This window comes from Delphinapterus leucas, chromosome 7 (assembly GCF_059928025.1).
Source record: "Delphinapterus leucas isolate spDelLeu-1000000601 "Yukka" chromosome 7, BTC_Dleu_Yukka2, whole genome shotgun sequence".
Taxonomy (NCBI): domain Eukaryota; kingdom Metazoa; phylum Chordata; class Mammalia; order Artiodactyla; family Monodontidae; genus Delphinapterus; species Delphinapterus leucas.
In genome coordinates, this window is record NC_143135.1 from 51194845 (window position 1) to 51296338 (window position 101494).

General features: G+C 38.9%; 2 protein-coding genes and 2 pseudogenes across 8 annotated transcripts in view; 2 read left to right on the forward strand and 2 right to left on the reverse strand.

Annotated features, from left to right (window-relative positions):
• Positions 1-433, forward strand: part of PLEKHB1 (pleckstrin homology domain containing B1) — a 13520-nt gene extending 13087 nt beyond the window's left edge. For all 3 annotated transcript variants that reach the window (XM_022593773.2, XM_022593774.2, XM_089915303.1), the window contains one exon: positions 1-433. This exon is cut by the window's left edge and continues 904 nt beyond it. The gene's annotated coding sequence lies outside the window, so the exon portion shown is untranslated.
• Positions 434-20727: 20294 nt separating this feature from the next.
• On the reverse strand, positions 20728-94340 carry RAB6A (RAB6A, member RAS oncogene family). 4 transcript variants are annotated; one of them, XM_022593776.3, is made up of 8 exons: positions 94232-94340; positions 61728-61786; positions 51929-51982; positions 50243-50348; positions 48333-48444; positions 40412-40505; positions 23799-23865; positions 20728-22784 (listed from the first exon to the last, which is right to left on the reverse strand). In XM_022593776.3, exons 1-8 carry the CDS (start codon positions 94299-94301, stop codon positions 22720-22722), a joined length of 627 nt encoding a protein of 208 aa, XP_022449484.1. In that variant the 5' UTR covers positions 94302-94340; the 3' UTR covers positions 20728-22719. The 4 variants fall into 4 exon arrangements, with proteins under 4 accessions (XP_022449484.1, XP_022449485.1, XP_089771427.1 ...); XM_022593777.3 differs by lacking the exon at positions 50243-50348 and adding an exon at positions 50415-50520; XM_089915301.1 differs by lacking the exons at positions 20728-22784; positions 23799-23865 and adding an exon at positions 28078-35789.
• Positions 61794-94320, reverse strand: LOC149748736 (zeta-crystallin pseudogene; annotated as a pseudogene). The gene is made up of 2 exons (XR_016393834.1): positions 94232-94320; positions 61794-80471 (listed from the first exon to the last, which is right to left on the reverse strand). The product of XR_016393834.1 is annotated as a zeta-crystallin pseudogene (transcript).
• On the forward strand, positions 63276-65385 carry LOC111184839 (developmental pluripotency-associated protein 2 pseudogene; annotated as a pseudogene).
• Positions 94341-101494: the final 7154 nt, after the last annotated feature.

The following is a 101494-nucleotide window of genomic DNA, read 5'->3' on the forward strand; positions in this document are numbered from 1 at the left end:
CCTGGGGCAGCAATTGAGCTGAACCTGGGGTCCTCTTCCTGGGGGGCAGGTGAGCTCTCTTTGTGACTCGCCCTAGGTTGGTGCCTCCATCAAGAAATGCATTTCTGTTCCCCAAAAGCTTGGCCCTCTATCCATAGCTGTAGCTATCAGCATCTCAGGCTTTGTCTCCTCCTTCACTCTTGGGGAGATGGCAGTGTTCACCTCTGGGACCTGGTCCACCTTTGTCTCAGTCCTGAAGGCCCCACATGTGCCTCCCTGCAGGTGGCCCAGCAGTCTCCCCATTTGGTCCCCTTCTAGTCTCCTCCCCCATCCTGTCCCAATCACTAGTAGAAATGCTAACATCCCTGCCCAGTAGCCAGAGTAGCCTGCTAAAGTTCCCTTGTAGATAGGGGCTCCAGTTGCCCTACTGCAGAGACTAATAAAGGTGTGTTTGGCTCTAGCCCTGACTCTGGCTTTGTCTGTTCCCCCAGGGGGGCCCTGTTTCCCTGGAACACCTCTATGACTCAGCACCTACTAGTGCATTCTCTGGTATAGTGAGAAGAGTGTGGATTCTGAGGTCAGGTAGAATTGGTGGCAGCATGTTAGCTGTGCAATTTAGGGCAAGTCACTTAACATTTCTGTATCTTGCTTTCCCTACCCATAAGCTGGCAGGTTGAAGTTGGCTGTTCCTGAGGGCTTGAGAGGAGAGGCTGCATCAGAATTTCTGTCATCTGAGCTGATGGATGATCCAGGTTATGCCCTGCCTGCTTTCTGAGAGCCCTGTGGTGTTGGGTGGGGTCTTTTCCAGTAGGTTCCCATCCTTCTGGAGTTGAATCAATGAGTTGGGCTCATAGAGACAAAGGTGGCCAGGGAAGGAAACAACCATCTTACTTCAGGCCTTTTGAGGCTGCAAGTAACAGGAACCCCCATGCTCAAACTGATTTAATCCCAAGAAGGGAAAATATTGGGCCACATACCTGAGAAGTCCAGAAACTGCTTGGTCCAGGGACTCAAATATTATCACTTAGACTTTGCTTTGTTTCCATCTTTACAGCCACTGGGCTGGCTCAGAGGTTGCAGTGATATTCGGCAGCTCTAGACTAATGCCCTCCTTGGTTCAAGTCTAGCCAAGAGAGCCTCTCTTCCTCCAACAGTATGAATAAAAGTCCTGGCATGAACTTTTATTCAAACTGTTGCACATTAGCCTGAATTGGGTCTTGTGGCCATCTCTGAATCTACTGTGATCTGGAAAAGATGGTCTAAAATAACAGAGCTTAGAGCAGGGGTGGGGTAGTGTCCCAAAAGAAATTAAGGGCACTGTTCCCAGAGTAGGATGACTAGGTGAGAGCTGGGTGGCAAAAATATCAGGTATCCACCTCAGCCACATTCCCAGACACCAACTTAGAGGGATACATAATCAAAAAGCAATGATTCAGTGAAGTTCGATAGGAACATGGTGCAGTGGGAGCTCTGAGGAAGAGGTATCCAACTGCGCCAAGGGGACTGAGGAAAGCTTTGGGACAGGAAGTGAAAATTTAGGGTGAGCCTTGAAGGATGAGTAGGAGTTTGTCATACAGAGAAAGGAGAAAGAACAGATGGAAGAAATGGCATGAACAAAGGCCTAAAAACATTTTGGTCTTGAGAGCACTGTGAAGTTCAGGAAACAGTCTGATGTCACAGCAAGTTGCATGGTAAGGAGTGGTAGTGGATGGACCAGTTTATAGAGAACCTCCCACAGCTGGGTTAAGGGCTCTTTTCTCTGGACATCTATGGTCTTAGAGCTACATTTATCATGGTCCTGATGATACCATGGTTATTTCCACTCACCCCACCAAACAGGGCAAGAAAGATGCAAATGGATGCTCCAGGTGCAGTTTGCTTCAAAATCTCTCCACTGATGGTTGTAGCATGAATTTTTTATCTTCCAGCTGTTCACTAGACAATTATTAAATTATTCACACACATATTAAGACAAACATTAATTCTCACAGACAACACAGTTTAATCTGGAGGTGGCCTATGGACCGCATCTGGCCCACATATTGTTTTGTCTGGTCAGCACAGTGGTTTTTAAAAGTTTTTAATTAAAATGTGATATCACTAAATGGCTAAAGATAAAATAGATAGCATTAAGTACTGATGTGAAACAACTAGAAATCTCGTTTAAGGGTAAACTGGTACAACTGCTTTGGAAACTGATCAGTTAACTCACACATATGCATACCTCTTAACCCATCAATTCTACTCCTAGGTACCCTCAACAAAAATGGGTACATATGTTCACCCCAAAAATAATAGGTACAAGAGTGTAATAAAAGCAAAAGCTCAAACTCTAGAATAGGTGGATCCATTGATGTATTCCATTCATAAGATGGAATACTATTCAGTGAGAATTAATTATCCATTAAGTATATGCAAAATCATGAGTGAATCAAAAAAATTGCTGACAGGACAAGGGGAGTGGGGGGAAGTGGGAAAATAGAGTTACACTATGACAAGTTTCCTTTTCCTTATGTGAAGTATACAATATTAACTTAAGTATATGCTGATAAGTCAAAGATGCACATTAGAATTCCTAGAGCAACCAATGAAAATATAAAGAGGTTAAGCTAAAAAAGCCAGTAAAGGAGGGACTTTCCTAGCGGTCCAGTGTGTAAGACTCCAAGCTCCCAATGCAGGGGGCCTGGGTTCGATCCCTGGTCGGGGAACTAGATCCCGCAGGCATGCTGCAATTAAGAGTTCTCATGCCACAAATAAGAGTCCTCATGCAACAACTAGAGTCCACATGCCACAACTAAGAGTCTGCATGCCGCAAGTAAAAAGATCCCACATGCCACAACTAAGACCCGGCACAGCCAAATAAGTAAATATTTCTAAAAAAGTAAATAAATAAGCCAATAAAGGAATTTAAAAACAGATGAAGCAAAGAAAACAAACACCAAAATGGCAGACCTATATCCAAACATACTAATTATTACATTAATGGTAAGTAGACAAAAAGCATAAATTAAGAGACAGAGATTGTCAGAATAAACAAACAAGCAAGACCCAACTATATAACTTTATACAAAAGATACACTTTAAAATGTGCAAGTAGGTTGAAAGTAGAAGAACAGAAAAAGATATGCCAGGGATTCCCTGGCAGTCCAGTGGTTAGGACTCAGCACTTTCACTGCCAGGGCCTGGGTTTGATCCCTGGTTGGGGAATTAAGATCCCGCAAGTTGTGTGGCATGGCCGGGAAAAAAATAAAGAGAGAAAGAAAGAGAAAGAAAGAAAGAAAGAGAGAAAGAGAAAGAAAGAGAGAAAGAAAGAACGAAAGAAAGGGAGAAAGGGAGAAAGAGAGAAAGAAAGAAAGAAAAAGAAAGAAAGAGAAAGAAAGAAAGAGAAAGAGAAAGAAAAGAAAGAAAGAAAAAGAAAAAGATATGCCACTTAAAGAGTAAGCATCAGGGACTTCCCTGGCACAGTGGTTAAGAATCCGCCTGCCAATGCAGGGGACACAGTTTCGAGCCCTGGTCCAGGAAGACCCCACATGCCACGGAGCAACTAAGCCCATGTGCCACAACTACTGAGCCTGTGCTCTAGAGCTCGCGAGCCACAACTACTGGGCCTGCGTGCTACAACTACTGAAGCCCACGTGCCCAGAGCCCATGCTCCGCAACAAGAGAAGCCACTGCAATGAGAAGCCTGCGCTGCAACGAAGAGTGGCCCCCATTCACTGCAACTAGAGCAACGAAGACCCAATGGAGCCAAAAAAACCCTACAATGAGATATTACCTCACACCAGTCAGAATGGCTATCATCAAAAAATCCACAAACAGGTACTTCCCTGGTGGTCCAGTGGTTAAGACTCCGTGCTTCTAATGCAGGTGGCATGGGTTTGAACTAGGATCCCACATGCTGTGAGGCTTAAAAAAATAAAAAAGATCCACAAACAGTAAATGCTGGAGAGGGTGTGGAAAGAAGGGAACCCTCCTACACTGTTGGTGGGAATGTAAATTGGTGCAGCCACTATGGAAAACAGTATGGACGTTCCTTAAGAAACTAAAACTAAAGCTACCACATAATCCTGCAATCCCACTCTTGGGCATATACCCGGAGAAAAACATGGTCCCAAAGAATACATGGACCCCCAATGTTCATTGCAGTGCTGTTTACAATAGCCAAGACATGGAAGCAACTTAAATGTCCATTGATACAAGAATGGATAAAGAAGATATGGCACATATATACAATAGATGGGCTTCCCTGGTGGCGCAGTGGTTAAGAATCCGCCTGCCAATGCAGGGGACATGGGTTCGAGCCCTGGTCTGGGAAGATCCCACATGCCACGGAACAACTAAGCCCGTGCATCACAACTACTGAGCCTGTGCTCTAGAGCCTGTGAGCCACAACTGCTGAAGCCTGCGCACCTAGAGCCTGTGCTCTGCAACAAGAGAAGCCACCACAATGAGAATCTCGCACACCACAACAAAGAGTAGGCCCCACTCGCAACTTGAGAAAGCCCACACACAGCAACAAAGACCCAATGCAGCCAAAAAATAAATAAATAAATTTATGAAAACAAAATAAAGAGGGGCATTTTATAAAGATAAAGAGTCAGTATATCAAGAAATTGACAGCAGTTCTGTGAGAGAGATTTATACCTATAAATGCATACATTAAAAAAGAAGAAAGATCTCAGTAACCTACCTGGACACCTTAAGGAATGAGAAGAACAAACTAAACACAAAGCTGGTAGAAGGAAGGAAATAACAAAGATTAAAGCAGAGATAAGTGAAATAGAGAAAAGAAAAGAAAATAGAGAAATTCAATGAAACCAAAAGTTAGTTCCTCGAAAAGATCAATAAAATCGACAAACTTCAGCTAAGGGAAAAAAAAAAGACTAAAAAAAAAGAGAAGACTAAAATGACTAAAATTGGAAATAAAAGTGAAGACATTACTACCAATTATACAGAAATAAAAAGGATTATAAGAGAATACTATGAACAGTTGTATGCCAACAAATTGGATGACCAAGAGCAAATATTATACTCAATAGTGAAAGACAAAAGCTTTCCCCTAAGATCAGAAATGAGACAGCATGCCCAGTTTTGTCACTTCTACTGGAAGTTTTAGCCAGAGCAATTAGACAAGAAAAAGAAATAAAAGCCATCCAAATTGGAAAGGAAGAAGTAAAATCATCTCTATTCACAGATGACATGATCTTAAATGTAGAAAACCCTATATATTCCACACACACACAAAAATGTTAATAAACAAATATAGCAAAGTTTCAGGATACAAAGTCAACACAAAAATCAGTTGCATTTTATACACTAGCACTAAACAATATGAAAAGGAAATTAAGGGGAAAAAATTCCACTTACAATAATATAAAGAAGAATAAAATATTTAGGAATAAACCTAACCAAGGAGGTGAAACACTTGTATGCTGAGACCTAAAATATTGCTGAGGGGACTTCCCTGGTGATCCAGTGGTTAAGACTCTGTGCTTCCAGTGCAGGGGGTGTGGGTTCAATCCCTAGTTAGGGAACTAAGATCCCACATGCTATGTGGCAAGGCCAATCAACCAATCAATCATTGCTGAAAAGAATTAAGATATAAATAAATGCAAAGTTCTATGGTCTGAATGTTTGTATTCCCCAAATTTCATACATTAAAATCCCACGAGCGACTTCCCTGGTAGCGCAGTGGTTAAGACTCCGCGCTCCCAATGCAGGGGGCCCAGGTTCAATCCCTGGTCAGGGAACTAGATCCCACATGCATGCCACAACTAAGAGTTTGCATGCAACAACTAAGGAGCCCACATGCCGCAACTAAGGAGCCCGCCTACTTCAACTAAGACCCAGTGCAACGAAATAAATAAATAAATATATAAAAGAAATAATCATTTAAAAAATAAATTAAAAAATAAAATCCCATGAGAAACTAACACAACATTGAAAATCAACTATACTTCAATTAAAAAAGTAAACTATAAAAATTGTTTAATAGTTAAAAAAATAAAGAAATCCTAATCCCCGAAAGGTGATGGTATTAATAGATGGGGCTTTGGGAGGTACTTAAATCATGAGGGCAGAACCCTTATGAATGGTATTAGTGCCTTGATAAAAGACGCTCCAGAGATCTCTAGCCCCTTCTGCCATGTGAAGATACTACAAGAAGTCTGTGACCCAAAAGAGGGCCCTCATCCAACAAACTATGCTGGCACCCTGATCTTGTCAGACTTCCAGTCTCCAGAACTGTGATCAATAAATTTCTGCTGTTTATAAGCTACCCAGTCTGTGATATCTTTTTATAGCAGCCTAAACAGACTAAGAGAAATTAATACCGAGATGTGGGATTGCTGTCATAACAAATACCTAGAAATATGGAAGCAGCTTTGGAATTGGGTATGGGCAGAGGTTGGAAGAATTTGGAGGTACATGCTAGAAAAAGCCTATATTGTCATGAATGACTGTTAAGGGCAATTCTCATGAGGGCTCAGAAGGAGAAGAGGAGAGCTGTAAAGAGGGCCTCAATCTTTTTAGAGAATACTTAAGTGGTTGTGACCAGAATATTGGTAGAAATATGGATGGGAAAGACCATTCTAATGAGGTCTCAGTTGGAAATAAGGAATGTGTTACTGGAAACAGGAGAAAAGGCAATCCTTATTATGAAGCGGCAAAGAGCTTGGATGAACTGTGTTCGTGTCCTAGTTTTTTGTAAAAGGTAGAACTTGTAAGTGATGAAATTGTTGTCTGGCTGAAGAAATTTCTAAAGCAAAATGTTGAAGGAACAGCCTGGCTTCTCTTGAATGCTTATGGTAAAATGTGTATTAAGAAACAAAATTCAACTGAGTAAATTTGAAAATCTAATTGGCTTGGGAATTCCTTGGTGGTCCAGTGGTTAGGACTCGGCACTTTCACTGCTAGGGCCCAGGTTTAATCCCTGGTCAGGGAACTAAGATCTGGCAAGCCACATGGCATGGCCAAAAAAAACCACACAAAAAAACAAAAAACAAATTGGCTTTATTCAACAACTCATAAATTGGGCAGCATCTCACCTAGCAGATAGAAAGAACCTCTGAGCTATACAAAATGGAAGGCTTTTTTACATACAGAAGAGGGCAGGAAAAGAAGTTTCTAGCAAAAAATGGATTGTTTCAGGCAAGGTGACTTCCTAGGGGGGACAGATAGCGTCTATTGGGTGGATTACCTTACTAGTGCTGGCCAGGTAATTCCAGATTGACTGGTTAAAGGTCATATTCCAGGGAGAGGCTGAAACTCCAATTAGGTTAGGTATTAAGTCTTGGTTTGCTGACACACGGCTTAGCACAAGTGACTCCATTTTGGGTCTGTTGTTTCTTTTTTAATAATCCATCCCTTTTGATCAGACTCTTAGCCTGAGAGATACGATCAAAATTTAAGGTATTATCATCATTCCTAGCTACCATTCTGTAGTCTTGTAGCTTTTATTGAGCCTTTGTGTATATTCACAGGTCTTTTTTTTTTTTTGGTTACACTGCACAGCATTCAGGATCTTAGTTCCCCAACCAGGGATCGAACCCGTGCCCCCTGCAGTGGAAACAGAGTCTTAATCACTAGACCACTAGGGAAGTCACCAGGCTCAGTTTTTAGCCAGTCATTTTCTTCATTCTTTTTCTGGCATTCCAGTCTTAGGGAGATAATTTGCTTGGTTGTAGGTGGCTGCAAACATGCATTTAAAGCTTTTGAGAGAATACAGCACACCAGGAGGACTACTATAATTATTATGTTCAGGATAATTCCCAATGTTTGGAGTGCACTTTGGAGCCATGGTCCCCAAGATCCAAACAAATCAAAATTTAAAAGTCAAAGAAAGATCACTTGAAGAAATCACTTTCTGAAGCCAAGAGGCTTGTTCAGTAATCTTATGTAGCTGAGTTTTAACTTCCCCAGAATTGTTAATCCAGGTGCAGCAAGTAGTGCTAACCATAGCACAAACACCTCCTTGTTCAGCTAAAAAATAATCAAAGTCTATCCTATTATCAAGGACAACTTCAGCCAGAGTTTGATTTTTGTTGGACAGCTATTGTTTTAGCAGCAGATTCTGCAATATGTTCATTGTTAAGGAGAGGTTCCTTATCATAGCCTTATTTGCATTTACTCTTACTTAGGAATTAGGGTTCTGCCAAAGGAAGCAAATCCTGAAACCGAGCGGGGGCCCTGTGGGGCTCCTGGGCATGGAGGCCTTTTTGTCTCCCATTTCTTGCAGGCAAGACTCTGGCTTCCATGACCTTCCCTGAGTTCCAAAGGGCAGATTTGGAACAGTTGCTAATCATGGGAGGAGCAGTCAGGAAACCACCTGAGGCAAGAATAAAGGGACCGGAGAAGCTCATCAAGATTAGGAGACCTTGACCACCTGAGACCCTGCACATACCCTAATCTTGTCAGCAACCCCACCCTTTTGAAACTTTGCATAAGAAAGAAGAATGCAAGACTGTTACTGCCTTGATCCTTACCACATACTCCTGACCATAAGACGCGACTATAAGACCTCTCCCTATTCCCCAGGGAGGGGGGCACATTTCTTGAGGTGCTAGCCTGCTGTGTTCCCTTTTTGCCTGGCAAAGAATAAAGCCACCCTTTCTTTTTCCTCCAAAACTCTGTCTCCATATCTCATTTTGGCATTGGTATACAGGGAGCCAATATTTTGACATCAATCCTGAATCATGAATGCCTCCTGGGAGGTCCTTTCTAACTTGAAGATATAAATTCAGGGGAGCTGGGACTTCCCTGGTGGTGTAGTGGTTAATAATCTGCCTGGCAAGGCAGGGGACACAGGTTCAAGCCCTGGTCCGGGAAGATCCCACATGCCGTGGAGCAACTAAGCCCATTTGCCACAACTACTGAGCCTATACTCTAGAGCCCGTGAGCCATAACTACTGAGCCCACGTGCCACAACTACTGAAGCCTGCGTGCCTAGAGCCTGTGTTCCACAACAAGAGAAGCCACCGCAACGAGAAGCCTGCACACCGCAACAAAGAGTAGCCCCCGCTCGCTGCAACTAGAGAAAGCCTGCGTGCAGCAATGAAGACCCAACACAGCCAAAAATAAATAAATAAATAAATTTATATTAAAAACAAACAAACCAGGGCTTCCCTGGTGGCGCAGTGGTTGAGAGTCCGCCTGCCGATGCAGGGGACACGGGTTCGTGCCCGGGTCCGGGAAGATCCCACATACCGCGGAGTGGCTAGGCCCGTAAGCCAGGGCCGCTGGGCCTGCGCGTCCGGAGCCTGTGCTCCGCGGCGGGAGAGGCCACAGTGGTGAGAGGCCCACGTACCGCAAAAACAAACAAACAAACAATAAATTCAGGGGGGCTGACCAATGTGGCATCTCAGCTGTGAACAGTTAAGGGCATAGTTAGATAATGTAAGAGGCACTTTCTGGTTATGCTCCAGCCATCTAGGCATTCAAAGGCCTAAGGAGAATGATAACTATCACAGATAAGGATAAAACCTGTCAGGGCACAAACCATTTCTGCTAAGGTGGCACTGTTAATGGACAGATTGGATTTTTTGATGATAAATTCAGCAGTTGGAAAGGTTACTCCCCTTAGCAATGGCCTGGGAGATATGGGTTATGGTGTTATCTTTCCAGGCCAATGCCAGAGTAAAGGAAAGAGAAAAGAAGAAAGGGTTTCATGTTAAAGTAGGAAGTTGTTCTGAGATGGAAGCAGTCTACATCGATGTCAGCTACTTCTTTTCCCTGTCGACTTGACTTGGAGGTCTCCAGCATCTGCACAGGACCAGATGTCAGGTGGTGCCTTCTTTAGCTGTGAGATATGTACCCAAGGTTCAAGTCCCTGAAGTTTAACTGCTATCTGGATAGTGAGGAAGACCTAGTATAGTCCCTTCCAAGGAAATTTAAGGGCAGTCTGTTCTTAGTGATTCCTAATCAGAAGGGTGGGGAAAAATTAGAAACAGTAGTTTGGAGAATCATAGCCAGATATTTGAGGAAACTAAAACCTTAAAGACAATTAACAGGACTAGAATCAAGTATCTACAAAGATGCAAATATAATTTTTCTCTCTACAATTATCCCCATTTTTTACCAAACATAATCATAGTAAAACTAATTTGTTTGCAATAAACTTGTCTTGATTATTTACATAAATGCAACAAGAATATTAATTGACCATATAAGCTCTTTTTAAGCCTGCTTTGCTGAAACTTTTCATAAGGAATCTCAGATTGCACTCTTACAGCCTCTGAGGCCAGTAAGCCAAGCCAAGAACTCACCATCAGTTTGGGTGAATTCTTCTCTTCTCAACGTCCCCACAAAGATCTTGAGGTTCCTGGGCCTGCCAAGAAATGACCTTCCTTATTCACCTCTCAAGGCTGCTGGGAACCCTGTAAGCAGAATACCAGGCCAATTTTCCCAAGGGGCTTTATTGGCTTTATAAAGTCAACAGTTTCCTTTTTTTTCTCTTTTTTCACCATGCCACACAGCTTGTGGGATCGTAGTACCTCAACCAGGGATTGAACCCATGCCCCCTGCAGTGGACCATGAGGGAATTCCCAAGTCAACAGTTTCTTAAAGCTGTCTGGTCATATTTGAGTCTATGCACATCTCTCTCAAATGTGACATTCCAGTCAAAGCCTTGGTAATATAGCTAATGTTTCCAACTGTGCCCCATTACAAGGAGAACAGATTCTTATTGCTTAACAACTATGTTTAGATTACCCATAAAAACTTCACGAGACATTAGACAAAATCAGCCATCATCCCAAGCTATTTTGTTGTTGTTGACAAATTTTATAACAGAGATAACATGAGCTCACTTAACTTTCAGTACATCTAGGTAGAATAAGAACATTATATTTAATGCTGATAACTCTAAAGACATGCCTGTTTTAATTAAACCAACAAACTTAAACTAGCTTTCATTTACTAAAGATTAATCTTAGATCATATGATCCTGAAAAAACATTTAAATCTCTATATTTCTGAGATTTTTAGGAATACTTAATTCATAAGTGTTTAATTTTCTTTAAGCCAATCAAATAAGAGTTTTATGAACTAATTTTGGCAATACCTCCCAGAGGTAGAAAATACATCAAACACACACACACACACGTATACACACACACACACACAGAGATATAGATATAGATATGGGGGGGACATAAAAATACAGAAAGACACAAACAGAGACCTTATAGCTTTCATTTAAAACTTTTAGCCATGAGACAGGTTATGGTAATGCAAAACTCACTAGCTTATGGAATAAGTTAAGTTTACCTGCTCAGATGGCTAAAGCTTTTTCTACTAATATTTCTGGAGAAGACCTCTCCCCCCTCCCCCTTTTTCCCCCCTTCTGTTAAGAAATAAGTCCCTGAAGCTTGCATTTCAAGGAGAAGGTCTAGATAAAAAACAAGAGTTCCGGGCTTCCCTGGTGGCGCAGTGGTTGAGAGTCCGCCTGCCGATGCAGGGGACACGGGTTCGTGCCCTGGTCTGGGAAGATCCCACATGCCGCCCGGCTGGGCCCGTAAGCCATGGCCGCTGAGCCTGTGCGTCCGGAGCCTGTGCTCCGCAATGGGAGAGGCCACAACAGTGAGAGGCCTGCGTACCACAAAACAAAACAAAACAAAAAACAAAAAAAACTGGAGAGGACCAGGTAGAACATTTACATATAAAAGGCATGGGGGAAAAAAATGCAAGCTCCTCCAGGAAGGACTTTTGTTCCCTAAGGCCAGAATTTTTAACATAGCTACAAGTCTTTTGAGATGAATAGGCAAGGTTAATTGTTAAAAAGGAAACAGTGAATTGTTCCTGGAGCCAAATTTTTGTTTTTGTAAAGATCTGTAAGATAAGGACAGTTGCTTTTCGTTTATTAAGGAATCGCATTGCAACTTAAATGACATCATAAATTGGTCCACCCACACAACCACATTAGCTTCAATTTGCTTTTTTATTTTTATTTTTTTTTGTTGGCCATGCTGCACGGCTTGTGGGATCTTAGTTCCCTGACCAGGGATCAAACTTGGGCCCTCGACAGTGAAAGTGCCCAGTCCTAACTACTGGACTGCCAGGGAATTCTGTTTGCTTTTTTATATATCAGGAAGATTTCCAGCTTAGATGTAAATCAAAAGATTTCTATGTTCTGGATTAGAGCTCTGTGTCTTTGGAATGTTTTAGTAAATCCTTCCACAAGCCTTTAAAATTTAAGGCTTTTCTTTCCCTCTGTTTACATAGTTTTATTTTAACTTAAGGGAGAAGGCCTAAAAAACTCTCTTAAGTATCTTGTTAGTTTCTAGCTGGGACAAACAGTAAATATTTCTGGTAGTACTGAACAACCCCTCCTTGGATGTAAGCGGAATCAAAAAGGGTACAAAGGATACTACCTTCCCAAGATCCAGAGTCACTCCCAAAAAGTAGCCAAAAGAAGGAACTGACAACCTGTATGTCCGAGGCAGGCAGAAAGCCAGGCCAAGTTCTTAAGACTCAAGACAAGATAAGCAAGAAGGCAATAACTATCCCTGGGAGGGACTTCCCTGGCAGTTCCGTGGTTAGGACACAGTGCTTTCACTGCCATGGACCCGGGTTCAATCCCTGGTTGGGGAACTAAGATCTTGCAAGCTGTGTGGCACGGCCGAAAAAAACAAAAACAAAAACAAACCTATCCCTGGAAGAGAAAGAATCAATAACAAATGGGTCTGGATTTGGAAAGCAAGGGACAGTGTAAAATTTAATTCTCCTCTCTCAACCGGGCACCACAGACAGAGATTTGGGAGAGCTGATCTGGTAAGAATTCTCACTCTTTGCTGGCTTCTGCCAGTTTTCCCAGGAGCCACTCTGTAGGCTCTGGTATCTATCAGAATTTGGCAAGATTCTTCATTAATTTAATTTTAAATTTTTCGCTGTTTAAGAGATTAATGTAGAAGTTTATCAGAAAAATCCCTCAGAGTCTCGTCAACTCAGGGAGGGGCCCATTTGGGGGCCCTCCTTCGAGGGTAGATATGGGGCCTTCAGCAAGGCTACTAGCTTGGCAGATTTTGTTTACAGTCTTGCTTGTTTTTTTTTTTTAAGGCTGCGCCGTGCATCATGCAGGATCTTAGTTCCCCAACCAGGGATCAAACCTGTGCCCTCTGCAGTGGAAGCAGTGTGGAGTTCTAGCCACTGGACCTCCAGGGAAGTCCCTTAAATGATCTTATTGAATTGGAACATTTGTAATAATGGACTTTGTAATTCTAGGTTGTTTTCAATAAGATTTTTGCTTTTTTTGTAGATATCTATGGCTTGTGGGACCATAGTTCTTAGACATAAACTAAGCAGTTGTGCTGGAAGGTGGTGTGCTCAACACTTTGGAATTTAAAGATCCCATTTTTATTAAATAATTAATTAGCTAAGATTTTGGGTCTCTTGGACCCAAACTAATACCTTTTTTTTTCTTTAATTTGGTTGCGCCGGGTCTTAGTTGTGGCTCATATGCTCCTTAGTTGTGGTATGTGAACTCTTAGTTGTGGCATGCATGTGGGATCTAGTTCCCTGACCAGGGATTGAACCCGGGCCCCCTGCATTGGGAACATGGAGTCTTAACCACTGCACCACCCGGGAAGTCCCCTAAACTAATACTTGAAAGGGATGTGCAGCTGAATTGGGAATTGTGTGATGTTTTACAGTGTACCTTGTTGGATGGAAATTTTCTTGAGGTTGGCAGGTGGCCTAGTGTCAATCTAACCTGTTCCATAACCAGCTTATCCTAACAAAGGAGTCTTTGGGTCGGTGGCAAGTGCTCTATTAGCTTTTAAATGCTCAATGCATGCCCACCAATTTTGTGGCTGCTTCCAAGATTTCCATTAGCAATAGCCTTTACCTACACAAAACACAATGGACCCAGTCCAGTTTAAGCCTGGATCCAGTCTGGTTTTTAAGTCAGACCCAGTGTGACTCTGGCCAGAAACCACCAATAATCCCTGATGTGGAATCTGGGAATACAACCAAATCGTGGGGTTTTCCACTCAAAATGGGGAACAGTGGAAAGCCAATTAGATTGGGAGCTCGATGGAAAGAGAGCAGAGCTCAGAACTGAGGGGAACTTACCCACAATCTTCAGAAATGGCGAGGAGACCTCAAAAGGGTTCGTGGGTATGCCTGTGTTTCTTTATGTCCCTAAAGCCATCAGAAGCGTCCTTCCTCAGTCCAATTGCTGCCACCACATCTGTTAAAAAACAAAATTCAGCTGAGTAAATTTGAAGATCTAATTGGTTTTATTCAATGATTCATGAATTGGGTAGCATCCCATCTAGCAGATAGAAAGGAACTCTGAGGAGCTGTATAAAATTGAAGGCTTTTACAGGCAGCAGGGAATGGGAAAAGGAAGTTTCTAGCAAAGAACAATGTTTTAGGCAAGGTGACCTTCCTATGGGGGACAGATGGGATCTATTGGGTGGGTTATCTCACTAGTGCTGACCAGGTAATTCAAAGTCAAGTGGTTAAAGGTCACATTCCAGGGAGAGGCTGAAACTGCAATTAGGTTAGGTACTAAGTCTTGGTTTGTTGACATGGGGTTTAGCACAAGTGACTCCATTTTGGGTCTGTTGTTTCTTTTTTAACGTGTGAGAAGAAAGAAATCATTTAAAGGTAGAATTCTTAATGAAAAGGAAAGCATAAATTTAAAACTCGAAAAATTCTCAGCCTATCCATATTGAAAGAAATAAGAAAACTCATTTGAGAGAGAATGCAAAGTGTGTGGCAGGATCTGATAAGAAGATTGGTATGGATCTACCACTCCAACAGAAGCTGGGAGCTATTCAAGACAATGGGGAGATTGCTTGGTCATCTAAAAGAAGACAGGACCTATTATCCAAGACAATAGAAGAATGACCCCGAAGGCACTCCCATCACAGTCCCAAACTGAAAGGGCATGTGGGGCAGAACAATTTCAAAGGAGAAGCTTCTGCTGCCTGGCACCCTCTCACATCCCAGGCTCTGCTCCCCCCTCCCCAAATTCTGGTACCTGGCACCTCAGCTACCCCAGGTGTAGTGCAGGCCATGGCGATGGTCCTTCCAGAGGGCACAGGTAGTAAATCTTGTCAGTGTCCTCAGCACCAGATGTGGCTACCTCCACCCAGATTCCAAAGGATGGACTGTTTTGGAGCCTCTGATGTGCAAAACAGAGGGCCGCTTTTGGGTACAGTAGAGAGCTCCTGTTAGAGCAATGCCCAGCAGAGTTGTGGGGATGGGACTACCCTCAAACCCCCAAACTGGTAGAGCCACTGGCATGAGATTCCACCTCTCGAGCCACAGGCACGGGACTCCAACCCATGAGAGCTGGGGTGGGGCCACCCGTTAGTCCAAAGTGCAGGTCCCTGCCCCAGCGTGCCTTAAGGTTTTGGACTTGCGTGGGACCTCTTATCCCTTTCTTCTTCTCTATTTCTCCTTTTTGGAATAGGAACATCTATGCTACGCCTGTCCCACCATTGTATTTTGGAAGCACATAACTTGTTTGACTTCATGGATTCATTGCTGGAAACCAATTGCCATAAGCTGAATCTACCCGGAATCTCACCCATGTAAAAAATTAATAGGGACTTCCCTGGTGGTCCAGTGGTTAAGACTTCGCCTTCTTATGCGGGGGGTGTAGGTTCCATCCCTGTCAGGGAGCTAAGATCCCACATACCTCGTGGCCAAAAAAAGCCCACATAAAACAGAAGCAATGTTGTAACAAATTCAATAAAGACTTTAAAAAAATTAATAAACGGAAGCTTCAATTAAATAGTCAGGAGACCAGAAGAGGGAGCTCTCAAACCATGCAATGACAGCAGAGCCCAACAAGCAGACAGACTAGTCTTCCTTCCTGGCAAGGACTCAGCCAATGAAAAGTCATGGGCTTTGTTCATAGTCCTCCCAACTTCCTTTTCCCCTCTATAAAAGCATTCTCCTTTCCTTGCCTTGCAGGGACTTGCCATGGTTGCAGACCCCAAACTGCAATTCTCCACTGATTCTGAATAAACCCCTATTTGCTGGAGAAATAACCTGGAGTCTATTTGTTTTAGGTCAACACCCATATCTAATTTAGATGAGAATTTGGACTTAGACTTTTGAGTTGACACTGGAACAGGTTTAAGACTTTTGGGGTTACTGGGATGGAATGAATGTATTTTTCATGTGAGAAAGACATGAATTTTGAGTGGGCAGGGGCAGAATGCATGGTCTGAATGTTTGTGTCCCCCCAAAATTTACATACTGAATCCTCCAAAAGATGATGGTGTTAGTAGGTAGGCTTTGGGAGGTGCTTAAATCATGAGGGTGAAGCCTTCATGAAAGGGATTAGTGCCTTTATAAAAGGGGCTCCAGAGAGATCCCTCAGCCCTTCCACCCTCTGAGGACACAGCAAGAAGGTGCTCGCAACAAACTGGGAAGAGGGCCCTCACCAGGTGACTGTGCTGGTGCCTTGATCTTGGACTTCCAAGTCTTCAGAACTGTGCAATAAATTTTCTGTTCTTTATAAGTTGCCCAGTCTGTGTTATTTTGTTATAGCAGCCCGAATAGACTAATACAGAAAGACATCCTGTGTTTATGGATTGGAAGACTTAATATTAAGATGACAAACTACCCAAAGTGATCAGAACAAAGCAGCAAGACTCACACTTCCGACTTCAAAACTTACCACAAAGCTACAGTAATGAAAACAGTGTAGTAATGGCATAAGGACAGACACATAGACAGATGGAACAGAACAGATAATCCAGAAGTAAATCCTCACGTATATGGTCAGTTGATTTTCAACAAGAGTGTTAAGACCATTCATTGAGGAAAGGACAGTCTTCAACAAATGTTGCTAGGAAAACAATATCCATATGCAAAAGAAGTTGGACCCCTACCTTATGCCATTTACAAAAGTTACTCAAAATGGATCAAAGACCTAAGCTTAAGAGCTAAAACTATAAAACTGTTAGAATAACATGGCAAAAAATGTTCACGACATCGGATTTGGCAGCAATTTCTCCAATATGACACCAAAAGCATAAGCAAAAAAGGAAAAAGATAATTGGACTTGATTAAAATTTAAAACTTTTGTGCATCAAAGGACACTCTTAGAGTGAAAAGAAAACCCACAGAATGGAGGAAATATTTGTAAATCCATGTATCTATCAAAGAATTAATAACTAGACTATATGAAGAACTCCTATAACAACAAAAAATAAACAATCCAATTTAAAAATGGATAAAGGACTGCACAGACATATCTCCAAAGTTTCTCAGTAAAACAGCCTGCAAGGAACTTAACAAAATAGACATCCTCCAAAGAATGCCAAGTAAACAAGATGTTCAACATCATTAGTCATTAGGGAAATGTAAATCAAACCCACAATGAGATAGATACCACTACATGCCCATTAGGATGGCTATTATTAAAAAAATCAGAACATAAAAAGTATTGATGAGGATGTTGAGAAGTTAGAACCCTCATGCATTGCTGGTGATAATGTAAAATGGTGCAGATGCTGTGGAAAGCAGTTTAGCATTTCTTCAAAAAGTTATCACTTGATCCAGCAATTCTACTCCTAGGTTATACACTAATAAGTGAAAACAGGGACTCAGATGCTGGTACACTAATGTTCATAATAGCATTATTTAAAATAGCCAAAAGATAGAAACAACACAAGTGTCCATCAACAGATGAATGAATAAACAAAATATTGTATATACATACAATGGAATATTATTCAGCCACAAAAAGGAATCAAATCTGATACATGTTACAACATGGATGAACACTGAAAACATCATGCTGAGTGAAGGAAGTCAGACACAAAAGGACAAATATTGTATGACTCCAGTTATATGTGGTACCTAGAATAGGCAAATTCATAGAGACGGATAGCAGAATAGAGGTTACCAGGAACTAGAGAAAGGGAGAAAAGGAGGGTTATTGTTTAGTTTGCATTTCTTAGAATTTTATATAAATGAAAACATAAAATATATACTTTACTTTTTTTGTCCAACTTTTTTCACGAAGGATAATTTTCTGATATTCAGGTATGTTGTTGGTATCAACAGTTCATTCTACAGTAAGCATACATTATGGCATACTATTCCACAGTAAGCATGTACCATGATTTGTTTACATAGTCACCTGATGGACATTTGGGTTATTTCAAGTTCTTGGCTAATACAAGTAAAACTGCTATGAACATTTGTGTGCAAGTCTTCGTATAGACACATGCTTTCATTTCTTGTGGGTAAATACTTAGGTGTGGAATGGCTACTATATATAAATGTATATTTAACTTTTAAAGAAACTCCCAAACTGTTTTTCCAAAATCTCATGTAGCTGTGTATGAGAATTCCTAGTTGCTCCTCATCTTTACCTACACTTCGTACGGCCAACCTTTTAAATTTTAGCCTTGCTGATATGTATGTAGTAGTATTTCATTGTGGTTTTAATTTGCATTTCTATAATGACTAACGATATCAAGCAATTTCTATGTCTTTTCTATCAAGTTATGAGAGTTCTTCATATATTCTGAATACTTGTCCTTTATCAAGCATGCAATCTACAAATATTTTGTCTGTGGCTTGTTTTTTGTTCAGTTCTTTCCAGGCTGTCTTATTAAGAAGAAACTCAGTTCCTCATTGGCTGGAGGCTGCCCTCAGCTCCTTGTTGCTGGGCCTCTCTACAGGCAGCTCAAACGTGGCAGATTGCTGCATAAAAGCAAATGAGTCAGATTGTGTGAACAAGACAAAAGCCACAGTCTTTCATAATCTAACCTTCAAAGTGATGTAACTTTTGCTGTGTCCTATTTCTTAGATGAAAGTCACCAGGTGCAGCCTATATTCAAGGGGAAAGGATAATGCAAATGTATGAGTACCAGGAGGCAGATACCATTTCAGAAACTGCATTCAGAAGATACACAGATGCCTGTCACAAATACTATCTTCAAAATTCTGTTTTCAGTACTTTAATTTTCCTGATTTTCATCTCCCTGGAATTTCTGAATGTTGCTATATATACTATTCTCCTCCTAATCTTTTTGTTTCTTTGCTTTCTAATGAAAGAGTTCAATTGAACGTTCTCACTAATTCAATGAATAGAATCCAGTCTACTACTTACCTGTGTTTTTTATTCCAACTATTATATTTTTCACTTAATATATTTGATTATTTTATGATTCTTGTTCCATACTGGTAGTATCTTACCTCTTCAATATTTATCATGCCATCTTTAAATTATTGGTTGTCTTTTCAAGTAGTTGTGCTTCAAATGGTATTCACTTTTTCTTTTGAGGCAGTTTTCAGGTATCCAACTGCTCTGACTTATGAGTCCAAATTCTCCTGGGGTATGGGTTATAACTCTGGGATGGTATACTGGGCAAGGGTCAAAGACCAGAATGTCAAGTTTTAAGATGGGGAAAGGACAAACCTTGAGACAGAGTTCTAGGTACCACAAGACAACATGTATTGTTCCCATTCAGTATCATCTCACCAAACTTTATTTCAGGGTCTTACCTTTAAACCCAGTTTAGGAAGAAGCAGCTCTTGCAGGAGGCAGTCTTCCTAGATCACAGTCCACTAACTGATGCTTTGAAAGGGTAAAGAGTGAGTGAAAGGCCTAAGGCAGGCAGGTTATTCCCCACCTAGTTTCATCAACTCCTCACTTTTCAGGGATTTTTTTATATTTTTTCTGCGCTGCGCGGCTTGCAGGATCTCAGTTCCCCAACCAGGGATTGAACTTGGGGCAACGGCAGTAAAAGCACGGAATCCTAATCACTAAGCCACCAGGAAATTCCCTCTCAGGGATTTTATACTGCCCTGACATTACTGCTATGGATACCTGAGCCTGTAGTCTGGGCTCTGGCCTCCATTTCTATAGTACAGGGGAGAGCTGTGGTTTACCCTAAGGCCTGTTTCCACTACTCAACTCCATCTTTGCAGTGAGAAAGTATGGCTGAGGTCTAACATAATTTAAGAACAGGTAGCAGGCTGGATTTGGTGCGAGGGAAGTTTGCCACCCCTGTCCAAAGGCAAAGGTGGAGTTAGGCGTGAGGATGCATAAGCAGAACCTAAACTGCTTTTCTTAACACATCCTATTATTGCCTCCACCAGTGGCCCTTTCTTTTTTTTTTTTTTTTTTGGCGGTACGCGGGTGTCTCACTGTTGTGACCTCTCCCATTGCGGAGCACAGGCTCCGTACGTGCAGGCTCAGCGGACATGGCTCACGGGCCCAGACACTCCGCAGCATGTGGGATCTTCCTGGACCGGGGCACGAACCCGTGTCCCCTGCATCGGCAGGCGGACTCTCAACCACTGCGTCACCAGGGAAGCCCGGCCCTATCTTTCAAGTTGCAGCCACTTTCCCTCACCCTCAACAGTTGAAAAGAGTCTTGTGACTCCCCAGGGGTTTCTCAGTTTTGTTGTTGTTTTGCTATTTTTCTGGATTCCACATTCCCTTTATAGTCTAGGGAGGAAGTAGCATATGGTAATTCATCACTTTGGCAGGAACGGGAAACCAAGTCAATAAATGTTTTCTTTTGTGTTTATTTATACATTTTTTGGGCAGCAAAACTGTGTTTATTAAAAAAAGAAGTGCACTATGAACACACTTCACTGCTTTGGTTGAAGAACCCCAGCTAAATAAAAAGACCAATATTAAAAGTAGCATTAACTGGTTACTGCCTTAAATATACATTAAAAAGAATCAAATGCTACAGTGTAGGAACACAATCACCCCCATGTCAGAAATCACAACTTCTTCCAAATAAAGAATATGACCCATCGCCATATTGAATTGATATTTATTTCAGGACATGCCATGTCAAAATAAAACAAAAGAGTCAACCCTTGCCTTTAACAATAATATTGTATTATAAAAGCACTTTACAACTCCATCCCATCTTTTGAGTACAAGTTACTGGGGTATGTGGGCTAATGATTATCTGAAAGTATTTCTCTATTCAGACCCATAATCCAAGTGCTCTCTGAATATTATAAGGCTGGACAATAAGTGGGAAGTGGAGGAGGAAGAGGGGAAGGAATAAGGTTCTCCCAGTTAAGGGGTTTGTTGCAATGAGGGGATGAGGAAGTATGAAGATATTTTTGTTGTCTTTTCATCCTTATACTGTGTTAAGTAATGCTTACAACATAAATTCAGCAGGCTTTTCCTGAGCTGTAACTCAGAAATTTTCTTCTTGCAAACAATGTATTTACAAATGTATTTATTAACTTACACAGCAATCTCACAATAACTAGTAAAGATTAAAATGGTGCACTCCTAGTATATTTGTTTGCAGTGTTTTAAGGGAAATACATATTGCCATTGTTATGAAGCTCTAAATAAAATATCTAAAAATTGAAAGTAGTTTTAAAAAAGGCAAGGAAATAAATATCACCAAAGAAAAAAGATTAATTGTAGCTTAAATATAAAATTAAATCACTAGTGAATTAAGCAAACTATACAGATCTAATAAAAAGCAAAACTGGATTGAGAGAACATAAAAAATGCTGAAAAATAAGGCATAAATCTGCATAATATTAAGTTTTATTTTCATTCTCTCCTTTCCCTCTTCTATGTATGCTTTTTCAGATCTGCCTCTAGGGCTTATAAGAAAACTGTTTCCACTTTCAATCTGACCTCAATTGTCCTGGGCAAAGTATTTGCTATTCTCTTGAGGATTCTTTAGTTGGTAAGCTTTAGATATCATTGTTTCTACTAGTTAGTTTCGATCAAAGTGCCAAACTAAAATTCTTCCACTGGTTCTTCTTAAAGGAATTTGATTACTACAGTGCCTTGCCTGCACAGCATTTCAAAAAAAAGGAAGAAAGAAAGGAAGGAAGAAAGAAGGAAAGAAAGAAAAGGAAAACAGAAAAAGAAAACTCAAGAGAAATCTATTGCCTAAAAAAGTTTAGTTTTGTTTTTTAAACAAACAGAAGAACTCGATTTTGACAAGTTTAAAATCCTGGAAGAAATAGCTCTTAGAAGAATTAAATATTTAAAACCTGTTCTGAAGCACTTTTACTTCTCTCCCGGAGTCTAACATGTGAAAGAATCAAATATTTGTTTTGGTCAGAAATATATTTTATGTTCATTTACTTGTAAGTACTCAGTATGTTCATTAGGACTCATTCTGAAGACACACCAGAACCCTTTCCTTATTCCAGCACTGCCTACCATGATAGTTGAGTTTTGACCTCAATTAAGGTCTAACTAATTTATGTCAGTGGTTAAGAATAATTTTGGATATCTTGAGAGCAAGTGGTATTGCTAAAACTGAAGGATAATTCCAATGGGCTTGGTCTGACTACTGCTTTGCCCCCTCTTGTTTGTTTTGATGGAGGAAGGACTGGAATAGGAAGTGGGGTAAAGAACAAGCAAGTAAAGCAGGGAGATCAAGTAGGTAGGCAAGTGCTGCTGTGAACAACTGCTCCTTAACCAAGCCACATACTGTTGAGATTTCCATCGTTTTGAAGTACATTCTCATAACATTAAAAAGGAAACAAAAATGTTAAGAAAATGTATCTAATTTTTAAAGTTACCACTGGAATATGCTGCAATTGTTTGGCTTTTTGTAAAATATAAATAATGAAGACACTGACATTTTTGTGCTTGTGAAGCTAATAGATCATCTCCAAGAGACAGGCAGCAATGCTGAATTGCAATACGTTATTACTGAAGGGAAAAGGTTCAAGCCAATATTCACACTGCAGTCAATGAAAGAGTAAGGGGGCCAAAGCAGTGAGCTTCTGGAGGAAAGTTGAAGATGCCATGGGGGATTAGCAGGAACAGCCTCCTTCGCTGACTGGTTGCTCCTGAGGCTTTTCCAGTTTTATGTCAATCACTGAAACAAAAGCTAAGGAACTATAAATGGGAAAGTACAATTCCAATTCTGCTGAACATCGACAATTCTGCTAAGATCCCCTTCCATTCCTATTTGGCTTCAGAGACTACTCAGCCACTATTTTCTATATAGCTCGCTCACCATATAAGGTGCTCATATGGAATAAACTTGCTTATATCTCCTATATGCAGCAAGGTTCAGAATAAGGTTAATTCCTACTCATGGAAATCTATCCTAAGGAAATTATTCTACAGGAGTAAAAAATCATATAAAGATGATGTTCCTTAAAAAATTATCTATAATAAAAATCTGAAAATAGCCTATAAGAGAGTTCCACAACAGGGAGAGAATTTAATAAATAATGGGGCTTCAACTCTATAGAACACATTATGCTGCTAAAATAAAGGCTTAGAAAACATAAAACATTCAGAAGTGGGAAGAGCTGAATACAAAGTGCTATGAATTCTATGGCTTAATAAAACTGTCTGCATATGGAAAAACACTAGAAGGTAAATATGAGACAAACAAGGAAAATATCAAAATTCAAAATTCTTTTAAATAACTAATATTACATGTGCTTCATTCTGTCCCATTTCTGAAAGAAGAGGCCACGATAAAGCTCCAAACTTAGTTATCTCCTGCCTATGCCAAGTAGACAGTTCAAATGATAGAAAAAGCAGGGGAAGGAAATATGATATATATTGTGGGGAAAAAGCCCAGAGCCAAGGGATGTCAAAATTAAGAAGCAGGAGGGTGGGATGTTAAGTTTCCTGCTCATTAAAAATCAAGCAAGCAAACAAACACAAACCTTCTCACTGATTAATCGTAGTGAGCAGCAGCCTGCGAAGAATGCAACTGGATAACCAGATCTCATTCGTTATAGAAAAACTTTTTGCTCCTAAACCATCAATTCTTGGCTGTAAAAGGCAATGGCATAATATTCCTAAGCCAACCAAGTGGGGCTCTAAAGACTTGTAGTAACAATAAAATTTCCTGATGAAACAAAAAGGATACTGTCTTCTCTGCTTCTGTCCTGTGTGCTTTCCATTCCAGGTAGAGCTGCTGCAACACGTCGGAAGAGCTGTGGAAAAAGAGATGTGATAATTGGGAGGGAAAATTTAGCAAAAGGTATCAAGTAAAGGGATGACCACTGGATGGCTGAGTTAAAGGATATGGCTTCTGGGTTATTCCTTAGACCTTAGCACAATGAAAGCACATTAAAATGTCTATTTATTCTAAAAATGAATATCATGTGAAAACCAGCATGTCAAATACAAAGAGGATCCTTGCTTTCCAACGGGTGAGATTAGACATGAACAAATAGCTAAGAACTAAGGAGCAAAAATATCATTTGAGTCATAAAAACAAACTACTACAGGAACTCAGAGTAAGGACAGAATGTTCATTTAGTTAAACTGTATAGTGGCATTCCTATCTTTTATAATGAGTTAGGTTCTAAAGTTAGTGTACATATGGAGAAAGTCAATCTAGTCAAAATTGCCCTCGATAAATCCTTAGGAAATCACTATGTTAGAAACCACCATACCACACTCAATCCTGGTGAGATGTTCACTTTGAGAGGCATGTGGGAACAGAAACTGACGGAAGGAACAACAGATTCATACTCTCTACTTCATGTCCAATCCTAGCTATCCACTTACTGGGAAGAATGGCAGGTAAAACTGCAGATTATTTCAATCATTTCTTTTTGTTAGGCATGCAGTGTAAAATTCCTATAAATTAAAATGCATATATGATGTTAACTACCTTATGCTAAGTACCTGCTTACTTGAGGCACTGTCTAAAGTTCTCTAGGGACACAAAAATGAACAAGATGTGCTTTTTAGATTCAAGGAGCTCACAGTTTGGCAAAGGAGATAGACTCAAACCATTCCTTGTGTTACAATGCAATGAGTGCTATGAACTAAGGAAGTAGAAAATGATATGGCAATACAGATGTAAGAAGGCCCTACTCAAGAGGCCGAGAAAAATCCTCAGGCAATGACATTTGAGTTGGGATTTAAAGGCAGTTTTAAAGATTTTAAATGGTTGAAAAACATACCATACAAAGCACTCAGAGTTTAAGCACTCCATAAATGTTGCTTAATTAAAATGAGAAGAAACAGAAAGAAGGCCAAAGATGAAAGAATGGAACTATAAGTAATCTGTCTAGGGAAAGAAGTATAGAAAAGGAGCAAATCTTTATCTGTAGGCAATAAGTATGATGTGGTAGGATTAAGGAAGACCTGAATAAAAGTATAATTGTCTTGGTTCTGTAACGTTTAGTAGCATTTAGAGATGTGCCAAAGTTAGGCATTAGCCTCAATATTCAACCAAAATCAGCTTTAGACTTAAAATTGCAGAATGCTTACATGAACATCAGAAACTGTGCACAATCAAAGATCATGTGGTTGTGTAAATTACCATCAATCAAATCAATGTAACATTAATTGTATAAAGGTGGGTCCATTTGGATTAATATATGAATACTCAGTTTCAAATACAGATCAGCACTCTAGGGCTTCCCTGGTGGCGCAGTGGTTGAGAGTCCGCCTGCCGATGCAGGGGGCATGGCTTCGTGCCCCAGTCCGGGAAGATCCCACATGCCGCGGAGCGGCTGGGCCTGTGAGCCATGGCCGCTGAGCCTGCGCATCCGGAGCCTGTGCTCCGCACCGGGAGAGGCCACAACAGAGAGAGGCCCACGTACCGCAAAAAAAAGAAAAAGAATAAATGGTGCAATAATTAATGTCTGTGAAAGCTGTTAATTTTATGAACAAAAATAACTTAAAATTTACAAAGGCAAAATGAACACAGAAATAGGTTAATATAGTGCATTAGATAACTTTAGGAAGAATATTATGCCCTTTCAAAACTAGCAAGTGTTTATAATTAATTAATGCATGCAAAGTTGGACAATAATTCTAATCTTTTTGAAGTTTTTATATAATAGTATTAGATAATGAATTAAAAGCAGAATGTCAACTTTGTCAGCTCAAAATTTTATGCATCAGGAAAAGTCTAACACCCATTAAAAATCACTTTTCATCCAGAGATAAAGAATATAGAGTATGAAGGAAAAACACATTTTATAGACAATAAGAAAGCCTGAAAAAAATGTGTTCCCCCTCCAACATCAACTGAAAACAACCATCTATTTAGTACTGCAAGCCAGCAATAAGTATAGTGACTACTGGAATAATCTAGCAGCTGACAATGTGGCACTAAACCAAATCTTGTATCCCAGAAATTCGTTCTATAATGGTGATATTCAGTTTTGGCCGCAATGATTTTCAAGAATGGTTAGGTAGTCCAGACCGACTGGAGCACACAGTATTTAAAAGGATTAGAATGAAGCTATATATATATATATATATATATATATATAGAAAGCCAGACTAAGAAAGACCTGCAAAGAATATGGACTTCATCTGGCAAAGGAAGGCACTAAAAAAAGCAGTGTGCATAAAGACTTCTTTCAATAATTCCAGTGTATTACTATGACTACAAAGACATACAAATCATGTATTGAAAGCAAAAGATATTAAGATGAGATGGCTAAAACCTAAAAGGTGAAGTGTTTACATTCTGGGTAGGCCACTTATGTGACAGGTCATCTTTCTGTTTTTCAATTTTCTCATCTGTAAAATGGGCTTAAGATAATAGTACACTTAACTGACTAGATTACTGTGAAAATTAAGGGAAATCATTATGTAAAATGCTTAGGGCTGATCTTCTACATAGAAACTCTTTCATATACAGTAGCTCTCTTCCTATCAGAATTGAGTATCAGTCACAATAACCCATGGTCCTGTGGGCTAAGGGAACAGAATGTTTTGAAATTCTGCAAGAATTGTAGGACTACAGAAAAGCACCAATAGGCATAAAATCCTGCTTTAAGAAACTATGTAAAACTGACAGGAAAAATGTGGGGGGGTTGGGAGAGATCATCTGAACATATTAAAGCAGAACTGAAATGTTCTTACTTAGGAAAATCCAGAAATCCTCCCCAAGATCTCATAGCTTGCTCGGACATGAAATATTTATTAAACTGCCTACTTGTTCAAGATACATAATCTTTCTGGCTTCTAAGAATATTTTATTATGGGCTAGCTTAGAAATTGAAACTTTTTTTTCATGGGGGAGGCATAGGGAAGGTCTGTTTACCTTCTGTGAAAATGGAATGAGGTTTACAAGTTTTGAGGCTTTTTAAAAAATTAAAGTAAGTTCTAGTTAGTGAAAAGTACATAACTAATGAGGTCTTTCAGGGAGGGTATTGTTAGAGTTACACCCATCTATCTATTCTCATAATATAACACAGGAATATCCTCCCCTGTTCCCAGCTCAATCTGTCTAGCTGATAGATCCTTCAGGATCCATTCCCTGATAACTCTGAGAAAAACCTCCCTACCCCACTCCCAGATTTCTTCAATCCCATCATCTTCCAATCTAATTAAACACTTCTATATATTCCAAGAGCACCCTGCATTTCTTTTTTTTAATATATTTATTTGTTTGTTTATTTATTTATTTATGGCTGCATTGGGTCTTCGTTGCTGTGCGCGGGCTTTCTCTAGTTGCAGTGAGCAGGGGCTACTCTTCGTTGCGGTGCACGGGCTTCTCATCGCGGTGGCTTCTCTTGTAGCGGAGCACGGGCTCCAGGTGCGGGGGCTTCAGTAGTTGTGGCACGTGGGCTCAGTAGTTGTGGCTCACAGGCTCTAGAGCGCAGGCTCAGTAGTTGTGGCACACGGGCTTTGTTGCTCTGTGGCATGTGGGATCTTCCTTGATCAGGGCTCGAACCAATGTCCCCTGCACTGGCAGGCAGATTCTTAACCACTGCGCCACCAGGGAAGTCCCCTGCATTTCTTCTTTCAGAGCTTTTATTACACTGATTATAATGGCCTATTTACCTCCCAGTCTTTCCCTCTAGACTTTAACCACTGGAGGACAAGGCTCATATTTCATCTTTGTTATCCTAGTACCTGACATGCAATAGATATTCTTGAAAATGTTAGTTGTAAGAATGGCTAATGCATGTGAAAACACATCAGAAAGCACACAGTGCAGTACAAATAGTTGATTAGTACCTTTATCCACTGGCTTCTTTGAATTCACTTCCATCTGAATTCTCAGATAATTCTTAATATTTTTTGGCCACGCTGCACAGTATATGGGACCTTAGTTCTCCAACAAGGGATCAAACCTTGCCCCCTACACTGGAAGCATGGAGTCTTAACCACTGGACTGCTAGGGAAGTCCCTCAGATAATTCTTTAGGCATGACTATCCATAATACCATTTAGCAGATGATCACAGATTTGAGAACGCCTTTTTTTTTTTTTTTGCGGTACGCGGGCCTCTTGCTGCTGTGGCCTCTCCCGCTGCGGAGCACAGGCTCCGGACGCGCAGGCCCAGCGGCCATGGCTCACGAGCCCTGCCGCTCCGCGGCACGTGGGATCCTCCCGGACCGGGGCACGAACCCGTGTCCCCTGCATCGGCAGGCGGACTCTCAACCACTGCGCCACCAGGGAAGCCCAAGCCTGTTTTTTTAAATCAAGTAAAAGAAAAATTAGTAACACTTATGCCCATTGACTCCTCCCGACCCCAGAAAACAGGAAACAAAAGAAATCAATGTACTCAGTTTCTTGTAGAAAAAGGAATTATAAAAGGAATTTTAAATTTACATGCAGAGTGACAGTGAAGGAAAACGCTGATAAACTTCAACTAGATGGAAAAACAAATGCCACTGAATCTCTCCAATCAAATATGAAAAAGGATTTTTTAAAAACAAAGATTCAATTAACACAAGCAAATATAATGGGAGGAAATGACAATTAAGAGGGACCAGAACAGGGACTTCCCTGTTGGCGCAGTGGTTAAGAATCCGCCTGCCAGTTCAGGCGGGTTCGATACCTGGTGGGGAAGATCCCACATGCCGAAGAGCAACTAAGCCCGTGCACCACAACTACTGAGCCTGCGCTCTAGAGCCCGTGAGCCAAAAAAAACTACTGAGCGCGCGTGCCACAACTACTGAAGCCCGCGCACCTAGAGCCCGTGCTCTGCAACAAGAGAAGCCACTACAGTGAGAAGCCCGCGCACCACAAGAAGAGTAGCCCTGCTCACCACAACTAGAGAAAGCCTGCGCGCAGCAACGAAGACCCAATGCAGCCAAAAAATAAAATAAATACATAAATTAATTTTAAAAAAAAAGAGGGACCAGAACATTAACTGGTAGATCTGAGAAATATACACTTTTTTTTTTTTTTGCCACACTGCGCGGCTTGTGGGATCTTAGTTCCCCGACCAGGAATCTAACCTGTGCCTCCTGCAGTGGAAGTGCAGAGTCCTAACCACTGGACCGCCAGGGAATTCCCCAGAGAACTATACACTCAAAGAAAGCAACAAGCCTCCATTATCTACAAAATTAAATATATTCGACACGGATGAGTAAATAGGTTAACATGACCCCATAGGTCCCCCCACTCTTTTATTTTTACCTTTGATAATTAGAACTAAATACTTCAGGAAAGCTTTCTTGAAAGGTTATGTGTGAAGTCCTTCCTTCAAGACCAGTAGTTCTCAACACCTATAGTGCATTGGAATTACCCAGGAAACTTAAAAACAAGCAAAACACCAGATGCTTGGGTCCCACCCCCAAAGACAGATTCAACTAGTTCGGGTGGGGCTAGGTCCTTAGTACATTTCATTTAAAATTCTCCAGATGAGGGACTTCCCTGGTGGTCCAGTGGTTAAGATTCCACGCTTCCAATGCAGGGCGCACAGGTTTGATCCCTGGTCGGGGAACTAAGATCCTTCAAGACCCGCGGTGTGGCCAAAAACAACAAAAACCCCCCAAATCTCCAGCTGATTCTAATGTGCTGTGAGGGTGCTGTAAGGCCAATGTTGTAACAATAATCTGTAAGGAGTATGAAGTAATCAATCAAATCAAGTAGGCAAGAAAAAAGGTAATACTGAGTGCTTAACTTTACATATTTTCTCATCATAATCCTTGCAGTAACTTGTGAGGAAGGTATTAATATCTCCATTTTATAGAAATCTAAGGCTAAAGAGAGGATTTGCCATCTACCAAATGAATAGCAGAGCCGAGATTCTAAAGTTCATATTTTTCCTACTACCTTATGTTGCCTAGTATAAATGGAAGTTCTTTCTATGTGGAAAGCACTGTGGAAAGGGCTGTGTGAAGAAACAGCTAACAATCTTGGGAAGAGGAATTTGCTTTGTGAAACACTATTATTATATACAAAAATCACAGACATAAAAATTTAATCAATGTATTTGAAAAATTTGGTGCTCCCTCAAAATATTTCAATTAAATTATTGGGTTGGCCAAAGGTTCGTTCGTTTTCTTCCGTAAGATGGCTCTGGTAGTGCTCAGTTGTCTTTAACTTCATTCGAAATAATTTTGTTAGATTTTATATGACAGCTGTCATATCAGCGTGCATTTAAAAAAAGACATCAAAATTGGTGAATTTTTGTGTAGCCATTTTAATATTGAAGATGGAAGGAAAAGAGCAATATTTTTGGCATATTATGCTTTATTATTTCAAGAAAGGTAAAAACGCAACTGAAACGTAAAAAAAGATTTGTGCAGTGTATGGAGAAGGTGCTGTGACTGATCAAACATGTCAAAAGTGGTTTGCGAAGTTTCGTGATGGAGATTTCTCCCTGGAAGATGCTCCATGGTCGGGTAGACCAGCTGAAGTTGATAGCGATCAAATCGAGACATTAATTGAGAACAATCAATGTTACACCATGCAGGAGAGAGATGACACACTGAAAATATCCAATTAAAGCACTGAAAATCATCTGCACCAGCTTGGTTATGTTCATCGCTTATGTGTTTGGGTTACACATAAGTTAAGCAAAAAAAACCTTCTTGACCGTATTTCTGCATGCAATTCTCTATTGAAATGTAATGAAAACATTCCATTTTTAAAACAAATTGTGACGGGGCGATGAAAAGTGGATACTGTACAATAATGTGGAAGGGAAGAGATCGTGGGGCAAATGAAATAAACCACCACCAACCACACCAAAGGCTGGTCTTCATCCAAAGAAGGTGACGTTGTGTACATGGTGGGATTGGGGGTCCTCTATTATGAGCTCCTTCTGGAAAACCAAACGATTAATTCCAACGAGTACTGCGCTCCCAATTAGACCAACTGAAAGCAGCACTCGACGAAAAGTGTCCAGAATTAGTCAACAGAAAATGCACAATCTTCCATCAGGATAATGCAAGACCACATGTTTCTTTAATGACCAGGCAAAAACTCTTACAGCTTGGCTGGGAAGTTCTGATTCATCTGCCCTATTTACCAGACATTGCACCTTCAGATTTCCATTTATTTTGGTCTTTCCAAAATTCTCTTAATGGAAAAAAATTCCTTGGAAGACTGTAAAAGGCACCGGGAACAGTTCTTTGCTCAAAAAGATAAAAAGTTTTGGAAAACAGAATTATGAAGTTGCCTGAAAAATGGCAGAAGGTAGTGGAACAAAACGGTGAATACTTTGTTCAATAAAGTTCTTGGTGAAAATGAAAAATGTCTTTTACTTTTATTTAACAACCAAAGGCACTTTTGGCCAACCCAATAAAAGAATCAATTTCACTAACTTATACTAAACTTAGGACATCCCAAAATGGGCCAAGAAAATGCTTTACAAAAGCCAAGTTCTATCCTTACATAAATATATGTAAGACAGGAAGGAAAAAACTCTAGGGGTTTAAGTTGTTTTAAATAATTATTAAAGGAAAATCCATATTTTAAATGCCAATGATATGCTAAAAGAGGCTTCTGCTATATTAGAAATGACAGAGGACTAACTATGGGGCCAGTACAGTTGGTAATGTTTTTTTTAAAATCCTTTCACTTGGATTAACTGAATATCCACTTCCTATAGGCATTCTGGGGCATCCTTCTCAGGATGCTTACCAGAATATTTTCTTTTCCTGGAAAAATGGTATCAATTCCACTCTAACCTCCAGGTGTATGGTATTTTACTTGTAATTTCTAGGGAGAAATAGGCATATTTAAGTTGCAGTGACAGCTTACAGGAATTAGCTCTGGGGATGATGACAAGCTGAATATTGGCTCTCCATAGAAACTTTCAAGTTGAATATTTTGGGCTATGATTTTAGGTATTTAATTTAAAGGGGTAAAATGAAGATTTCAAAGTAAAATCATTGTTGCTACCGGTTCTTACCTTTATTATAAGATTAACTAAGTACTTTGTAAGCAAGAGGATATTCCATTCTTCAAAGAGTAAGCTAAGTTAATCAGTTCCATCAACATACAGAAAATTTTCCATTATGAAAGTTGTCTTTGTACTGTAAGGGCAGGGAGTGTTTTATACACCACAATTCTCATATGATGAGTGCTCAGTATTTGTTAACTTTGATTTTTTGCTAGATCTCTATTTTAATTTTGGTAGCCTAGCATTTCTTAAATGAAAGGTTATTTTATTACTGTTTTTTTCTTTTTTTTTTGCAATCAGCTCTTAATGGATCTTTTTGCTTTCCACCCTTACCCTTTTACAGCCTATTTTTCACAGAGCAGCCAGTGATTTCTTTTAAATCCTAAATCAGAACATGTCAAATCTCTGATTAAAACCTTCCAACAGCTTCCTATCTTACTCAGAATAAAAGCCTAGAGCCTAAATCCTTGCTACAGCCTACATGGACTTAGACCTCTGTCCCCTAGAACTATCCCTCTGTAAGCTTATTTCCTAACACTTGCCCCCCTCCCTCACTCCACTCTAACTGAACCAGCCTTACTATTCCTTAAACAGGCCAAGTACCTTTGAACTTGTTGTTGCACTTGATGCTTGGAAAGTTCTTCCCTAGATACATAAACAACTTACTTCCTCAATTCCTTTAGATCTCTGTTCAAATATCACCTTAGTCTTTTCCTGATTACCTTTTACAAAACATCAATATCTTAACCCTTTCACCAGTACTCTTTATCTCCCTGACCTTACTTTTACTTTTCTCCACAGCACTTATAACCCCATGAAGTATTATATTTTCATTTATGGCCTAACTTTCCATACTAGAATGTAAACTTCATAATGGTATGGACTTAGGATATTTTGCTCACCATTGTATATCCACTGCCTATAACGTAATAGAACTAGGCATGTAGGAGGTGATCAGCAAATATCTGATGAGTGAATTGACTTAATAAGAGCATGGTCAGGGACTTCCCTGGTGGTCCAGTGGGAAAGAATCTGTCTTACAATGCAAGGGAAGTGGGCTCGATCCCAGGTCAGGAAACTAAGATCCCATATACCGCGGGGCAACTAAAGCCTGTGTGCCACAAATACTGAGCACACGTGCCTCAACTAGAGCCTGTGTGCCTTAAACTACAGAGCCCACGCACCCTGGAGCCTGCGTGCCACAACTGGAAAGAGAAAATCCGCATGCCACAACTAGACAGAAGCCTGCGCGCCACAACAAAAGATCCTGCATGCCTCAATGAAGATCCCGCGTGCTGCAACTAAGACCCAATGCAGCCAAAAATAAATAATCTTTAAAAAATAAAATAAAAAAAGAGCGTGGTCAATATAATAATTTCTCATTCAACCAGTTCATGTTCACCATGTATATGGCTTCCTGACATTTAGTGATATTAAAGTCCTACTGTGTTAGGGATATAAAGCACAAAAGGATAAATTAGGGGTATAGATAAACATTACATATTGTATGTAAAGTGTCTGGTAGGAAGACAACAAAGAAATGTCTTAAAGTTAATATTTATGACATAATATTTATACAATGCATAGTAGGTCATTTGTATTATATGTTAATTTCTCTTCTTCCTTGGAGTATCATCTTATCTATACAAATCAAATATACACCTCAAGGGTTTAGCTCTTTTGTTGTGGCTTTTTTTAAAAATAAATAATCTTTATTATTATTTTTTTTAAATATTTATTTATTTGGTTGCATGGGCTCTTAGTTGTGGCAGGCAGGCTCCTTAGTTGTGGCTGGTCAGCTCCTTATTTGTGGCATGCAAGCTCCTTAGTTGAGGCATGTGAACTCTTAGTTGTGGCACACATGTGGGATCTAGTTCCCTGACCAGGGATCGAACCCAGGCCTGCTGCACTGGGAGCAGGGAATCTTATCCACTGCGCCACCAGGGAAGGTCCCTTTTGCGGCATTTTTAAACAAAGGCTTCCTTGATCATCCTAATTGTATGTGATCTTATTCATTTCTGCAACAAATATACCTCCTTGTGCCAGCATTCATTTTACATCTCAATAATTACTGTGGATCTTACTATCTTGTAGCATTTGCTATGCATTTATCATGTACTATCTACCTTTCACTGCATAATTTTCAAGAGAATGTAATTCTTCTCTTCAACTATAAGTTTTTTTGAGGTCAAGAACCATATTTTACATAACTTTATGCTCTCCAAAGAAACTACAGTGGTCTTACATATTGTAGGCACTTGATACGGGTGGAATAAGGTATGTGATAGTGTAAGATTAAGACCTGCTATGAGCCAAGAACTGTGGTTGACATGGGATTCAGTGGTGTAGGAAAGACACCATCCCTACCAATGCTTAAAATAAATATGTTTTCTCAGCAGGTATAAAATAATTTTCATTCACGCGCGTGCCCATACACACACGACTCCACTGTGAATGGTACACAAGTTTTCACTGACTTGTTAGTGCTGATGCCCATCAGCTACCATTAATTTCTCACAAAGTCCTCCCTTCTCTTTCAAACGAATCTTTTTCTTCTGATAAGCACGGATGCTTTTAGAAGTTAAAGATCAAGGAGCATTTCAGTTCCTATTCCATTTTCCAGTACTGTAAAATTAGAGAATATAATAAGAAGGGTGACACCCACACACTAAATACTTCATTAAAAGAATGTACTAATTCTCAGATGAAAAATGAGTTGGAGCCTTAAATAATCACCTTATCATTACCATTTCCTTCAGCAATTTAAACACCAGACAACTTTCATAAAGAAAGCAATATTATTGCTTTTTAAAAAACAAATTTAGAAAAATAAAGGGTAAATTTTTCTTAGGCTGTCTTTTAATGAAATATTGAAAGGATAAAAATCATTATTTAAATATCCTATACACTACAAGTGATCATGTTAGATTATTATTATATATTCTAGTTCTAACCCTGATAGCTTTTATTTAAAAACTACAAAATATTCTTTAAGACAGAAACAAGATTTTAGGGTTAAATGCTTAAACCAGACTAAAGGGCAAAAGGTTTTAATCAAAGAACATCTTTAAATAATAAGAAAAAGTAGCCATATTGGGTAGGAATAAATTTGTTTTATTTTAAGCCAAAGTTCTCAGGCATTAAGGTCCAATTAATTGAACCACGGTTAGACATTAAATGATGCATTAGTGAAATCTCTCCTAGAATTGTTTAAAAAAGAAAAAGAGCAATAGAGAAAGCCCATTTTAAGCTTTTATTATATATATTATAATCTAGTACATGAGGGAGTGGGGAGGAGGAATCCAATTAGCAGAAAATTAAAGACATCTCTGTACATGTAAAGTACAGCTAGACGGTACCTTCAGTACTGATATACATGTCTTATATGCAGAAAGACTTCTGTGTACCTCTTGGTGAACAGCATGATTTTGTCAAATAAAATAAGTACAATGCACAATCATCAAAAGTAACTGCATTTTGCAGACACATGGCTGAACAAACATACACAATGCTTACTTAACAGCTCGTAAGACTGTGACTCTCAATGTTTTCCAAGAGTGTGACTGGACTGTAAATTTTACCTGGTAACTTTTTGAATACTAGCACCATTTCTGAATTATGACTGACCTACAACAAAAACTCAAAAGGGGGCTTCCCTGGTGGCGCAGTGGTTAAGAGTCCGCCTGCCGATGCAGGGGACACGGGTTCATGCCCCGGTCCGGGAAGATCCCACATGCTGCGGAGCGGCTGGGCCTGTGAGCCATGGCCACTGAGTTGTGCGTCTGGAGCCTGTGCTCTGCAACGGGAGAGGCCACAAGAGTGAGAGGCCCGCGTACCGCAAAAAAAAAAACAACAAAAAAAACTCAAAAGGAATTTGAGATTATTTCTTCATAATCACTTCTGTTGATATGTGTTACTCACTGACCAAATAATTTAATTCAAAAACCTACTTACATTAACCTTAGATAAGCAATAACATACAGAATTCAGGAATTTTGTGTGGAATTGTGGCACAAACTGGTCTTCTATATTAAATAAAACTAAGTATGTACATGCTAAATAGTCTCAGTTATTTCATTTATCAGATATTTTAATTTTTACCCCATAATTTCAATACAGACTCCAGTGTTGGTAACAGCAGAGTAGCTTATACAGGACTAACACTCTTGCAGATAGCATTTACTAACTGTGGACAACAACTATTTGAAGGCTCTCAAGAGCAACAAAAAGCAGGTACAAACTAGGAGGAATTCACACTAGAAGGGAACCCACACTCACTGGGTGAGGGTCACCTTTATACAGGTTTTCCCAAGAGCCAATCCTAGTTTGAACAATATGGGGTGGTTAGAACTCAAGCAGAAAACTAGAGTTTTACAGGTTTGAGGTATCAACTGACTACCAGAGTGGCTGTATTAAGGAAGAAAATAACAAAAAGGAGGGAGCCAAGAGTAGGAGCCCTAATATCTACACATAAAATTCCTGCAAATCCTCAGTTACCTCTTTAATGGTACATATGTAGGAGAGATTCCAAGGAGCCCATCTGAAAGCAACAGCTAGAAGGCTGAAAGAAATGAGCAGAGATTTCAGCTACTGCCTGCTCCAGGTATACAGTTTAGAGTTTCAATCCCACCAAGATAGAAAAGCTTGATAAACATCTCAGGCTTTCTATAGATCCACGCAAACAATGCGTAACTTCAAGACTCCACAAGTCCATGGTGATCAGCCAGCAATTAACAACCTGCCATAACACAACCCAGAATTTAGCAGAGAAAAATAACAGAAACCAGAGTCTCGAAGCATACACAATGCCAACCATACAACCAAGAATTACTAGATACACATAAAAAACCAAAACAAAACAAAACAAAAACCGCAGAAAAATCTAACCTAGAGGCAAGAGAAAAAGTAAATAGCCAATAGAAATACACTCTGAATTGACCCAGATGTTGGAATTAGCAGACAAGAATTTCAAAGCAATTACTATAAATATGTTCAAGAACTCGAAGGTAACAATGACCATAATGATTGAACAGATGGGGAATTCCGACAGAGAAATGGAAGTTTTAAGAAATAAATGAAAAAAATCTAGGACTGAATTACAATATCTGAAATAATAAATTTACTGGATGGACTTAACAGTTTAAATATGGCAGAAAAAGAATCAGTGAACTTGAAGACACATCAATAATAATTCCTAATCTAAAAAAAGAAAAAAAAAGAGAGGGAAAAAGTATCAGAAACAATGAGCAAAAGCCTCAGTGACCAGGGGGCATGGGTAATATCAAGCCATCTAACAGATGTGCCACTGGTATTCCAGAAGAGAAAAGAAGAAAATGGGGCAGAAAAAATACTTTAAAACAACACATTAGGGCTTCCCTGGTGGCGCAGTGGTTGGGAGTCCGCCTGCTGATGCAGGGGACACGGGTTTGTGTCCCGGTCCGGGAAGATCCCACATGCCGTGGAGCGGCTGGGCTCGTGAGCCATGGCCGCTGGGCCTGCGCGTCCGGAGCCTGTGCTCCACAGCGGGAGAGGCCACAGCAGTGAGAGGCCCGCGCACCACACACACACAAAAAAACAACAACAAAAAAACACATTACAGGGACTTCCCTGGTGGCGCAGTAGTTAAGAATCTGCCTGTCAATGCAGGGGACAGGGGTTTGAGCCCTGGTCCAGGAAGATCGCACATGCCGCGGAGCAACTAAGCCTGTGCACCACAACTACTGAGCTTGCGCTTTAGAGCCCGCGACCCACAACTACTGAGCCTGCATGCCACAGCTACTGAAGCCTGTGAGCCTAAAGCCTGTGCTCTGCAACAAGAGAAGCCACCGTGATGAGACGTCCGCGCACCACAACGAAGAGTAGCCCCTGCCTGCCACAACTAGAGAAAGCCCATGTGCAACGAAGACCCAACACAGCCAAAAATAAATAAATAAATTTATTTAAAAAACACACAAAAACCCAAAAAACCACAACACATTACAAACAGAGAATGATATAAATTAGAGTTCCCTTCTCATTAAAATCAACAGAAGCCAGAAGACAATTGAAAGGCGTCTTTAAAGTACTGGAAGAAAAAAATCTGTCAACCCCAAATTCAAAAACTAGCAAAATGTTCTTCAAAATTATTCTTCAAATGGCCTTTTGGAGTATGTGAAAGCAGAGAGAATTTATCACCAGGGTACCCCTATAAGAAACAGTAAAGAAAGTTATTTTGGCTAAAGAAAAATACAGGGTGAAACTCAGATCTATAATTAGGAATGAAGAGCACTGGAAATGATAAATATATGGATAAAGAGAAAATATTATCTTTTTTCTTCTCTTAATTACTGTTTAAAGGAAAAATTAAAATGTTTATTATGGAGGTTTATAATATATGTAAATATAAAATGTGACAATAACACGAAGGACAGTGTGCATAATTTCACATGAAATGGTATAATATTAACTCTAGTTTAACCCCTAAGCATCCACTAAAAAGGTTATGAGAAAATTTAGCTAAAGATCAAAAGAGGAATTAAAACACAATATAAAAATATCTGATTAAAACAAAAATGAAAGAGGGACAAGCAGAAAACAAAGAACAAATGGTAGACATAAGTCCTACTACATTAAATCTAAATAAATCAAACACTCCACTTAAAAGGCAGAGATTTTCAGAATAGAGAAAAAAAAAGGAAGTTCCAACCATGTGCCATCTACAAGAGACCCACTTTACAAAGAAAAAGATATACCAAATGAACAATAAGCAATTAGAGAGCTGGTGCGGCCATATTAAGATCAGATAAAGAAAAGGAATATTATTAGAGATAAAGAGCAGTATTTCTTAACATTGAAAAAGTCACCACATTAGGAGGACAGTTAACAATGCTAATATGTATGCACCCAAAAACAGAACTTCAAAACACATGAAGTAAAAGCTGACAGAACTAGGGAATTCCCTGGTGTCCAGTGGTTAGGACTCCGTGCTCTCACTGCCAAGGGCCTGGGTTCAATCCCTGGTCCGGGAACTAAAATCCCGCATGGCAAAGGAAAAAAAGAAGAAAGCTGACTGAACTATATACAAAACACATGATACAAATATTGTTGTTGTAGATTTTAATACCCCCTTCTCAGTAACTAACTGAACTACCCTCCAAAATTACTAAGGCTATCTAAGACTTGAACAAGGCTATCAACTGTGTTATCTAAGATTTGACCTCATTTATATTATTTATAGAACGCTGTATCTGACGACTGCAGAAAGACATTCTTTTCCAGTGCACATGGAACATTCACCAAGACAGGCCACATGTTAGGCCATAAAACAAGTCTCAATAAATTACAAATGACTGAAATGTTACAGAGTATATTCTCTGATCACAACAGAATTAAATTAGAAGCCGTAACAATAAACAGTATACTAGGAGGAGGGAATTAGTGACAATTCAGTATTACTTACATATGTTTCAAGGCAAAGAGAGATGGGACGACCAAAAATGAAAAAAATATAGAGAATTTTTCATAAAGCTCTACTTATTCAGTTTCAAGGATTTTACTTTACCCCTCTACTGGTAATGTAGAATTAAAAAAATAATTTATTGGGAGGTAAATCCTATAAATCTGGGACCACTACTCTATATGACACGTAGCCCTGAAGAATTAAGCAGGCAAATTTTTGGTTACCCCATCTTTTATTTTTTTGCGGTACGCGGGCCTCTCAGTGTTGTGGCCTCTCTCATTGCGGAGCAACAGGCTCCAGACGCGCAGGGCCAGCGGCCATGGCTCATGGGCCCAGCCGCTCCGCGGCATGCGGGATCTTCCCGGACCGGGGCACGAACCCATGTCCCCTGCATCGGCAGGCAGACTCTCAACCACTGCGCCACCAGGGAAGCCCTACCCCATCTTTTAGAAAACAGTTTGACAATGTGAGATCTCCCCATATTTTCCTATCCCCAAAACACTCCTGTTATAAACTCTGTTAAAACACCAGCAGTTTATTAAGGACAAAGTAACAAGAATGTTATTTTTACAACAACAAGCAAAATACCATGCCTGAAAGCAAATACCTGCTTTATCATAATCTTACTATCAAACACTAAAATAAGGAAAATTTACCTTGAAACAATGCAGTTGGGATGTAGTGAGTGTATGGTGAGTTTACAACCTAGCAATCATCTTATAATCATAATCTTATAATCAAAATGAAATACATGTCCTATGAACAATCTGAAAAGTTTGGCAAGTCTTTTCTCTTTTTCCCAAACTATGCCACATTTAGATTTTTCACTGTTCATTGTGATATGTCGCTAATTCATAAGGCCTGCTATTGCCCAGTGGAAGGAAATCTTACACTAGAGAACAGAAAACACACACAATTATTTTATAATATGTTTTTTCAATTTGATAACCTCAACTCACATATACTGAAAAGACACTTACCTGCTTTACATTATATCCTGCTTTTGCACTAGTTTCAATAAACATAACATTCAGCTCTTTGGCTTTCCTCTCTCCTTCCTCAATTGACACTTGCCTGTAGAAAATAAAAAAGATAAACTCATCTTTTTGAAAGATAATGATATAAAGATTATAAACAAGGTTCTGAAAAAAACTTTTCTTGCTATGGTGCTGGTTATACAGGCAAGACTAGTTTGAAAATTTATCAAGCTGCAATACACTTGAAATTCGTGCACTTAGGTCAGAAAGAGAAAGACAAACACCATACAACATCACTTAAATGTGGAATTAAAATATGACACAAATGAACTTTTATGAAACAGAAACAGACTCACAGACATAGAGAACAAACCTGTGGTTGCTGGGGGAGGGAGGGATGAAGTGGGAGTTTGTTAGCAGATGCAAACTAGTATATAGAGAATGGATTAAACAACAAGGTCCTACTGTATGGCATAGGGAACTATATATATATATATATATATTTTTTTTTTTTTTTTTTTTTGCGGTACGCAGGCCTCTCACTGTTGTGGCCTCTCCCGTTGCAGAGCACAGGCTCCGGATGCGCAGGCTCAGCGGCCATGGCTCACGGGCCCAGCCGCTCCGCGGCATGTGGGATCTTCCCGGACCGGGGCACGAACCCGTGTCCCCTGCATCGGCAGGCGGACTCTCAACCACTGCGCCACCAGGGAAGCCCGGGAACTATATTTAATATTCTGTGATAGACCATAATGGAAAAGAATATATAAGAGTATATATATAACTGAATCACTTTGCTGTACAGCAGAAATTAACACATTGTAAATCAACTATACTTCGAAAAAAAAAAACTGTGCACTTCTGTGTGTATATCTAACCAAATGTTTTTATAAAGGCATTTTTTAATGATTTACTTTTACCTGCTGAGCTCATCTTGTATTTTTTTTAACTTTAAAAATCTTAATAGCATGCTATTTTCTCTTAGCTTTAAGCTTTGTGATTAAAAACTTTTATGTAAAATAATTTTATGGCTAGACAATTTGTCAATTTACTACCATAATTTATATAACCAGTCTCAAACTGTTAGAAATGTATGTTGTTTTCAAATTTTATTGGGTTGGCCAAAAAGTTCATTTGGGTTTTCCATAAGATGTTATGGAAAAACCCAAATGAACTTTTTGGCCAACCCAATACACCACTGTGAAAAATGTTGCTACGAACATCTTTGTGCTTTGTGACTTTGGATCATTTCTTTAGGTTGGATTTTGTGGATTTCTACAAGTGGAACAAGTGAGTCAAATTAGTACTTCTTTTACAGGGAATTTTGTAGTACATCATAATTAGCAGTGTCTCTCAAGCTGTGAGCTCTTCAGGTGCAGGACTATCCCATTTATCTTGGTGTTCCTAGTGCCTAGCAATCACATAGGTGTTTAATAAATATGCAACTATTCTAATTAAATGGATCTAAACCATCAGCTGATAAATCCTGCTTCCTACAACACAGAACACCAAAGCAATGAAAGAGAATTTCTACAAGCTCCCACCATATCTATCCTCCAATCTACCTATGTGTGTGCCTTTTATATTCTATGTCTAATTCTAGTACTATGGAGGAACTGTCCTTATTCCCCAAACTTACACCTATGTACTAGATTCCACTGTCTTCTTGTTTACAAGATGTTATTCTTGAATTTCTCCACTCTCTAAAAACAAAATTATTCTTTTCTAAAAAAGTAATTAATTAATTTTTGGCTGTGTTGGGTCTTCGTTGCTGTGCACAGGCTTCCTCTAGTTGCGGTGAGCAGGGGCTACTATTTGTTGCGGTGTGCGGGTTTCTAATCGTCGTGGCTTCTCTTGTTGCGGAGCATGGGCTCTAGGTGTGCAGGTTTCAGTAGTTGTGGCACGTGGGCTCAGTAGTCGTGGCTTGCGGGCTCTAGAGCTCAGGCTCAGTAGTTGTGGCGCACAGGCTTAGTTGCTCCACGGCACGTGGGATCTTCCCGGGCCAGGGCTGAAACCCGTGTCCCTTGCATTGGCAGGCAGATTCTTAACCACTGCGCCACCAGGAAAGCCCCCAAATTATTCTTATATATAACAATGCAACTATTAATGCTTTACTACATCTGTTTGTTTTAGCCACTCATTCTCTATGTATTTATGTGTATATAAATTTTTTTAAAAACACATTTTTTTCTTAATTTGACAGTAAGTTGACAATCAGCAGCAGACCTTTAGGCCCAAACACAAACACTTCAGAGTGTGAATTTCCTAAAAACAATTATTTCAGATGCCCTAAAACTTACTCCTTGGACCTCTTCTCTATCTACAATTACTCTCTTGGCAATCCCATGCAGTCTCATGGTTTTAAATACCACCTATATGCTGATGCCTCTGAAACTTATATATCTAGCCTGGACTGCTGCTCTGAACTCCAGACTCATATATCCAACTGCCTACCTGACATCTAATTATTAGGATATCTAATAGCCATCCTATACTTAAAATCACCAAAAGCTCAAGTCATGATATTCCCTCCCAAACTGTCTCTTTCTGCAGTCTCTCCTATCTCAGTTAATGACAGTTACTCAGGCCAAAAATCTAGGTGTCATCCTTGACTCCTCCTTCCCCCACATCCCATATTCCATCCATCTGTATGCATGCCATCAATTGCATCAGTATATCCTGACAGTTCTATCTTCAAAATAATATCTGAATTTGACTACTGGTCACCGCAAAAGCTACCACTATGTTGGTTCAAGTCATCATCATTTCTTGCTTGGAATAAAGTCTAGATTAGCCTCCTCTCTGCTACCCTTATGTATTTTCAACAGAGCAAACAGTGACTTATGAAAAGCTACTTCTCTGCTCAAACCCTCCAATCTCATTTGGAAAGTCTTTACTTTGCCCTACATGACCTGGCCTTCATTATCTTGTTTTTTTTTTTTTGCGGTACATGGGCCTCTCACTGTTGTGGCCTCTCCCGTTGTGGAGCACAGGCTCCGGACACGCAGGCTCAGCGGCCACGGCCCACGGGCCCAGCCGCTCCGCGGCACATGGGGTCTTCCTGGACCGGGGCACGAACCCACGTCCCCTGCATCGGCAGGCAGACTCTCAACCACTGCGCCACCAGGGAAGCCCTCTTGTTTTAATTTAACCTCACTGCCTACTACTCTTTCCATCATTCTCTTTACCAGCTATGTAGGCCTCCTTGCTGTCTCTCAAAAAAGCTAAGTGTATTCCCAACTCAGTGATTTTGTATTTTCTGAGCCATCTGCCTAGGGCCTTTATCTCATCAAGATCTCTGCACAGTTAACTCCCTTACTTCCTTAGTGTCTTTACTCAAAGTCACCAGTCATCTTCTCAGGGAGGTCTTCTACTGCTATTCCATCTAACATGACAAACTTGCCCTTAACATTTCATATTCCTTTTCCCTGCTTATTTTCACGCTTAGCATGTATTACGAAACATACTACGTTTTTTTTGGTTGTTGTTTATTTATTTATTTATTGCTGCAGTGGGTCTTCGCTTTGTGCGGGCTTTCTCTAGTTGCAGCGAGTGGGGGCTACTCTTTGTTGTGGCGCATGGGTTTCTCATTGCGGTGGCTTCCCTTGTTGCAGAGCATGGGCTCTAGGCGTATGGGCTTCGGTAGTTGTAGCACGTGGGCTCAGTAGTTGTGGCTTGTGGGCTCTAGAGCACAGGCTCAGTAGTTGTGGCACAGGGGCTTAGTTGCTCCACAGCATGTGGGATCTTCCCAGACCAGGGCTTGAACCTGTGTCCCCTGCATTGGCAGGCAGATTCTTAACCACTGCGCCACCAGGGAAGCCCCAATACTATGTATTTTTTGACTTATTTATTGACTGGTTTATTCTTGGAATAAAAGCTCCTTGAAGACCTGTCTTTTTTGTTCACTACTCTATCCTAGAGTGGCATTCTCTGAAACATAAGTGGTACTCAACAAATACCTCCTGAATGAATATTAGTCTGTAAATCCTACATGTGAAGAATTCCAGGCATAAATCCTAACTAGTTTTAGACTATAAGTCACCCCCATAAAATGGTTGAAAGTTAGCTATAGCAATGTTCACAACTGTGGTTTGAGTTTGTCAAGAAGCACCTAGAAAGGTTAGTTAAGATAACTGAATCTGGAAGGAGGATCAAAAACATTAAAAATTTTAAGGTTGACCATGATCCTTTATAGCCAGAATCTTAAAAGAGATCTAATAAGCCATGTTTACCAAGTGATTCTCAGGTTTGAAACATCTGGGACTCACTGGGCCACAGGAGACATAAAGAATACTGAGAATCTAGGTGCTGAGACACAGAAACATATATTCTGGTCTTTCCTCCAAGTTTTCATGAAAAAACTATTTATTTATTTAAAGAATCAATTTTATTTATTTATTTATTTTTGGTTGCATTGGGTCTTCGTTGCTGCACGTGGGCTTTCTCTAGTTGCAGCAAGCAGGGGCTACTCTTCGTTGTGGTGTGCAGGGGCTACTCCTTGTCACGGTGTGCGGGCTTCTCATTGCAGTGGCTTCTCTTGTTGCAGAGCACAGGCTGTAGGAGCACGGGCTTCAGTAGTTGTGGCACGCGGAATCAGTAGTTGTGGCTCACAGGGTCTAGAGCGCAGGCTTAGTAGTTGTGGCACACGGGCTTAGTTGCTCTGCGGCATGTGGGATCTTCCTGGACCAGGGATTGAACCCGTGTCTCCTGCACTGGCAGGCAGATTCTTAACCACTGCGCCACCAGGGAAGTCCCCCAAAAAATATTTAATTGTCAGAGAAAGTGGTAAAGTCATTTAACTTTGAACTGCTTTTATTAAAACTTTTTTTTTCTGATTACAAAAGTAATTTTTAAAAGACCAATCATTACAATAAACTCCTCTATAATCCCACTTTCTTCCCAAAGATAACTACAGTTAAGTTCATGTATGCTTATGCAGATTTGTTCTAGGCCAAAGGAAAGATGTCTCTCTCTCTCTCTCTCTCTCTATATATATATATAGGATGGTGTGTGTATATATATATATTTTCTTTTAAAACAAAAAGGATTCATGTATACACACTGATCAAGTTTTTTTTTTTTTAAGCTTCACGTATTAGACAGCAATAAATTCTTCTCATTTTTTTAGTGGCTAGAAGAATTTCATTTATAAAATGCTACTACAACTAGCAGTCATTTAGACTGATTTTAATTATTTAATATTATAAATAATGTAATAATAATTCTTGTATGTTCATCTTTTCACATTTCTGTGGTATATCTGTGGAATAAGTTACTGGAGGTGGATTTGAGTCAATGAGTATTTTAAATACTGATATGTTAAACTGTTTCCTCTAAAGATTATATTAGTTACATTTTCAGTGTTTGTTTATTCAGACTCTTGACGATACTGTGCATTATTATCTCCCTAATAATGGCTAACCTAATAGGTGAATATGATCTTTATATTTATGTATTCAAACTTATCAATCTTTCCCTTTATGGCTTCAGGATTCCACGCCATGTTTATAAAAGGCCACCCACTCCCGAAAGATTTTCTTTTCTTTTTTTTTTGCGGTACACGGGCCTCTCACTGTTGTGGCCTCTCCCATTGCGGAGCACAGGCTCCGGATGCGCAGGCTCAGCGGCCATGGCTCACGGGCCCAGCCGCTCCACGGCATGTGGGATTTTCCCAGACCAGGGCACAAACCCATGTCCCCTGCATCGGCAGGCGGACTCTCAACCACTGCGCCACCAGGGAAGCCCCCGAAAGATTTTCTTTTAATGCTTTTTAAAAAAATGTAAAACTTTTACTCATTTAAAAATTATTTTATTGGGAATTCGGGATTAATAGATGCACACTGCTGTGTGTAAAATAGAAAAACACCAAGGACCTACTGTGTAGCACAGGGAACTATATTCAATGTCTTGTGATAGCCTATAATGGAAAAGAATCTGAAAAAGGATAAATACATATATATATGTATAACTGAATCACTTTGCTATACACCTGAAACACTGCAAATCAACTACACTTCAATTTAAAAAAAAAATCCTGCAACTATTACATTAAAATTTAAATAATAAAAATAGATGAGCCCCCCCAATTATTTTAGTGGAACGAACAAAACTCTAATTTTTATTTTTTTAAATTAAAAAAAACCTTTCTTTTAAAGACTCTTAATTCTTTTAAATGTGAATAACTGAAGGGTGATAGTCTGGCAAAAATTACTGAGAAATATGGTAATTCTAAAGCAATGGACAAATATTACCTTAAAGAAAAATTATTGTAAACATAATTTAGATGTTTCTAGCATTTGTATACTCAAATATTATGCAATAAAAGAACAGATGCTTGTAAGCCTCCTTTTAGATAACTCTGGCTATAAAGGGAAACAATTCAGATATACAATTTTTCTATTTAACAGTGAAGATATCTAGCGACTCTCCACTAGAAGAATATATACCTATATGATCTTCAAATTCTCATATTGAAGATAAATAAAAGTCAAAATTTATGATAGCAACTCATGTCCAAAAAATGATTTTCAGAAAGAAAAGTTGAAATCATATGCTGAATTTACTTTTAAATTAGGAAAGACTTTCTTGCCAATTCCAAATGAGGTACCATGGCAGAAATGGGCTTAATATTTCATAAGTCTTTGAACATATTGGGTTTCTTTGTAACATTTTAATTAATAGCAAAAGTTCATTACTGGAATTTCAGTATCCAACTAATGAATAAACAAATAATAAATAGTAAAAGCTTCGAATATTAAATAAATGGTCAAGACTATTTAAAGCAGAAAGAATATCCAGTAGATCACTTAGGAATGCTAAAGGCAGATATTCAAGCCACAGATTCTACAGTGAATGTTAATACATTTTGCATCCTGTGACTTGAATATGTCTTTGCTCATTTGACTAAGGTATCACAATCAAGCTATTCAGTTCAACCTCACAGTCTGGCTCAACCATACAATTAAAAAAAGAAAAGAAAAGAAAAAACTACACCACTGAATTATAATGAATATTTATAAGAAGACTACCAAAAGAGTGTGCATTTAATCATTACGAATACTTTTTTAAAGATAGGATTTGTAAAACATTTTGTTCTTTAACAGAACACTGCTCATATTTATGAGCCCTAAAAAATGCAAAATAGCTATCAGCTTCACGTGTAAACAATCTTACACAAGAGTTATTTACATAGGAGCTTACACAAACCCAAAAAATTTAGTTTCCTTTAAGGACTGAGTTTAATGTGTGTTTTTTTTTTTAAAATAAATTTACTTATTTTATCTATTTATTTTTGGCTGCGTTGGGTCTTGCTGCACGCAGGCTTTCTCTAGTTGCAGTGAGCGAGGGTTTACTCTTGGTTGTGGTGTGCAGGCTTCTCACTACGGTGGCCTCTCTTGTTGCAGAGCACGGGCTCTAGGCATGCGGGCTTTAGCAGTTGTGGCACGCGGGGCTCTAGAGTACAGGCTCAGTAGTTGTGGCACATGAGCTTAGTTGCTCCGTGGCATGTGGGATCTCCCCAGACCAGGGCTCGAACCTGTGTCCCCTGCATTGGCAGGCAGATTCTTAACCACTGAGCCACCAGGGAAGCCCTAATGTGTGTTTTATTGTGTGTGTGTGGTGGGGGGAGGGCGGGTGGGCCGTGCTGCTCAGCTTGCAGGATCTTAGTTCCCCAACCAGGGATTGAACCTGGGTCCTCGGCAGTGAAAGCACAGAGTCCTAACCACTGGACCGCCAGGGAGTTCCCGGGACTGAGTTTAATTTAATGTTTACCTTTCTATTTCAGGGCCCCACACTAAAGAAAAGGGGCAGGGGTATAAAATTAAGGATTAAACATGTCTCCTTTTAAAGCAATTTTTCACTAACAAAAATAACAGGCTGCTTAACAAAGAAATCAAACATTCCATACAAATATGAAATCATTCCATACCTCTTGTCAGCAAGATCTGTTTTATTTCCTACTAGCATGATGATAACATCACTCCCTCTTTCTGTTCTGACATCATCAATCCACTTTGTAGTTTGCTGGAATGAGTTAACATCTGGTATATAGGAGGGTGGATAGAGAAATTAGTGTTATTCCAAGTGCTCCAAGTGAAGGACCAAACAAAGAAAAAAGAGGAAAAAAAAAAAGTACTGGAAGTTGGAAGGGGGTTGGCACATTAGGACCCACTTTTAATGTGCCTGCAACATAACTCCATTTTATCTGAGTATAAATATCAATGATCTAAACAAATCACAACAGTAAAGTCCTTAAGGTACCTTTTATAATAGTTTAAAATTTTTGGACATGACCAAGTGAGTATAATGTACTATATGTAATTGAAAAAAAAATTTTTTTAATGTATGGACAGCTATGGCAGATAATATGGTGTCATGTTGCCACAATGCTTTTTTGATTACTTAAACATACCAAACATGACAAAGAAAGCATCTCCAAAAGTATGTCAGCCAGTAAGTCCCAACACATCCACAAAATTTGTAAAGCCTTTAAATAGCTTTCAACACCACTCTGTTTGCATTGCTTATTCAGTTTGTGATCACTTTAACTTGAAGCTTATTAGTTTAATGTACCAGAATCATTTATAACAAAATCCATCTTTTCTAGCCCTGGATTCTAAGTAGAGTACTTCAATACATCTTACAGCAGCTAAAGAAAACAACTTGCTAATATTTTAATGGCATGTGCACAAATTTCAAAGAAAAATACACCAGGTTTTACTTGATTTGGTTAAAGTAAGCACAAACATTTTAAAGCTGCAAAACTTGTGAATGCACAATAATGAACATACATTTTTAAAACAAGTAGCAACCCAAAGAAAAGCTTCAAGAAAAGAAAGACTGCATTTGGCACCTAACCAAAAAAAAGTCTCTGAATGCAAACCTCTTATAATTCTGCCATTGCAATTATCGTTAAGTAGATATGATTTCTGGTTGAGCAAATATGCAAAAATGTATACTAATAATATTACTAGCTCAAATCGGTAGATTGTTTATATAAGTCCAAGATGTGGTGCTATCCTGGTCTTCCTATAAATTATGGAGCACTATATGGAATGATGCTTAATATTGCCTAATATATCATAAACTGATTCACAAAGACAATTTTAATCAGACAGCATTTCCCTGTCAGTCACCAATGCTCCATTCAAAATTTACAGTCACTTAAAAAGCCAAAGGCACTATTAGTCAGTCTTGAAGGAAAAGAAAAAGGAAGACCATTACTTTTTTTAGTCTCCCATTTAAATTTTTTTCTTGGAGAGAAATGAAAGTATAATTCGTTAGCAACCAAGTAAATAAGTCAGAGAATCCAGATTTCATTCAAATGAAAATGATTAATAGAAAACTGCATATTATGTTTTCTCTGCCTTCCTCTATAGAGAGAGGATGGCTGGAAGGGGAAAGCAGAGAAAAGTTGGCTAGCGGAAGCTTTTAACAGTCTCAACAGAAGCCTTGAAGGATCTGGAGAACTTGGCAAGAGGCTTAAATGCAGATTATTTTATTTTAGAGAAATCTGAGATCAAGTTAAATAAAAAAGAAGACATTCTTCCAACCATAATTATGGTGTAGGGATAATAGGATACTAAGAAAGCCTTGGAGAGGATTCATAATTAGATCTAAAGGAAAAATTACAGGGCAAAAAAACCTGGCACAGTAGAAATAAGGCATATTGGTACAAACACCAAAGCAAATACTCTGACCTAGCTGGCCTGTGATAAGGTTTGCTATGATAAAACTCATTTTTACATGCCAGTATAGAAAACAAGCACAAGACAAGAACATGCATGCAACTAAGCTAAAGGTTGAAAGATTAGAAATGCATAATCCCCCCCCACTCACTTGTGATATCATAAACAACAACTGCCACAGTGGAGTCACGAATGTAGCTAGGAATCAAGCTCCTGAACCGCTCTTGACCTGCTGTGTCCCATAATTGCAATCGTACCTAACAATAAAATCAGTCAAACAAGCAAGAAAAATAAGAAAGGTCAACCCGTTGTAAAATACCTACTTGTGATATCGTAAACTACTACGGCTGCAGCAGAATCACGGATGTAACTGGGAATGAGGCTACGGAAACGTTCCTGACCCGCAGTATCCCATAGCTGCAGCCTGATCTGTGGGATGGGGAAAAAAAAAAAAAAAACAAAAAAAAAAACAAAAAAAAAAACCAAATTCATACTAAAAAGAAATAATGTTTTTAAAGGGAGGAGGGTGGCAAGGAGGTAAAAAGGAAACTCATGCAAAAGGTTACAGGGATGTGAGGAATGAAAACAACACAAAACTCCTTTCCTTTTTCAAAAGGGAATAATATTTAAATTTGGCTTGCTCTGAAGGTATATAACTCAAAAAAAATGGCAATATGAAAGATTTCACAGAATCAGAAGTACAGCTTCCTTTTTTTTCCCCTCCCTGTAACCTCTCTTTGAATCCTATGCGTTCCGGAGAGCAAAAGTAGACTGCTGATGTTCAAATAGTGAACATAAAAGGGAAAAACAAAGGTAAATGTCAGTGATCATTGTCAACATCCCCTTTTCTGCAAGCCTCTCTGAAACTAAAATAAAATGTCTCTTTTCTCTATTGGATTCAGAACACTTTGAAATTGGATCTCTGATTACTGTGCTTATGCTTCTCCCACACATTTCTTCCTAGAACACTGTATATAATCTAGCAAAAAGGACAAATATCTTTTTGCAAAAGATATTTTGTAAAAATATCTTTACTTTTTCACATCTACATTCCAGGAAGAAAAGTCTGAAAACAAGCATTAAGTTCTCTTACCATCATAAAGCAGTTTCTGTTTTCAAATTTTAAGAAATAGAATGCTATATGTTAAAACATAAAAGAGAACATACAAAAGAAAAAAACTCACAAACTTATAAGAAATAGCATTAGAGATAACTTTTTTGGGTATAGATCCCAAAATAATGCATTTAAGAGAGTCACTGTTTAGGTGACAGAAATCTCTTCAAGGGGTAGCAGGCTAGAATACAGGATTTATATTGCACTTAAAAGGAGTATTCCAAAAGATGGAAGACAAAAATCTAACAAGTAAATGCACATTACTTTTTTCTATTCAGAGTCACTTTGGTACATGTCATATTCTGACAAATAAAACCTTGAGGTTCACAAACTGTGTGATATTCAAATGAAATCTTTTTGAATGCCTCAAGAGTGGTATTCAAAAGGTCTTTAGCAGCTCTAATTCCTTCTTGAAAATATTCTTATCTCAATGCTATTTGTTATAATTTTCCAAATCAAGACAAAATTTTGTTTAACAAGTCTAGGGCCATCAGAGTTTTACAAATAACAGCTTTCTCTCCCCTTTGGATTCTACTTGGGGATAAAAAACTCAAAGTGCTAAGTACTACTCACTCTATAATAACAGTTTTTCTCAAGGCCTGTAAACTAACTTTGGCAACTTTGCTAAGTACTTCTTATGGTGACAAACATCGATTATAGTTTTGATCATAATTTTCTATCCTGGAGTGTTGCAGAAAATCGCACACTGAAAACATTACTCACTGTTCGATCCTCTAAGTACATTGTTTTTGATAAAAAGTCAATACCAATTGTTGCCTGTAAAACAAAACAAAACAAAACAAAACAAAGAAGTTAAAAATAGTAATAGTTTAATGGCAGTCAGCAGTTTAGGGTTCAAGTGGGAATTATGATTGTGGAAGAAATAATGAATAAACATATAAACATATCATAGTCAAATAAAAATGAACAAAATTTTCAGTGATAATGGCTTCTACCTACTGAGCACTTGCTGTGTATTAGAGATTCTTTTAAGCCCTTTGCATGATCATCTCTAAGGCTAATACGTCTCTACAAGTAGCTAGTAGCATCATTATTTTTCTCATTTTATACATAACAATATTGGGGTTTGGAGAAGTTAAATAACTTGTCTAAAGACATAAAGCTTCTGCTGTGGAGTTGGGAATAAAAGTCCAACTCTGGGCTTCCCTGGTGGCGCAGTGGTTGAGAGTCTGCCTGCCGATGCAGGGGATACGGGTTCGTGCCCCGGTCCGGGAAGATCCCACGTGCCGCGGAGCGGCTGTGCCCACGAGCCATGGCCACTGAGCCTGCGCATCCAGAGCCTGTGCTCCGCAACGGGAGAGGCCACAACAGTGAGAGGCCTGCGTACCGCAAAAAAAAAAAAAAAAAAGACCTGGCACAGCCAAATAAATAAATATTAAAAAAAAAAAACTTTCTAAAAAAAAAAAATAAAGATAGGTTTTATTTTTAAATTGTCATAAAATTTGACATTTTAACTATTTAAGGTGTATAATTTAATGGCATTAATTACATTCACAACTGTACAACTGTCAACACTATTTACAAAACTTTTTCACCACCCCAAACAGAAACTTTGTACCCATTAAGCAATACCAAATTACAATGTATGGATATATGACAATTTGTTTATCCATTCATCTATTGATGGACACTTTTGGCTACTATGAGTTCCTGTTTTCAATTCTTTTTGGTATATACCTAGGAGTAAAATTGCTGGGCCATATGGTAATTCTACTTAACTTTGTGAGGAAAGTTTCTGCAGCAGCTGTGCTATTTTAAAGTCCAACTAGTGATATATTCCTATTTTTCCCTTTTCTATATAAATAGCCATCCTAGTGGGTGTGAAGTGAAATGTTACTGTCGTTTTGATTTGCATTTTTCTAATGACTAACGATGCTAAACATCTTTTCATGCTTTCAGGTGCTTATTGGTCATTTGTATATCCTCTCTGGAGAAATGTCTATTCAGTCCTTTGCCTATCTTTAAATTGAGTTTGTCATTTTGTTATTTGTAGGAGTTCTTTATATATTCTGGATATTAAATCTTTATCAGATATGTAACTTTCAAATATTTCCCCCTATTCTGTAGGTTGGGCCTGGTGCCTCTACTGAAAATCAATTGTCAAGAGATATATATATTTATTTATAGGTTCTCAATCCTATTACATTGGTCTGTATGTCTACCCTTATGCCATTACCACACTGTTTTAATTACTGTAGCTTTGTAGGAAATTTTGAAATTGGGAAGTGTGAGTCCTCCAACTTTATTTTTCTTTTTCAATAATACCTTAGCTATTAATATCTTGGTGAATTAGGATCAGGTCTTTCATTTCTACAAAAATGGCAGTAGGAATTTTGATAGGGATTGCACTGAATTTGTAGGTTGCTTTGGGTGGTTGGTACTGACATCTTAACAATGTTAAGTTTTCTGATTTATTTACCTGGGATGTCTCTCCATTTAATTAGGTCTCCTTTATTTTTTTTGAGTAGTTTTGTTGATTTCCATTTCACACGGACTTGTATTTTAAAACAAACAACAACAACAACAGAAGAAGATGCTTCCTCCTTTATCCCAAACTATGTGACTAATACACAACCTAAGTACTAATTCCACCTTATGACATTCAATCTGAAAATTATATCTGCCATAGGGTGGGACAATGGGCTTATAAACTTGAATTACTATGCAAGAGCATCTAATTGACAAACCTCAGGAGTGTACAGGAGTGGCACAGCTGCATTTAAGAAATCTCACCAGTAGAACCTCATTTGCTCAGACAGTGTGGCAGAGGTAGTTAACTACCATCCATCTACCCCTTCCTCCTTACTAACACAATCAAACATTTACTTAAAACCATACTTTTCCCATGAAAAAAATTACATTTTTCAGGCTTCTTTGAACTTTAAATAAATGGGGTTAACTCAGTTCGGAGGTACGTTCTTGTTTCTTCCCCCCTTTCCTCCGTCTTTCTTCCTGAACTGTGGCTACCAAGGCTGGAACTCCAGGAACCATTCAGTAACCATGAGGCAAATTTCAATATGGAAGTCATATATTAGATCAGGTTAAAAAGAAAGTTAGAAGGAGTCTTGGTCCTGGATGACCATGGAGCTGCCACACAAGTGCTGAAACACACTACCTTTAGACTTCTTTTACATGAAAAAAAATTCTCATGTCACTTATCAATGTTATTTTGTGTTTGTTATAAACAGCTCAAAATAATTTTTAATGGCTATAAATAGAAACAAGCATTTTCAGATCTCACAGTCAAGACAAATGTTTTTACAATTAGTACTAAGTCAAACTTTATGATAAAATGTACAACAGTCCCCTCCTTGCACTGTACTATCCTAGTTTTGGGGCATCAGTTAAACCACTGAACTCATAAAGATCAAGATTAACCTGAAAAACATCCTGTTGTTACTCTTCTTTTTAGTTAATTTTATTCCAAGCTGAGCTACTACAAAATAGAAGTCGATCAGCTGTAAGAATTAAGCCAACAGCAGGAAGAAAAGAAAGGAGATGGCTGGGAAACTAATCGTTATCAGCTTTTCCAGCATCTTGAATGCTACTGATGAGGAACTAATTCAAATTTTCATAAAAGATGGATGAGACATTAGTGCTGCTTCTTGCTCATCTCCTTAAAAAAGTGCAAAAGGCAATAACTGCAGAAGAAACCAAAGAGAAAATTCTCCCATGTATCTTAATTTACAACTTCATATTATCTTAAATGTTAACTAATTCATTGGTTTTGAGGGGGCAGGGGTCTGCTTTGTAAAAAAAACAAATTAAACTGAGTACTTATAAAAGGAGCTCACAATTCAAGATTGAATAATGGTTTATCCAAATATACTGGAGCCAAGATAACAGTAACTTTTACTTGTTTAGCTATTTTATTTGGATGCTCTCCACTTAGAATGGTGCTTATTTACCCCAACAGCTATTTTATAAAAGATTCAGATGTAAGCTACTATTGTGTCTGACTCCATAAATAGTGGTTTGTCACCTGTCCTGATGCCACAGAAGCCAGAGACCCATAAACATTATGATTTTCCATATGGGACATGATTTTTCCAATACAAAACTAACTAGGTAAGGAAAACAAGTTTTCTTCTGTATGAAGCAATGATAATCAGTTTCCTTCTGTGGTCCAAACACACATAAAGCTCTGTTGCCTGGTTGCTGCCTTCTCTAGCAAGAGAAAATAGAGAAATAATGAGTTGAAAGAGGCAATGACCAAAGGAAGAAAAGAGTGGGGAAGTTAAAAGAATTTAAAATTGAGTAACAGAGATAAATAAAAAGAATGAGGAAAGGAAAACGACCCCAGAAAGAAGATGCTGATACAGAATCCAATTTAGAAGGGAATCCCATTTAAAAATGTTTACATATATGTACATATGTGGGAAAAAATATATGTATATACATTTTTCCCCTAGATACCTTTGTGTCATATTATATTTCTGTCGATTAGGACAGAAACTAGGTAGAGTCTGTGAATTTTAAAAATGAGTCATTAAAATGGACATAAAATTTTAGTTCTGCAAGGTGAACACGTTCTAGAGATCTGCTGCACAGCATTGTGCATATAGATGACAATACTGTATTGTATACACTTAAAAATCTAATAAGAAGGTAAAATCTCATGTAAGTGTTCTTACCACAATGAAAAAAAAGAACCTCACCCCCACCCCAAATAAAATGACAATACTTCTGGAAAAGAAAAAAAAAAGTCATTAAAAATTAAACAAAAATAAAAAGACAAATCAAACACAGAATCAGCAAAACAGTCCATCTAGTTAAGGATTTTGTTTCTACTGATAAGCTAGAATTCTGTATAGAATAATCTAGAGCTTTAACTTAAAGAGATTAAGGATATATTTATTCACCACCACCATCTTTCTGGACAAGTTCATTAGAGTGTCTAAAACCCACTGTTTGGACTTCTCTGGTGGTGCAGTGGTTAAGAATCCGCCTGCCAATGCAGGGGACACAGGTTGGATCCCTGGTCCGGGAAGATCCCACATGCCACAGAGCAACTAAGCCCACAGCTTAGTTGCACCACAACTACTGAACCTGCGAGCCACAACTACTAAGCCCACGTGCCACAACTACTGAAGCCTGCACGCCTAGAGCCCATGCTCCGCAACAACAGAAGCCACAGCAATAAGAAGCCCGCACACCACAATAAAGAATAGCCCCAGCTTGCCACAACTAGAGAAAGCTTGCACGCAGCAACGAAGACCCAATGCAGCCAAAAGTAAATAAAATTTTAAAAATAAATAAATAAAACTCACTGTTTTATCTATGCTGTCCTGAACTTAACTGTTGATTTGTAACAGCCTTTGGAATAAGAAATTCTCTAAATTCAAAGTAATCTCTAAGGTTACTCTGAGCAATATAATCTTCCTCAAATAAAAGAATTAAACTACTCCAACTGTGGGAATCTTTCTCGAGCTTATTTACATTAAGCTGAACTATATAAAATGGCCAATATTATACCATTTTTGAATGATAAAAATAGCAATGTAATATGGTTCAAACTGATACAGTTGAAACTGTCAGAAAAATCTGTTGGTTTACAATTGGTAAAAGAAAAAGAAGTGGTGAATGCTAGAGCAACTTAAGAGAAACGCTTCCAGACTCTCTAACTAGAAATAAGTTTCCCAGATAACTTAGATTTTTTGCTTTACTTTGAAATAATGACCAAAATATGGTCAATTAAGGACTCTTCTGGCCAACCAGTTTAGTCTTTTTCAAATGAAATTAATTCAGTGCAAAGGAATCATAAATAGGGCATGAATTATGAATTACATAAAATTTATTTTTGTGAAATAAAACTTCACTAAGTTTCAGATATATATTACATATGGCTCAATAATACATTTCTAGCTATGAGACTAGCTCTTCAATTATTCATTTCAGAAGTCTTTCTCTTGTGTGTATGGTGGAGGTAGAGGTAGGGAATCTTCAAATAATCCACTGAACAACTCTTCACCTGATAACTAAGTTTGCAGCTAACGACATATGGTCAATTCTTCATATATCAAGTTAATACTTGATATGCTGTCAAGCTGATTTCCCTAGGTAAGGATGTGGGGTGCTACATTATCCAAATTTTCCTGTTAGAGCTAAACTAAGATAGTACCTCGGACTGTACCTAATTCTTACAAAAACTTGTAGTTTACATTGTAAATCAGTATCTCCTATTAATGCCAAAGTACAATGATATTTTGGCTTCACTAGCAACAACTTCTTCACAAAGAATCAAAATCTTTCCTTATCTCAAATTCTGTGTAACCTCACCCCATCAACATCACTGCCCTTATAAATGTCTGAATGAACAGCAGCAATAGTCTTACTGCATAAGTAGCAACAGCACTTTAGGTGTGCCGGAAATATCTCCTTAATTTCACAGAGAACTTGGGTAAAATGAAATACTTCAGAAATACTCAGAGAACTCCAACTACAGGCTCTAGCTCATAATTCTTTAGCCTAAGACTCTGACTCTAGTTCAAAATTTTTAGCGTATGGTATTTGGTTCCACTCCCAAAGATATGAGCTCAACACTCTCAGGAACTTTCTACATATGGCTCAATGACATCAATACTTTCTTCAGTCCCTAAGACTGGTATTTATAGTTTCTCTGCTGAAGAGAGAGAGAAGCATTGCTCAGAATCAAAATATGGTATGCAAGAGGTCATCTAGGTGAAGCTATAAGCTGTAGAGTTGCAGGGACCTAGAAAATTGAGGATATCCGATATAAACGGGTCCAAAAAAACCCGAAGTACTCTTGCTAACTGTACTATTTTTTCATTTCTAAACTTGCTCTTTTTATAGTGTCTTAGGATGTGACTAAACCATTTCTGAAATATTCAAAAGAATGTAATAAAATTTATACTATACATATTCATTGGCTTTTAAGAAGTGACTTTCCTTAAATGTCATGTTTATGTTTTAGTCATTCCTGTTTCATGATCGTTATGGGTTTTAATAAAAGGCTTAATTAGAAACAAATTCCTTTGGGGGTGAGATGGAAAGGTTCTTAATCTTGATTGTAGTAGTAGCTTCATAGGTGTACATATCTGTCAAAATTTATCAAAATGTAAGGAATTAATAATTCTTTACTACTATCGATTATAAGATCCCACTGAATATTTTGGATAAGTCTTTTGTCATGTGTGCCTTTTGCAAATCTATGGCTTGTCTTCTCATTCTCTTAACACTGTCTTTGGCAGAGCAGAAGTTTCTAATTTTAATGAAGTCCAGCTTATCAACTGCTTCTTTTATGGATCATGCCTTTGGTATTGTATCTAAAAAGTCACTGCCATATGCAAGATCATCTAGGTTCTCTCCAATGTTACCTTCCAGTAGCTTATTACAGAGTTTTACATTTAGGTCTGTGTTTAGGTCCATTCTGAGAATAGCCTCTGTATCTACATTCATTTGCATGCGGATGACCAGCTGTCCCAGCACAATTTGTTGAAGAGGGTATCTTTGCTCCATTGTACTGCCTTTGCTCCTTTGTCAAAGATCAATTAGAAAAACTTTTGTTTACATCTTAGTTCTACCATTTAGTAGTTGGATGGTTTTGGACAAATTGTACAAATTTGGACAAACTTTTTCCTAGAAAACAAATGCCCAAGTTTTTCAGTTTTCTTAGTGTTCAAACCAGAAAGCATATCCCTGAAATAAAATAAATATTTCAAATATGGGAAAATACATACTAAAAAAGGGACAGGATTCAGATTTTATATTTACCCTAAAAGCTTTCTGAAAAATAAAAAATGGTTTAATAATTGAGACAGAGGCAGTTAATTACTATGGAAATTAACCATTCCTTTAATCAGATCAACATTTGATATACTCCTAAGACAAATAATTGAAATCAAGTTTTTATACTAACTACACAGTAATACAGATGTAAAATACTTCAATTAAAAGGGATTTTTAAAAACTTTATTTTAATAAGAATATTTCAAAAAGTTGATACAGGGACTCTCCTGGTGGTCCAGTGGTTAGGACTCTGCGCTTCCACTGCAGGGGGCGTGAGTTTGACCCCTGGTTGGGGAACTAAGATCCCACAGGCTGTGCAGCAAAAAAGTTAATACAGAAAAAGATTTATAATGTGCTTAGGGCCTCAGTGAAAGTACCTGGTATGAAGATTACTAATTTATTCGTTTTAGCTTTTTCTTTGATTTTCGTTTCACAATTAAGCATTTTAAACTAAGATACATACACACATATAACTTAGATACATATGCAACTGAGAGCAGACATCCTTGTCTTGTTCTTGATCTTAAAGAGAACACATTCAGCCTTTAAACATTACGTCTGATGTTAGCTGTGGGTCTTTCATAGAGATACCCCTTATCTATCACATTTAGAAAGTTCCCTTGTATTCCTAATTTGCCAAGTGTTTTTATCATGAAAGGCTACTGGATTTTGTCAAATGCTTTTTCTGTGTCTGTTGAAATAATCGTGTGATTTTGTCCACACTGCGTGGCTTTTTTTTTCTTTTTGGCCGCACTGCGTGGCTTGTAGGATATTAGTTCCCCGACCAGGGATTGAACCCGGGCCCTCAGCAGTGAGAGTGTGGAGCCCTAACCACTGGACTGCCAGGGAATTCCCCTGATTTTGTCCTTTATTCTATTCATATAGCGTATTACATCACTTTCTGTATGTTAAACCAACCTTGCAATCTTGGTACTAACCTACCAATCCTACTTGGTAAATGGTATAGAACCTTTTTACAAGTTACCAGATTCAGTTCGGTAGTATTTTGCTGAGGACTATTGTGTTTATATTCATAAAGGATATTAGTCTGTAGTTTTATTTTTGATGTCTTTGCCTGGTTCGGGTATGAGAGTCATACTGACCTCATGGGATAAGTTGGGAAGTATTTCTTCTTCTGTTTTTGGAAGTTTACGAAGTATTAGTGTTGTTCTTTAAATATTTCATAGAATTGACCAGTGAAGCCATCTAGTCCTGCGATTTTCTTTGTAAGAAGTTTTTTGATTGATAACTCTATCTACTTGTTATAGGTATATTCAAATTTTCTATTTCTTCTTGAGTTAGTTTCGGTAGTTTGTATCTTTCTTGGAATTTATCCATTTCATCTAGGTTATCTAATTTGTTGGCATATAACTGTTCACAGTATTCCCTTATAATCCTGTTTATTTCTGTAAGGTCTTCTCCTTCACTCCTGATTTTAATAGTTTGAGCCTTCTTTTTTCTTGATTAGTCTACCTTTAGGTTTGTCAATTTTGCTGATCTTCTCTAAGAACCACTTTTGGTTTCACTGAATTTCTTGTTTTTCTGTTCTCTCTTCCATATATTTCTACTCTAATCTTTATCAGCTTCTGAATTAAGCACGTCTTTATTTTCTGTATTTTTGTTGTCCTGACACCTGGGGCCTTCCTTATACTGGAGGGACTGGCCATCCCAGGGTTTGCCAATTCCTAGAGAAGCAAAACTTGCCTATGGAGGGCCTTTAATATGAAAACCAACCAATCCAAACCCATACCCCAACCACCTCCTCTATCACACTCAGGGTCATTACTCCCCTGCCCTAATCACCCTAGGGCCAAGTAGCAGACAACTAGGAACAGCCCCTACAGCCCAGAGACCACTGAAATTACTCAAAGTAGGCAATCCTATATTTCCTTACCTGGTCTTACCCATCCTTCCCACAGAAATCACAATAAAGGCTAGTGCCTACATTTCCTGCTCATCCCCCCTTCACCTCCTGACCAATACCAGTACTTCTTCCATGTGCCCCCCTCATATGGCCTGGAGTGTCCCTTCCTCTTGAGATTTGTGTATAGTAAACTATCTTTACAATGGCAATCATCTCCTGATCTGTTGGCATCACCACACCTGAATAATAAAACCTACATTTTAAAGTAGTTTTTACTTCTGCTTGCTTTAGGTTTACTTTTCTTTTTCTAGTTTCTTAGGATAGAAGATTAAATTACTGATTTAATGTATCTATTCTTTTCCTTATAACACTGCTTTAGCTGTATCCCATAAGTTTTGATATGCTGTGGGGTTTTTTTTTAAATTTATCTCGAAGTATTTTCTAATTTCCCTTGTGATTGTCTTTGACCCACTGGTTATTTACGAATGAGTTATTTAATTTTCCATATATGTGTGAACTTCCCAAATCTCCTTCTGTTAATGATTTCTAATTATAGTACTCACTTATTCTTGACTTCAAGTATAGATGAAAATGTCACAGAATCCTAGACTTGGAGGAAATCTCTCCAAGAGAGTAGCTATAATCACTCTTACTTCTATCCCAGATGGTATTAGCAATAATCTTTCAATAGATTTTGGAAGAGAAGCTAAAGGAATCAAATGAAAAAGTTGAGGACTATGAGCATCATCAGTTATACTTTGTATTTATAGAGAATTTTACAGATTACAGAAAATGCTTTTATATCCATGTCTGAATGTAAATAAATGAATTTTTAAAAGGACCTGTAACACATAAGAGACAACTAGTAGGTTGGCATAAACAAAATACCTGATAGGTGTTGTCAAAACTGTCATACATGAATCTGGTAATCAGTGATGTCTTTCCAACTGAAATGAAAAGGAAAAAAAAGATTGATTCAGTTAACACATTAAATTGGGTTCTCAAGCAATTTTTTTTACAGAGAACTGCGATTCAATTCATTGGGAGATATCTGCAATGGTTCAACTAACAATAATTTACAAACATACAGGCCTATGTGACAAATAAAAAGAGAATACTTACATAACCACTAAAAAAAAACAAAAAAAACCCATACAGGCCTGAGTTTGTTGAAATGTCTTTCTTTAATAACAGATAATCTCGGGACTTTCCTGGTGGTCCAGTGGGTAAGACTCCGCGCTCCCAATGCAGGGGGCCTGGGTTTGATCCCTGGTTGGGGAACTAGATCCCACATGCATGCCGCAACTAAGAAGCCCACAGGCCGCAACTAATAAGCCCACATGCTGCAACTAAACTTGCTGCAACGAAGATCCCGTGTGCCGCAACTAAGACTCAGCCCAGCCAAAACAACTAAATAAGTTCTTCTTCCCCACCCCCCTTCCTTTTCCTCTCCTCCTCCTTATAAAAAAAAAACCAAACAAACAAACAAAAGATAATCTCTCAAACTGAGAGCACAGGTAAAAGAATATTTATTTAGTTAAGAGGTGAGGAAAATGAAGAGAAAAGATGGAGGAAAACAATCAGTTATGCTGACATCTCTAATTCACAAAAGGCAAGCAGATATTTACTTGAGCCCTAACAAAAAGAACTAGGATTACACTGGGAAGAAATTATAGTTAACTTCCTGGACAGTAACCTGGGGAATATAAGGGTCAGGTCCACTTCATTCAGTGAATCAAAGCTTAATCTCGGGAAGCATAAAAACTAAATATGAAGAGTTCTAGGAGGGGTATGAGGGCTGCAAGAACTTGACTGTTTAAGAGTAAGAATGAAATGACATGGAAAATTGTTTTGAAACTCATTTCAGGATCAGATCTCTATTCTTTGGCAGGGCAATCCCAAAGATTCATAATACTACTTTGTATTGGTATTTTTAAGTTAATCCACATGAAAGTGCCACTAGGTAAAAAATAGTGGTATACTGCCAATATCCTTACCAATGGGCACAGTGTTCAAGGGCAAGAACCATATCTAATTTTCCTATATCTCCAGTAGCTTGGCATAGATTCAATAAATACTAAATGATACAAGAAATTATATCAATTAGAAAAGAACTGAGCAAATAAATATCTCAAATGCTCTCCCAAATGTAAATACTTTGGGGAGGAAAAAAAACAATAACTAGTCACTCATATTTTTGTATGAATTTAAGTAACTTTTGATTTCAACTTTTGATTTTTAGAGACCTGATCCCGGCCTCTTAAAATGTCCTCCATCCATGTGCTATATGAAAACCTGAGGAAAAAACTGAGCCAAAGAAGGAAGAATCCCATAAAATCACCTACTCCCAAACATCTTATTTTAAAGAATCTAAAATAGCAGGTTGAACAGCTAAAGCTAGTTTCCCTAGACCCTGGTCAAAAGCAAACTGATGTTTGGGAAGAAGTCTCTTTTTGGAGCAATGAGTAGACCTACGCATTTCTTCATTAGTAAACAGTACATACAGTTTTTACTTTGTTTTGAAAAATGTCCCCTTTTTATATAAAAGAGCAAAATGCATGTTATAAAGCGGGAAACACAGAAAAGAACAAAGTGAAAATTACATATATCCTACCACCTATACATAGCTAACGTTAAAACTTTGGTACAGAGGTTAAGAGGATTAAATTGCAGATATCCTTAACATTGCCGGCTCTGCCTTTCTCTGAGAGTTCCTTGGAATGGCACACCCAAATTGTGAGAAGAATTTCTTTGAAGAGGTCTTAGGTGAAGAAAATATGGTTCTTACATTGATTCCAGTTAATGAGGAAATTGTTGAAGACCATCTAACGGAACCAAGTGTTTCTTCAACTTCAGAAGTCAAAGTGGAGTCACTGAGTCCAGATGATCAAGTTCATCCTCCTCAAACAGATGAACAGTTCAAAGCTTGCCCAAAATCTAGTTGTAGTAAACCTATTTATCCTTTGCCAACCATATTGCCTCCAATTAACAACGTGAGTCGGGACACTTTGCGGAAATGGTGCCAACAACTTAATTTGAGTACCGATGGTCAGAAAACAGAGGTTTATCTGAGACTCCAGAAATATGCTTATCCTGAAAAAGATCAGTATATTCCTGAATCATCACGAGAGGCCAGATTGCAGTCATGTCCAGGGAAACACAAGACGGTGACCAAGACAGTAAGTGTTCAGAAAAGGAAGATGAGTGAGAATGAGGAAAGGACTAACATGGTTGAAGTGATAACTTCAGCTCAGGCAGCCATGTTGGCAGCATGGTCAAGAATTGCTGCAAGAGCTGTTCAACCTAAGGCTGTAAATTCACGTCCCCTGCCTACCTCTGTTGAGTCCTTTCTGCCGCAAGCTTCCGGTGTCCGGTGGTGTGTGGTCCATGGCAGACCACTCTTGGCAGACACAGAAGGTTGGGTTCGCCTGCAGTTCCATGCAGGTCAGACCTGGGTGCCTAACACTCCCAGGAGGATGATCTCTCTCTTCATGTTACCTGCCTGCACTTTCCCATCCCCAGACCTAGAAGATAATATGTTATGTCCAGAATGTGCTAAGAGGAATAAGAAAATTATGAAAAGATTAATTGCAATGGGGAAGAGGAAGAAACCTGGTTTGGACATACCAACATCATTGCTTTTAGATGGGCCATGTCTTAATACAAAATAAACGGTTAGCGGAGGGGAAGGGGTGGGGTGTGGATGAAATGTGTGAAGGGGGGTAATTGTATGGTAATGATGGTAACTAGACTTATATCAGTTTTGTAGTGTACACAAATATCGAATTACTATGTTGTACACCTGTAACATAACGTTATATACCAATTTTACCTCAATATAAAAAAATGTTTGTTAGAATACACCAGTGAAGCCATCTAGTCCTGGAGACTTTTGTTTGTTGGGAAGTCTTTGATTATGATTCAAACTCCTTACTAGTAATCATGAAAAAAAAAAAGAGATAAATGATGGAGAGCCCACAGTTAAAGTGACTTGCATCCCAATGATTGCTATGCTCTGTCCTCGCCATCCTCAATGTTGCCTGATGCCTTAAGTACAGATGGGAATGTCTGGATTCTATACTGAGGTTTACCAAAAAATGACTGTTACTGCTGCTTCAAGTACTAGCTATATAGAATGTAATTTGGTTTTATTTTAGTTAATAGATTTTTGGTTTTTTTAAGCAGTTTTAAGCTTTCAGAAAAATTGAGCAGAAAGTACAGAATTCTCAAATACCACCCCTCCTCCCCACCCCATTTCCTCTACTATCAACATCCTGCAACCGAGAGGCACAGTTGTTGAACCTACATTGACCAATCATTGTCACCCAAAGCCCATAGTTTATATTAGGGTTCATTCTTTGTGTTGTACACTCTATGGGTTTTGACCAATGTATAATGACATACTCATCATTCTAGTGTCATACAAAATAGTTTCACTGTGCTATAAAAATGTTCTGTGCTCCACCTATTTAATACTTTCTCCCCCCAGCTCCAGACCACTGATCTTCCTGTCGGCATAGCTTTGCCTCTTTACAGAATGTCATACATTTGGAATCATACAGTAGCCTTTTCAGATTGACTTCTTTCACAACAGGAAATGTATTTAAAATTCTTTCATGTTTTTTCATGGCTGGATTGCCCACTTTTTAATGCTGAATACTCCATTGTTTGGGTGTACCATAATTTATCCATTCACATATTGAAGGCCACCTTGGTTGCTTCCAAGTTTTGGCAATTATGAATAAAGCTTCTATAAACAAAACAAAACAAAAAAACCCACAAAACTTTGGTATATGTCTTTCCAAAATATTTTTTATATATAAGAATACCTATGTACTTAAAGGCAAAACCCTAGAACCAATCATAGTAAAGTCAGGAACAATACACATACTACATTATTTAACACTGATCAGAATCTATTAAAAAGTAAATCTAAAAATCTGAAGAGATAAAAGGCAAAATAGTGGTGGGGGAAACAGTGGTGGAGAAAAGCAAAGGAGCTTCATTATAAATAAAATATATAGTGAAGAAATGCAAAATAGCTTGGTTGTTGAAACGGTTTTTTTCTTTCTTTTTTTTCTTTTTTTGCGGTACAAGGGCCTCTCACTGTTGTGGCCTCTCCCGCCGCGGAGCACAGGCTCCGGACGCGCAGGCTCGGCAGCCATGGCTCAGGGGCCCAGCCGCTCCGCGGCATGTGGGATCTTCCCGGACCTGGGCACGAACCTGTGTCCCCTGCATTGGCAGGTGGACTCTCAACCACTGCACCACCAGGGAAGCCCTTATGCCCATTTTTTGATTGGATTGTTTTTTTGATATTGAGCCATATGAGCTGTTTGTAAATTTTGGAAATTAATCCCTTGTCAGTCAGGATGCATTGTTTGCAAATACGTTCTTCCATTCTCTGGGTTGCCTTTTTGTTTTGTTTATGGTTTGCTGTGCAAAAGCTTTTGAGTTTAATTAGGTCCTATTTGTTTGTTTTTATTTCCATTACTCTAGGAGATGGATCGAAAAAGATATTGCTGCAATTTATGTCGAACAGTGTTCTGCCTATATTTTCCTCTAAGAATTTTATAGTACCTGGTCTTTCACTTAGGTCTTTAACCCATTTTGAGTTTATTATGGTGTTAAAAAAGTTTTAATTTCATTTTTTTTTTACCTGTAGCTGTCCAGTTTTCCCAGCACCATTCACTGAAGAGACTGTCTTTTCTCCATCGTATAGTCTTGCCTCCTTTGTCATAGATTAATTGACCACAGGTTCATGGGTTTATTTCTGGGCTTTCTATACTGTTACATTGATCTATAGTTGTATTTTTGTGCAAGTACCATACTGTTTTGAGGACTGTAGCTTTGTAGTATAGTCTGAAGTCAGGAGCCTGATTCCTCCAGTTCCGTTTTTCTTTCTCAAGATTGCTTTGGCTATTCAGCGTCTTTTGTGTTGCCATACGAATTTTAAGATTTTTTTGTTCTAGTTCTGTGAAAAATGCCATTGGTAATTTGATAGGGATTGCAATGAATCTGTAGATTGCCTCGGGTAGTACTGTCATTTTGACGATACTGATTCTTCCAATCCAAGAACATGGTATATCTCTCCAACCGTTTGTGTTGTCTTTGATTTCTTTCATCAGCATTTTATAGTTTTCAGAGTGCAGGTCTTTTTCCTCCTTAGGTAGGTTTATTCCTAGGTATTTTATTCTCTTTGATGTAATGGTAAATGGGATTTTTTCCTTTAATTTCCCTTTCTGATCTTTCGTTGTTAGTGTATAGAAATGCAATAGATTTCTATGAATTTATTTTGTATCCTGCAACTTTACCAAATTCACTGATGAGCTCTAGTAGTTTTCTAGTAGCATCTTTAGGATTTTCTATGTATAGTATCATGTCATCTGCAAAAAGTGACAGTTTTACTTCTTTTCCAATTTGGATTCCCTTTATTTTTTCTTCTCTGACTGCTGTGGCTGGGACTTCCAAAACTATGTTGAATAAAAGTGGCAGAGAGTGGACATCCTTGTCTTGTTCCTGATCTTAGAGGAAATGCTTTCAGCTTTTCACCGTTGAGAATGTCAGTTGTAGATCTGTCATACATGGCCTTTATTATGTTGAGGTATGTTCTCTCTATACCCACTTTCTGGAGATTTTTATCATAAATCGGTGTTGAATTTTGTCAAAAGTCTTTTCTGCATCTATTGAGATGATCATATGGCTTATATTCTTCAATTTGTTGACGTGGTGAATCACACTGATTGATTTGCGGATACTGAAAAATCCTTGCATCCCTAGGATAAATCACACTTGATCATGGTTATGATCCTTTTAATACATTGTTGGATTTCTTTTGCTAGTATTTTGTTGAGGATTTTTGCATCTCTCTCTGTTCATCAGTGATACTGGTGATGGTTGCACAACTCTGTGAATATACTAAAAACTACTGAATTGTACACTTTAAATGAGTGAATTGTATATGATTATTTAAAAAAATTTTTAATTTCCTCTAGAATTTATTGCAGTTACCATGTTATAACAAAAGCAGATCATTCTTAATGTGTTAATTTTGTTTATAAATTTAAATAAAAATATATGATCCCCATCACATAAACAGATAATTCTAAATCTACTTTGAAGTTTAATCAATCAATAAGTATCTATTTGGAAATTGTACCTAGTATCATATTATACCAAAGATAAGGCTGCTGTCCTCAGAATATATGGATCATTGGTAATCAATCTTTAAACTAGTGAATGTCATTAATACATTGGGAAATATTGGAAAACTAACAAATTTATCTAGACATTGTTTATCTTGCCCTTCTGAGAGACTTATAGATCTAGATGAGACTAGTTTGGAAATGGGGTCTCGTTTAGTCCAGAAAATCTTCAAAGTCCAATATAGTTCTCGGCTAATCAGAGACTAAAGAACCTTTATAAGAAGTAGGCTTGGAAATCAACCAGTCTTATTTTGAATTAGCATGTTTGAGTCAAAGTATGGAATTAATGATCAAGTATCAGGAATTTCTGTAATATACTCCAATGCCAAGTGACCACTAACATTCTATTTCCTACTATAATAATTCCTTGATGAGAGGTAGAAGGCAATATTCTTTATTGCCAGCTATAAAATAAACTGCACTCCAATGTCTATGAGCTCTAAAGATAAATCTTTTTTTTTTTTTTTTGCGGTACGCGGGCCTCTCACTGTTGTGGTCTCTCGCGTTGCGGAGCACAGGCTCCGGACGCGCAGGCTCAGCGGCCATGGCTCACGGGCCCAGCCGCTCCGCAGCATGTGGGATCTTCCCAGACCGGGGCACGAACCCGTGTGCCCTGCATCGGCAGGCGGACTCTCAACCACTGCGCCACCAGGGAAGCCCTTATAAATCTTTTTTTTAAATATAAGAAACTCACCGAATCAAATGAATACTAATTAAAGCAAATGTAGTATACATAAAACTGAGGTAAGAGACCTCTAACTCCATAGGAAATCTATGAAATGATTAATCATTTTAAGAGAAGAATTATTTTTCCAGTAGCCCCACTGCTTTGAATATCATCTTCATGGGCCACCTTCTCCAATGGAATCTGAGGACCTAATACTGGTCTCAACCAACCAATTTCCATTCTGGCTTGAAGGGCTGCTGCAAACTGCTGAAATTCCTCCTTGGTGGATATATAGAGAGCAACTCGTATTATGCTAGATTCCTTTGCCATGATGTCTCCCGTGGGTTTATTTCAACAGGACCTCTGCTGCCAACAACTATTACTCGTCCTCCATGTGACAAAGATTCAAATCATTGCTAAGATTTACATTAGCTAACATTTCAATAATCACATCAACTCCTTTTCACCAAAAGATTTCTTAATTTTATCAATATAATCAGTTTCTTTGTGATTAAACACTTCGTGGGCCCCATTTTGCAAAACAGTGTTTTGTCCTTCCTCAGTACCAGCTGTGCCCAAAACTTTTAAGCCATAAGCTCTAGCAGTCTGGCATGCTGCTATCCCAACTCCTCCACTAGCTCCACGAACCAGAACACTTTCTCCAGCTTTCACACAGGCACTGTGGAGCAGAGCTCAATAAGCAGTAAAATACGGGATACTGATGGCAGCTCCTTGTTTAAAGTCCAGTTTTTCCGGCAGTGTGTAAACAGGGTAATTGGCTGCCAGAGCATACTCTGCGTAGCCCCCAGAGATCATGCTGGTAGTGAAAACTCTGTCACCTTTCTTGAAAGCAGATACACTTTCTCCAACAGCTTCTGTTATCCCAGCGACATCTAATCCAGGAATATAAGGTGGAAGTGGTTTTCTACTATAGGTACCAGAGTGAATTTGTGTGTCCACTGGGTTTACACTACACGCATGGACTTTGATTAGAACCTGATGGTCTTTTGGAATCGATATGGCAACATCCGACTGGAGTTTCATCACTTCTGGTCCACAAATTAAAAAACTCTAATAGCTCTCATCAACCTCTGTTCAGTCACCATGGTGATCTAGATACGAGTCCTAGAGTGGGAAATCAAAATCTGCGAGAGCTCCCTCAGATTCCATGGAAAAAAGGGCTGTGTGATGTATGATTTCATCTCAATAAAGCTGTTATTAAAAATCTATCATGGATTTCCCTGGTGACTCAGTGGTTATGAATCCTCCTGCCAATGAAAGGGATGCCTAGAGCCCGTGCTCCACAACAGATGCCACTGCAATGAGAAGCCTGCGCACCACCATGAAGAGTAACCCCCGCTCACAAGTAGAGAAAGCCCGCGCACATCAACGAAGACCCAACACAGCCATAAATAAATAAATAGATAGATAAATAAAATCCATTGTGGTGATTATTGTACAATGTGAAATACTTAATGCCACTGAACTGTACACATAGAAATAAGTTAAAATGGTAAATTTTACTATGTATAATAATTTTAATACTGGAGCACCAAAGATAACTAAAAAAGGGGCTGATTATTAAAGATTAGAGGAACTAATTATTGGGCTTCTAGAAGACCAAGGTATACTAATTTAAGAGATAACTTCTGTAAGTGGTAAAGTAATTCCTCACATAATATACTCTTCAAGAATACTTAGGATTCAAAGATTATAAGACTAATGTTTGCATAAAAGGAGAAGTCTCAATTATTCTACAACCTATATAAATGAACATTTATGAACTGCTTCATAATTTGGTCAGTTATATTGGTCAGATAATACTGAAACAGACAACAAGATATTTATATATTCTAATTTTTCCCCACAAAAATAAGCCATTATAAAAGATTAATGTGCTATGATAATAACAGTACCTTAAATCAGATGCTATGATTTTAGTTAGAAGTTAAGCATAAAAATACAACAAGCAAACACACAAAAACAACACTATCTGTAGTCCATCATGGTAATGAAGACACCTGAAAAAGGTACCTAGGGACCATAGCAAAAAAGCTCAGCTGCAAGCAAAACTCACTGCAATATCACAGCCAAGATGTCTCATCTAGGTGATGCAATTCTACAGCAAAACAGAAAATCAATTAAACCAAGCTCACACTACTCCAATGTAGCGAACCTAGTCAACAACACTGAAGTTCCATAAAGCTAGTAGCCTTTCTCTAAAGACCTAAATTGAATAAAGATTTCATTTTTCCTAAAGCTTAAAAAAAAAAGGAAGAAATGGAATATTACTCAGCCATAAAAAGAAATGAAATTGAGTTATTTGTAGTGAGGTGGATGGACCTAGGTTCTGTCATACAGAGTGAAGTCAGTCAGAAAGAGAAAAACAAATACCGTATGCTAACACATATATATGGAATCTAAAAAAAAAAGGTTCTGAGGAACCTAGGGGTAGGACAGAAATAAAGAAGCAGACGTAGAGAATGGACTTGATGACACATGGAGGGGGAAGGGTAAGCTGGGATGAAGTGAGAGTGACATGGACATATATACACTACCAAATGTAAAACAGATAGCTAGTGAGAAGCAGCCACATAGCACAGGAGATCAGCCCGGTGCTTTGTGACTACCTAGAGGAGTGGGAAAGGGAGGATGGGAGGGAGATGCAAGAGGGAGAAGATATGGGGATATATGTATATGTAGAGCTGATTCACTTTGTTATAAAGCAGAAACTAACAAACCATTGTAAAGCAATCATACTCCAATAAAGATGATTAAAAAAAAAAGAAGAGAACTACAACTACACTTGTACAATTACACTCAAAAATGGGGAGAATGAATTTGGTTGTATAAAATATTTGCTGAATAAGTAATTTCACATCTATGGCTCAAAAGTTGTTTTTTAATAAATATGCTGTATTTCTTTATAATAATATTTATGTTAAAGGCATCAGACCTATGATATGAGTTTCCAGGATGATGAAATGGAGACATCCAAAGTAAAAACAAAAAATATTTGACTACACAAAATATGAAGACAGAAAAGATATTCACATAAAGGTAATGACCCACTGGCTACGCTTATCAAAGATGAATAAAACATAAACAAATATATTAATGCTTGGATGGCTACTATTTCTCACTTCATTCCAAAACTTCCAAGTGCTAGGAAACAAGGAGGTTGCAGGATGAGAATGAAAAACAAATGTAAGTAAGGCCTTGAACGCAAAGGAGTTTACAACCGCTGAAAGAGGGTGAACGAGAGAATAAAGCACTGTGCAAACAAAGTGTCCATCCTCTATACTGCCAGAGGTATGTTTCAACAATTTATAAACATTCCAAGGCTCCCCAGTCTCCATAAGCTAAAGATCCTTAGCAGGCATTCAAACTTGAGCTGAGCCTTTCTAGTCTCATCTCCTAACCTTGCCAAACACAAATACCATCTGACAATGATGGAAAGCTATTGGTTATTCTTCAAGCATAACAGGTTCCTTGGAGCCTGAGATTTTGCTCATGTAAACCAGTTTTGTGCAACTTTTCTTTCCTGGTTACATTATGAACTTATAGATTCAGTATCAGATGTGGTTCTGCCTGGAGGAGAGAAAAACTAAATTACCTCTCAAAACTACTTTCAGCCAAGCTCCCTGGTGGCCTAATGGTTAGGATTCCAGGCTTTCACTGCCATGGCCCGGGTTCAATCCCTGTTCAGGGAACTGAGATTCCCGCAAGGCATGCAGGGTGACAAAAAATTAAAACAAAATACTTTCAGCCTAAGATTGTATTTCTAGAAGTATTTTAGATAGCAGCAGGGCTTTTATTTTATTCCTACAACAAAGTTAACATTCATCTATGAATGTATCTTAAGGATAAAGTGACGAGTTGGACTAATTAAAAAAGATACATGCATCCCAATGTTCATTGCAGCACTAGTCAAGACATGGAAGCAACCTAAATGTCCATCAACAGATGAATGGATAAAGAAGATGTGGTATATATACACAATGGAATACTACTCAGTCATCAAAAAGAATGAAATAATGCCATTTACAGCAACATGGATGGACCTATCATACTAAGTAAGTGAAGTAAGTCAGAAAGAGAAAGACAAATACCAAATGATAACACTTATATGTTGAATCTAAAATATGATACAAATGAACTTATTTACAAAACAGAAACAGACTCACAGACTTAGAAGACAAGCTTATGGTTATCAAAGGGGAAAGGGGGCTGGGGGAGGAATAAATTAGGAGTTTGGGATTAGCAGATACAAATTACTATATATAAAATAAACAAAAAGGTCCTAGGGACTTCCCTGGTGGCGCAGTGGTTAAGAATCCGCCTACCAATGCAGGGGACATGGGTTCGATCCCTGGTCCAGGAAGATCCCACACGCCGCGAAGCAACTAAGCCCGTGCGCCACAAATACTGAGCCTGTGTTCTAGACCCCACAAGCCACAACTACTGAGCCTGCAAGCCACAACTACTCAAGCCTGCACGCCTAGAGCCCCTGCTCCGCAACAAGAGAAGCCACCTCAATGCAAAGCCCACACACCGCAAGAAAGAGCAGCCCCCGCTCATCCCAACTAGAGTAAGCCCGCATGCAGCAACGAACACCCAATGCAATCGTAAAGAAATAAGTAAGTAGCTCCTATTGTATAGCACAGGGAACTATATTCAATATCCTGTAATAAACCATATGGAAAAGAATATATATACATACATACATGCATACATATATATACTGAATCACTTTGCTATACACCAGAAACTAACACAAATCAACTATACTTCAATAAAAAAAATGTTTTTAAAAAGATGACTTGGAAATAATCTGTACCCTCAAAGAACAGTTCAGTGGGAAGTTCAAAATAAGTACTAGCATAAGACTAGCTTTTCCAGCATTAACTTTACTCAAAAACTTTTTAAGTCTAAGTGTAGAAAAGCATGATCCAATTCTTACAGGGAAAAATAAGAAAAAAATGGCAATATAAGGAACTTAACTCATATTATCTTGTTTGTGCATTTATTTACTAGTTTACCTCTCCCAACTTACAAATGATAAGCTGTAGAATAGGAACTTCATCTATCTTGTTCATGGCTACACTCAATGTTGGTCCCTGTCTAGCACTAAATGAAATAATCAATGAAAGAAACCATCAAGTAGACAGTATTCACTAAGGTTGTCCAGAGTCTGCATTCTTGGAAAAATGAAAGTAGATATAGCTCACAAGGGCACACTTATGATAAAACTCAGTGAACTGAGGTTTTAGAACCAGAAGGCCAAATTTACTAATTAATGTAAGAAATAATTTTGTAACGATGGGAAAATTCAGGTCAATATAACTAGCAATTTTTCTCATTCAAGCTGTACACTTAAGATTCGTATGCTTTTCTATATGTTACACTTCAATAAAAAGTTTTCCTTGTAAAAATAAAATCTAAATAATCACTGTCTGAAATAATAACATCTTATGGGGTTTTACACACACACACACACACACACACTTGAAGTACACATAGTAAGTCAAGTCAGAAGGAAGAATGGTAAGTAGAATTAGACTGCCAAGGTCCCTGCACTGCCCAGAAGTGTAAAGGAATCAATTACCTGTAAACTTTTGTAAGTCATGGCTGCATGCCACAACTTCTGGGCTAATCACAAAAAGAAAAAGAAAAGAAAATTGTATAACTTCCCAATTAATAAAGAATATGGAATACTTTTTTAAAACACTACAAATTCAAATAACACAAGAAGAGAAAAAGAAACACTCAGGACAAAAAGAAAGCACATTGAGAAGATGGTAGATTTATTTTAAATCCAAATATATAATTATATTAAATGTAAATGTACTAATGTTCCAATTTTAAAAACAATTATCAGACTGGACAAACACAAAACTTAACTAGATGACTACTAAGCCACATCTGAAACATAAGAATACAAAAATGTTGAAAGTAAAAAGATAGAGGGACATCCCTGGTGGCGCAGTGGTTAAGAATCTGCCTGCCAATGCAGGAGACACGGGTAGGCCAGGGAACTAAGATCCCCATATGCCAGGCAGGGCAGCCAAAATAAATTAATTAATTAAAAAGGATAGAAAAATATAAATACTATGAAAACATTAGCCAAAAGAAAGATGGTATACCTATACTAACATCAAAGTAAACTTTGGGCTTCCCTGGTGGCGCAGTGGTTGAGAGTCCGCCTGCCGATGCAGGGGACACAGGTTCGTGCCCCGATCTGGGAGGATCCCACATGCCGCGGAGCAGCTGGGCCCGTGAGCCATGGCCGCTGAGCCTGCGCGTCCGGAGCCTGTGCTCCGCAACGCAAGAGGACACAACAGTGAGAGGCCCACATACCGCAAAAAAACCCCAAAACAAACAAACAAAAAAACCCAATAAGGTGGGAGGATTTGCTCTCTGGTAAATCAGTAATTTTTATATTAAGTTATAGTAAGTTTTGTATTGTTGCAAGGGTAGACTAAGCAATTAGCAGAATAGAAATTCCAGAACCAGGTCAATGAATTTATAGACAGTTGGTCATTATAAAACCGATATGGCAGAGCACTGAGGAAAAGAAATGTTTTTAAATACATGATGCTCGGATAATTACATATCCATACTGAAAAAAATTAAACCTGACATCTATTTCATAGTACACATAAAGATAAATTTCAGTTGGATTATAAACCTAAATGTGAAAGACAAAGCAAAACAAAACACACACAAAAAAACAAAATTTCTAAAATATAATAGGGGAGACTATCTTCATTACTCAGGCTATGGAAAAACTTCTTAAAATGGGACATAAAAATCAGATTTTTATAGACTGATACATATATCTACATTAAAACTAACATTTTCTGTTCATTAAAAATTGTCATTAAGAGTGAAAAAAGCAAGCAATCATAGGTTGGTCTGTTCAAAAAAAAATACACCTTTTGTTTTTCTTCATGGAGAATAAAGGACACATGCTTTGAAGGAGGACGAAGCAACAGTTTAAGACTATCATAGTGTCTGTGTTACGGATTAAAAGTCTTTCTCTGAACTGTGAGCGTAGTTTCTTTAATATGCACCTTAACTTTTCTACAGCAAAATTTAAGCAAATAAGTTTTGACTTTGGAAAAACATTTCTCAATAATACAATAATGAAGTAATCAAAACTAAAAACCCAAGAAAGAAAAACAAAGCTCGAAAATACCCTCCTTTCAACTCTAGTAAAACACATTTTCCAGCATAGCAATTTTTTTTTTTTTTTTGCGGTACGCGGGCCTCTCACTGTTGTGGCCTCTCCCGCTGCAGAGCACAAGCTCTGGACGCGCAGGTTCAGCGGCCATGGCTCACGGGCCCAGCCGCTCGGCGGCATGTGGGATCTTCCTGGACCGGGACACGAACCCGTGTCCCGTGCATCGGCAGGCAGACTCTCAACCACTGCGCCACCAAGGAAGCGCCAGCACACCAATTTTTTAAAAATTACAATAAATAAAGTCTTTGCTCTCATGGGGTTTAAAACTGGCAATACATATACCTTACAAGTATATAACATTTAGGTATAGAGGATAAATTCTCTAATATTTTAGTTCAAGGTAGTTTTTGTTTTGTTTTGTTTTAAAGACAGAATCTCCAGGGACTTCCCTGGTGGTCCAGTGAGTAAGACTTTGCACTCCCAATGCAGGGGGCCGGGGTTCGATCCCTAGTTGGGGAACTAGATCCTGCATGCATGCCCCCAAGTCCACATGCCACAACAAAAAAAAAAAGATCCCGCAGGCCGCAACTAAGACCCACAGCATACATGCATGCATGCATGAGTGAATTAAAAAAAAAAAAAAAAAAGACAGACTCTCCAAATAGTAGATCAGGATCTCAATGTCTCTCTCATCTGGTCAGCATTCAAGTTGTTGTATCTTCCTTGTATTGAGGGTAACCCAAAACTCCAGAGAAAGAGTATAGTCCACTTATAGTCCACTTAGGTGGCTCTTTTACATTGTCCAAAGACATATTTTAGCACCCTTTCATATATTACTACCCATTTATGATCAATAGCTTCTGGAAGCTATTTAGTTTCCGGAAATTAAAATAACTCCTTTTCATAGAAAGATTAGACATATCTAATTTTAAAACAGCATTCCTTCTGTATTTGCATTTCTTCTGTATTCATTCAAATCTCTTCAGCTAAGCTTATTTCTCCAAAATAGTTTTCAAAATCCCTAATAGTACATTCTTTATATCCTCCTATATAAAGGCAATTTAAATGACCATTTCAATCAAAGCCTAACTAATCTTATCCTGAACATTGTGGCTATTCATTTTTCTTCCAACAATATTTTAACATTTGTCCTTAATACTCCTGTGCCACCATACACACAAAACTTCATACAGCATTATGTTCTAATACTTTTCTTCCTATCCCACTCCCAACCCATGCCATACAATTTATTCTGTATTATATAAATTTATTCAGTCAGTCATCAAGAAGTTCTGATAAAAGGAAGCATATATTGAGGCAAGGAAGACCAACCAAAACTAACAAGAATATTTAATTATCAACAAATATGGTTCTATACAACACAAAATAGAAATCTGTTAAGTATTGTAGGTATACTCCTGGTTCTGAGTATGCCTAGCTCTTCCAGGAAATCACTTCTCTGTTTAAAAAAGGAAATATCTCCAGGTGATTTCATAACCCACTCTTAATATTTCTACAACCTTTTCAGTCAGGAAATTCTTCCATATATATGACTTAAATTCACTATGTTTCATAGCACAGGGAGATCAGCTCAGTGCTTTGTGTCCATCTAGAGGGGTGGGATAGGGAGGGAGATACAAGAGGGAGGAGATATGGGGATATATATGTATACGTATAGCGGATTTACTTTGTTATACAGCAGAAACTAACACACCATTGTAAAGCAATTATACTCCAATAAAGATGTTAAAAAAAATTCACTATGTTTCAGCTTAAGCCTCTCTTATTGTTCAGATCTTAGAATTGCAAATTAACAAGCTATTATCTTTTCTGTAAGATATTACAAATCCAAAGACTTTTTTCAGTTGTACTTTTGCCTTCTTGATGTGACTGGACAATTCTCATTTGAATGTCACATTTTAATTCCATGATTAAACAAACCTATGATTTTCCTTGTGTATAAGCAACATGTGAAGTGATTCTTATTACTTCTTATTAAGTGTCAGCCAGTAACACAATCATCGACAAAGCAAATTTTATCAAAGCCATTGAATTTTTAAACTGTCTTTTTTGTAATTAATTTATTTATTTTTGGCTGCGTAGGGTCTTTGTTGCTGCACACAGCTTTTCTCTAGTTTTGACGAGCAGGGGCTACTCTTCGCTGTGGTGTGCGGGTTTCTCATTGCGGTGGCTTCTCTTGTTGCAGAGCATGGGCTCTAGGAGCGTGGGCTTCTGTAGTTATGGCACATGGGCTCAGTTGTTGTGGCTCACGGGCTCTAGAGCGCAGGCTCAGTAGTTGTGGCGCACAGGTTTAGTTGCTCCACGGCATGTGGGATCTTCCTGGACCAGGGATCGAACCCGTGCCCCTGCATTGGCAGGTGGATTCTTAACCACTGAGCCACCAGGGAAGTCCTCAAAGCCACTGAATTTTAAAACTAATTTATCTTACTCTCTACTTAACTGTAAGTTTCATGTATTAAGAATTTTGTCATATAAATTACAAAAGTCCAATACAGCAAAATACCTGAGAAACACTTAATCTTATCTAACATTTAGTTCATGTAGCTCAACTTTCCAGAGATGATTAGTTTTTTCACTCTTATGGTTTTGGGAACGCCAAAGTATCCTGTACTTTCTGCACACCTTCTACCTATACAAAATTTATCAAGGAAAGGTTGTATAGTTTAGTGTTTTAGTAGTGGAGCTCTAGAACCAGGCTGTTGAGCTGAAACCCAAGTTTGGCCAGTTACTAACTGTATATACTACTGAGACAAGTTATTTAACCTATCTGTGCCTGAATTTCCTCATGGTAAAGTAAGAATAACAGTAGTACCTATCTTATAGGAATATTTCAACTTTTTTTCATTGAAATATATTTGATTTCAATGTTGTGTTAGTTTCTGGTATACAGCAAAGTGACTGTTTTATATATATATATATATATTTTGTTGTTGTTTCTTTCCATTCTTTTCCATTCATTCCATTCTTTTCCATTATAGCTTATTACAAGATACTGAATATAGTTCCCTGTGCTATACCATAGGACCTTGTTGTTTATCTATTATATATATGGTAGTTTGTATCTGCTATTCCCAAACTTCTAAATGATCCCTCCCCACCTTTTCCCTTTGGTAACCATAAGTTTGTTTTCTATGTCAACTTTTTATTTTACAGAAAAGTTACAAACCTCCTTAGTCTCCTCTCATCGGTGACATTTCCTGTCTTTCCTGTTTTTACGACCTTGACACTTGTAAAGAAAACTGGTCAGTTATTTTGTGTAATGTCCCTCAATTTAGATTTGTCTAATGTTTTCTCATTAGAGTGAGGTCATACATTTTTGACAAGACCACCACAGAACTGATGTGCCTTTCTCAGTGCATCATAAAAGAAATACATGATGTCATATTAATGTCTTATTCCTAGTGATGTTAACCTTGATCACTTGATTATGGCAATCGCCACAGAGTTTCTTTACCATAAGTTACTGTTTTTCCCCTTGTAAATAATAAATATCTTGAGGAATATACTTTGAGATTATTCAAATATCCTGTGTCTTTGCAAAATTTTGCCCTCTAATTTTAGCATTCATCAAATGGATCTCGCCTGTAGCAATTAGCACTGTGGTATTCCAACGGTGATTTTCTATTTCCCTCATTCTATTTACTATAAGAGCAGTCCTTTCTTATCTATTTATTTATTTAAATAAGTATTCAGAAACACCTTAATTATGTGGGTTATAATCCAATATCACCATTATTTATTTTGTTGCTCAAAAATTTCCAACTTTCCCTATTGGGCGCTCTTTCACATTGGCTCCTGTGCCCTTTCAACATGTCCCCATCCTTTCATAAACACTTCCTTATTTTCTGGCACCAGAATACTCTCCAGCTTATTTTGTATTTTCCATGCCCCAGCCCTGAAATCAACCACTTCTCCAAAGATCTCACGGAGTTGGTTTTAAGGGTTAAACTAGCTAAGACTGTAAAGTACTTACAACAGGGTCTGATCTGTACTAAGTAATCAAATGTCAATTGATATCTAGTATTGATAGTTTGACAGGAAATACACATTAACCATTACAGCTGTCAGGAGGTGCTATATTTCTATGTTTGGTTGCAAAGTGATATTAAGCACTGTATTAGTCTGCTAGAGCTGCTGTAACAAAGTACCACAAACTGGTTTAAACAACAGAAATTTATTGTCTCACAGCTCTGGAGGCTACAAATCCAAAATCAAGGTGTTGGCAGAGTTAGTTCCTTCTGAGGGCTGTGAAAAGAATCTGTTCCAAGCCTCTTCCCTAGCTTCTGGTGGTTTGCTGGCAGTCCTTGGCAACCCTTGGTGTACAGAAGCATCACCCTGATCTCTGCCTTCACCTTCAGACGGCATTCTCTTTGTGTATATCTGTGTCCAAATTTCCCCTTTTTTTAAGGACACGAGTCATACTGTATAGTGGCCCATCCTACCCCAGGAGGACCTCACCTTAACCAGTTGCATCTGAGGTACTAGAGGTTAAACTTCAACATACGAATTTGGGAAGAACACACTTCAAGCCATAACCAGGCACAAATGAAAAAATTCTGAAAAATAAAAATAAATCATCACAGTATTTAGAATAATATCAATCAGACTGAGGTTGAAATAACTATTTAGATTGTTTTCACATAGAAGACTAATTATTGCAGCATCAGAGATTTTGAAAACAAATGTACAATATTTTGGAGAGGAAAGTTCAACTAAAGAATTTTGAAAGAACAAAAGGAATGCTTTATTTAAAACTAAATGTCCCAATGCAGCCAAAAATAAATAAATAATTTTTTTTAAAAAAGGGGGGGCTTCTCTGGTGGTGCAGTGGTTAAGAATCCACCTGCCAATGCAGGGGACATGGGTTCAATCCCTGGTCTGGGAAGATCCCACATGCCACGGAGCAACTAACTAAGCCCATGCGCCACAACTACTGAGCCTGTGCTCTAGAGCCTGTGAGCCACAACTACTGAGCCCTCGTGCCACAACTACTGAAGCCCACGTGTGTAGAGCCCATGCTCTGCAACAAGAGAAGCCACCGCAATGAGAAGGCCACGCACTGCAATGAAGAGCAGCCCCCGCTCGCCGCAACTAGAGAAAGCCTGTGAGCAGCGATGAAGACCCAACACAGCCAAAAATAAATAAATAAAAAAATAAAATTTAAAATAAATAAATAAAACTAAACTTCCTCAGTCTTTCTGTGAAGAGGAACTACTTTCAATTTCTGAAAGCTCTGAGAGCATTAAATAGGTAGGAATATATGAGAGGGTGCTGACAGTAAGCCCCTGGGTGGAGCCTACAGAGGACCATCTATGCAGGCCATATATATATATATATATATATATATATATATATATATATATATATATATTTTTTTTTTTTTTTTGCAGTACGCGGGCCTCTCACTGCTGTTGCCTCTCCCGTTGCGGAGCACAGGCTCCGGACACACAGGTTCAGCAGCCACGGCTCACGGGGCCAGCCGCTCCGCAGCATGCGGGATCTTCCCAGATCGGGGCACGAACCCGTGTCCCCTGCATCAGCAGGCGGACTCCCAACCACTGCGCCACCAGGGAAGCCCTATGCAGGCCATATTATATGGGTAGATTCTTCTCATTTTACCTAGAGAGGTTAAAATGAACGCTTTAAGAGCTCATAATGTATAAGGTGGCGGAGCAAAGACCACAGTTCAGTATCCCTAACTCCTGCCCCATAACCTTTCCCCCATATCACATGAACTACAGAAGTTTCACAGGCCAAAGGAAAGAAACATTCCATATTAAACAACTTGATAAACAAACATAAAAGGTTTGCAAATTAGTAACTTCAATAGCCATCTAGTTTTGTCCTATTTACTTAATGTCAATATGTAGTGCTTCTGTCACCTGCTTAAAGGAGAAAGACCTGTTTACTCAGATTCCTAATGACTGGACAGATTCAATATTTTATGGTTGCCTGTATGAAGGACATTATGCTAGACACCAAGGACAGAGATTTAAAAGATCTAAGAATGGATTTTATGCAGCCTTAAGTACTACAGATCAAAATATCTTTAGTCCAGAGGTGGCCTAAAATCTGTCTAAATTCATGAGTCATCACATTCTCTATTTCCCTATTATAATCAACTTAACTCACCTTGATTATGTAGATAATTTAAAGTACACATGCACAGATTTCTGAAAGGGATATTCTTCAGTTTTAAGAGGATGGTTAAAGACAGATAAAGGGTTAATTAGCCACATGAAACTACTGAAATTAAAGTGAAATAAAATTTTGAAATCAGTTCTCAGTCACTGTAGCCACCACCATATTAAACAGCACAAATATGGGACAGTTCCTCCATCACAGAAAGCTCAATTTGATAGCAAAGATTTAGACATCCTAAAATGTTAAGTCTCAAACCATGTAATGCAAAGTATCCCAAAAATAAAGGCCTCTGTGGGCAACTATATCCATGAATGTCAAGAATATACCAATAAGAAAGTTCTCATCTTTTAGCAATCATACAAAAATATTTGCGATGATAGGATATACGGGATTTTCTTCAACTCACTCTGGTATGTGGGGGCGGGGAGGATAATTGTTGAAGCTGAGTACGAGTTTATGGGGGTTCATGACACTATTCTCTGTACCTTTTTATATGTTTAAATTTTCCCATAATAAAGGGATTAAATAATACTTTAAGAACCCAAAAACATATTTGGTTAAATCACAAACTCACTCTTCAAATATGCCATTTACAACGACTGACTTCTTGACTCTCCAAAACTCTACTGAGACCACTTTTTAAAAATTAGCAATTAGTTCTTCATAAATCCAATAGCCTTTTCCGAGTTATCATTTTCCTCATCTTGAGCCACTGACTCTTCAGATTCATACCAGATACTTGGCATATCAAACCTTTCTCCTACGTTAGGTTTTTTGTCTTATTCTGTTTTTCTTTTAATTATCCTCTTTTATGTGTATTTTTGAGGTAGCAAGCTACCTCAAAGCCTTTCTGAAACTAAGTATGGTAAAAATCAGAAATTATTCACTTATTTGAAAATATTTAGTGAGCTCCCGCTATATGCCAAGCACTATGCAATGGTGCTTAGAATACAGCAATGAACAATAAATTCATGAACGCTACCTCTGTGGAACTTACAGAACAAATGGAAAACAGAAATTTTAACAGACAAATAATTACAACTGTATTAAAGGCAGCAAGGAGAAGGACAGTGTTGACAGTCTATAAAGAATGGGAAACTAAACTACTCTGAGGAAGTCAGCAAAGGCTTGAAGAAGTTTCTTGAAGCTAAAGGATAAGCTGGAGTTAATCTGACAAAGGGGAAGAGGGAATATATAACAAGATGGAGATTGGTTAAGACTTATAACTTAAAAAAGGTCAGTATGGGGCTTCCCTGGTGGCGCAGTGGTTGAGAGTCTGCCTGCCAATGCAGGGGACATGGGTTCGTGCCCCTGTCTGGGAAGATCCCACATGCCGCGGAGCGGCTAGGCCCGTGAGCCATGGCCGCTGAGCCTGCGCAGTCCGGAGCCTGTGCTCCACAACGGGAGAGGCCACAACAGTGAAAGGCCCGCGTACAGCAAAAAAAAAAAAAGGTCAGTATGGCTGAAACAGAGAGAGATGGTGGGAGATATGCTCAAGAATGGACGGATGGGGAGGAGCCAAAAAATTCAGTGTGAGCAATGTAGATCATTTGGAAAGATCTTATTCTAAGAGTGATTTAAACAAAAGCAAAAAAAAAAACCCAAAAAACTACAAAGGTGGGGATTTTTTTGAGTTTTTACAATTTTTTAAAAATTTTATTGTGATAAACTATACCATAAGATTTACCATTTTAACCATTTTTAAGTGTACTATTCTGTGGCATTAAGCACAGTCAAGATGTTTTTGTTTTTAGTAAGAAGTTACTCTGATTTACATTTTTATAAAGTTCACTCTGATATCAATGTGGAGGATGGATTGGAGGGGAGGTCCAAGAACAGAGGTTGGAAGGTACAAATATAAAGATTTAAATCTACTTTACTGCTCCCTGCTAGACCATAAACAAGAAGAGAACAGAGATTATACCTGATCTGTTAAAAACTACATCTCCCGGGACCTAGCTCTATGCTTGGCACACAGTGGACATCTGTTAAATAGATAAATGACCTGTAAGAGTCTATGATTCTTAGAACAGAAAACTTAAAATGCAAAGATGTGTGTTCTGTACAGCACATGACACCTTAATGATGATTTTTTTTAACTTAAAAAAAAAAAAAAACAAAAACCTGTCTAACAGTAATAGGTAAAGATGAGTTCTAGCAATAAGGTTAGAGATAGGAAGGTAGAATCCAGACTCTGAAAGGGTCTAACTAGGGCAGAAGAGCTTGGACTTCATCTCAAAGAGAAGTCTATGCAGGGTGTCTGGGCAAGGTTTTATGCAATCTCACAATGGCAGGTTGAGATAACAGTAATGCTTATTATCAGTTAACTTAAAAAATCATACAGTATTTGTCCTTTTGTGATTGGCTTATTTCACTTAGCATAACGTCCAAGGTTCATCCATGTTAAAGCATGTGTCAGAATTTTCTTCCTTTTTAAGGCTGAATAAGTTTTCATTGTATGTATACACAGAACCATGTTTTGTCTACCCATTCATCCACGGATGAACACTTGGATTGCTTCTACCTTTTGGCTACTGTGAATAATGCTGCTATAAACATGGATATAAATGAGTTGGTTTTAATTTTATAAAATGTACTTTTAAAAAAGAAGAGGAGGGACTTCCCTGATGGTGCAGTGGTTAAGAATCCGCCTGCCAATGCAGGGGACACGGGTTCGAGCCCTGTTCCAGGAAGATCCCACGTGCCATGGAGCAACTCAGCCCATGCACTACAACTACTGAGCCTGTGCTCTAGAGCCCGCAAGCCACAACTACTGAGCCCGCGTGCCACAACTACTGAAGCCCACGCACCTAGAGCCCGTGCTTTGCAACAAGAGAAGCCCCTGCAATGAGAAGCACGTGCACCACAACGATGAGTAGCTCCCGCTCACTGCAACTAGAGAACGCCCTCACGCAGCAACGGAGACCCAGTGCTGACAAAAATAAATAAAATAAATAAATTTATTTTAAAAAAAGAGAAAAATAAAGAACAGAAACTGAAAACCCTAAGCAATTCTAAATGTCGAAATGTGTTGATTCTCAGAAAATCAGTTAGAAGCTAGAAAGCAAATGCAAAGTGGTACCTGACCTAATAGATTCTATAAAGATCAATTTTAAACTGACAATGGGGAAAGCTGAGAAACAATCTGATTTGTGCCAGAGAACCCCCCCAATGTAGGCACCAAGTACATCTAGAAATAAGGATAAAGGTGGTGCTAAAAATGAAAGGAATGGATGAAAATCTGTTTAAAAGGGAGACTGACACCCTCACATCCCCCCCTCTATTCCACACAGCCAGGTTCCTCTCCCACTTCATCAGAAGATTATAGATTATGCTATGAGAAAGGAAAATAGAGGGTTTCTGGAATGGTGAATACAAGATTCAAGCGAAGTCTGAAGTACAAACTGTATTAAAAACAAAGTAGGGCTTCCCTGGTGGCGCAGTGGTTGAGAGTCCGCCTGCCGATGCAGTGGACACAGGTTTATGCCCCGGTCCGGAAGGATCCCACATGCCACAGAGCGCCTGGGCCCGTGAGCCACAGCCACTGAGCCTGTGCTCCGCAGCGGGAGAGGCCACAACGGTGAGAGGACCGCGTACCGCAAAAAAAAAAAACAAACAAAGTAAATTAAATTCATATACTCTAATGTTATCTTCAAACCCTGTCTCCATTCAGCTCCAAGAAAGCTGGCAACCAATATTATCCTCTCCAGCAGGACACTGGACAACTCTTCTTTAAGAAATGTGACTGGTGGGACTTCCCTGGTGGTGCAGTGGTTAAGAATCCGCCTGCCAATGCAGGGGACATGGGTTCAAGCCCTGGTCTGGGAAGATCCTACATGCCGCAGAGCAACTAAGCCCCTGCGCCACAACTCCTGAGCCTGAGCTCTAGAGCCTGCAAACTACAACTACTGAAGCCTGAGTGCTACAACTACTGAAGCCCATGCGCCTAGAGCCCGTGCTCTGCAACAAGAGAAGCCACCGCAACGAGAAACCTGCGCAACGCAACGAAGAGTAGCCCCTGCTCCCCACAACTAGAGAAAGCCTACGTGCAGCAATGAAGACCCAAAGCAGCCAAAAATTAAAATTAATTAATTTAAAAAAAAAGAAATGTGACTGGCAAAAAGACTTAAAAGAGCTAACATCAGAGACTTCTTCCCCCAAAAAGATCTCAGCCAGACTGTCCTACAGAGAAGCCCAATAAACCCACAAAAGAGCTTAAAATCAAATTTTTAGTGCTCAACTCTTAAACAAAAGGAGACAGTCAAGAATACTAGTTCTTTGAGGACCACATCAAACAAGAAATAGAGAAACTAGAATAAACATAAGTGAAAAGCAATTTACAAAAAACTGAGTATTGAAAAGAAAGCCATATATCTCTTTAATATCCTCAAAATGACAAGAGATACAGCAGAAATTATCACAATGTTGAAAATCAACTATACTTCAATTAAAAAAAATTTTAACGACAAGAGAAGATACTAGAATCAAAAAGATGTTATAGACAGAAACAATCAGAAAACAAAGAACTCTTTGAAATTAAAACGATAGCAGAAATAAAATGTAATAGGGTAAAAGAAAGTTGAGAAAATTTTTTAAGAATTAAAACAGAAACAAATAAATGAAAAAGGGGCAAGATAAGATACAACTAGAGGATCAATCCAGGAGGTCTAATAAGAATTCCAGAGAGAATTGAAAATGGAGAGGTGAATATCATACTAGTTAAGTCAAGAAAATTTCCTGAAAATAAACAACCTAAGTTTCCAGTTTGAAAATATTTATACCTATTACTCAGCACATAAAATGAAAATAAACACATCATTATGAAAGATCAAAATACCAAGAGTCATAAATGGCAATACTAGACTCTACAAGGTAATATTATGTCTTCAAATTTCTGAAGGAAGAATACATCCAACCCAAATTTCTAAACTCCACCAAACTTCAGTGTAAAGGTTGTACAAACACATTTTCAGACATACAAGGTCTCAAAAAACTTCCTCCCATGTTCCCTTTATTAGGAAGCTACTTACTGGTGGATACATTCAACGTAATGAGTAAAACAAAGAAGAAAAAAGTAATCTGAGAAACAAGGGATCCATCCAACACAAGAGAGAAGGAAACCCTCAAAATGAAAGTAAAGGAGATCACACATTGACAGTTGTACATAAGTTCTGGAGGGTAACTATTATACAATAGTTACCCTCAAGGTCAGAAGGTTCTGGGAGAGATGTCCCAGGCAAACCTGATGCATTCAAATAACTGAGATCTACACTACTGGTAAAGAGTTTGGGGATAATTAAGAAAAAAGCAAGTCAAATAGTGACACAAAGGAAAACAAAAAAAATATATGGAATATAGTACAATAAATCAGTATACTACACAGCTCAGCTGTGAATACCATTACCTAATAACAATAATGTGAAGATTAAATACTGATCTAACCAAAATGTATAATATCTATATTTAGAGGATGGGGAAAACAACACTGCTAGGTTAGTACTGCATATCAGAAATGAAAAGAATTTAGAAAGGTTAAATAAACTGTCCAAGATCACACTGTAAACACGGGGTTCAAGATTAGAACCAAAGTATAACTGTCTCTAGAGCTGTCTTTATCAGTATATATTGCCTCCCTAAGAAGAAAAAACTTAACTACAATAGTAAGGGAATAGATTTGAGAATTTCAGAACAGGGAAGTTTAATACTAAAAATTACAAAACATGTTCTCCTGGAGATCTCTTAGAATGAAGTAACTTAAGAGTGGTCCAGGGCTTCCCTGGTGGCACAGCGGTTGAGAGTCCGCCTGCTGATGCAGGGGACACGGGTTCGTGCCCCGGTCCGGGAAGATCCCACATGCCGCAGAGCGGCTGGGCCCGTGAGCCATGGCCGCTGAGCCTGCGCATCCTGGAGCCTGTGCTCTGCAACGGGAGAGGCCACACTACAGTGAGAGGCCTTCGTATCGCAAAAAACAAACAAAAAAGAGTGGTCCAGTTTAACTGTTACAGACAAGAACAGCCTAAGGAGATCTAACAACTAAATCAAATGTAGTATCCTAGATGGGATCCTGGAACAGAAAAAAGACATTAGGAAAAAAACTAAAGAAATCGAAATAAAATATGGACTTTGGTTAATAATAATGTATCAATAATGGTACATTAGTTGTGAAAAATGTACACATGAGCTGTTAATTACAGAGGAAACTGGTGTAGAGTATACAGGAATTCCGTATTATCTCTGCAATTTTTCTGTATATCTAAAACTATTCTAAATGAAAAAAATTGTATTTAGAAACAAAACAACAGAATGGGAAAGTGCTCTAAGTACTAATGTGAAAACATCTCTAGGAATTATTAAGTGAAAAAAAGCAAGATGCAGAGTAAAATCTGATACCTCGTACGTAAGGAAGAATAAAAATTGTATTCATATTTGCTTGTGTCTGCATAAAGAAATCCCAGAATATACATAATAGTATATATATATAATTACTAATAGAGGAGGGGGTGGGGAACGAGGTCACAGGAACAGGGGTAGCAGTAAGTTTTCTGAAAGTATATCTTTTTACATAATTTTGATTTGTGAACTATGTGATTGTGTTAACTGTTAAAAATAAAGTTAGAGGGAAAAAATAGCAATCCAGTTTAAAGCCCTAAGAGAAATGGATTGGGTGACTTCTTCAAGTCTCCTCCAACTTTGGAATGCTCTAATTCAAGAATTTCAACTAGAAGATCCTTAAACTTTTAGTCAGTCATATTTATAATGTATCAATACCTTCCCTGAAACTCCATGCTCCCCTGTCACTTCTCTGTATCTTTTAACTGTACTTTTCAAAGCAGCTGCACTCATTGCACTATATTGTATTAGGTATTATATGTTTCTTCCATGATGAAATGTGTATTTCTTAAGAGTAGTCTCTATCAAACTGTTGATAATTGACAGAGGAGCAGTTTTCAGTAAACATGTGCCAGGCACTCTTCTAAATGCTTTACATTTATTAACTAATTTAATCTTCACAATAACGCTATATGATAGGTCCTATTATCTTTATTTTATAGATAAGGAAGTTAAAGCATAAAGAAGTTAATAATCTGCCCAAGGTCAGTGAGCAGGGCTAAAATATAAAACCCAGACTCTGTGCTCGTAATCACTAGCTGTACTGATTAGTTTTAAGACTTCAAAACAAGATATGGAGAAAACTCCTTTTGACTGTTCTAAATGCAATATGGCGACTTCCCTGGTGGTCCAGTGGTTAAGAATCCACCTTCCAATGCCGGGGACGTGGGTTCGAACCCCGGTTGGGGAACTAAGATCCCAGCGGCAACTAAGCCCATGCACCACAATGAAGAGCCCAAGCACCGCAACTAACCCAACGCAGCCAAAAATAATAAATAAATGTTAAAAAAATAAATAAATGCAATATGAAGCTACAAGATACAAATGGCTTAATATCATCTAGAAACTAGCAGATCTCAAAATGCATCCCACCAACTCCCAGGATCCCCAGGACCCTTTGGCTGGGCCACTACTCTCCTGAGGGTCAAAACCACTTTCATAATATCAAGATGTTATTTGGCTTTTTCCACTTTTGTTCTCTCATGAGTGTATAGTGGAGTTTCCAGAGTCTATGTGATGTGTGATATTACAAGAGACTGAATGCAGAAGCAGCTGTGAGAAGCAGATGACTTTTAATACATCAGACATTACAGAGATTTGCAAATATGTAAAACAATGCCACTCCCTCACTAAATTATTGTTTGAAAAATAGTTCTCTTTCACTAAAATTATGTCAACATGTAATGGATTTAACACTACTCTTTTTAAATGAATTAAATATTAAACAATTTTCTCAGTTAACTTTTAACACAGTAAATAGTGATATAAACCACATAAACAGCTCTTTAGAAGCCTCAACAATTTGTAAGAGCATCTTGAGAGGCTCTTGAGAAGAAAAAGTTTAAGATCACTGATCTAGCCAATCTAAACTGTTCAGTGTTCCTAGTCTCTGACATTAAGACACTTTTTCCCAACACAGCATGTTATAATTCAAAAGAACTGATGTAAAAAAGGTAATAAAAAGTGAAAAAATAAGTAGTACCAGGCCAGGTATGTGTTTCTTTTTGAAATTACATTTCCTAATTTGTACTCATAACATTTGTTTGTAAGTATTACCTTCTACTCTAAACCATTCCTAAAATTGCCTCTGTATTTCAAGACAATAGCCAAAAGTGGTAACAAAAGAGGTTGCTCAAAGAAACTTCAGGTTCAAGCTGTGTATTTCAACATTTCTTTATTAAACCATGTATACTACTAAAATATAAAGAAACTGTTAAGAATTTACACGAAGATTACCAAGACTGATATCATTAATTCAATATGAGGCTTCATATACTGAAACACTTCATCTTCATTATAGAATACAGAACCTTATTTTTTTTGGCTGTGTCATGCAGCATGCAGGATCTTATTTCCCCAACCAGGGATCGAACCGGTACCCACTGCAGTGGAACCATGGAGTCATAACCACTGGACCGCCAGGGAGGTCCCAGAACCTTGTTTTTGAAAAGCTAAATAAAAAAGTCTACCTAACTTGAAATCTGTTCCATGAACATGTCTTTAATAATCATTTGACATACTTTTAGGTGTTATACTAATAGCAAATAATTTAACAATAACTTTAACAAAACTAATTTTGTTCAACTCAAAAAAAAAAGTATAAGATTCTGGTCAGTTGTTTTTTTGGTTTTTTTTAGTTACACCGTAAAGGTTATATATAAATTATTGGAATCCCTGCTCTCGAGCATCTGGAGTATCCCTATATACAATCAAATAATGTAAGTATAAAATGTTATTGTTGGGAATTCCCTGGCAGTCCAGTGGTTAGTACTCAGTGCTTTCACTGCCGGGGCCCAGGTTCGATCCCTAGTGAGGGAACTAAGATCCCAAAAGCTGCATGTGGGGCCAATAAAAAGAGTTATTGTTAAACTATTAAATGTGCAAGGAAAAAATGTAGACTTCACCGTAACAAAGATGACTACTAGCTTTGGTTACTATTAGATTCAACCATCATTCATTCTGAGTATCCACTACAAGCCTGGCACTATTCTAGACACTGGGGATACAATGAACAAAAAAATTAATAATTTTTAATCTTCATGGGACCTGCATTCTGCTGTGGGAAACAGACAAAAATAAACACAAGTAAGAATTAGAAATGTGGTCAATGCCATTAAGGAAACAAACAAGGCTTTGCCACAGATTAGTCTTTGGAAGCTGAATTGTAGAATTCTAAAACCTAAAAATAAAAAATTCATTAAGAGTTAAATCAAGATGACATGGACTGGGCTTCCCTGGTGGCACAGTGGTTAAGAATCCGCCTGCCAATGCAAGGCACACGGGTTCAAGCCCTGGTCCGGGAAGATCCCACATGCCAAAGGGCAACAAAGCCCATGCGCCACAACTACTGAGCCTGTGCTCTACAGCCCATGAGCCACAACTACTGAAGCCCGCGTGCCTAGAGCCGGTGCTCCGCATCAAGAGAAGACACTGCAATGAGAAGCCTGCACACCACAATGAAGAGTAGCCCCTGCTCGCCGCAACTAGAGAAAGCCCGCGCACAGCAACAAAGACCCAACTCAGCCAAAAATAAAGAAAAAAAGAAAAAAAGATGACATTGACTCTACAGACCTTTGCTAATGCATAAGAAAACTACAGACACTGCCTGTGAAAACAGAGATCCGTCTTTCCAAAGCTACTGGATGGTATTACTTAGCAATGCAGTAGCCTCAAAAGATAATTAAGCTCACAGTTCCAGAGTTAAAAAGCATGTAAACACAATACTAAAAAAAAGTGAGGAGCCTAAGGAGACGGGACAACCAAATGTAGTGTGGTATCCTGAACTGAATGCTGAAACAGAAAAAGATAAAACTTACGGAAATCTGGATAAACTATAGACTTTAGTTAATAATGTATCAATATTATTTCATTAATGGTAACAAATGTACCTTACTAATATGTTAATAATATGGGATATTGGGTGGGGCTATATGGGAAACCTCTGAATGATCTTCTTAATTTTTCTGTAAATCTAAAACTGTTCTAAAAAATCAAGTCTACTTAAAAAAAAATCTAAGATGGCTTCAGGAATTATGGTGGAAGGAAGGGAGTTAGTAAAGACTTGAAGAAACTAAGAAATGAGAAGCCATAAAACTCTGCAATGTGAATTAGAATATAAATACCCAAGAAATTCAAAGGAAACCTGCAGATACTTAAATTATGATTTCTATTCATACTAAAAACTTCCTAGGACAGAGATTAATGGATTTTTCATGCAAACTAAATAGCTCTGCATCACAATGTAAGGCAGGCATTAACATCCCTGAGTGCACAATAAGCACTTTAGATCCTATTTATCAATAATGACTAATAGGCTGTATTTTATGTATGTCACTGTCCTGAAATTGTCATAAAATACCTGGGCAGGGATCAATCTCATAGGTGTTACTAAGTCACTTGAAGAAACAAGTTTATATCTGTATAGCAAAAAAAAGCAAAGAGGAGACTTGGTAAGAGGGCAGGGAGAAAAGATTATGTATGAAAGGAGAAAAACAATTTATCAGGTCTAACTGGAAGCAATTTTGCAACTATTATTAACCTACTTTAACGCCACACAAATTAGTATAAATAGTTCAGAGCAGTAATAAGAGCTCTGAATTTATATCAGTTATCTTCTTTCCAATCAAAAGCAATAAATGTCTTCTATAGCCTAACCTAAAACACCTATCATGTAACTCAATGTCTGATGACTCGGGAGGAACTAATCTCTCAATGTCTCAATTTTAAAGATAGGAAAAGTGTGAAAAAAATAATGGAGGATGATAATCTCTAAACTACAGAGTGTGAAGTTTGCATAATACAGCATAAAATCGGAATTACCACAAGAAGTAATTTTTAGAGACAACCATCAGAAAATTAGAACCTTATACCCAACACAAAGTACAATGACAGCAGGAGCCTGACCAAGTAAATGAGATAATAATTTCACTCATCAGATACTATGGAATATTAACCATAAAAGAATCATTTAGCCAAAATGGTATTACATATTCGAATCGAATTTAGATAACTGGATGATGAATCTATCCCTTCTCTACTCTGTTACTCCCTATCCCCAAAGGAAACCCTACAAAACAAAGATGTTCGTTATTCTAAAGCCTTCTCTCCCTAAGGAATCCTGAATATATAATCGGAAAATACTCAAGAAGAAATGGAATTAACATTTCTCCAGTAATTCCTGTTTGCACCGCCGTGAGGAGAATCAGACACTGCGCTTCGTGTTGAAGCAGAAAAAGGAGAGGTGAGATGTGAAAAATTCCAAGTAAAACGATCATGACATAGCATCTGGCAGAGATTGGAAAAGCATGAACACAGCCAAAAGAATCGCCAGGGATGAAAGTCAAGAGAAGAAAACGAGGTTTTCCAACAGGCCACAGCCTAACCCAAGGGGCAAAAACCGCTACTGCCGCCGCCACTCCCTCACTCCCCAACCATTCCATCAAGTCGCCTCCAATTCAGATATGTATCCTCTATAACCCAGACCCATTCCCCACCTAGGTGAAAACAATCCAAGAATTTCCTAGGACTCCCCCCCCCCACTTCCATAAGATCCGCGCTTCTCGGGGCCAAGCCTCTGGGGAAAACAACGCCCAGATCCCACCCTCCCGGCGCAAGGTTGAAGAAGGCCGGTTCCCCGGAGTGGGGCTTCCCAGGTGGGCCTCATCGAGCTGAGCAACTGGGATCAGAGCAAGGAACAAGGGTGGGGCTCAAGGAAGGGAGCTGGCGTCGGTGAGACGACGAAGACCGGAGGAAGAAAGGGATGGACAGGAGGCTGGGGCTGGGCGGGGTGAGGAGTGGGGAGGGCAGATCCACGGGAGAGGGCCGGGCGGCGGGGAAAGGAGAGGGCGGAGTGGGGGGCGGAAGGGTCAGAATCCGATCGACGGATCATGGCGAAGAGGAATGCGTGGCTAACAGGGGTCGGCAAACAGGCTCAAGGGCTAGGGGGTGGAAGGAAGCGCGACCGCGAGGTCCGCAGGGAGCCTCCGCGGACGGAAGGGCCGCACTGGGGGCGGTGCGGGGAAGCCACTGCCAGCTGCCAGAAGTGGGGGAGCCGCGCACTCACCGCTCTGCTCCCCGAGGAACACCAGCTTGAATTTCCTCAGCGGATTCCCGAAGTCTCCGCCCGCGGACATGATGGAGCCGGAGGAGCTGCCGCCGCCTCTGCCCAGAGACCTCCCAGACCGACGCCGCTCCAACCGGTTCACGGGGAGGCTAGAGGAAGGGTCGGCGCCGAGCTCTCTCGGCCCCTGCAGGGCCCGGCAGCGGAGCAAGGCTGGAGAACAAGGCTCCTCTCACAGACAGGCAGCCGTCGCCGCCGCCTCTCCTCGGAGTCGCCTAGCACCGAGCGAGGCCCGCGGCTGGGAAAGGAAGGAGGGCGGTGTCGGAAGCAGCCAGGGGTGTGCTCGGGGGTCCCGAGGCTAGAGCTGTTCCCCTCTCAGCACCGTGCACCGAGACTGAGGCGAGGGTGGCGGAGCCGGAGCCGCAGACGCGTCTGGGACCTCTCACACGCAGCGTTCCAGCTCCACAGCTGCCGCCACCGCAGCCCAACCTGCTGAGTGCGCGAGCCTGTGGCGCGGCGCGGCGCGGGGCGAGCCCGTGCGCGAGCCTGCCGCCCAGCCAGACACGGCGTGAGTGCGTGCGTGCGTGCGCGCGCGCGCGTGCGCGCCACAGCCAGCGCCTTCCTGGTTTAGCCTGCTTTCCCGGCTCCGCCCAGGCAGAGGAGACGTGGGGAGGTTAGGTTTCCCCTCGCGTCGGGAGAAGCCGGGAGATGGTGGGGTGGAGCCTGGGGGAGCTGACGGGGTAGAATAAGGAGCACTTATGTCACTTACGGGCTGAGCCAATTGGAAGAGGTTAAGGGCGGGCAGAGATGTCGAGTGAGGTGGCAGCGCCAGAGCGCGCGCGCTGCCCTCCTGCGGTGGAAAGCGTCTCACCGTGGCGGCCATGCGAAGTGTGACGCGTCACAACCTGAGGGGAAGGGAGGGCGTTGGGGCGGAGACGGGGCCAGAATGGAGGCGGAATTGACCCCAAGTGTGGGTGAAGTCGGAAAGCCCTAAGGTGTACAGAAGGTTCCTCTTTCCTGAGCCCTCAGCTCTGCCTCACAGTCCTCAGATACGCCCTTCACCTCTGCACCCACCTTCTCCATCTTCTTTCTTATAATTCCTCAGACGATACCCTACTAGGTACTGTTGCTCCCAGGAGTTTCGTAACAGAAGCAGGGCCTCCACATTTTTGTAGACAAGAAAGCTGAAGGTCACAGGAAGGAAATGATTTACAAAATCCGCAGAGCCATAAAGTGGAACCCAGGTTTTGTCTTTTCCCCCAATTGAACCTCCACAACCTCCTCGTTGATTAGCCCATCCACTTCCCTAGCTTGACCTGCTTTGGTCTTCTCTTACCAACATTTGTTCCTCAGATATGGACAGTTCTAAGTGACCCCCACCTTCTACTGTGATAGAAAAGGAGTTAGATGTCAGGTAAACTAAACCCTTCATTTCACAGGTGGTGAAACTGAGGCCCAGGTAGGAAAATGGGGTTGCAAAAAGGTCACACAACAAATTAGAGGTAGAGCATGGCCCTGATGTGGGGAAGTGGACATTGAAAGATCACCTGGGGACTTCCCTGGTGGTGTAGTGGTTAAGAATCTGCCTGCCAATGTAGGGGACACGGGTTCGAGCCCTGGTCTGGGAAGATCTCACATGCCGCAGAGCAACTAAGCTCATGTGCCACAACTACTGAGCCTGTGCTCTAGAGCCTGTGAGCCACAACTACTGAAGCCCATGTGCCATAACTACTGAAGCCTGCGCACCTGGAGCCTGTGCTCCACAACAAAGAGAAGCCACCAAAATGAGAAGCCCACGCACTGCAACGAAGAGTATCCCCTGCTCGCCACGATTAGAGAAAGCCCACGTGCAGCAACGAAGACCCAATGCAGCCAAAAATAAATAAATAAATATATTTTAAAATAAAATAAAAAGATCACCTTTCTACAAATGTAGAAAACAAACATGGTTTATGGGAGGGGAGGATTAAATGGTTAGATTGGGATTGGCATATACAGACTACTATGTATAAAATAGATAACTAATAAGAACCTATTATATAGCACAGGGAACTCTACTCAATACTCTGTAATGACCTATATGAGAAAAGAATCTAAAAAAGTGGATATATGTATATGTATAACTGATTCACTTTGCTGTACAGCAGAAACTAACACAACATTGTAACTCAACTATACTCCAATAAAAACTAATTTAAAAAAAAGATCACCCATTCCTTCTAAAGCAGGGCTTCTGAATCTACTGTGGGTGAGCCTCCCTTAAATCAGACATCTGCAGCATGTGTATCTTTCTGTGGAGAGAATCCATAGCTTTCATCAGATTTTCAACCCAGTTCATGACCCAAAAAATGAAGGTTAATGTCACACTCAAGAGGAGCTCAGGAATACATGACAACTAGGTGTAATGTGGATATAACTAACATAACTAAACTGGTAAGTTTAAAGGTGAATGGGATCCTGGAACAGAAAAAGGACATTAGGCAAAAACTAAGGAAATCTGAATAAATATGGACTTTAGTTAATTACAATGTATCAATATTGGTACATTAATTGTAACAAATGTATCGTACTAATGTAAGATATTAATAGAGGAAACTGGGGATGGGGAGAAGTATATGTGGACTTTCTGTACTGTCTGCTCAATTTTTCTGTAAATCTAAAACTTTTAAAAAATAAGATCTATTAATAAAAGATAAATAAAGGTTAAGAATTATCAAATTAGAGAATTTGTAACCCACACCTTACCATACTTCAGCCACAACTCACCATACGATAGGACAGCATTCGAAAAAGTAATCCTTGGCCTTGAAAAGGACACTTTTAAAAACTGGTATCAAAAATAGTTCCAAGTTAATAATAAAAAATAAGTCCTTAAAATTGTGTATAGAGCCTTACCATTCACAAAACACACTTATGTACATTTTCTCATTATTTGAGGGTTATTGTTTACTTAGCTGTAGAAATGGCAGGATCAAACAAGTGCCTTCTCAAACCCAAGGATGAATTGCTGAATGAACTAGAATAAATTAAGGGGAGGAAAAGAGATTCTTAAATTTTCATTTATTCTGGCCTATCAAGACAACAGCTATACCCCCAAATCTACTTCTCTATTAAAATTTACTAACTTCTAGTTCCTCTCAGCCAAGCAGCAGAAAGATTTTAGATCATGCATCTAAAATGAAACAGTAGAAACCTGAGTTGTGACATGGATGTTTGATTTTTTCTTTTTTAATACTTGATTTTAAAAGTAGCTTGTCAGGTCTGATAAGGCTCACCCCACCAGTAACACAAAACCCTAGTACACACAAAAAGCAGCCAATACCAAGGCAATATTTAAGAAGAAAAGCTCTGCAGACAAAAATGAGTGGCTATTTTTTCTTTCTGATGGGTACCAGGTTTTCATTATGTTTCCTGAAATAGCCTTTAAAGTAACATCTGAGGATTGGAACTATAATTACTTTGTACTTCCTCCAGAACTTTATGAACCAATTCTTCCCTGCTGCTTTGGTCTCTGTAATCACCTAGGTAGGTGAGGCTATTCCTATCATTTTGAAGAGCGATATGATATAATCCACCTCTTACCTCAGACGTTTTTAATGTTTTAACTTAGCATTTTGCGTTGACACATATAATGCCTTATTCTCCTCTGAAGCCAAAATCATATTTATCAAGTGCTCTGTGTAAGTCATATGTTTTATCTTTAGAGATCTTATGGTCAAAAGTTACATATGTGCTATGGGGTTCATCAAACGGAGAAATTACTTGGGAGAAGGAGGAATTAAAGAGGCCTTTTTCAAGGGTGCTTTCACCAGCACTTCCACTTGAATGATTTCTCTTAATCTTGAACACGTGCACCTCCCTCCCTCGTCCCCATTCCTACTCATTCTTTAGGTATCATCTTTTAAAAGTCCTCAAAAAGACCTCTCTGTCTGCTCGAATTCCAACAGAGTGTAACTACTCCTGCCTGTCCTCCCATTGTACCCTATTCTTCCCCATCACTTAATTGTTTTTGTTAATTGTCAGTCTTCCCCACCTGACTATAAGCTTCATGAGGTCAAAACTCATGTCTTGTATTCCCAGCACTTGCAGAGTGCTTGCTCCACAGCAAGCATGCAACAGATATTTGCTGAATAAATGAAATAAATGAGAGAGATTATTTTTAGTTTTCTTCAAAAGGTGAATGGGATTTGGGCATGTGGAGATGGAAGGGCAAGAGCGTTTTGGAGAAAGAGAACATCACTTAAAATCATGTGATGTAAATTGATACTGCATTCCTTTACGACACTTATGAAAAAGATGCCCAGATCAGATCTCATAACCAAAAACTGGGGACAATGGGAGAGGACAGCTTTGGCAGCTCCAAAGGGAAAGTACCTAGAGCTGTTTTTCTGATCAGTTTAAAAGGGATTGTTGGGGCTTCCCTGGTGGCGCAGTGGTTAAGAGTCCGCCTGCCGATGCAGGGGACATGGGTTCGTGCCCCAGTCCGGGAAGATCCCACATGCCGCGGAGCGGCTGGGCCCATGAGCCATGGCCGCTGAGCCTGTGCGTCCGGAGCCTGTGCTCCGCAACGGGAGAGGCCACAACAGTGAGAGGCCCGCATACCTCAAAAAAAAAAAAAAAAAAAGGGATTGTTAATTTGAAGCCCATGAGTATGAGCAGGAATCTAGCACACAGAAATTGTAATATAATTACAGCTTGACTTTCTGCCCCAGAGACAAAAAACTTCTTGAGGGAGGACTGAGATTTCATCTTACTCCCTGATGACAGACAGTATTTGTTGCCTATCCAACAACAAACACACGCACACACACATTTCCACAATATATATTGGAAATGACAGATACTTTTCCAGCTTCCCTTCAGCTAAGCTATAGGCACCTAACTTGATCTGAGCCAGTGGGATACAAAGGAAATGTGCCAGAGACTTCTGAGATAAATTTTCTTCCTTGATGAGAACAGATAGATGAGGAAAAACTGCCATTTTTCTGCCATTGGATATGGTTATATAAGGACATGATATCTAGGGCAAAGACATCTTGTGAACATTAATATATAATCCTGAAGAAAAAAGCCAACCACTGATGATGGCTAAGCAAAAAGCTAAAAGGCATCATTGGGCCACTGTACCAACCTTGGAACTGGACTTCCTCTGGATTTTTTTTAGCAAAATAATAAATGTCTTTATATGTATTAATGTCTTCATAATATGTCTTTGTCATTGTTACTTGCAGCTGAAAGGATCTGACATTCTCATCTTTAGATCCCTTAAAACACCTCACACAACTCCTTGAACATTAGGCACTCAATACTGTGTGTGTGTGCTTGTGTGTGTGTGTGTATGTATACATACATGTGTGTATGTGTGTATATATATATATGTGTATATATATATAAAATACAGTAGTGGTTACCAAACTGTAATGTCTTTTTCTGTTTACTACCCCCTAAAAAGGATTTATTACTCTTGGAGAGGCAGGAAATCAATAAAAGGAGAAAAACTGCGCAGGTAAAAGGACTGAAATCATATTGCTCATATTTGAAACAAATAATAGATCTGGCAGGAATTCAAATTCCATCAAATGTGAAGCCCTTCTAACCTACTCCACAAGTTATTAGAATCATTGCTACTAAAAATAATAGTGGGTCAATATACAAAGCATAAAAATGACAAATGCCCAATAATTCAAGGTGACCAGTTAAATAAGCACAATTAACACAAGGTATGTTTAAGCAAGTCTCATTTCAAAAGGACTACAATTAAAAAAAAAAAAGACATAGGAGGCCTCATGTCAAAACCTGTTTTCCAAATACCTTGACCTTCAAGGATGTGCCATGGTAGAAGTATAAATGTTATTCAGTCAAGGTGGAGGAGAAGGCAGTTAGAACTTCAATGGAATTGTTCTACCTATGATTATGGCCAATTTATAAGCTATGTTACAAGATATTTTTGCTGCAGAGTGATCTACAAAATCTATTTTTGATAATTCCATTTTGTTCCATTCATGTGAATCATGGTCCTTATGAATAATGTGATTTCTCAGAGCCTTAGATGTAAGGTGTTACTTCTAGGTTTTGAAATTGCAGTGGGAGAAGAGGTTGCTTCTTTTTTTATCTTTTTTTTTTTTTTTTTTCAGTACGCGGGCCTCTCACTGTTGTGGCCTCTCCCGTTGCGGAGCACAGGCTCCGGACGCGCAGGCTCAGTGGCCATGGCTCACGGGCCTAGCCGCTCCGCAGCACGCGGTATCTTCCCGGACCAGGGCACAAACCCGTGTCCCCTGCATTGGCAGGTGGACTCTCAACCACTGCGCCACCAGGGAAGCCCCACAGAAGCCCCGAGGTTGCTTCTTTTTATGTAGGTCCAGAATGTGTAATATCTGACACATTGCTGGAACTCTCCTCTCCCCACACTCTAACCCCCACAAATAGTAAAGTCCCCTCTAAGATGTGCCGGAGAATGAATCACTCCACTTGCTACTAAGAGATAATCTCTCTCACAACAGAAGAGAACAACTGCTTCTACTGCTGTTTATGTAAAGAACAGAGCATCTTAGGAAAGAAAAATGAGACCAATACTGTTTGCACTGAAATGCCAACAGACTGTACAGCCAAATTGTAACTTGCCTAAGATGCTAAGAGAAACCATCTATTAGTGAACATTTCTTCAGATTTTTGAATTTTAAATAAAAATCAAAAGGTATCGAAATCATTATGGTAGCTTATAGCTGAAACTATCCAGTGAGATAATAAGCTGCAACACCATTCAGAAAAATTGAACAAACTTCCAGTTTTAGGATGGTAGATTAAAGGAGTTTCTGCCTCCTTCCTTTTCTGAAATTGTTCCAAAACAAGAAGAAAAAGTAAAAACGCAAACTCTGGCTGTGACATCTCTAACCCAGACCCATAATATTTTAAGTTGGGAGACAAAGAAAGAGCAATGGTAACTGACTAAACAGGATAGAAAGTGCTTACTGAAAGGGAAAGCAACAAGAAGCAAGTCAATCAGCCAAGCTGAACCCCAGAAAGGATCAGGAATGTGAAATACCAGGTACCACAGAAGGTAGGGAAGAGAAACGGGGCCCAAAACAAGGGAATTGTATCAAAGACGATATAAACAGTAGTTATAAACCTATCCCCATCTAGGGAGGAATGGCACATAAGAGGCTCTAGGCTCATAAACCAGGCATAGTAGACTACTAGGGTGAGGTGCTGTCAGGAGATATGGGGATTGATAACCAATGGTCTCTCTCCAAGCACCTTTCATAATAC

What these genes read in the sequence shown, in the direction of transcription:
- RAB6A (XM_022593776.3), bottom strand. Translation starts at nt 94,301, where the DNA reads ATGTCCGCGGGCGGAGACTTCGGGAATCCGCTGAGGAAATTCAAGCTG. An exon ending in GTTCCTCGGGGAGCAGAGCG is followed by an intron (nt 61,787 to 94,231) that starts GTGAGTGCGCGG and finishes TTTTCATTTCAG; the next exon opens with TTGGAAAGACATCACTGATT. An exon ending in CAGGATATAATGTAAAGCAG is followed by an intron (nt 23,866 to 40,411) that starts GTAAGTGTCTTT and finishes CTTTTTCCACAG; the next exon opens with CTCTTCCGACGTGTTGCAGC.